Source organism: Canis aureus, chromosome 26 (assembly GCF_053574225.1).
Source record: "Canis aureus isolate CA01 chromosome 26, VMU_Caureus_v.1.0, whole genome shotgun sequence".
Taxonomy (NCBI): domain Eukaryota; kingdom Metazoa; phylum Chordata; class Mammalia; order Carnivora; family Canidae; genus Canis; species Canis aureus.
In genome coordinates, this window is record NC_135636.1 from 42,074,574 (window position 1) to 42,215,093 (window position 140,520).

General features: G+C 49.7%; 4 protein-coding genes and 4 long non-coding RNA genes across 23 annotated transcripts; 4 read left to right on the forward strand and 4 right to left on the reverse strand.

Annotated features, from left to right (window-relative positions):
• Positions 1 to 3,026: 3,026 nt before the first annotated feature.
• On the reverse strand, positions 3,027 to 34,102 carry UBE2V1 (ubiquitin conjugating enzyme E2 V1). 14 transcript variants are annotated; one of them, XM_077873558.1, is made up of 6 exons: positions 33,996 to 34,069; positions 16,143 to 16,224; positions 15,293 to 15,441; positions 15,107 to 15,157; positions 6,084 to 6,209; positions 3,027 to 4,836 (listed from the first exon to the last, which is right to left on the reverse strand). In XM_077873558.1, the coding sequence occupies exons 4-6, from the start codon at positions 15,107 to 15,109 to the stop codon at positions 4,690 to 4,692; spliced, it is 276 nt and encodes a 91-aa protein (XP_077729684.1). In that variant the 5' UTR covers positions 15,110 to 15,157; positions 15,293 to 15,441; positions 16,143 to 16,224; positions 33,996 to 34,069; the 3' UTR covers positions 3,027 to 4,689. The 14 variants fall into 14 exon arrangements, with proteins under 14 accessions (XP_077729684.1, XP_077729672.1, XP_077729669.1 ...); XM_077873546.1 differs by lacking the exon at positions 15,107 to 15,157 and adding an exon at positions 33,220 to 33,296 and having other exon boundaries at positions 33,996 to 34,047; XM_077873543.1 differs by lacking the exon at positions 15,107 to 15,157 and adding an exon at positions 32,746 to 32,846 and having other exon boundaries at positions 33,996 to 34,043.
• Positions 34,103 to 42,917: 8,815 nt separating this feature from the next.
• PEDS1 (plasmanylethanolamine desaturase 1) lies at positions 42,918 to 66,422 on the reverse strand. Of its 2 annotated transcripts, none has more exons than XM_077873541.1 (6): positions 66,231 to 66,422; positions 58,380 to 58,499; positions 49,258 to 49,349; positions 47,974 to 48,118; positions 46,426 to 46,638; positions 42,918 to 44,416 (listed from the first exon to the last, which is right to left on the reverse strand). In XM_077873541.1, exons 1-6 carry the CDS (start codon positions 66,352 to 66,354, stop codon positions 44,295 to 44,297), a joined length of 816 nt encoding a protein of 271 aa, XP_077729667.1. In that variant the 5' UTR covers positions 66,355 to 66,422; the 3' UTR covers positions 42,918 to 44,294. The 2 variants fall into 2 exon arrangements, with proteins under 2 accessions (XP_077729667.1, XP_077729668.1); XM_077873542.1 differs by lacking the exon at positions 66,231 to 66,422 and adding an exon at positions 63,015 to 63,146.
• Positions 66,423 to 66,444: 22 nt separating this feature from the next.
• LOC144298746 (uncharacterized) lies at positions 66,445 to 67,443 on the forward strand. The gene is made up of 2 exons (XM_077874056.1): positions 66,445 to 67,064; positions 67,210 to 67,443. Exons 1-2 carry the CDS (start codon positions 66,445 to 66,447, stop codon positions 67,226 to 67,228), a joined length of 639 nt encoding a protein of 212 aa, XP_077730182.1. The 3' UTR covers positions 67,229 to 67,443.
• Positions 67,444 to 76,034: 8,591 nt separating this feature from the next.
• Positions 76,035 to 83,651, forward strand: LOC144298510 (uncharacterized). The gene is made up of 2 exons (XR_013365440.1): positions 76,035 to 77,183; positions 81,387 to 83,651. It is a non-coding gene; the product is annotated as an uncharacterized LOC144298510 (long non-coding RNA).
• Positions 79,023 to 93,607, reverse strand: LOC144298509 (uncharacterized). The gene is made up of 3 exons (XR_013365439.1): positions 89,302 to 93,607; positions 82,364 to 83,612; positions 79,023 to 81,740 (listed from the first exon to the last, which is right to left on the reverse strand). It is a non-coding gene; the product is annotated as an uncharacterized LOC144298509 (long non-coding RNA).
• Positions 93,608 to 94,001: 394 nt separating this feature from the next.
• CEBPB (CCAAT enhancer binding protein beta) lies at positions 94,002 to 95,410 on the forward strand. Its single transcript, XM_077873540.1, has one exon. It carries the CDS (start codon positions 94,321 to 94,323, stop codon positions 95,359 to 95,361), a length of 1,041 nt encoding a protein of 346 aa, XP_077729666.1. The 5' UTR covers positions 94,002 to 94,320; the 3' UTR covers positions 95,362 to 95,410.
• A 59-nt stretch (positions 95,411 to 95,469) lies between these two features.
• LOC144298511 (uncharacterized) lies at positions 95,470 to 102,322 on the forward strand. The gene is made up of 2 exons (XR_013365441.1): positions 95,470 to 101,541; positions 102,115 to 102,322. It is a non-coding gene; the product is annotated as an uncharacterized LOC144298511 (long non-coding RNA).
• A 31,421-nt stretch (positions 102,323 to 133,743) lies between these two features.
• Positions 133,744 to 138,765, reverse strand: LOC144298858 (uncharacterized). Of its 2 annotated transcripts, XR_013365729.1 has the most exons (3): positions 136,775 to 138,765; positions 135,302 to 135,502; positions 133,744 to 134,361 (listed from the first exon to the last, which is right to left on the reverse strand). It is a non-coding gene; the product is annotated as an uncharacterized LOC144298858 (long non-coding RNA). The 2 variants fall into 2 exon arrangements; XR_013365728.1 differs by having other exon boundaries at positions 133,744 to 135,502.
• Between the last annotated feature and the right edge of the window lie 1,755 nt (positions 138,766 to 140,520).

Sequence of the window (140,520 nt, forward strand, 5' to 3'; positions counted from 1 at the left end):
CTTAACATTTCTGGATTGGGGGGTTCCTTATAGTCAGTATATAGTCAGTTCCTTATAGTCAGACACAAGTAGTGTCTTGCACTTGTGACTGACAGCATGTTTTCTTGGTGGCACTAAAATAATGGGGCATGTCAGTGGACTGCATCTGCTCAGTGAAACATGGGTCTGTCTCCTGTGGATCCTGCAGCAATTCTGGTTTCTTAGAACCTTCTACCTATGCCCCTGCTCGGAGGACCCACCACATGTCCTTGGGCAGAGCTCCCAGGGTCAAAGGCCACCATGGTAATGATCCTGAGGGCCAAGGTGCCACCGGTGACAGACCCTTATGCACACGGAACTCTCCCATGGCCTGCAAGTTGTAGGGGTACTTTGTTTTTTTTTTTTCTTTTTTTTTTTAATTTTTATTTATTTATGATAGTCACTAGAGAGAGAGAGAGAGAGAGAGGCAGAGACATAGGCAGAGGGAGAAGCAGGCTCCATGCACCGGGAGCCCGACGTGGGATTCGATCCCGGGTCTCCAGGATCGCGCCCTGGGCCAAAGGCAGGCGCTAAACCGCTGCGCCACCCAGAGATCCCGGGTACTTTGTTTATACATAGAATGAGAAGCTGGTCCGTCGACACTAGTGTTAGGAGATTTCACATTACATATCTGCATTCAGTTTCTCCTGTGAACCAAAGATGTGGCATTCATTGAACTCACATCCCCAACACTGAGTAGCACCTCCATGCCCCTGTCCCCACCCACCTGCACCGCATCAGGCTCACACCTGAACACCAATGCGCAGCCTATGCCTTCTTGTTCATGGTAAGAAGTCGTCTGGCAGCAGCAATGAGGTTGGCTCTAGCACTAAGACCTCTTCCAAGGTCACCTCTAGGCAATGTGAAGCAGCCTGGACTAAAAGCAAAAGCAGGTAACCTCATGTCATCCCAAGAATGCCTTCAAGGTGAGTCCAGTTATTGTGCACACAGCTCAGAACTATCTGTACAGCCCCCAGCCCAGATGATGACTCACAAGCTGGAAAAATGACCTGCTTTCACAAGCTGCCCTTCCTTAGAATTTCCTCCTCTGTTGAGTAAGGAATGGGAAATCCCTAACGCTAGGCCCCAGTCTTTTATGGGGTTGACGATGGAGTAATATGAAGCAGGCACAAGTAAGTAAGGAAGGGGAATGTGGCTGAGTATCCACTAGCTCCCTGGAGGCAGGGAGGGAATTCAAAAGGGCAAGAGGCTGAGCAGGGGGCCCTGATGGCCAGGGTGGACAGGGGAGGGACCTGCGGAGTCTGTGCCATTTATTGGACACCATCCATGCTGCCCTATCACAACTAAAGGCACTAGTACCGCAGGGTGACCCCACCCAAGGGCTCCAGGAACTCTCAGCAGGGCTGAGACACAGCTCAAGACCCTGCTCTTGTCCCAAGATTATGGTCAAAAGTCATGGGGTAGTGGAGACCCACCACTGGTTTGCTGTTGGTAAGTATCTGAGGGTGCATGTCCTCTTCCACCTGGTCAGATCATTGGAGACCTCCGTGCACCCCCACACCCTGCAGTTCTACACAATGAAAAGTAACAGGAGTGTCTTCTCTCAAGAGCAAAGACCTGACTGGAGCTGAGGATGTGGAGGTGTGAGCAGAGGCACCTGGTGAAGCAGCGCACTCAGCCCCCCTACACAAGCGTTTCTTCTCTGCCCTAAATTTAGGCCCAAACTGCAGACCACCTGTAAACCCATCAGCAACAATGAGAAGCAAATCACATGACTGTGGGACATAACCACAGATGAGGCTCAGCTATCACAGAAAGTTCCAGCTCAATTTCCCCCAACTCTGAGGTCAGTTCTGTCGTACATGAAGAAGGAAAGGTGCCCACTCTAGGATTCCAGATGGCTCTTCTCTCTGGAGGTCACAAAGCATGTGAGAGCTGCTACCTTTAGAGTTAGCTCTGCATTTGCCTTGGAGTTTTCCAGCAGCATTTTGAAATAATTTTAGAATCTCCCTTCCCCCCTCCAAAAAAAATCTCCTGTCCTTGTCCTCCCTTGGTGAAGCTAAGTACTACAGGTGAAGAACCCACAGCTGAAAGGCAGTAATTCACTCTGGAGGACTCCTAGGGACCATCTGGAAGAAATCGGGCAGTGCTTTCTGAAGGGTGACCCAGTAAGAACAATTTGGCGCTACCCAGGCACCAGGTTCTGATATCTGACCTGGCCCCCAACAGCCACAGAAGAATGGCCTGGCTCCTGCCACAGGACACCAAGGTCACGCCTGCTGGTGGCTGGGACCACAGCAGGAAGTTCAAATCCTGGATAAAAACAGCCACAGACATGTTTCTACTCCCTACAGTGTAGGGAGTAGACAAACTGTCAACTGTCAGGCAAAACTCTGGTCTCAAATGCCAGAAATTCATGTTAAAGCCCTATTTTTCCCTTCCCAACAGACTACTAAATCCAGCTGGTAAGTAGGTGCTAGAGGGGGCTTAATAGCTAGAGTCCCACAAAGCTACTTAAAGGAAAGATCACCCGCCACCACCACCCCAACCTTCTCACTATAATCTTGTAAGACAGGGGTTGGCAAACTGTGGCCCATGGGCTAAATCTGGCCCATTGCCTTTCTGTACAGTCCCTTGATGAAGAACTATTTTTGCAGATGAACATTTACAACAGACTTGATAAATCAGGAATACTAGCTTTAAATTCCAGGAAGCAAAATGTTACTCTCCAAAAAAAGAATTCAATTTTTCTCATTAGACCTATAACATTAGAAAAGAACTGCACTCAGTTGCTAGATTTTAAATTTCATCAATAACCAATTTTGTGGAAATCCATTTTCTCTCACCATATAAATATTTACACAGTACCTTCAATTTTGTCTCTTGGCCCACAAAGCTTAAGTATTTACTGACGTAGGCCCTTGGCAGAAGGAGGTTTGCTGACCCCTGATTTAAGGACATCAATTTGAATCCCAAAGCATCTTAAGATGTCAAATTCCATTCCTAAATTATATGCCAAGAGGAAGAAGGGCACAGCTTCTTAAATATTAACGCACACTTTCTTTTTTATTATATTAAAATCAGGCAATGGTCTGACAATAAAAAGGCTGCTTATGGAATACTGTTATGTTCAACTTTACTTACAGGATGTTAAATCCTTAGAACTAAGGTATCCCCCAGAAAAAGATTAATGGAAACATCGATTGCTTTTCAGACTTGATAGTTGCTGCTTCAAAAGGTGGTTTTATACAAACACCAAATTAAAAAAAAAAAAATCTTTAGAACACAATGAATCGCTTTTATTTCGGTATGCATCCACATCTCAGCATTTAGTGGTCCTGAACAGAAAAGTGGAAAAACGCAGCAATTTGCCAGGAAGTCAAGCCCGCCAATTTCGGGGATCTGCTGTGCACACTGAGTTCTTTCTCGATCCCTGCTGAGGACCATGAGACGCAGCAGCACCAAAACCAAAGTATGCACCGAATCCAAGGTTCTTTTCGTTCCAGTTGTCAGATTCCAAACTAGACCCAAATGGATTGTAAGATGACCACATGAGAACCCTGTTTAAAACTTCTTCAATTGTTAAAAGCAAAAGCAATTATAGGAAAAGAAAACAATTCATTCAGAGGGATCGTGTGTGCTTACAAGTGTCTTCTGTGGCCTTTCTCCAAGTTTTACCACCAAGCACTTTGAGAGCTGGCAGGTCTGAATACCCCTGGTGACTGTTCTTTTCACTTTATCAAAACCTGAGCTAAAAAACGGCATCAGCTGATGATGACAGCAGAGGGTGGCAGGGCTGAGGACCCAATATTCATTCCCAGGCTGGTGGAGAGTGAGTAAATGTGGTTCCAAACTAAACGAGGGAAGTCAGAGACTCTTTCCAACCTTACCTGATGGCTTCTGGCCAAAGCAAGGAAGTATTGGGTTGTGATGGTGCAAAAAGGGACTTGAGGAGGAAGGAAAAAGCAGCACCCCTCGATTAAGGTGGGGGAGAAGATATGGGGAAAGCCCTGAATTCCTCACCAAAGGCCAATTTCAGAGGGGAGCAGAGGGGGTTACAATCTATGCTTCGGCCGAGGGTGGTCATGGGAAGAGAAAGGATGATGGCTTGGAGGGGGGAGGGCATCATTTAAGACTTAAAAAAGGAAACCAGGGGTGCAGCTGGAGCACCCCTGCACACCCAGCAGTAGTCCCACAGGCTGCGACCTGAAACCTTCACGCCTATTCTAGCAAGCCACCCCAAGCTGGAGGGCTGTTGCAGGGACAGAGGGGTGGGTGGAGGGAGGGAGGGAGGGAGGGAGGGAGGGAGGGAGGGAGCCAGCAGGAGGAGAAGGGGAGAAGGCAGAGACCCCAGGCCATGTAATCAGCAGCAAGGTGATTGTGTGATGTGTCTTTTCACAGTTGAGTTAGATGTGCCCCACCGGTTATGATGGGAATCAATTTAAATATACTTTCTTGATCCCAGAAGTTCAACTATGTGGACAGTGGTTACACTTGACAGGATGATTTGTTATAGCACAACTTATATATTTCAAATGGACAAAAAATTAGTATCGTTTACAGTATCTTAAGATAAATTGCCTTTGAATGGGAGCTTCCTTTCCAGTACTTTTGAGGTCTACAAGACGTATCTAGAAAATGTACTACTGTGGAAAATGACTGCTTAAATCGAATGGGGGGGGAGGGGGGGCCTGTGGTTTCTCTTTTTGATTAATTGCTGTAACACTGTCCTTCGGGTGGCTGAGGGAGTTTCATGTTTTCTTTAGACATCATTAGGCGCCGGAGCTCTTGCAGGACAACTTTGATGCTATATGAATTCTGCCATTTTGCTAGCACGGATATGGCTCTTGGGTCCACCTACAGAAAGGCAAACAAAAAACTGTCAGACTCTCCAACAAATGAATCACTATATGCTGGAGTAAAACTGCAGATAGGAGTAAAGTGCATTTCTCAAGTGGAACATGCCCATCACACCACCATATCTGACATGTAGAATTACCTGCATGACTCCCTCCCTCTGGGCAGTCTGTTTTTTCCTGTTTGTGTCCGAACCCTCACTGTTTAGGAGAAGGAAACTATGGATATGTAAAGCTACCTTCAGAGAAATGGCCCTGACACTTAGCAAGACTCCACCCAGCTGGCTCTAGAACAGTGACCTGCTCTCCTGGATGCACTGGCTGCTGCCTCTGCTCAAGCCTGTCCTTTCTTGGCTCTACACCCAGGTGGTAGATGATAACAATGTTCAGTGCAGTAAGGAGCAAAGGCAAGTGGTGGCCCAAATCCACACTCTGGTGACAAGGCCCTGCCTCTGAGTCACATTCTCTCATGTTAGTACCGTAATTCCCAAAAGAAATTTCCCAAAGTGTGAGTTGAGTTTTGGGTTCAGGACTTTGGTGGAGCTCAGATACAACATTAAACACTGAACACACAGCAACAAGCCCATATCTTTTCGCTTTTCTTTCAAGTCTTCTGAGTGTCTCAAAACAAAGGCTTAACTCACACGTTAAGCTAACACGTAAAACCCTTCAACACTTGCTGATCTCCCCTTTGAGCAGGTCTCAAAGGCTCAAAGCCTTTGGCAAGAAACATGGGGCATTTATTAATGTCACTTTGATTCTGTAGTATTTACTGTTGCCATTACTGCCTTCTATGACAAGAGAGGCTGGTTTTCCATTTATGGTAGTAAAAATGAATGTGAAAAAGCAAGCCATTAAAGGGGAAAAAAATAGCATGTCCTGTAAATAAGGCTCAGGAAGTACAATTATGACCCCGGATAGGACTTTGCAGCTCCAAGCCTCAGGCTCCTCATCTTTACCTCATGAGGGTATATCATGAAGACAGAATGAGCTCCTATCTCAAAGCAAGCAGCACAGTGTTGGCCCAGAGTAAGTGTCACACGAATGATGATTTAAACACAGCTGAGGAATAGGCCCTTACACCAAGTCTGCATATGTTCATACTGCAATATATTTCATCATCAAATCACCAAGATCATCAAGATTATCAAATCACCAATATAGAATTAGGGCCACAGTGCTCCTGGTGTTTGAGTACAAAGCATCTCTCAACCCAAAGGAACAATATGGGCAGGAAAAACAACTTACCACTCCATTAGAACTATTAACTCCATTCATATTAATTTTTGTTACAAATCTTACAAAGGGGGGTGCTTCTGGGTATTTAGGTCCACATTCTATTTTAAGGCTGTATATTCGGTTTTCATAAATTGTCTGGAAAAAAAAGGTACAGAGATGTCAGGCAATTACACACCATGAACTCAAAAAGGCAGATCTTTTGAAACCCCATTTATTCCTGCCTGCAGAACTGGTGTATCTGCTTCCTATATTTATACATAGTCTACTTGTTATTTGTTAAATTAGTAGTAACTTGTCCCCACACTAGTGTATATCAATTCTGGTCTTGGGGGAATAAAAAGGCAGAAAATTTAAAATAGTATCACTGAAGTTTCAAGTTAGTGTTATTTAAATCCAATCAGATGGACTTGTTTTTATATTAATTTCTCTACTTTGCAGACCTGTCCTGTGCTCTGGGCAATGGTGTGTAATAGGCATTCTTTACTCTGGAAAGCCACATTAAAGGTCTACTCACAGCAGGGTCATCAGCCAATGCAGTAAATACCACCATGTGCAAAGCACTGAAAAGGTAGCTCCTTTGAGAACTTCAAAATTAAACAAAAGTTAGTGGGTGTGGGTGCGGATACAAGAACTGTTTTCCCATTTCCTCATCACTTTGGGGTGGTGGGCAACATCATCTCTCCCTGCAAACTTTTCATCAATCTGAGAGACTACAGGTATTTAGTGGGTGAGGTGGGGAGCCGAGGATGCCAGGCCTACAGGGAGAAAAGACTGTCCTTCAAACACCAACCGTGGCTCTGTAGAAAAACACAGTCATGCCAGTCGCCCATGGCAATGAACTTTTCACTGTAACTTCCACTTGACGAGCAGCAAAATGTGCTGTCTTAGCTTCCATCTGCCTAGAGGGCCCTGCCCCAACCTGAACTATCTACCATCTACCATACACCCATTAAGACCCAATTCAAAAAAAAAAAAAAAAAAAGAAGACCCAGTTCAAACATCATCTGCTCAAATGTCACCTGGCTCAGTCATCATACGGGATAAGTTAGTCCACTGCTTTCTGTCTTATATGAAGTGGTGATGTCCTCATTTAAACATCTAAAGGCCACCCTGAAGGGGGACATCTCCTCATTAGACTGGTCCCCTTGAAGGCAGAGGCCACCCACCCTCCAATGGGACCCCTTCTCAGACACCAGTGCTCCTGCCTTCCTCAGGAATTCCTGCCCAAATAATGACTCCTGTGTAAACAGCGACATCTAGCTGTCTTTGGGGGGGGGGGGGGGGACTAAATTCCAGAAGATCCTTGAAAAGATTATGTCTAAATAATGGTCTATCCCTAAGAAAAAAACTGGAACATATTTTAAGATTCAGAAGACATTCATAATGTACCCATAAAGACCTTTCACATCTACTTAACAGGGACTCCAAACTGTGACAAACTTAAACTCAATTCTGTATTTCCACCCACCCTCAACCTGCTCTTCCTCTCTTCTTCCTTTATAAATGGCACCACCATCTAGCAGTTGGTTAAAACAAAACCTGGCAGCCAGCCACAATTCCCTTTTCTCTTACCCACTACCTTCCAATCAAAAGGAGATCTCAGCTTCCATCTCCAAGAGTAATCCCACACCCACCCACTTCCCTTTACCAGGCCCCTTGGCTCAATCACCCCAGGCCTCTGTTTTCTCTTGCTCCTCCTACAATCTGTTCTCCACACAGCAGCCTGACTGATCTTTCAAAATCAAGAACCAGCCCTGACCCTCTAATGGCTATGAGTGACCCAAAAAGGAAGACCATATTCCCAGATGGGACCCTGTGTACCCCTGCCCTCCTCTCTTTTTATTCTTCTTCCTCTCCATCTAGCCCCAAACTATGACTCCCTTGGGGTCCTGGCACCACTTGCTGTTCTGTGTCCATCCTGCAGCTCTTTGGCTCAAGGGTACCATCCTTGCAGAAGTCCTCCTGACTCCCCATCTCATGCCAGACTGGATAAACTATGAAGGAGGGCAGGGGCCTCCACAGAACTGGTACTCAAGTGTTTCTTGACTTGAATATTGCTCTTTACAAGTTTATAAAATGAAGAGCTTGTTGCAACTAAGGTGCTCCCTTGGAAGACAAAAATTAACTCAGTCAATACAACAAAAGGGAAGCAAACAGAGGTTTGTGGAAAATATGATAAAAGGTCTATCCTCAGGGGCTAGCACCATCTCCATTGGCAACTATGCACTGAACAGTACCTGCTGACTGCATGGATCCCAAGTTCATCTCTGGACGTCTGGCCTGCTCATCCTCAATGGTTTTGTCACACAATTCAGACAGAATTCCTTACATAAAGTAGTCCCTGGAGGCATGCGCTTGTGGTAAATATCGAAATAAGTTAAAAAAATATTTGATATCATATTTTGGAGGTTCTGATGCACCAATTTATTCACCTGCTAGTATGTTTTGTGGCTTATCAGTCTTGACAAGATTTCACTAATCGTTCTACCTATTAACAACAGCATCAAATGGTTAAGAAGGTGAGCAGCCTGGTAACAGGATTCTGTTTATTACATGTGTTAAATCTTATTACTCTTGACACTATGAAGTCTAATCTAAAAATGTGCATTCTATGATTACTTTCTTAGAAAGCAAAAAGAAATACTAAATTTCTGACCATAGATGTTCAACTTGCAACTTTCCTAGAACACACTAATAAATGCCTCAAGTCAAGTGAACATCGAGACACCTGAAGGATCATTAAAAAGTACAAAGCAAGACTTTTGTAGAAAACAGGGTTATGTTTTTTTTCTGTTTTGTTTACTAGTGCTCCAGAGACCTGCTGAAAAGGTTCCATTGATGAAAGGAATTATGCCTGAAGGAGAACTGCTAGAACATTCTATGAGGAAACACTGGTTAAGATTCATTATTTGATCATGAAACACTTTCCACTTTGTGGATGTGACCTGAGCTTCATGGGGCAATATGGTAGTGCCTATCAAAATGTGAAACAGGCATGCTCAAACCAGCAAGACTATTTTTAGGAATTTCCTACAGGCAGACTTGTATTTGTGCACAAAAATGTGAAGCATTAAAAAAAAAAAAAAAGTGAAGCACTGTCTGAAATAGCAAAAATAACTACAAACAATCTAAATGTCCACCTGCAAAGGAATGATTGAACAAATCGGGCATATTCCAAAAATCAGATACTTTGTAGCCTTTTCAAAGGCTGAGGCCCAGACAAGCACATGGAAAGACCACATGGAAAGACTGCTAAGAGGTAGGTTTCCATACAGCCCAGTTGCTGAATATGTAGCCTGTAGAAGCAGACAAACACCTCCCTCTAGCTGAGACTACACTAATGTACACATGGGTTGTTTCATCCACTAGACACCACAGGCCCTGGGCCTAAAATACATATATGAGAGAATCCCAGCTTAATCATGATGAAAAACAGCAGATAAATTCCAACATGGACATTCTACATAATACCTGACCAGTACACCTCAAAACTGTCAAGAGCCAACAAAACATAATGTAGTATCTTGGATAGGATTCTGGAACAGAAAATAGACACAAGGTAAAAACTAAGAACATCTGAATAAGACATGGACTTTAGTTAATAGCAATGCATCAATATGGGGCCACTGGTGGTGACAAATGTACTATTCCAATATTAGATGCTAATGACATGGGAAGCAGGGTTCCCCCTGCTTCCAGGTACACCTGGAACTTTCCATACTATCTTCACACCTTTTCTGTAAGTCTAAAAGTATTGTGAAATAAGTTTATCTTGAAAATGCAGGAGATATGAACAAAAGGAAAGGCACTGGTTGCAAAACAAGCAAATCACAAAATCTCAATATATAAAAAGGTCAATCAGGTCAAGCCAGATGACTGGTACTCAACTGAAATCTTACACAGGCACCTGCAAGTTATATGTGATGTACAATGTGGGCAATGTGCTGTGTGAGAATGAGGGGTGGGCCCTTCAAAAAGTGAGAAGGTCTATATGGCTCTGGAGGAGGACAGGGAGGAAACCACATAGGAAGAGGTGTGTAAGGAGATGTACTGAACACTGCTTACAGTGAATTTGGAGAGCGGGGATATGGCAGTTAGGATAAGCCAGAAAATGAGATGCAGCACTAAGAATTTTAAGAGAATTTAGCGCAGGGAAATGGTTAAACAGGTGTCACTGGACTGAAAACATAAAAGGGGAAGCTGAGCTAACCAGAGGTAACCTGCAGAAAGCAGGTGGTACCCCTTGAGGCTGGGAGAATAAAGGGAATAAGCCGCAGTTTTTCAGACCTAGAGGCTCCGGGACAGAGGTCTCTAGAGCTGAATTCGACCTCTGAGGAGGAGGTGCAGCCAGCCGGCTCTGGGAGGAGCCCCAATAGCTGGTGCCCAGATGAAGGGCCATCACCAGAGTGGTGCATACAGAACAGGCAAACAAGGAAAAAGTCCTTTCTCCTTGCCTTTGAGGCACTGTCCTGCGTCCCCAACTGGAGGAAGCTAATAGGGTGCCAGCTGGCAAACGAAAAATGTAGTCTGCAGAGTCCCAGCCCCAGTATCCAAAAGTGGAGCGGAGAAAGATGGGCTAGCTTGAGTTGGCACCTGCCAACATCCCTCCAGACACTGACAAGACAAAATTTTCCTCTGTACTGCGCCTCTACCTCTTTCCACAAGTCAGAATATCCTGCTGAGTGAGCTACTGGACCTATCTTCAGGCAACATTAACCATTCATTTCTCCAAGTCAATGCTAGTGCCACTTAGAATATTCTAGAACCTAAAAACTAAATTGTCCAATTAACCACACAATCCTAATCTAAATTACAAAGGAGAAGGCAAGTACTTATCCTTTTGCCTTCTGTTCCTGTCGTGTCAGCCCGCATGTGCCCCCCATCCAGGCTGGGAGAGCTGCTCTAGTTTCCAATGTCTTTCAGTGTCCCCGATATTGTTGCTGCCTCCTGGGACCTCTCCTCTGCGTGCTCGGTTCTGCCTCCCACGTCCTCCAAGCCCCAGGGCAGAGTTACTGTTTGCTCCACTGTTATCTCTGTAGCCCCACAGTGTATCTTCTCTGCCTTTTCAGTCCAACACTAATTTGATCAACTCCTTGTATTAAATTCTCTCTGTTGAAATAACTGGCATGGTTTCTCTTTCCCTGACTGACTCAAAGAGTTAAGCAGAACAAAGTGAACTTCTTATTTGACATACTCTGTATTGTCTGAGAATATTTAGGAGGATATATTCATGGATCACACATGCTACATAAAGCTTTTTTAAAAAAAAGACAAACCAATATGCACCGATATGGAAAGACATCCACCATCTGTTAAGTGAAAAAATGAAGTTTCAAACCATTGTGTATATATAGCAAGGTCTCATTTTTATTAAAAAGGATATGTACTTATGTGTGTGTACCCAAAGCAAAAGTCAGTAGAAACACTCATTCTGTGGGCAACATGATGAAAAGGGGGAAGGATTACTTTCCTTTTACCTCACACATTCCTGTAATTATGTTTTGTTCTCAAGCACGCACACAGTATTTTTAGATAAGTACGTGTATAAACACACACCCAGGCTCCAGCCCGCACATAAAAACATTATCTTGGACAACTCAAGACATAAACAGTGTTTCTCAACCAAGGCAATGTCTGCCCACCCCCATCCCCCACCCCCACAGGGAGTGGGATTTAGGCAACATCTGGAGACCTTAATGGTTGTCACAACTTGGGGAGGGAGGTGCTACTAGCATCTAGTGAGCAGAGACCCGGGGTACTGCTAATCCTACAATGCACAGGACAGCCTCACAACAAAGAATGATCCAGCTCAAGATGTCAATAGCACTGAAGCTGAGAAACTGCTCTGTAACCTAGCTATTCTTAGCACCTCTGTGGTTAGAGGTGAAATAATCCACATCTAATGCTGTGGACAGTTGGGCATTTGCCAGAATTCTGCAAAGGGCACTCACATGAGAAATTCTGCTTTTAGGTTTGGAGAAGTTGCTTTCTTAAAAAAATAAAAAATTCAAATAGCTAACACACATAATTAAAGCAACTCAGAGTACAAAAAAGTCTATGATAAAAAATAAGTCTCCTTTCTACCCTGATCCTAGCCAGCTAGATCCCTTTTGAAGAAGGCAACCACTGTCAACAACTTCTTTCATGTTCCCCCAAAAGTACTATAAACACACAGAGGCACAGGTATATGTACGACTTTTTCCTCTTCCCCACCTCACCACCCCAGTAGCAGCATATTCTATATGGCTTTGTACCTTTTTTCACTTAAATATCATGGAAATAATTCCATTTCAGCACACAAAAATCTCGTCTCGTCCTTTTCAATAGCTAAACAGTACCTACTACATGGTCTACTGAAAGACACCGAGGTGGCTTCCAATATTTCACTACAATTGAAAATGCTGCATTCCATAATTTTGTATATGTAGGCCTTTGGGCAACAAATTAAAAAAAACTAACTAAATTCCTAGAATTGCTGGATCACTTTTGATGGAGGATCTTCTTTTGAGTTATATAGTCACAAAAATATAATAGGGAAATAAGTTACTCAAGTGCTCTATTTGGATGCTTTAATGATTATGTTGATAGTCCAGAGGCCTAGCATATACCTTGTATGCTAGTAGGCTGGTCACAGGAAGCACCTAGGGCAGACAGTTCCTTTTACAACTCTGCTTTTAATCTTGGGGAGCCTGGGCAAGTATAAATATAGGGGTAAAAAAACAATCACTGACAACATTGGTGAGGGTAAAGAGAAAATGAAACCCTCAGGAGCTGCTGGTGGGAATGCAAAACGGCTTCCACTTTGTAAAGCAGTCTGGTGGTTATGTAAAATGTTAAACATAAAGTTACCATATGATCCAAATGATTCCACTCCTAGGTATACACCTAAGAGAAAATGAAGACACATGTCCACAAAAAACCTGCACACAGATATTCACTGCAGCATTATTCCTAATAGGCAAAAAAAAAAAAAAAAAAAAAGGAAAAAAATCCAAATGTCTATCAAACAGTTAAAGGATAAAGAAAATATGGTCTATCCACATAAGAGACTATTATTCAGCTATCAAAAGGAATAAACTACTCAATTACTGTTAAGTGCTAGAACATGTATGAACCTTGAGAACATCATGCTAGTAAAAGCTACCACAAAAGACCCCATGTTGTGTGATTCCATTTATATGAAATGCACAGAGGAGACGAATCCACAGGGGCAGAGTAAATGAGTGATTATCTTAGTGAGGGAGAGGGGTGGGGAACAGGTTGGGAGCAACTGCTAACGGGGAAAGAGGTCTTTCTCTGGTATAATGAAAACGTTCTGAAATTAGTGACAGCTGCAGAATTCTGAATATAATAAAAATCATGGAGCGGTATACTTTCCAGGTGTATTCTACAGTAAGCAAATTCTATGATATGTGAATTACATCTTGATAAGACTGTCATGTGTATATGAAGAGAATGTGTGGAAAGCATCCTGCCTACTGTAGCCACTCACTAAGCAAGCCCCCTGTGGAAAGAGTTAAACTGAAACGCAGGGTAACCTAAGGTGTTGTAGGTAGAACAGAATATTTTCAATGGAATTTGGTGGCTCATTTGTTTAAGTGTATAATTCAGTGGTATTTAGTGTATTCGCAATGTTGTACACTGGTCCATTCTTAATTTGTTAGAACCTGAAAATCAGTCCGCTAATGAACAAATCTATTGAACAACTGCCCCATTCCGAGTCATTTCCAGGTGCTCTGGAGAGCAAGGAGGAGGGAAGAATAGTTTTCACCCTCAAGAAACCTAACCATTCTTAGGAAAAGAAGAAATCCAGTGAAGGAAGCCATCACCATACAGTGGGCTTTCAGAAACAGCAAGAAATGATCTCCATGAAGAAACGAGTTTTCTATATCAAGTTTTCTTCAGTATTTAATAGATTTATAAATCCTAGTTTTCAGAGATTTTTTAAAAAGATAAATGAGTACAAAACAGTAAATTGAATATATATATTTTTAAACCCAAAAAACAAAACCACAGGGTTAAAGATGACTCAAGAAGCAACGTTAAATAGCAAAGCCAGTCATTCACTGTGTGTATTTACGATAGTCCAAGATGAACGGTAGATTGTCCTAACACCTAATGAACATGACCCTCTTCCTTGTTTCAGCCAGGGCCACATCCTATGTCTTTCTCCTTCCCACAGAGTTGGTGCAGAGCCTGTGCACACAGTGAAAAGAATGACTGGCTGCCACCATCTTTGAGCACACACAGGAAAGGTCCTGTTATATTCAGACGGAATCTCCCATGGTCTGAAACAAGTGTCACATTATGAGAATCTATTTCTTCACTCCTACCTCATATTACTACTTAACACTCTGGAAAATTCTATAATGGGAACACATGAAAACTCAAAATCTAAACAGACAGGAGATAATGGAGCATAGGGTTAAGAGTACAGGGTCTAGACTCAGAACCCCTTTGGGAATTATCAGCTATGTGACTTTGGGCAAGTAATTTTACTTCTCTGTTTTGTCACCTGTAAAATTGGATGTGACAACACAATAGTAGCTCTTAACAACAGGTTCTTGTGAGAATTCAATGACATTTCTTGGAGGTTTTACTATGTACACTAAAAAGTTAGCTGGTACTACAAAGCCTGGGAACTCTCACAAATCACAAAGCTCTAAAAGAGAGGTCAATTTTCTCATCCCTGTTGTCTCTGTCTTCTTTGCAAAGGCCTCTGGGTCTCATAGTGCCTGGAAGAGACCAGAGCCAACCAGGCAGGCAATAAGCCTTTGCTGAATGGCCTGATGAATTAGGACATGAGTGTGTGGCAGACCTGGGAAACTGTAAATGAAAACCACAACCATGAAGGCGTTCCAAAGTTTGTTTGGATGCTGTCTTCGGAACGCTGGCTACTGTATCTGGGGCCTTGTTATTTGATAAGCCCAAGAGTCTGTTCTAAACTAGCCGTGAGGGTGTAATGACCTCACACCTCCCTGTCTACATGTTATGTAAATTCACACTATGAGTCTAAACAGGTTTTTGCTTACCATGAGAGGGATTAAACAGCATCAGAGGAGGTTCAAATATATAAACTGAAACTGGTCAAAAAAGAATAGCCACATTTCAGAAAATATACCATTGGTGAGCTTTTTCCGTGATAAGGCTAATATTTCTTAAAAGGAGGCACAGTGAATTTAAGACATTGACATTTATAGCCGTAGCTCGACGCTTACTCTTGGAGGCCCAATTATCATCCCTGTCCATCTTGTAAGTGTCATGTCTTCGTCATCTTCTAGACCCCAGCTAACTGTGCCATCTCCTACTCCTTTCTGGCCTTCTTCCAGTTCTTCCAACAGTCGAAAATTGCGAGGGACTTTTACTCCTAAAATAAATGGAAAGAAATTCAAGATACTAGCAACTCCAGGGGAACCTGTAAGCCTGGATCTAGCTGCTCATTATTACTACGTGGAAATAAAGATGCTAACATGCAAAAAATGGCTCAAAGTTGTCATCCCTCCAACTTGCTTACAGAGCTTCTAGTACCGACCAGCACACCCACACGGAAGGGGCACGTGGTTTTGTTTCAGGTGATGTGACCACTGAACCAAGCCTAGAAGGACCACCCCCCCCCTCCCCGGCCCCGCAGCTTTGATAAATTTCAAGAGTTTACATGTCAAAATGTTGATCAGTTTGGGTCCAGAACAGATGAAAACCACCAAAATCGGTATCATGAGGATTAAGTGCCTCAGGAGAGAAGAGGCTACTGCTTTTGTTTCATTCTTATTACACATTTCTGAGGTTAAGGGTGTGTGTGCATTTTGTTGGAATGACACTCAAACTACCTCAGGAGGAACAGCCGCCAGGGCTGCATAAAATAAAAATGGTGTCCTTTTGATCAGCTAAGAGTCAACTGAAGGCACCAAGGATAAAATTTTCAACTATTCAAAACAGTTTCTCTCTTATGAAAAAGCCAAAGGAGGGTGGCTGGTTCCCTGATTTACTTGTTTCTGAAATTCCAAAGCCTGGCAAGTAGCTCACGGAAGGAATCACACAAACACATCTCATAGGTTCAAGCTACTATACCTGAGTTCAGATTGAGGCTTGAGCCATTTCTGGGTGTTTTCCAGAACAGAGCCGAGGCATTGGGGCCAGGTAGGGGACGAGGCTGTGGGAGGGCAGGGAGAGCAATTTTCTTCCTGTGCTTGGGCACCAAGTAACTCTCCCAGGGATGCTCTCCCAACCAATCCTGCCTGCCTCTCCCCTCCTCCCACCTCCCTCCCTGGCATTTGAACTATTACCTCTGGGGGAAAAAAACCCCTCAGATTCAGACAAGTTACAAGCTCTCTCTTGCCTTCAATGCTGAGCCCCCAACTGGCCAAACTCCATGAGGCGAGCAGCACTTACCACGTAACCGTGGAGGAAAACCCACTGGAGAGACTCCAGACTGGGAGGTGTTCCCAGTATACCTTGTGTTTTCTAAGGTGGGACTCCCGCTACTATTCATTCAACTGGAGTAAATACCCGAGAATCCACTATAGGTCAGGCACTTTCCTAGGCAATGGGGAATAAGCAGTGAACAAAACAAAAATGCCTGTCCTCATGGAGCTTACCTTCTAGTGGGAAACATAAAATGACAAAACAAAAATATGAACTATATATATATAGGAGGACAGCTGTTGGGAGTTCTGGAGCAGGGAGTAATGGGGGAAGAGCTACAACATTAAATGGAGTGATCACAGAAAGCCTTACTGAGACCAGATGTCATGACTAAGACCTCACATGAAGGAGCATGACCTATGCACAGCTCAGGGGGGAGTCTTCCAATGAAGAAACAGCAAGTGCTAAGACCCTTGGGTAAGACTTTGCCTGGGATGTCAAAGAACAGCAAGATCCTAATTCAGCTAAAACTGAGTCAGTGAGATGGAAGAGCAGTGGGTGGTTAAGGACTCCAACTACTACTGACCTGAGAAGCCACTGGAGTTCTGAACAGAGGAGTGACAGGATCTAACTTGCTTTTTTAAATAGGATCCTCTGACTGCTGTGTGCAGAATAAAATGAAGGGAGCTAGGGCCTACGGCAATAATCTTAGCAAAAGAAAATACTGGCTTGGACCAGTAAAGGTAGTGAGAAACAGCACAATTCCAGGTATTTGGGAGTTATGTATAAACTGGTAAGATTTGCTGTCAGATTGCTTGAGAAGTAGGAAAAAAGAGTAGTTACCTATGGCTTCTAGGCTTTTGTCCAAGCAAGTGGAAGGGTGGAGTTGCTAGTGGCACATAAATGAACACCTCATTTTACAGTTATGTATTTATTTTTAAGAATAATTTAAGGCAAGTAATGTACAAATTTCCCATGTACAATGATGGTAAGAAATTTCTTAACATAAATGTAAGCAAGAGAGTTGGCTGTTTGAAGGTAGTTTTAAATGACACAAATAAAATAAAAAAATAAATAAATAAACGACACAGTACCTGAAAGTAAACAGAATAAACTGGAATGTATACTTGAATGGTTCGTTTGGAAAACATTGGCATTTAAAAAAAATATTTTATTTATTCATGAGAGACACAGAGAGAGGCAGAGACATAGGCAGAGGGAGAAGCAAGCAGGCTCCATGCAGGGAGCCTGATGTGGGACTTGATCCTGGGACCCCAAGATCACACCCTGAGTTGAAGGCAGACGCTCAACTGCTAAGCCACCCAGGTGTTTTCAATCCAAATAGTCACCTGAATTATTCAACTATAGTGGATTGTGTTTTGTAGCAAACACAAAACTAAAGGATGTTTGTGACATTATAAGCCAAAAAAAAAAAAAAAAAAAAGCCAAACAATACAATGCCTTTTGTCCAGGGAGAGTTAAATCTGAATCTTCAGTAATCTTCATTTCTCTGGGCAGTAGAGCGGGGAGCGGGATCACTATGTTCAACTACTGCTTTTACCACTGTTTAATGTATAAGCCTATTCTCACAAAAATGAATACCAAAAGAACACAAAATCATACAGATAGGAAGACTGATAAATATCAAATGGTGTAACAGGCTGAATTGTGTCCCTGCAAGTTAAAGCCCTAACTGCTAGCATCTCAGAATGTGACAGTATTTGGAAATGAAAGTCTTCAAAGAGGTGATTAGGTTAAAATGAGTCCATTGGGGCATGTAGCTGGTTCAGAAGGTAGAGCATTTGACTGTTGATCTTGGGGTTCTGAGTTCAAGCCCCATGTTGGAGATGGAATTTACTTAAAAAACATATAACATCTCTTAAAAAATATAAATAAAAGGGGCCCCTGGGTGGCTCAGTTGGTTGAGCATCCAACTCTTGATTTTGGCTTGGGTAATGATCTGAGAGTCATCAGATGGAGCCCCATCTCCATCTGATGGGCTCCTCACTGGGCAGGGAGCCTGCTTAGAATTCTCTCTCTCCCCCCCTCCTCCCTACCCAGCATACAGACTCTCTAAAAACAAAAACAAAACAAAACACCAACAACACAAACACACATAAATGAAAAATAAAATGAGTCCATTAGGATGAGCCCTAACCCAATTTGGTGTCCTTAAAAGAGGAAATTTAGACACACAAAGAAATAGGGATGCACAAGTGAATGGAGGAAAGACTGTGTAGACACAGGAAGGGCAGCCCTTGGCAAGCCAAGGGGAGAGGCCTAAGAAGAAATGAACCTGTTGACACCTTGATCTTGGACTTTTAGCCTCCAGAGCTATGAGCAAATAAATTCCTGTTGTATAAGCTACTCAGTGTGTGGTGTTGTTTTATCAGACCTAGAAAACTAATACAGATGCTAGGTAATATTTCAAGAAGGTTAAGAAAGTTGAATGGGGGGGGGGGATGCTTGAGTGGCTCAGCGGTTAAGCATCTGCCTTCTGCTCAGGGCATGATCCCAGGATCCGGGATCAAGTCCCGCATCGGGCTCCTTGCAGGGAGCCTGCTTCTCCCTCTGCCTATGTCTCTATCCACCCCCCTCTCTCTGTCTTTCATGAATAAATAAATAAAATCTAAAAAAAAATAAATAGATAAAAGAAGTTGAATGGGTGAGAGACCGACAGTGACAGTGGTTATCTCTAAGTATATGGGTGATTCCAACTCCTTTCCTGTATTTTTTTGTTTTTATTTTTTTATCATAAGTGCACTCTTTAATTCCTATCCCCTACCTTTCTGTATTTTCTAATTTCTTTTACGATGATCTTGTTATTTGCCAAACAAAACACATTTAGGAACTATGCCAACTATACTCTAGACAATGCCATCGTTTGGGCTTTCACATTTGCTGTTCCCAATGCCTGGAACACTGTTCCCCTAGATACCCATCAAGCTCCCTTATCTTCTCAGGGCCTCAGTTATATGACCCCTAATTAGAGTACAGATCAAGGATTCTCTGAGGTAGGAATCTCACTTAATGGTTTTCCTAAGTGACTAATTTTAAGTGGTTCATGTTTTCAAATTTTATTAAAACTTGTTTAAGACAAATGAACAATGGCAAAGTACAACAGCTCCCATAGCTAAGCCCTTCATTACTAAATGGAAGCTATGTGTGTGACCTCTATTTCACACATGTGTGCCTTTTTGTGTAAGGTATTTCAATCAGGCAGGATTAACTATTTCCAGTACAACTATTTCTCTTATACACTTTAACAAATCAGGCTCCCTGCATGGAGCCTGCTTCTCCCTCTGCCTGTCTAAAAAATAATGGGATGCCTGGGTGGCTCAGCGGTTGAGCGTCTGCCTTTGGCTGGGGGCATGATCCCAGGAGTCCTGGGATTGAGTCCTACATCGGGCTCCATGCAGATTCTGCCTGTGTCTCTGCTTCTCTCTGTGTGTCTCTCGTGAATAAATAAATAAAATATTTTTAAAAATTTTTAACAAAAACTTTATGGCTAGAAATGTCTCTTCATTAACAACCAGATCTGATTAGGGAATCTTAATCCAAAGATCACAGGCTCATTGTACTAGTTTCAAACAAATGGTGAATTCAAGTTATGTTTTTTTCCTTAAGATTTTATTTATTTGAGAGAGAGAGAGAGAGAGAGAGAGAGAGCGAGCATGAGCAGGGGGGAGGGCAAGAGGGAGAGGGAGAAGCAGACTCCCTGCTGAGCAGGAGCCGAATATGAGACTTGATCCCAGAACTCTGGGATCATGACCTGAGCCAAAGGCAGATGCTTAAAAGACTGAGCCACCCAGGTGCCCCCAAGTTTTATTTTTCTGATGTTTGAATTCTACTTGTGAAATAGGTAAAAATATTCTATTATTTAATCCTATACTTCCAACAGACCTTTCTATTAGGATTAGACATTTTTAAAAAAATATATTTTATTTATTCATAGAGACAGAGACACAGGCAGAGGAGAAGCAGGCTCCATACAGGAAGCCTGACATGGGACTTGATCCTGGGTCTCCAGGATCACACCCCAGGCTGCAGGCGGCACTAAACCGCTACACCACCGGCGCTGCCCTAGGATCAGACATTTAATTTAAGCCCATGTACACAACTGAACCAAAGAAATAATCAGTTCAACTTATTTTAGGTTAGCATTTGGAATAGTCACAGAGCACCACACAGGTCAAAGCAGTGTGCAGTTACTGCAGTACTGACATTATAGGATCATTCAATTTGATTCAAGTTCTAAAACAGGCACCAGAAACAGTTTAAGGGATGCCTGGGTGTCTCAGTCAGTTAAGCATCCAACTCTTGATGTCTTGATATCTGGGCTGTGTGTTCAAGTCCCGTGATGGGTGTGGAGCCTACTTTTAAAAAAAAGTTTAGGGCAGCCCGGTTTAGCTTTAGCTCAGCAGTTTAGTGCTGCCTTCAGCCCAGGGTGTGATCCTGGAGACCTGGGATCGAATCCCACGTCACGCTCCCTGCATGGAGCCTGCTTCTCCCTCTGCCTGTGTCTCTGTCTCTGTGTGTGTGTCTCATAAATAATAAAATCTTTAAATAAATAAATAAAAGTTTAAAAAAAATCAAAAACTTTGGATTGGCTAGTATCTATTAGGTAGTCAAAAAACATTCCAAGCGAGAGTTGGAACATACATATAAATATAATTGTACTATATATTGATTCATTACAGTAAGCATTCATTCCATTTGAACAGCAGTTCTCAAGCTTTTCTGGTCTCAAGACTACTTTATACTCTCTTAAAAATTACTGAAGACTTCAAAGAGCCTTTGCTTATGTGGGTTATAGATATTGATACCTGTCAAATTAGAAATCAAAATTGAGAAATGTAAAAAATATTTAATTCATTTAAAACTAATCACAATAAATCATCACGTGTTGAATTAAATAACATATCTTATGAAGTAATTACAGTTTCCGAAGAACAAAAGAAAATTAGAAGAGTGGGATGGCTTTACAAATTTAATGTCTGACTTAAAACAAGGAGTGTTAAGAACTGAGGTAAGCTGGAGAATACATGTTCTGTCCAATGGGGACAGTCACTCCTTTGGTCTGGCCAAGTGTCTGTGGGTCAGGTTCTGCTTATGGACCACCACCATGCATTTGGGGTCACCTAATTGTTCTCAAGATTCTCTTTGATCCTTAACATCCTAGATTTAACCCAGAGAATATTTTAAACCCTTTCTTTTGTTAGAAAAGTAAAGATTGATAAACACTGTCCTAATCTGGCATTGGGTGGTTAAGTACTCTGTTAACCTTTATACAGCTAAATATTGAAGAGTTTAAGTCTACAAACTGTATAGCTTTAAAAGGGACTGTCACTTTGAATTCATTTTTACTAAGACATAAACTTTCATTTTTACTCAAAAACTGACTAACAGGGCACCTGGGTGGCTTCATGGTTGGGCATCTGCCTTTGGCTCAGGTTGTGATCCTAGGGTCCTGGGATGGGGTCCTGCATTGGGCTTCCCACAGGGAGCCTGCTTCTCCTTCTGTCTGTCTCTGCCTCTCGCTCTGTGTCTCTCATGAATGAATAAATAAAATCTTAAAAAACAAAAAGAAAAACCGACTAACAGCAAAGTCTGGGGAATAGTAACAGCTAGCAGAAATCAGGAATTATAAAATTATGGAGTGGTTCATTTAGTTTTTTTCTGATATTTACACATAAGTGGCTACTTGGCACCTGATTAACTAGTTTACTGAACTCTACTTGGTAAGGTACCATTCTGGGGTTCACCATGTTTAATGGCAGTAAAACTGAGCTCACTCCACACTTCCAAGCAAAAAATCCACACATTTAAGGACTGCAATTTAAAAAGTTTGCTAGGGGGATCCCTGGGTGGCGCAGCGGTTTGGCGCCTGCCTTTGGCCCAGGGCGCGATCCTGGAGACCCGGGATCGAATCCCACATCAGGCTCCCGGTGCATGGAGCCTGCTTCTCCCTCTGCCTGTGTCTCTGCCTCTCTCTCTCTCTCTGTGACTATCATAAATAAATAAAAATTAAAAATATTTAAAAAAAAAAGTTTGCTAGGCTTTTTATCTGCTTGTCAAAATTTCCATATATAAATTTGTCAGTAACATATATGTACACAATTTCTTTCTGTGCAATAATATCCAACTTTTTATTCAGTACCATGCCAGACCTTTGAGGAGCTATTAAAGAAATAAAAACAGAAGTCTCCCAAATGGAATATAAAATCTCACTATGAAAGCAAGATCTATACATACAAAGCTCAATAAAACAAAACAGTATCAAAACTTCGGATATAAGAAATATAACCTATCATAGGACAATATTTCTTAGCCTTTGTAGGGGTCCTAGGCCCCTCTGAATTTGACGAAAGCTAAAGAAGTTGGGCCATACCGTCAAGAAGCTGGACTTTATTAATCCCCAGGGTCACTAGGCGGGAGCCACAGAAGGCTCCAAGTAGGAGGAGAGATAAGGCCAATCTCCTGGGTAACCTTCAGGGTGGGCTGGGAAGGATAAGAGGCCAGGTTAGGGGTATGCAACCATAAATGTCTCAGGATGCAAAGCCAGAAGCATTTGCTTAGAGCAAATACTGTGGCAGAACATTGTATCAACTTTTTTTTTTAATTTTTTTCAATTTTTATTTATTTATGATAGTCATAAAGAGAGAGAGGCAGAGACATAGGCAGAGACAGAGGGAGAAGCAAGGCTCCATGCACCGGGAGCCCGATGTGGGACTCGATCCCGGGTCTCCAGGATCGCACTGTGGGCCAAAGGCAGGCGCCAAACCGCTGCGCCACCCAGGGATCCCCCTTGTATCAACTTCTTATAGGCCCAGGGTATGGGAAACAGAAGGAATGTTAAGAGATTTAAGGCAGTGCATATTTGCATGACTGTGGTGGTAGTTTTCATTTTCACAAAGTGACAAAAACAACTAGCCTGTACACAGCAGGGTTTACGTAAGTACTTGTTGAAAAATCCAAAACTGGAGTTGGAGGTGAGGCTAAAAAGGTATGCAAACTCCATTTAAAATAAATAAGCACAGGAGCACCTGTGTGGCTCAGCCAGTTAAGTGTCTGACTTGATTTCAGCTCAGCTCATGATCTCAGGGTCTTGAGATCAAGCCCTGTATCTGGCTCTGCACCGTGCATGTGGGACCTGCTTAAGATTCTCTTTCTTTTGCTCTGGCCCTCACCCTTACTCTTGTTCTGCCCTGCCCCCCCCCCAAAGCACAAAAGTCACCCATGCTTGTATGGTATACTGACATAAAAGATCTTTAGATGTCACAAACACACAATCACAAAGATACTTGGTCTACCATTCTTTTTTTTTTTTTTAAGGTTCTATTTTTAAGTAACTCTACAGCCAACATGGGAACTTAAAACCCCAAGATCAAGAATCTCATGCTATACTGACTTGAGCCAGCCAGGTGCCCCATACCATTCTATTTTTTAAATGTTCATCAGAGCAACGGCTAAATTATCTCCCCCCACACACAAAAAAATTAAGAGTACACTCTAGAGACAATTCTATAATCTCTGCACAGAGGTTTAAGAACACGACCTGGGACCAAGTCCTCGCTCCACAGCTTCCTAGCAATCCAGCTGTGTGACTATAGCAGTTACCTCGAGCCTCAACCAATGGGGACACCTTCATTCCTGTCTCTATGGGCGGCAAGAAGAATCGATGAGATAAAACCTGTAAAGTGCTGTGTGTAATATCTGGCAGAGTAATTTTTCTATCGAATCACTTTCATTAGCACGTTGTATCATTCATCATAAAACGAAGACCAAAACCCTCACTTGATCCCATACCCTTTTCTGCTACCGTCTCATTTCTTGGTCTCTTCTTACTTAGCAGAAAAACCTCAAAAGTGTTGTCTAGACTCCTTGTCTGCCATTCCTCACCTTACTTGCACCTACTCTAGTCAGCCTTTGCTGTCTAGCCACTCACCGAAACCGCTTTGGTCAGGGGCACCAGAGGCACCCTCTAGCCAAATCCTGGGCAGAATTTCAGCCCCTAACCCCCCCTTCCTAGAGCTCCAGCAGCAACTCTAGGGGCTTCCCTGAGCCTCAGGTTCTCTTCCTACCTCACTGGCTTCTAGGCCTCACCTCCCTAACCTCCAAATACTGGCTGCCAAGAGATTTTACCCAGACTAAGGAGGCTGGTGGTGACTTTACAATTTACATTTCCAATTAACTGACCCCCTGAAATCTCAGTTTAGATGCCTACGAGGCCTCTCCAACTTAAAAACACTTCAAAATAGAACTCCCTTGTACTCCTCAAAAGAAATAGAAAAAACAAAAACACCCCCCCTTCCCCCAAAAAACCCCAAAACCACCTACTCCTCTAACTCCGTATATGGCACAAACATTTACCAGATTGCTCTGGCCGAACATCTTGGAGTCAAGATGAGAAAGCTTTCCTTTACATCCCATACCCAATCCATTTCCAAATATATTCCAAATATGGTCATTTTCGCCTTGTTCACTGTGATCGCTATAGTCTGTGGCCCCTTCAGCATCCTAATTGGTTGCTAAGCCTACTGACCTCTAGTCGCCACAGTGAGTTTGAGTTTTTACAAGTTCGCTCCAGTCACTTACTCAGCCCTCCACCCACCTAGCACTCACCAGAACGCCTTATCCTGCCTCCAGAGCACCACCTGTATCCCCAGCATTTCCCACCACCCTCTCCCGTGCTCCTTGTCCTTCAGCCACACCACCTTTCTCTCTATTCCTGAAAGAACTGGCACCCTCTCTCTTTGCCTCACCCCGGGGATTCTCTGAATGGCTGGTGGGCTGGCTCTCTTCCTCACTAAGGTTGAATTAATTTCCCATTCCCTTATCTTGCTTTGTTTTTCTTCATAGCAATGGTTACCACTTGACATTTTAAATATATTCATTTCTCCTTCATTAGTTGTTTACTCTCTCCCACCACCTGAATATAAATAAGCTCCATGAAAGTAAAACTTCATCTTTTTGTTCACTGCCAAATCTTCAACCCCTCAAAGAGTGCTGTGTCAGAGTATGTGCTCAAATGCTTGTTGACTGAATGAATGGGTGGCTGGGTGTTAGCGAGGGATCTTCTTTCAGAAAATATAGCATGGAAACATTCATAGCACTATTAAAAGAAAGTCTTAATATTAGAAAGAGTATCAAAGTATGGATTTTAAGTAGCGGAAGGTATGTTATACACGGAGTTCTGAAAGATCTTGAGAAGTAGAAATCTTAATTTTGAAGCCAGGCAGTTTACAGAGGTCTTCTCAGAGCACTCCTCACTCATATCCCTTTACCCTCCTCACACAATGTCTGTGCTGGACCTTTTCTTTTTTCTTAAAATTTTATTTTCTTTCCTTTTTATGGTCTGACTCACTCCCAGAGCTTCTCGAGTTAGAGCTGTGACTCATTCAATCCTGCCTCCCCAGAATATGGTATGTTACCTGGCATACAATGGTACTCAATAAATGTTTCCTGATTGAAGAAACAGCAGTAGCTCTTCCTTTGCTACCATAAACTCTAACATGGTCTACTGTGGCCAAAAAAACTGAACACTGATATCATGATACCATGTAACTGAGATACCTAATGTCTTCTGAGATAATTAAAAATGAGTAACAAGTTTTATTTTTTAAATCAACTATGATAGAGACTTTTAGGGAAACCTACATTTATTTTTTATTTATTTATTTATTTATTTTTCCTACATTTTTTTAATGAGGAAAAACTTTTTTTGTTTTTGTTTTGTTTTTTTACCTAAATCACACAAACCAAAGGATTCTTCACTACAAAATGAACTGTTTCATAAAATATACATAAAAGCATGTTACTCATATTTTACACCCTTTAGAAACTGTACACAATGTTAATACATCAGTATTTTCTACAAAGTAAGCACATTTAACTCCAAATGGCCTGACTACACCCTACTGCTAGAACGTCCGGGGACAAACCCAAATATTGGTGGAGTTCAGGGGCGCCTGGCTGATTCAGTAGGTGGAGTGTGTGAGACTCTTGATCTCGGGGTTGTGGAGTTAAGCCCTAGGGTGGGTGTAGAGATTACATAAAAATAAAATCTTTAAAAAAATATATAGACTCGTGGAGTTTCAGAGATCTTATAGATCTTATATCAGTCACAAGTTAGGACTTCATATCATTCTGAATAGAGAGTATAGGTTTAAAATCATGATACCTTAATTTTAGCAAAAGATTTCAGTGAATATATTTAAAAATTAAATCCACACATGCCAAAGAACAAAAAGCATCACAGATCAGAAAAACTTAAGAATACTCCAATGTACGTTTAATTCCTATGGCACTTTAATCCCCTGAATCAATCTCAATTTTAAGATTCCTAATATTTGTGTGTGAATCTGACACCAAAAGGCAGCTGGAAAAGCAGCTTCAAGTAACAGACAATACAGAGGATGTAAAAGTGAACTAATGTTAATCTTAGTAAGCTATTAAAAAAGTTAACTATGAAAATGTTAAGATAACTTCACCAAGGTGCTAAAATACCACAGTAGTCCAAGATTTCTTGAAAGAAAATATTTGTCCTGTTACTTCAGAATTCCTTCCAGAAGGATTTTTCCTGGATCTGTGTCAGTATCAAAAGTCAGCCAGTTATTCTCCTGGCTAAATATAAACTGAAAAGTCAGCAGCTGCAGGATATTACAAAGAAAATACAACAACCAGGTTGAAAAAGCATGAATATTTGATAGGGTTTTACACCATGTCATAGTAAAACATTTAATGAAGTACTCTGAAACACAGCAACATAGTAAAGTATTTGTGGTACAAAATGGATGGGAAGCCCTTTAAACACCTTTTGGGAAAGTCACGACCACAAAGCAGCCGCTACTGTAGCACGCCAGTCCTGGAAAACCCTTGCCTGGCAGGACCTCATAGGTTTTCTCTTAAAAAGAAAGTTGCCAGTTAAAACTGGTTTGGTTGCCCATTTAAGGAAGACAGTGAACTAAACTAGGAGTCTGGTGCTGCTCCCGTTTTGGAAAATAAGGAGGCCTGGAAAGTGATGTACCAGCTTCAAGGTTCCTGAAAAGTAGGTATAAAGTCAGGGGCAGGTAACTTTTATTCCTGAGCAGTGGTGAGCGCAGTCTGGCTCCTATTTAGTCTCTGCCCAGAGGAGCAGAATCTTTCTCTCTTCTACAGCAACTGTCCTCCAAGGATGGTCCCCAGACCTGCAGCCTACACATCACTTGGGAACTAATTAGAAACGTAAATTCGCAGTCCCCATTCCAGAACACCACAACACACTACAGAGGTACTATATCTGGAACCCTAAGGGTGGAGGCTCGCAATTGAACAAGTAATCCTGGTGATCTGGACGCTAGTTTAAGAGCTGCTGATCTAGGGGAAGAACGGTGGCAATCTGTCTTTACAGTCCAGACAATGGGACAACAAACAGCTGGTGACAAAATGCGAGGCCTTGGGTTTCTCCGACACTAGGGTGACCAAGGACCAGATTTTCTCTGACTGGGGTGGAGACAAAGAATAAGATGTGGGAAGCATATCAGGACAGTTACGGGAGAGGACCAAGTTAAGCCTATGCTAATGTCCCCCTAGAAATACCAACTTATCAGGATAAGAGCTTTCCTTTTTTGAAAGGCTGAAGAGTCACTTTTGCTTCTGCCTTATCAGATACATTGTTTCTTCAAATACATCAAATTTACATATGTGGCTATATCAAGGTGAGACCTTGGATTAATTCACCGCAACAGTCAATACATACTGAGCACCTACTATGCCAGAGCCTATGCTGGGTACCACAACATAGTAGTTCAGAACAGTTTAGAATCCTACCCTAGTGGAAAAGCACAGAAAACAAGCAAGAATGCAAATAAGAGAACTTCAGGTAAGGTGAGCGGTTTAGAAGAGAACAGAAGAGAGATGTGATAATGACTGAGAAGACTGTACTGAATGCGGTGGTCAGGGATGGCCTTTCTGCAGAGTGGAGACCTGAAGAATAGGAGGCAGAACTTTCCAAAGGGGTTAGAGCAAGAGCAGAGGTGTGAGTGATATCACAAGAGGAGGTCAGGGGGTGGGCAGGACTGAGACCAAAGAGGGCCTTCTGGGCCCCAGAGAGTATGACTGGATTCAAAGTGTAGGGAGATTATAGACTCTAAGGCTTTCTGCAGTGGACTGGCAGTTTTTGTTTTCAGTCTGCAAAGGATCACTGTTCCTCCTCTAGAGAATGAACTGGAAAAGGGTTAAGACTGGAAGCTGGCTTCTGCAGTCTTCCAGGTGAGAAATGGTTCTGGTTTGGCAGAAATGACAACAGTGGAGACAGAGAGGAAGATTTAGCATCTTTTGTTGGGTTATATCTACTGCATTTGTGATGGGTGGACAATAAGGAAAGGACCCTGAGAGCGGCAACTATCCACCCATAAAAGAACCCTAATTGGCCAAGTTGGAAATGTGTCAACAGACCTGCCAGGGGCTGAAGAAATGTGAGATGCCTAGCTGGAGAGAAGGCAATGGGGGCTGGATGATAATGTGGCCAAGAGCACATGCCCTGGAGCAGAACGGTACCAGGTTCTGTACCCTAGCTTTGCAAGTCACTGGATCTGTGCCCATTTCTCACCTTCAAGACAGTTACCAGTTTCAGAGGACTATGGTGAGGAGATCATTTAATTTGACTGAATTTAATACAATGTCTAGTACACAGCAGACCCTAGAAATGGACTTCAAAAATTAGTCTGGGGGTGCCTGGGTGGCTCAGTTGACTGGGTGTCCAACTCTGGATTTCAGCTCAGGTCATGATCTCAGGGTTGTGAGATCAAGCCTGTGTCAGGCTCCGCTCTGGGCATGGATGCTGCTTAGGATTCTTTCTCTCCCTCTAACCCTCCCTACCTTCTTAAAAAAAAAAAAAAAAAAGGTCTGAAGCCCTTGCGTGTAAATGAAAGCAAGGCCCTACTTTGTAAATGATATGAGGGGCTCCAAGTCCGGTGAGCAGAATATAAGGTATAAGAAAGAGCTTCCTTAAAAATGGACATCATACTCGTTGGACAGCAGATTACCCAGAATGGGACAAACAGTGGCCAGGGCTGCTGTAAGTCCCTGCTACAGCTGTCAGATCCTTCTCATTAAAGCCCGTTCTCTCACCAAGATTAAACACTCCAAGACCCAGGAAGAGAACATGCCAAAAATGCATGCCTTTCCATTTCTTTCCTATGGTACTGGAGCAGGGTGGAGAGGGAGGTGGAGCCAAACCCCCTAGGCTCTAGTCTGAGTGCCATCACTCAGCCACCCTTTTCCCTCAGTAATGCTGTGGGGACAAAATTTTCTCTGGTTCATGCGGTTGTGGAGTGTTGGATGAGATGACATAACAGGTAAGTCAAATTACCTGGAAACTCCAAAGTGTTTTTTTTGTTTTTGTTTTTTTTAATTATTTATTTATTTATGATAGTCACACACACACACACACACACACACACACACACAGAGAGAGAGAGAGAAGCAGAGACATAGGCAGAGGGAGAAGCAGGCTCCATGCAGGGAGCCCAACGTGGGATTCGATCCCGGGTCTCCAGGATCGCGCCCTGGGCCAAAGGCAGGCGCCAAACCGCTGCGCCACCCAGGGATCCCTCCAAAGTGTTTTAGAGTGTTACATGTTTACTTCACCAAATGTACTGCTCTGTACTTCACTGGGGCCTTTTGGAATTAAACAGAGGATTCCTGACTTCATATTCTGTATTTCGTTTTTATCAAAGCACTGTAGCTACAATCCAGGTGAGAGACAAGGGGAGGGAGAAAGAGAATGTGGTAGAGTGAAAAGTATGGTTTGAAAGTTACCATGAAGGGGAAAATCATAACCATCAAAATTAACCTTGGGACACCCTGAACAGAGTAATAGGTTGTACTGGACCAACCATCACCGGAGCAGAGTGCTCCAGCTGAGCACTAAGTATCACAAGGCAGTTCTCTTGAACACAGGGCCCACATTGTATAAAAGGCAGCTGGCTACAATCAGCACAAGATACTTACACAGTGAGACATACAGGAACAAGATCAACTTCACAGACTACAGGTTCTCATATCCCATCATCAGCTCTCTGGGAACACCCATGAATGGAATGGAAGACTACTTAACCTCCACTGCCCGTATGGGTAAAGTTGCATACGCCAAGTGTGTAGAGGAGGCCACTCTAGTGAATGCAAATTTAAAATTAGGCCCAGCCAGGGCTTATTCTTCTGGCACTCAGGTTTCTGGTTAACAGTCAGGGAAGACTGTAGGATGCTGGGTGAGAGGAAGGGCCTGCCAACCAAGGGCTTGCGATTCTGCAATCCTGGCCAAGGCAGGAGGAAGTCACCTGTCACAGCACTGGCATCTTGAGGGATTCTCATAGGCTCCTCACAGTACCATGCTCTAGGATCTATGCAGAATTCATGCACTGCAGAACCACGGGAGGTGGCAAGGTGTTGCAGCAAAGTGTAGAAAGCACTGATCTAAAAAAAAAAAAAAAAAAAAGAAAAAAAAAATCCCCTCCCCCCACCCAAAAAAAACAAAACCACCACCACCACCAAAAAACGAAGGCCAGGCCTTTACAGGAACTTGAACTCAAAGACTTCAGGGCTGTTTCCTGGCAACTAGGGGCATAGATTAATCAAGTGGCTTCTTCTAAACCTGACTAAGGAAGGCCTCAAGGTCCCTGAACAACCTGAAAGACTTCTCATGGTTAGAAAGCAGAGGCCTGAACATTCATTTTTATTTAACCCAATTATGGCCCTTCTGCTTCCACTCTCAGCACTCTGTACTCCTTCACTGCATAGAGGCACAGGTCAGATCCTGTCAATCCTCTCTTTTTCTTAAAGTAGGCTCCCTGCCCAATGTGGGGCTCAAACTCACAGCCCTGAGTTTGAATGTCACATGCTCTAACAACTGAGTCAGCCAGGCACCCTGTCATTAAGACTCATCCATTCAATGAATATTTACCTAATGCTACTTCATATTGGCCACTTTGAGGGCTTCCCTTCACACTTAATAAAACCTAAAGCCATATCTGCCCAACTTATTTCCTTAACAAGCCTCTTGTGCACACTATGGCCTTTTACCTGTTCTTTCAACAGACCGGGCTTGGTCCTGCCACAAGACCTTTGCACTCACTGTCTCTACCTCTCTTGCCTATGATATACACTGCAGGGTTGGCTCCTTCCATCATTTACATCAGTTCAAATGCCATCGTCTCAGAGAAGCCTTCCCTGATACTACTTTTATCACTCTGTATCACATCACACAATTTCCTTCATAGCACTGCTATCTGAAATTGGCTTAATTATTTAGTCCTTGAATGGCTTTCCTCCTGACTAGAATGTAAGCTCCTCAAGGACAGGGGCTATGTCTATCTTGTCCACTATTCACAGTGGGACATAACAGGCCCTCAGTAAATGTGTGTTGAATAAACAAAGGACTTTTCGGAAGCCCACTATTTAGAGCACCTTAAAGCCTGTTCTATGCTATCTACACCATGCCAAGTGCTTTTGACACTAGACAGGAGTTGACGATGTTTTATCTGACTGCATTAGCATTTATGAAGCACTCATCAATTGGCAGGGCTTCAAGAAGTTAGAATTAAGTAGCTGTTAAACCAGATTGTAGGTAGCCAATCTCAAGTGACTGCAAACTGGGCTGAGCTGCAGTATGACCATAATGCTGGCTGCCACAGTTACACTGTAGCCCCCACTTCACAGCAACCTGACAGGGGTGCTATTATGGTGAGAAGTTTCTCACAGCAGTCTGGCCTGACTCAGCCTCTCTCTTCTGTGGCAGTATCTTTAAAAAAAAAAAAAAAAAAAAAAGAGTTGACTCAGCACTATTCCAGCTAAAAATCAAAATCTAGGAAAAGGATATGTGGTCTCCTCTATGCTTCATCGGGGACCCCACTGCTCTAAGTATAAAAGGCAGCTTGTGATAGGTCATTTCAGTCTGATCCCCTAGAGCCAATTCTCTCTATTGCTACAGTAACAGACAAGGATGGTTTCTTGGGGGTACTAGAGGAGCAACACCCTGGAAAGAGGGACTCCCTTCACCCTGTTTCCTTTAGGTCACCAAGCCTCTCTTAACAGTGCTGATGCTGTGGCCTTAACTAACCAGAGGATTTGAGTACCCAGGCTCGTGGCCCTGCTTGCTTCCCTCATCATCACCCTCTCTGTGAGGACCTCCTTGACCAACATCCCTGGTACCTCAGGGTACAGCTCTCTCGCCATAGGGGGACATTCAGTCTTCCCCCAAATCCTGCACTTCCAAAATCTTTCTTGCCTCATCAACCCCTCTGGGGGACCTCCCCCAGCCAATCTTTACCCCTCCTCCTCGAGAAAGCCATCTGAGTCCATCCCCTGAGGTCCATTTGTAGAACGTTAACTCTGAAACAGACCCTTCAGGATTTGATCCTCCGGCCCATCCTAGGAGTGCAGAACAAGGAATCGAGTCTCAGAATAAATGCTGCCTCCCTCAAACCACAAGGCACTGGATGAACCTCCCTCTCTCAAAGTACAGCTCCCTTTATTTCCTCTTCTGCATCATGGAGATGGGGGTTTGTCCAGCTTTCCTGCCCCAAAGTCATCCAGAGTCTTCGTTTGTCCCTCTCCCCATGCCCATCCACTAAATGGGGAACCTCTGAGCTGAACCCACGTATCTTTTACCAACTTCCAAAGGAGTGCTAGGGAGTGACAATGGCCACAAAACAGACACTTCTAGAGGACGCTTCTCCCCCCCCCAAAAAAAAAGAAAGAAAGAAAAAAATCTCTGAAACAGGACTTTTTTCCTCACTCTCACCCACTGCATGGAGCTTCCTTCAGTTGATCCTCCTCAAGTAAAAGCCTGATGATGACGGGATCATATCCCTTTGGAACCTGAGAGATCGTTTTTCCCTTCTCACTTGTCCCGTTGGGATGCGCTTTGATACCCCTTCCCCCAGAAAAGCCACCTCAAGACGCCCCCTTCCCGACCAACACGGAGATTTCCTCAGCTGACCCCATCCCCCAAACTAACGCTGAAGCCGTCCCCTCAACCAATGCAGGATCCTCGGTCACCCCCCGAGACCCCGTTTTCTCCTCCCGTCCTCCCTAAGGGCTTTTCTCAAGTCCCTGCCACACGGACATCCCGGGGCTGCCCCGTCGCTCGGACCTCCAGCACCCAGTAAAGGACTCTCATCCGTTTCGGGGAGCCTTCTCATCCCCTAGGAGACCTCCTGGTCCCCGCCGAGCCGCCAGCCTCCGTCTCCTCAGGAATGCCTCGGGGCTCGCCCCTCGCTAGCTCCGGCCGCTCAGCGGCGCCTTGGGGCCGGTCCTTCCTCTCAGCCGGGCCCTCACGTCGCCCGGGGGAGCCTGTGGGCCCCGCCGCGCCGCCCACAGGCCCCTCAGGCCCCCGCCCGTGCTTCCGGCCACCGCCTGCTCCTCCTCCCCCCTCAGGCCGCCCGGCTCGCCACCGCGGAGCCAAGCGGACAGAGGTAACGCAGAGGCCCTGGTCCCGCCGCAGGACCTTTGCGGGTCCTCGGTCCCCGGCCCAAGCCCGCGCCCCCTTGGCCAGCCGGGCCCGGCGCCCCAGCTCACCCGAGCCCGTGGTGGCTGCCATCTTGCGTCGCTGTCGCTCGAAGGCCGGCCCCTTCTTCACCCCCCGCCCGTCCCCGGGCCGTTCTGCGCAAGCGTGCGCGCCTGCGCAGACGCCGCTGCTGACGCCCGCTCCGCGGACCGCGCGACCCGTTGCCGGGAAGGTTTTTTTTTTTTTTTTTTTTTCCCTGCCTTTTCAGAGGAAGGAAACATGATGTGCGTGCGGGAGGGCCCGGCAACCTGCATGTTCCTCCAGGCTCGGGTGCGAAGGAGATACTGAGGTGTTTGGTGAGAAAGGCAGGGGTGATCAGACTTGGGAGGACGCGATTGTGGAAGATACAGAAGAAAGCTAAAAAAGAAAAAAAGAAAAAGAAAGCCTATTTTACTTCGTGCATTTCCTTGTCTAGTTGGATCCTCACAATATCTCTACCAGGTCGGGATTAATGTGAAAAATGAAACTGAGGGGCAGGTTCAGCGATTTATCTAAACTTAGCGGTTAGGTGGCTGAATCAGAATTTGAAACCCGGCCAGAGTCCTGGGCCAGAGAAGCTTTGTTTTGGGGCATTAAGGTGTCAAGGAAAGCATTCCACTCATTCATTCATTCATTCATTCATCCATTTATTCATCCAAAGAAATACTTAACTAAGACCTACTATGTGCCAGGCGCTGTGCTAGGTCCTGGGAATGGATATACATCCCTGAAGTCTGTTCTTACAGGCTTACATTCTAGTCAGAGAGCTAGTTAACAAAGAAATAGGAAAAGATATAACTATGATAGGATAGAGATTGAACCTAGGAAGGGGCAGCAGGGGGTGGTCGGGGAGGGCCTCCTAAGGTGGTTACATTCAGCAGAGACTGATTAGGAGGTAGAGGGAACAGCATGTGCAAAGGTCCTATGGACACATATTTGCAAATGTATGTTAAATCCAAGAAGGGATTGATCTTTTATTATAAGCGGTCTAAGAAGTCCTGATGTGGATTTAGAAACAAGCTGAGAGAGGTGAAGGGACTGCCTCAAGGTCACACAGCTAAACACTGGCAGAAGAAGGACAAGGACTTCCAGTACAGAGGAGCAAGGAAACCGGAAGCCCTTATCCAGGACATCCCGTGCATTACCTTGTTTTGACAGTAGTGCCTCCTAAGCATTTCTCAGCTCCATCTATTTCATCCACTTAGGGTAGGCTGCCCTTGTCTTCCACCTGGGTGACCCCAGTAGCCTTTATTCTTGCCCCCATGATCCATTCTCTGTATGGCAGCCAAAATTTGCTCAAAATACCTTTCAGTTAAATCTTTCAGTGGCTCTCCATTTCCTTGTGATAAAATACAGATTCTACAAGTTGCATGAATTCTCATCCAACAAAGACAATCATCAGATGAAAAGGAGACCTAGTATTATCTGGCCGGAACAACAGAACTCTTCAGGGCAAACCACCGTGGATGGCTACCCTAACCAAAGGCCATGCACCTAGGGTCCAGTGAGACCATTGAGACCACTGAGACCAGTGAGACCACTGAGGTGTCTAGGACTTACACTCAAGCCTCATTTAAGGAGACTTTTAACCTTAGGTCTCAGCTCTGCACTTGCATGATCCTGCAAGTGAATACTTTCCTAAAATTTGCACCCTGGGTACCTCTCACCCTCATCCTTGGCACAGCCGGTACCTCTGAGACTTGCCTGTACCTCTCTGCAGTACATGTCCCCTCCCTCCTCAGGGCTTTTGCCTGTGCTGTTCCCACTCTTCAGTTCTCAGATCCAGCATCACCCCCTCAGGGAAGCTTTCCCTGATTTCTCCAGGTCCAGTTCAGCTATAATTGACTCTTAAAGCCCCATGTGTGTCTCCTTCAAAGCACTGGCAATAGGGAATCGACTTGATAGTCTGTGTATCACGTGATTCAAATTTATCTTGAAAAATACAGAAAATATTTGCCCTGGACTTTGGGTTGTTATAAAGCCTCAAGTAGCAAGTGGGAAGCATTTGGTCTCCTAAAGTGAACTCACCTCTGAAGTGAAATTTTCTGGATTCCAGTGCTCCTTCACCTACTCTTTGCTGTGTGACTTCAGGCAAGAGATTTGAATCTCTCTTGGCATCAATCCCCTCCTTCTGAAAAGAGGAATGATGGTATCAACCTCATAGAGTTGCTGGAGAGATAAAATGCTTTGATAAAACCTTCTAGCACACAGGGAGGAGGGGACACTACAACAGCTGATATTTGCCAAGCCTTCATATCCAGTTTTTATTCATCACAACAGCTGGATGCAGCAAATTCTAGGGATAACCGCACGGTAAGGATGAGAAAGACTCAGAGCTAACAGGTGGAGGAGTGAGGATGGAAACACAAGCCAACTTATCCACGATGCTCCTAAACGTTTGCTCGCATAGATTCCTTGGTTCTCGTAGGGAATTTCTGGCAAGCAAAACTGACAGTAAAGCAAATTCCTGTGCAGAGGACCTCGCAGGAGAATAGGTTAAGCCTGACGCCCGGGGGCATGCTGGGTACTGTAGTTTCGCGGCGTCGCGGAGCCTGCCGGGAGTTGTGGTCCTCTCCGCCGAAGCTCCCTCGGAGAGGCTCCGCCCTCTGTCTGGGAAGTCAGAGCGGGTCCCCAGAGCCGGATTCCTCCGGTGCCTGCGCCGCATCTCTGCCTCGCGCTGGACCTGGTAGCTTCAGCTGATGCGGATAAGAGTCCTGTTTATTGGCTCGTTGGGAAGATTAAAATGGTTAATGGAACGAAAGAATTTAGAAAAGAGCGAGGGCTATATAAGTATTAGCTACTATTTTTCTTATTATTTAATCCTTAGTGACCCCCGCAAAGTAGCTTTTATCATCTCTATTTGTCAGATGAGGAAACTGAGGCTCGGAAGCGTTAGAATGCTTTCCCAGGATCACGCAACAAGGAAGGAGTAAAATCAGGTTTGGAATTCAGTTCTCTTACCCCCGGGGCACCTGTGGAGCCTGGGAGGTTGGAAGCAAAGCGTGGGTGGGTTTGCATTTTTTTTGTGCAAAATGCAGCCTGACTACCTGGAAAAGACTGAATTGGGCGGCACCGAGATTGGAGGCGGGGAGTCCGGAGAGGGTTTGTGCTGACGCCGTTGACGGCCCGCAGGCACCAGGTCCTTGGGTGCCCACAGCAGCTGGTTTTGATGAGGGGGCTGAAGGTCCAGTTCCAGGTATGAATCTGAGCCGGTCCCCGGCAGGGCCGTTTCCTTTTGCCAGCGATTGGTCCAGCGGTGCGCCTGTCACCTAGTTCTTTGCTGGCCAATGAGCTGAGGAGGGTGATTGGAAAGTTTCGCTCCCTTGAGAATAGCTGGGGAGAAAGCTTTTTTTGGCCCCCTTTCCTCTTTCCTGTAAAAGGAGGTTGTGATGGTTGGAGCTGTGACGATCCAGAGGCCAAAAAACCTAGAACTACACCATAGGTATTTGCAGAAAGGAGGTGCTAGCACAGAAAGATGGCAAGAGCTAGGACCTCCCAGGATGTGGTTGAGCTGCTGAAGAGAACCCTGGGGCCGTTTACCTACAAGTCTTTTCTTTTTTTTTCTTTTCTTTTCTTTTCTTTTCTTTTTTCTTTTCTTTTTTTCTTTTCTTTTCTTTTCTTTCTTTCTTTCTTTCTTTCTTTCTTTCTCTCTCTCTCTCTCTCTCTCTCTCTCTCTTTCTTTCAGATTTTATTTGTTTGACAGAGGGAGAGAGCACAAGTAGGCAGAGCTGCAGACAGGGAGAAAGGGAGAAGCAGGCTCCCTGCTGAGCAGAGAGCCTGACAATGGGGCTCTGATCCCAGGATCCTGGGATCATGACCTGAGCTGAAGGCAGACATTTAACAGACTGAGCCACCCAGGCACCCCTCTTTACTTTCTTTCTAGATTTTATTATTTTTAAGTACTCTTTATGCCCAACATGAGGCTCGAACTCACAACCGCAAGATCAGCAGCGGCATGCTTTTCTACTGACCCAGCCAGGCGCCCCTACTTACAAACGGGTTTCCTAAGACATGAAATAATAAGTCTTTATTGCTTCAGCTGCTCTTAAAGGTGGGTTTTTGTGACCTAGGGTCAAAAGCATACGTAATTGGTACAGGAAGCTGGCACAGTGCCCCAGTGAAGAGAAACAGATGTAGACTGTTCCACAATAGTGTTCATTCAAAAACTATTCTCGAGCATTCAAAAAAAAAAAAAAAAAAAACTATTCTCGGGGTGCCTGGGTGGCTAAGTTGGTTAAGCATCTAACTTCAGCTCAGGTCATGCTGGGATTGAACCCCACATTGGGTTCCCTGCTCAGTGCATTGGGCTCCCTGCTCAGCAGGAAGCTTGCTTCTCTCCTTCTGCCTACTGCTCCCCCTGCTTGTGTGCGCTGTCAAATAAATAAATAAAATGTTAAAACAAAACAAAAACTTCTCAATAAGGTGGGAAAACATCTGGGCAGTTTGGGAATCTCTGTGATGTGAAAGGCATGAGTAGTATATTCAAAATGTAAAAAGTGCCATATAGTTTTTATAAAGCCTATAGTATTATTTTTTAGAGTAATACTCCTCAAACTCAAATGTGCCCCCAAATCACCAGGAGGCTTGTTAAAAATGCAGATTCTGATTCTCTGTGTGTGTTTGGAGGGGGGTGGTTTGTGCTGAGATTCTGCATTTCTAACAAGTGCCTAGGGGATGCACAGACCATACTTTGAGTAGGAAGCTTGTAGGTAACATTGTGTAATTTTATGTTTATATTTCCATTTATAGTTAAGAACACACACCCCCCAACCTCCTGGTATAGCTTTTTATAATACCAACTACAGAAAGTAAAACTGACAAGCTGTTGACAGAGGAGTCATGGGCACCGGTAAGGCAGAGAACAGAATGCCTGGAGAAAGAGTCTGTGGATGATGGGGTGTGGGAGACACACTTGGTAATGGCATTTCATGGCACATACATAGAATTATGTCCCTCTGGGGTGTGTCTGAAGCCTAGCATTAAGATGTTTTATCTAACATTTGATGAAGTTGCTGAGGTATACAACCCAAGAGGGATGGGAGTGGGTGGGGTAGGGAGGTCATGATACAATTTGTTTACTCACTTCTCTCTTGATGGACATGAGATGTTTCCATTGGCTTCTTCCTATGACTTATTTCTGTAATGTCTGAATTTTGTACCATCTGTTACTTTTGTGGTCAGGGAAAAATAAATAAGAACCAGAGCTCTGGGGCAGTGGGGTGGGTGGAACCAAAGGATGAGTTTCCCTCAATTTTAAAGAGCCCTTGCAACTCATTGTGAAAAAGTGATAAACACTCCAAAACAAAGATGTTAATCATAGCAAACATTTATGCAGCGTTTACTATGTTCCAGGAACATAGGGTTTTTGCATATATTAATTAATCTTCACAACTACCCTATAAGGTCATAGCATTACTATCCCTTCTTATAGATGAGGAAAAGAGACACAGAGAGGTTTAGTAACTTGGCCAAAGTCACAAGCTTTGGGATTTGAACCCAGAGCTCTCAACTACTACTACCCTGCTTCCCAAGAAGTAAGGAAATGAGGTAAGATACCGATCTCACTCAACATATTGCAGTTCAGTGATTCTAAGCACATTTTCACATTCAAACATCTCTGGAATCAGGACGCATCTCACAATCAATGGTTTCTTAGATTCAGTGAAATAGAGTAAGAGAAATGCAAATTAAAACCACCTATCAGATTGGCAAAGAACAAAACACTTGATAACACAGTGCATTGGCAAGAGTGTGAGGAAACTGGCACTCTCAAAAGTGGTGAGTTTACACTTGATCTTAGCCAAAAGGCTGAGGAGTGATGAAAGTGGTGAGTTTAGATGGGTAATTGGAAGGCAATTTGGTGTAAGCTATCCAAATGGAACACAGACATCCTGGGCCCAACAATTCGGTTTCTATGATCTGACCCCTCAGGTCTCCTGGTCCTCATGGGTGAAGACTTAGGTTCTCCTGTGCACACAAATAGCAGTTCATATTATCCAAGACTGAACACAACTTCAATGTCCAACAAAAGACTAGTTAAAACACGAAAGTCCATTCCGAACTTGTAGTTGGAATGCTACACCACTGTCAAAAAGAGGAAGGAAGCATTGATATAATACTGTCTCCAAAATACACTAGGTGAAAAGGGCAAGTGCAGAACTGTATATGGAATATTCTACCTATGGTGGGAAAGCAGGTGCAGGAATGCCTTGCCGCCTGTTGGAGGGACTTGCAGGGGTCTTGTTGCAATAATGGCCTCTGAGAAGGGAAACTGAGGGCTTGGAGGAACTCCAGTGGGAACAGTTTAGTCTTCACTCTAGACCAGGAGTTGGAAAAGTTTTTGTTTGTTTGTTTTGTAAAGAGCCAGATAGTATTTTATGCTTTGAGGACCATTTGGCTCTCAACTTTGCCACTGTATTAGACAATATGCAAATGAACAAGGGTGGCTGTGTGCCAGTAAAATTTTACCACCACACTGAAATTTGAACTTTATGTTTTTGGAGATACTTTTTCTCCTCCCCACAACCACTTACAAAAAATGCTCATGGGGCCATAGAATAACAGCTGGGCCAGATTTGGCTCACTAGTGGCAGTCAGCTGACCCCTGCTCTAGATCATTTTTGTATTTATTCTTATTCTTTACATTATGAATGGATTACCTATTAAAAAATGTTTGGGGCGCTTGGGTGGCTCAGTCAGTTAAGCGTCCAGCTTGATTTCTGTTCAGGTCAGGATCTCGGGATCATGAGATCAAGCCCCATGTCTCTCAAGTAAATGAAAAAATAAAATCCTAAGAAAAAATATTTAAAGGATAGCTTGAAATTTTTAGGTTTTTCAAAAGGGGGTGAATCATGTGAGACCCTGGGGGCAGGTGCCCCACCCAGACCACCTTTAGGAAGACTCCAGCACAGAGGAGGATGCGTGATATTCCCAGACAAACTGGAAATACATGTTTGCCCTGCACTGCTACCTGCCCCACTCTACCACCAGATAGCAGCACGACTCCACTGAAAAGCGGGCCATCCCTGCACCAGCTGGGAAGCTGAGGGCAGAAGTCAGCCCGTACACCTGTTTTATTTTGCTTACCATATGCTTAAAAAATGGAGCCAGCATTAACAAAGAAAAAAAGTCTGGAATTCTAGTTCCTCTATAATCAATCAGCTGATGTGAGCCGCAGCTGCCCTCTGGGCCTGATGTCCCCAGGGCATCTGGGTCCGCAGTGTCAGCTGCTTTTTCTCATCCTGAGTGTAGTAAGGGACACATTTCTCACTTGCCACCTGCCTCCTTACCTCCATCCCTCCACTGGGGCTATCAGCAGGTGTTAAAGCATAAAGGCTTTGGGTCAGATCAGGGCTTAGATTCCAGCTATGTGACAGCTATCAGCTATGTGACCCTGGGCCTGTTCCATGACCCAGCTCCTTGTCCTTGTGTGCAAATGGGGCTGCATGTACTCACCTCTCAGATTCAATGCATGGAGCTCTGTGCAGTTTGGCATGAGTAAGCGTTCAGTGGATATGAGCATTTTCCCCTGCCCAGCCCTCCTAGGCACTTTTTTTGCAATACCTCCATCTCACAAATGACCCCAACACTCCCAGACACAAAGCATAACTCCTGGTTCTGAAAGTGTTTTTCCAGCCCCCGGGATTTAGGAGCAGTGAGACAAGTTCTGCGTGTGAGGTATGGCTCTGTCTTAGTAGCCATGATATCTTGGGAAAGTCAGTTCATCTCTCTGGACTCAGACTGGGTTCTTTCTTTCTTTCTTTTTTTTTTTTTTTTTTTGCTTGTTTGGGGGTAATTAATACAGGTTGGGAGGCCTGGAAAAAAAAATCTCGCCACCAGGGCCAATGAGCAGGAACCCAACCTCTGTAGCTCCAAGGCTGCTTATCTGATCCTTCTGAAGTTTGGCTGTCTGTCCCATCTGTTGTAGACTTCTTTGACAACACCTTACTTTTTCTTTTTGGGAACAAACCATCTCTCCTTCCTCTCAGTCCTGTGGCTTGGGAAGTATCATTCCCACCCCTAAAACTCCAGGTTGGTGTGTTTCAAACCCGGCCAGCCAGAGCCATTCACCACCACGAGACCCAATTTGTCCCAGTGAGAAGCCTGCCTTGGGCATTTGCTGCAACCACAGGCAGGGGAAACTTTTTCCACTGAGATTGCAGAGCTTGTCCAATGTCAGGTCTCAACTCAGGGAAAAGCGGAACTAGACTGACCAGGGTCTGGTGAATCATGTGAACCCCTGGGTCCTGCCAAATCTTAAGTCACAGCCACCTCCTCTCAACTCTTCAGTTATAGGAGTTAAATCATTCTGGCTATTTTTACTTAAGCTATCATTTTCTGTCACTTACGAATTGAACTCTAATTCCCCTTTTGTGGTCCCCTCGGACAGTTACAAATCTAGTGGTGGGCAAACTTTAAGGAAAATTAAGTCATGGGTCACATTTTTACAAAAGCTTTATCTGTGACCACTCTAAAGAGTATTTTATCATTTCTCTGTCCCCCCCTTTTTGCTAGTATTGCAGAAACTATCTAGCCCAGACTAGATATTGATTGTAATGTCTGTATGTTCACTACTGAATCTCATGGGAAATTCAGCACATGGGAGGTGCCCTAGAATTTCTTGTTCAATGAATAAATGAACAACATACTCATTTGTCTAAAATGTCCAGTGTCTCCCAACTTCCTCAGCCTGTAACAAGCCTCTAATTTTCCAACCATATCATCCACTTTCCCCTGTTCTTCAGTTCAGCCCCACTGTCTTTTAACCTCAGACTTGTTCCTGCCTCAGGGCCTTTGCATTTACTGTCCAGTCTGCTGGTCTCTTCCCCACAGCTGGCTCCATCTCCTCCCACGGGTCTCAGGTCAAATGTCCCTTCTCAGAGAGACCCTCCCTGACCACCCTGCTTTTCCAATGTGATTATTTTTTACCTTCTTTACAAATCACCATCTGAATGTACATGTGCATTTATTTATATTTATTGTCTCTCTTCAGGAGGTCAGCTCCGCCAGGGTAAGTCTTTGTCTGTCTGTTCACTGCAGTGCCCAATGTCCAGGTTGGAGCCTGGCACACACCAGGTGCCAGTAACATTTGCTGAAGGAATACACTAATAGGGATTTGCCTTCATCACTCTATCATGATCTCCTGCAGGAAGACCATTCCTCATCCAGTTGTGGGTCCCCTCCAAAAGTGTTTGGAGCAGACGGCAACGTTAATTCACTGTCTCAGGTGACAAAGCTCCCATTTGAGCCTAAGGCTGGAGGAGAGGAGCTAGGAATGGGGTAGGGGTGGGGCCTTATCCTCTAGGATCTTTAACCACCCCCCAACCAGCCAACCAGGAAACACCAGGCAGCCAAGGTTAAGTAGACTCTTGCTGCTTTGTTATAAATATATTATGTACATCCAAAACATGACATTAAAATATTACTCCGTGTTACAGAAAAGATATTAAGGCTTTCTATTATTTACATTAAACAAGCAAGCACCTTTAAAAAAAAAAAAAAAAACCAAAAAAAAAAAAAAAAAAGCCCCATTCTTCCTTCTCTGACATTCCCCTAGCCAGAGGGGACACCATGTCCCCTTCCAAATGACCACGACCCTTTGCAGGGGCTGCACTCTGTGAAGACGTCCTCTGATTAGAGATATCAGCTCTGGCTGGAATCACATGGGCAGATGGGGAGGTGGAGGAGAGAGGGGGTCCGGGCTTGGGGAGGGGGATTCCTGCCTCTTCTGGCCGGCTGCCCTCAGACCCTTGCTGCACTTTGCCATTCTTGGGTGAACAGGTTAGGATGCAGGTGGTGCCTGGGGCTGTCCAGCCATCCAGGCCTTCAGGGTCAGTTCACAGGGCCATGGCAGGGCAATGCTCCAGGGACACTCCGGTATGCCTGGGAGCTCCTCAACCACTGGGGGCAAGCAAGGAGAGACAGCTAAGACGACTCAGTGGTCCCAACGCCAGCCACGCTGAAGGGCTGCCCGGTGAGGAAGGGGTAGGGGTGGGCTGTAGGGGTGCAGGGAGTGGGTGAGTTTCCCCTCTACCCAAGGAAGGGCTGGCACAGCGGGGCTCCTTTTTCTGCAGTCAGGCTTGGAGACAGAGCAGCTCAGGTGGCTGGGAAGGGGCCCAGGAAAGAAAATGAAAAAGAGGAAATGAAAAAATCAGTGGCTCAAGTATTCTGTGTCACGAGGGGGTGGGCTGGGGGTGCCCGGGCCCAGCCCAGGAGGCGTCCTCTCCATCTGGAGGGGGCCAGCACAAGGAGGCTGGAATTTGGCAGATGGCTTCGGTTTGGGGGTACAGGGGCTGGGGAAGGTTGGCAATAAGGTGGCAGGCTCGGAGGAGTTATTTGATCTTCTGGGCCCATTTCATGTCATCTGCCCGAGGCTTCTCGCCAGTCAGGCCCTGGATGAGGTCCTCTAGGCGTCGCCAGAAGCCTATCTTCTCCAGGGGGTAGTTGAGCCAGCCTGCAGTAAAAACAGGGCATCGGAGGGTTGAATGGGAGAGCAGTAATAGAGGAGATGGAAGGAAAGTTCTGGCTTGGCTGGGGGCAGGAGCAACCAGGTACGTATGTCTGTATGGGGCAGGGGACAAGGGTGGACTGAGGATCTGGGAATGGGGCCCTCCCACCCATGGGCTTAGGGGCTGTTCACACATGTCTCCATACCCTAACTCACTCACTTTCCCACCAAGGGCTTACTATGCATCAGGCGTGGTGGCAGCATTTCTTATCATTGGGCTCACCTGCCACCTCTTCCAGGAAGCCTTCCTTGACCCCATCACTCACTTTTGTTTCATTATAACCTTTATGATGACCTGTAACCATTCTCATTAATCCACCACTTTCCTGTTTTGTGTTAGTTTTTCTCCCCAATGCCCAACTAGAATGTCCTGCTCCACCCAACCAAACCCATGTTTTTCTACTGTTGATCTTGCGGCACATAGTAGATGCTCACTAACATTGCTTACAATCTTCTTTCCTCTGTTACAGCTTTTCCCCCAAATCATGAGGTAGGTACTATGAGTCCCACTTTCCAGAGGTGAAGACAGGCTTGGATGGGAGTCTCCCAATGAGTGGGTGGCCAAACTAGGATTGACCCTTGGCCTGGCTGAGCAGTTAGTTAGCTGAGCTCCTCAACAGCCTAAATTCGCATCCCTCCACCTGCCCTCAAAGAACATGACTTTAGGACATACAAAAAAAATATTTGTTGTGGTTCTCAGTTCTGTCCCCTGTAAAAACCAGGGGCAGTAACTCATCAAGTATATATTACATGCCGAGCAATTTGCATCTGCCGTCATGCTATTCACACCCTGGCCCTGGGGAGGTGGTCTGTAAGGAGGCGGCTGCAGCCCCATTCCTTGGGGGAGAAAAAGGACATCCAGCGAGGTCTGAGACCCCGAAAGGCCCCTGTGGAAGAGAGGCCAGTTGGACAAGCTGGACTAGCTTGCTGTCAGTGTCGTCGGCACCTCTGCTACACTTAATTTTCATGCCAGCTGGCCCCGGAAAACCTCCATTTACTTTTGGTACTGGTTCGTTAACTGCCAATGGCATGTGGGTCTCCTTAGAGTTCCTCAGTCACACCAGGCATGTTCCTGCCTCGGGGCCTCTGCACTTGCTGTTCCCTTTGTCTGAACTGGTCTTTCCTTACTTGGCTATGGGGCGCCTCCTTCACTTTTCTTTTTTTAGATTTCTGACTTCCTTATATGAACAGTGACTCCTGCCTTCCCACTCCAGGACTCTCTGCCCTTCACCCTGCTTTGTCCCCTATAACATTTCTCACATCTTGACTTTGTCATCTCCCCTCTACTCTGCCCCTAATGCCCTTCACTCCAGCCACACTAACCTCCTTGCTGTTCCTCAAACCAACCAGGCACGTGTGTTCCTCCTTCAGGGACTTCGCACCTGCTGTTCCCGTTGCCTGGAGGGTTCTTCCTTCAGATCTGCATTACCTTCTCCCTCAGTCCACATGTCACCTTCTCAGTGAGGCCTTTGGTGACCACCTTATCTCAAGGGCAAAGTCTCCCCCCTTTTCCTTCTACCCTCTGCTCTCATTTGCTCCACAGCAGTTAGCATTGTTAAATGTACTACTCATGTATTGTCTGGAATGTCCCCTATTAGAGTGGGAATGCCACAAAGGCAGAGATCTGTGCCTGTTTGTTGAGTGCTGTGTCCTAAGCCCAGGACTGTGCATGGCACACAGTAGGTGCTCAAAAAACATCTGCTGGATGGGTGGGTGGAATCATAACTCCGTGATGTGGGCAGTGGGAGTGGGAAAGGTTGTCTCCCTTGTACTGCTGTGTCCTCAGCACCTAGGAGAATGCCTGACACATAGTAGGTCCACGAGTATTGTAAGGGCATGTTCTTGCAGGGCAAGGATTACATGACCTCCTACTGTGACCTCTGCCCTATGACCCTGAGGATGGAGCTACAGCTGGAGGTGGGGACAGCCTGTTCCACGCCACCCTGTAGCCGAACCTGTGGTGATGCAGAAGTAGGTCTCGTGGGGAGAGACATGGTGGATGCGGTGGTGTTTGCGTGGCAGGATGATATGCCAGTCCTGCAGGAGGGTGACCCAGCGTGGCAGCCCAAAGTACGTGTGTGACCACTTGTGGATTTGGTTGGTGAAGGTGCCGAAGATGATCAGGCAAAAGACGAAGCACTCCCAGGGGTACAGCTGCTCCAGGGCTTCTGCAGGGTGGGGAGAGGGTGGTGCCCACAGGGCCACAAAGTTGTCACAGGGCAGGGCCTCCGCAGGCCTGGCCCTCACCACTTGTTCCTGGGCAGATCCCAGGCCTCCTTCCACCCTCCCCCATGGTCTTAGGCAAGTTCAGACTCCTTTCTGGGCCTCAGTCTTCTCTTCTGTGCAGTGTGCAGATAATGGAGTAAGCATAAGAAATAGTTATAAATGTTGGCTCTGGAGTCAGGCAGAGCAGGGTTCAGGTCTGTGCTCTAACACTTCTTGGCTATATGAGCTTGGGTCAGTGCCTCTGCCTCTTTGAGTCTCAACTTCATCATCGGTAAAATGGGAGTAAGTCTTTGGGTTCCCTAGAAGCAGAGCCTGAGACAAGGGTTCATGTGCTCATAATTTATCCGTGGGAGAATGGGGGGGGGGGGCGCATCCTCTGTTCAGTAAAACATCTCAGGGAGTGAGGGAAGCAGTGGGAGAACTAAGCAATGATGGGGTTGGGGGGAGTCTTGTCTCAGCCTGATCCAGGGGGCAGCTCTGGAGGGTTAGTGGGTCTACAGAGTTGATCCCACCCAGAGGTAAGAGGCCTGGTCTTCTGTAGACTTTCCCTCTCACTTTGGGCTTAGGCTTTGGGCTTATCCCAAGGGGAGAGGTGGAACCTGCTCTGGCAGTTCTCAGAGGGGACAGCTGGGAGTAGTTGGCAGCCACCACTCACGGCAGCTAGGGGATGGGTGCATACCTGAGTGAGAGGATATAGGTGGGTACTGCAGCACCCATGATACCACAGAAACTCATCACATCTAACCAGAGCGGGGCTCCTTTCAGGATCAATGAGGTGTCAAGTTGTTAGAATAAGACCTGGTACAGAAGAAGTGCATATCCTCCATCTTCTGCCCACTTGACAGATAAGGTAACTGAGGCTCACAGAGGTGAAATGACTTGCTTTTTCTCCAAGATAGGGAGGGCAGAGATCAGAACTCAGAGCTTCCTGAGTTCACAGCCGGCATTCTTCCTCCTGAGCCAGGGCAGCCAAGCCAGCAGCCCTCAGGGCCAGGCAGGTAATGCAGATGCACAAGGTGGTCCAGGTGCAGGGCAGCAGGGAGCATTGGGGACTGCCTAAAGGTGGTGGCTGCAGCTCCGCTCCCGCCCAGTGAAGCCAAATAGGAACAAGGGCCTGGGATGGCCAGATTGGATGGTTCAAGAGAAGCTGGGAGCACAGATTTTTATGTCAAGTGGCCCAATTTTACATGTTGATAACTAAAACATTTTTTATGACGTTGTGAGGGGACTCTGCCCCCACAGACCCCTTGCAGCCCACCACCAGTGGGCACACTCACCAGGGCTCTGGGTGCGGAACTTGTAGGCCATGTTTAGCAGAGGCAGCAGCGTCACCAGGCAGTTGTCCCCGTTGGTTTCGATGAAGTCATGTCGTGTAATGGCTGTGGGGTCAATGTGATGCTCCCGGAAGGGTCGAATAAAAGCCTGGGTGAGGGCAGGGGTAGGGGGTGGGGGAGGAGAAGGGATACATCGGCCCAGTCAGCCTGTGTGGCCAGCCTCTCTCCACCGCCTCCCGGCCTCTGGGATGACAGAAGCCACCAGGCTACTGATGCAGAGCCCACGGGGCTTCAGGGTCCAGTCTAAGCAGCTCTAGCAGAAGCCAGTCGAAATGACTTGGTGGGGACCTCGGGATACTACTGCCCCACTTGGGGCCGCAGTCCCCCCATCAGGGGTGTGAGGGGAGTTGGAGACCCACTCCACCCTAACACAGCCGCAGACGCCCTGCACAGTGGCATGGGGCCTTCTCTCTTTCTCCCCAGTGCCCCACCCCTCCTGGGAACAGCCTCCCCCCTCTTCCTCTTCTGTAGGTACAGGTTGTTCCTCTGGGGCGGACCGCCTCCTGCTAGTTTAAAGTGAGCACGTGACTCTGGCTGGGCCAATCAGGCCCTCTCTCTGCCCCAGTGGCTGGCAGGGATGGGCACATGACCCGAGCCGGGCCAATGGGAGAGCGCCATGGGACTTTGGCTCTCACCGTGGGAAAGGAGAGCTGGCTCTCCACTGCCAGGGCCGACCTGGCAGGACGGTGAAGGAGAAGCCTACGTGACAGTGGAGCCAACAGAGAGGAAAGCAGACGGAGACACGGAGAGAGACCAGAGGGAGTCAGGAGAACGTGGTATGACTATGTGTGCTGCCGGACGCCGCCGCACTTCACCTCTGCTCTACTTCTGAATTTTCCAGTTTCATGAACCAGTACCTGGGTTTGGGTGAGCCAGCTTGTACTGGGCTTTCTGTCACCTCCCAAGAAGTCTGACAGAAGGTAAAGTGTGATTCAAGCGCACAGTGAGGCGCAGCAGGGCTGGCAAAGGAGAACAAGGCGTCGCCCCCAAGTTCAAGGGCTTCAAAGCTTTCGGATTATCCCATGCCTGATGCTTTTGCGTCCAGAAAGTCCCAGGGGGTTTTCTAGACTGTTTGGGTCCCGGATGGGGTGGGAGATGACATCAGACTGGAACAATGGTTTCCCTCTTTCGCACAGGGCAGCAGGAAGCTCGGAGAGGACGGGAGCTCACCCGAGGTGAGCCAGCCCAAGCTCCTGCTGGACTGCAGGCCTGGGTCAGCATACGCACCTTCCCCACGATGGGCAGCTCCACGGAGCCCCAAGTGTCAGCTCCCCAGTGCACCAGGCCAGACAAGAAGTCAACAATGAGAGCGCCTGCAACTGTGGACAAGAGAGGGTGAGGTGGGGCTGGGGGACCCAGAGGGGGCGGTCCTGCTCACCCTCCACCCCGAGGCAGGGCGTCTGCCTTCCCTCGCCTGCTGGCTGGCTCACTCACTCACTTGTTATGGGAGGTGGGGGTGTCCCTTCTCTACCTGGGTTGCTTGCTTCCCTGTGAATGGAACCTGAGGCACAACACTCCTGTCCCTCTACTTGCTCTGTCCAGGGGATTTGTGGGGACTCATCTGTTCGGTGGGTCTGGAGGAAATAAACTGGGCATGCACAGACCAACTCAGCTTTTCCCCATTAGGAGCTGACCGTGCCCTTCTCTCTGGCCCCCAAGCACTCCACAGAGGGAAGCTCGCTCTTGATGCCAGTGACTAGATGGAAATGTCCTTCCGGGGTCTGGTGTTGGGAAATACCTCTGGTGCAGACAGGAGCTTTCCTCCCTGACCTAGCTTTTTTTTTTTTTTTTTTTTTAAGATTTTATTTATTTATTCATGAGAGACACACAGAGAGAGGCAGAGACATAGGCAGAGGGAGAAGCAGGTTCCTTGCCAGGAGCCCAATGTGGAACTAGATCCAGGACCCCAGGATCACAGCCTGAGCCGAAGGTAGACACTCAACTGCGGAGCCATCCAGGCATGCCCCGACCTAGCTTTTATCACAATAAATGTCATGATTTGGTTTCTGGCAGCCTTTTCCTTCTTGACTTTCCCAATGTATTCTGAACTGGGCTGAGGTTCCCTCAAAGACCCCAACACCATTCACTCACTTGAGGGGGTCAGTATAAGACAGAGGCTGAGAGCTGTTAGATCTGGACTTAAATCCTAGGTGTCTCTCACTAGCTGTGTGACGTTGGGCATAATACTTAACCTCTCTGTGCCCTAATTTCTTCTAGGTAGATGGGAATGGTGATTACGGGAAACAGCTACAGGAAGCAGCTGCCATTTATTGAGCAGTTTCAGTGCTAGACACAAGTGCTTTCCACACTTGAGCTCAGTGGATTTTCAGTTTGTTCCAAGTTGGGACCGTCCTCATGCTCCCCTTATAGCGGTGGAAATAGGAAGCCTGGAGAACAGAGGTGACTAGGGCAGAGGCCACAAAGATGGCAAGTGGCACAGTCTGGCTCTTAACCTGCCTGGAGGTCCAAATCTAACACAGCAGGATGCACCACCACCCCTGTACAGTGGAGAAACTGAGGCAGAGTGGCCAGCTACCTGTGCAAGGTAACACCCCAGTGCTATCTGGCATCAGTCCCCCTGCTCACTGCCATCTCAGCCCTTCTGGCTTATTCCCTTTCCCCTGTACACCCTCACACACCTCTGCATCTCTCTCTCTGCATCTGCTGTTCCCTCTGCCCAGAATATTCTTTCCCCAGATGTAGCACAGCTCACTCCTTCACTTCCTCCAGGTCTTTGCTCAAACATCTGCTGGGAACACCTGATCTAAAATTAAAACCACCCCCATCTTCCAGCATTTCCTGTCTCCTGTCTTTCTTTTTCTCCAAAGCACCTATCCTGGTGCACAGGCAGCGGGCTTCACTTTTGTTTGCTCATGATCTCCCCACTCAAGAGTGTCAGCTCCACAAAGGCAGGGGTTTTAATCTTTTGTTTATGGCTGCATCCCAGTTCCTGGTACTTAGTAGGCATTCAATAAATACTCCTTGAATTAATCAATGTAAACCACTGAGTACAGTGCTTGGCACATAGCAAACACTCAGTACACAGTATTATTGTTGTTCTGGGGTCATTTTGTCAATCAAGCAACATTCTGTGAGGACTACTGGGTGCCAAACTCTAGAGCCAGAGATGCAGCAGACACTGAGCTCACTGTCCACTAGGGCAGAGTGATAGGATGGGGTGGGGGCAGGCTGTGAACCATGCAGGTTACAAAAGCAGTTTCGAGTGCAGTTTTCTGAGTCCCAGGACTTGAGGCAAACCCTTTCCCTTCTCCTGCACAGATTGTTTCTCCCTGTGAAATCTTCTGAGGCCCAGCTGGGGCCATTTAAGGATTCTTTGTGTTCTGCTGGGGTCCTCAGCTCCTTGGTGACAGGGGACCAGGGCCTTGGGACACTGTGTAGGCTGCAGAAAAAACCCCTGGATGCTAACCAGGCTGGGAGTCCTGCCCCTCGGTGACAGTGCTAGAAGAGTGGACCTGGGCTAGGGGAACAGGGGAGACGATTTTATTTATGGGTGCCTCAGTCAGTTAAGTGACTGCCTTTGGCTCAGGTCATGATCCCAGAATCTTATTCCCTACTCAGTCATATCTCTCAAATAAATGGATGAAAACTAAAAAAAAAAAAAAAAAAAAAAGATTTTATTTATTAGAGAGTGAGCGAGAGAGCACAAGCAGGGGGGAGGGGCAGAAGGAGAGGGAGAAGCAGCCTTCCTGCTAAGCACGGAGCCCGAATGGAAGGCTCAATCCCAAGACCCTGGGATCATGACCTGAGCTCAACTAAGGCAGTTGCTTTACTGGTGAGCCAGCCAGACGCCCCAAGCCAAGGGGCGTCTTCTGCACTTGCTGTTCCTCTACCTGGCACTCTATCCCTCCCTGAAGATCCTTGAGTGGCCAGCTCCTCCTCAGCTCAGGGCAAACATCACCCAAAACCCCTGGCACATCCATCCTCTCAGGCAGATGCTCTTGGTAGCATCTCCCTGCTTTATCTCCATCATGGCATATCCTTTTTATTGCTGAGCAGTATTCCATTGTCTGGATGTACCACGGTGTGTTTATCAATTTAGCTGTTGGATGTCTGGGTGGTTTCCAGGTGCAGCTGCTAGGAGTCAAGCCACTGTGAACATTCACACACAAGTCTGTAGGCAGACATATGCTTGCATTTCCTTTGGGTAAAGATGACAGCTATTTATTTGTTCTCACTCAACATTTATTGAGCACTTAAAGGTAACAGACCTTGTGCCAGCACCTTAAATGTTTTATCTCTCTTAATCCCTAAACTGTACCACGGCCATTCCTAAGCCGGTTACACATCTTATCTCCTTAATCGTCCTAAGCAGTTAATCCTGGTAGATGACAAGAATGATAATAAAAACAATATGTATGATAGTGGTTAACAGTTACGGAGCACTTCCCATGTGCCAGGCACATGGTGTTAAAAGGTGTTAAAAATGCATTATTGGGGAACATAACTCCCATGCCTTAAATATGGACTCTTCACAATGACTTCCTTCCAGGGAAGATACTGTATGGAAAGAGGAGGAGGGTAACTTTACAGTGGGGAAAGCTGACAAACACTCCGTGGGCCAAGTGGTCAAGGTCAACATCACAGTCTAAGTCATGTTGATAGTACATTCGCTAGCTACGATGTGATGGAAATGGTATTTTACCTCTGAGCTCTTCCTCTCCCCAAAACAGAATGTGGTCTATGAAAAGCACCAGAGGGATCCCTGGGTGGCTTAGTGGTTTAGTGCCTGCCTTCAGCTCAGGGCGTGATCCTGGAGTCCAGGGATCGAGTCCCACATTGGGCTCCCTCCAGGGAACCTGCTTCTCTTTCTGTGTCTCATGAATAAAATAAATACAATCTTAAAAAAAAAAAAAAAAAAGCACCAGAAAGGAGCACCTAGGTGCCTCTGTTGCTCAAGCGCCCGACTCTTGATTTTGGCTCAGGTCATGATCTCAGGGTCCTGGGATTGAGCCCCATTTCTGGCTCCCTGCTCAGTGGTGAGTCTGCTTCTCCCTTTCCTTCTGTTCTTCCCCCTTGTTTGTGCTCTCTCTCTCTAATAAATTAAAAAATCTTTGGGGAAAAAAAAATGAAAAGAAAAGAAGAAGAAGAAAAAAAACAACCCCAGGCAAATTCCCAGAGAGGGGCATCCTATGAAATACCAGGGTTCCTCAAAATTGTCAAGGTCACCAAAAACAAGGAAAGTCTGAGAAACTGTCACAGCCAAGAGGAGCCTAAAGGAACATGATAAATAAATGTGAGTGGGATCCTAGATGGGATCTGGGAGCATTAAAAGGACATGTTAGGTAGAAACTAAGGAAATCTGAAGAAACTATGGACTTTAATTTATAATAATGTATCCATATCAGTGCATTCATTGATTGTAACAAATGTATGACACTAGTGTAAAATATAAGACGTTAACAATACGGGAAAGTGGGGGCAGGGGACATATGATGGGAAATCGCTGAACTATCTGCTTGTTTTCTGTAAATAAAGTCTCTTTTTGAAAAACTGCATCACCTTATTTCACATCCCTAGTGATGGGTCCCCATATATGCCGACTTTCCAGAGGAGGAATGAGACTCAGATGGTGAGGGCAGCCGTGGCTGCTGGCAAGTGGGGCTGGGGACCATGGTGAGGCTGGTTCACGTTGACACCAAGCCTTTGTGTCCAGGTTTGAGAAATGGGGATGTTAACAGCACTTACCTTACAACTGGTTAATAAACTGGTTAATAAAGTCAGTCCCTGGTACACAGTGAGTGCTCCCAGGGGGAGCTCCAGTTAGTAGTTTAACTATCACCCCCCTCCCCAGGCCTCAGTCCCATCATCTGTCAAATGACCAGCACCTGGCCTTAGCAGGCTGCCGAACAGGGAGGGATATGTGCTTTGAACAGATGTCAAGAATTATTTTTGGAGAGAAGGAGCACCCCCCTCCTTGGGCTCTGTGATCCCTGGGCCTCTGTAAGCAGCTGTTTCTAGAGCAGTGACTCCAGGACTCCTGGCCTGCTGCCTGAGGAGGCTTTCATGGCGGGGGGGTGGGGGGGGGTGGGGGGTGGGGGTGGGGGGTGGCAGAGGCTAGCACACAGGGCGTCTTTGTCCCAGGGCAGGTGGCAGCAGCTGGGGCTGGGCTCATCCTGGGGGCACCCCATGTGCGGGACACTGGAACAGGGTACGGGACAGTAAATAACTCACTCCAGGCTACCGTAACCCACCAGTGACCTTGACATAGTCCTTGGGCGCCCTGGGGCCTTCATCTGGCCATAGGTCACCCAGCTGTGACTTGTTAGCCCCCTCCCATTCCAAGGCCCCTCCCATTCCGAGAGCAGCTAAGACAGGAGCTATCTGCTGAAGGCTGCTCCATGGGGGTCTGGGCCAAATCCTGGCTTTACCACCTTTTACCAGCTTTCAGCTTGACTCCTCACCTGACCTGAGGCCATGTGACCTCTATCCTCATCGCCAGTCTTTGCATTCCCTGGGCTCCCTAGTCTGGAACACCCTCCCCTCTACCAGTCTGCCAGAAAATTCCTACGGACTCCTTGAGTGTCAACTTAACTCACAGGCACTTTCCTCAAGTACAGCAAATAGCCAAGGCTCCCAGGCACACTTACTTCTTCACACCTTCCTTGACCACAACACTGCCCTTGTCAAGGTCACTGATGGCCTCCATGTGGCCAAATCCAGTGGTCCCCTCGCTGCCCCATCCTGCTGGTCTGCTCAGGGACCACTCCCAGTTGACCCCCACGTCTTCTGGGGACACATTCTCTTCCTGCCCTCTGCAACCCCGCCCAACCCCTTGGCGGTCCTTCCTCCCGGCCAGCATGGAGGCAGAGGGGCCTGTGGCCTCTTCTGAACTTGCACTCAGCCCCTGGGGGCGCTCCGTCAGCATCTGAGCTTCAAATACCTCTTCTACTGTGAACACTCCCAGATTTCTATCTCTAGCTGCCTTCCCTGGACTCCAGACTCAGATTTCCAATTTCCTGCTCGGTACGGTACCTCGCCCTGGCTCCCAGGCAGGCAGCTCAAGCATCCCCCCTCAAGCCACCTCTTCCCACCTCAGTTAGTGGCCACCTCACCCCTTGCATCAAAGCCTGAGAGGTGCCACTGACAGGCCCTCTCTCACCTCCACAGCTGACCTGATGGGATACTCTGGCTGCCTGCCTCACACAGCTCACCGAGAATCTAATGATTTTTCACCACCTCCACCGCCTTACCGGGTCTGGGCCACCATCCTCATAGCCTCTCTGGTCCTCCCTGCCCCCTTCCTTCCCCGCCTGCAGCTCCCTGCAGGAAGCTCACCAGTGGCCCCCTCATGGACTGTAGAACAAAACCCCAAGTCCAGACCACAGTCCTGCAGAGGCTGCGCCCCTCTCGGACTGCCTCTCGAGCTGCCACCGGCTATTTCCTTTGATCAATCTTCTTTAAAAAAAAAAAAAAAACTTTAAAAAATTTTTTATTTGACAGAGAGAGAGACAGCACATACATGCAGGGAGAGCAGGAGAGGGAGAGGCAGGCTCCCTGCCAAGCAAGGAGCCAGATATGGAGCTCGATCCCAAGACCCTGGGAGCATGACCTGAGCAGAAGGCAGACACTTAATTGACTGAGCCCCCCAGGCCCCCCAACCCCCTTTGATCAATCTGCTCCAGCCACACTGGCTTCCCGGCTGTTCACTGGGCACACGCCAGCCTCTGGGCCTCTGTACCTGCTGTTCCCTGCTGCCCCTCCCCCACACATCTGCTTGGCCTCTTCTCTCACCTTCTTCACTTTTCCAGAAGAGCCTTCCCTGACCTCTTCACTCTTTCCTGCCTGTTCGCTTATCTTGATTTTGCTTGCCAGCATTGCATCATCTGTCCGTGTTTATTAACTGGGCACCTTTTCATGCTTCCGCCTCCCCTGGTTTCCAGGGCCTGCCAGGGGCACCGGAACCTCTGGGGAGATAGTGCCTGGCTAGAGGTAGGCTCTGCAGACTGGCACGGTGCCTGGCCTCCTGCGTGTTAACACACAAATCAGGGTGGCTACTTAAATCGATTAGGGACTGTGCAAATACCACTATCAGGAGATTGTCTGCTCTTATCAGCTCAGAGGCAGAGGTGTGGGATGGGGGAAGTGGTGTCACACGCCGTGACTGGACAACTAGAGGGTTCCTGAGCCAGGGACTGGAAGCTCGAATCTCGACCAGGGCAGGAAGGTGGTGACCTGCCTGGGACACCCATCCTCCTGGGTCACACAACACCCACTTGAGCTCTGACATAGTCTCCTAGCAGTGCTAACTGGAGACTGTATGGGGCCCTGCTGGGAGAGTCTGGCTCGAGAGCTGGCAGGTCTGGATGTATGATTCCAGACTCTGCTGCTGCACCAGGGAGGGCCAACGGGCAAGTGTCTCGGCCTCTCAGGGGATAGTGATCAAAACCTCCTCACTAGGTTGACACTAGGAGTTACAAGTGTCCAACGTGTGGCTTGGTGCATAGCAGGCACTTGGGAAACATGGTGAAGCAGAGCGGCACACGTCAGGTGGGGCCTCCTCCCCACCTCTACTTGGTCACTGGCCCCTCAGCTGCTACACACACCTGTATTTTGCCCTCACAATCAGCCTCAATTTGTAGAGGTGTAAAAACAAGGCTGAGGAACTCAACAACCTTGGCCCCACAAGCCATGAGCTTGTGGAGCTGGGACCTGAACCCAGGGGTTGCCGGTAACCACCCCCAGATGGGGGAACAGGGCTCAGGCTGGTCGCATTCCTGCCCTTGAATGTGATGCTCTGAGGCAGAGACACTGCAGGTGGGGACCCGCTCAGGCCTGGGCGAGGGGGCACATGTGGCTCCTCAGATGGGGCCCAGGCTCCCCAGCATCGGATGGGTTAACTCCCTCTCCTCCAGCTGGCCCGGCCCCCCCCCCCCCCCCCCCCCCCCCCGCACAGGCCCACCCCACTGCAGACCCAGATGGCTCTATTAGCCAGCCTGAGCACTATTGGCTTAGGCGGCCAGAGTGCTTTTAATGAGATTGTGGGAGCTGAACACTTAGGGAGGCCCAGGCGGACAGACCAAGGGCACAGCTGCCCCCTCCTCCTGGGAGCCTGGGGCCAGAGGAGGTGATGAGTGCCTGAGTTCGAGGGCAGAGGGGAGGCTGGTGCGTGGACAGGAAGAAAAGGAGTCACCCTGGGACCTGGGAGTGGAGATGCTGAATGAAGAACTATGTTGTGCTTCTGGCTTGAGGTGGACACTGGCTGGCCCTTCTATTAGCCTCAGTTTGCTCATCTGGAAAATGATTACCAGTGTAGCACCCACCTCCCTGGCTGTGGATGGGGGAGGACTGACCAATGGGAAACACTCAGCGGGTACTGTAGTTACAGCTTGCTCATTCATTCACTCTGATTCAATAAACATTAATTGAGTACCTACTGTGTGCCAGGCCTCGTGCTTGGGGCTGGGGCTGCAGCAGTGAATACAAAGCATGCCTACTCTCAGGGATCTGAGATTTGAGTGGAGGGAGAGATACTGAGCAAAGAAATATATTGTATAGCAGAGTATGCTGAGGCGATGGTACGTGGCAGGGCTGCCATTTTTGAGGGGTCATCAGGGAGAGCTTCCCTGAGGAGGTGACCTCTAAGTAGAGACCTGGATGAGGAAGTGAACTGGGCAGGTATCTGTGGGAAGAGAGTTCCAGGCACAGGAACAGCATGTGCAAAGGCCCTGAAATATGAGTGTGTCTAACAGTACATGGTGGAGACATAATGAAGAGGCCAGCGTGGAGGGAGTGGAGGCCCCAGAGGATGGGAAGGGAGATGAGGTCTGAGGAGGAACCGAGGCCAGGCTGTACCGAGGAGTTGGTGTTTTATTCTATGTATACAGAGAATGGGGGTATAGTGTGACCTCATCAAGGATCTAATGGGATCCTTCTGGCTACCAGCGAAGAATGGACAGTGGGGGCAAAGGGAAGGTGGGGACCAGGGAAGAGGCTCCCACGAGAGTCTGGGCAGGAGAAGTCAGTGGCCGGACCAGAGTGAGGACAGTCGAGGTGGAGAGTAATGTTTGGATTCTGGGTGCATTTTGAAAGTAGTGCCAAGGGCACCTGCTGAGAGTCTGGATGTAGAACAGAAGAAAAAGGAACTGAGGATGATGTCCAGGGTTTTGGCCCAAGTGAGAGGAAGAAGAGAGGCATCACTGGACCAGAGGCGGGGTTCCCACAGCATGTACTTGATTCACACGTGCACAGAGACGCATGCACACGCATGCACACACACAGCCACACACCATTACACATGTGTGCAAGTTGCCATCAGGGTGGCACAGACACCAGGGAGGTCCCTGACCCCAGGGGAAACCGAGGCAGGCAGAGGGTCCACAGGCACTTACCGACACCCAGCATGACGAGGGGCGTGTGCTCCCAGCGGGCCAGCAGCAGGAGATGAGCCACGTTGTGGGCAATGAGGCCAAAGCACAAAACCACACAGCACCACTCCTGGAAGCGCTTGCCTGTGGGGACAGGAGGCCAGAGGTGAGTGCAGGGCTGGTGGCGAAGGCCAAGGGGCTGAGGACCAAAGCCAGGCAGAGCTGGACCAGGACGAGCTCTTCCGCCGTGTTCAGTGAGTCTGAAGTGCTAACCACAGGCTGAACGCTGGGACTGCCATGTAGAAAAGGCTTCAGCCTACCCATTTCACAGATCATGTCACTGAAGCCCAAAGAAGGGGAGGAGTCTGCCCAAGACACTGGTCCATGAAGCTTGCCTTACGTACGCTAATTCTTTGACAGGCGGGACCAGAACTTGTCTTCTGGGCTCTTGTGGGTTCACTCCAGGGACACCCAAGGGAACTTTAATGAGTGCTTTCTTTTTTTTAAACTGACATGGTGGCATCACTTGTCCCCTTTTGTATGTAGTTATTTGGAGGTGGAGGCTACCAACACTTTTTAACCCCAGAGGAACAGATCCTGCCCAACTTTCAGCAAGCAGGGCTCCAGCGAGTCAGGGATTTAGGAGAAATGGGCCTTGATGACTACTTCTAGGGCTCCTGCCAGAAGCAGGGGGTCAAGGAACATGACACTGGAAAGAAGAGGCAGTGCAGATGAAGGTTTGCAAACTCCCAAAGCCTCCGGGGGCCAGGCAGGTGATGTGGAGTAAGGTGAGCTGGGTGGGGAGCCATGCGATGCAGCACAAGCCCTTTGGAAGGACGGTCACTCACCAGCATCTTCCTGCCAGGTGGGAGTATAGGCCCAGGGTGCTCAAGCTTCTCATTCCCAAGAGAAGCTAGAAATCTGGGCATGGGTGTGAAATCTTTTTAAATCTCCTGCCACATATTTTTAAAAGGCATGTGAGCTCAGACAAGCTGATTCACTCACTGCAGCTCTGTTTGAGGTGTCTTTTGGGGTATCTACACTGGAAAAAACGGAAGCATCCAACGCCTGGGGGATCAGCCAAATTAATTTGGTCCACGGCATCTCTGCAGCCAGGAAGAAAAAAAAAAAGCCTGGGCAGCTGTTTATATGTGCACATGGAGGATGTCCAGGACATACAGGTAAGTGCAAAAAAGCAAAGCGCTAACAGCAGCCATTTATGTAAGAAAGGAAAAAGCTATCTAGTCAAGACTGGCTTTTACTTCCTCCCCTTGGAATTTAATATTTGTGAATGTACTCCTCTATCAAAAATCTTTTCTTGTAATTGTAAATTAACACTTAAAAAAAATGAAAGGGAAGGAAAACATTGCGTGGGTGACACAGAATGTGCTACAGGGCCCCTGGGGATGTTTTCCCAGGCAGCTGGTCCCAAGGGCATGGAAGACCTTTAATGATAATAATTTCCTTATCATTAGTGTTTAACATCTACTGAGCACTTGCTATGTGCCAGGTATCTGCTGAGGCGATGCCTTTTTGCAGACGAGAGATCGGCGGGTCAGAGTAGTCCCAAGCAAGTAAGTAACCTAAGGCTGCAGAGCTAGCCAGCGACACACTAGGATCCTATGGCCAGGCAGGTCCTTACGTGTGATTAACCACCGAAGGGGACGTGGCAAATGGAGAGGGTTCCTCCTGTGTCTGTCCTCTCGGTTTCCTTCACTCCATTCTCACCTGGAGTGTCTCTGGCAATGCCCTTACAGATCTCAGCCTGGAACCTCCACCTCCAGGAGGCCATCCATGATGCCTCCTCTTAGGACTCGCCCAACATGGGGCCCGTCATGAGGGATTGTCACTGCCCCTATGATATCTATCTGCCCCTACCCAAATGTGAACTCACAGGAGGCCCAGGACCACGTCTGGCTTGTTTACCAGGGCCCTGGCACACAGCTGGTGCTCAATAAATGCCCACAGAATGAACAAATTCCTGAACATCATCTTAGAGGACAACTGCCAGGCTTTGTCTCTGGGTGCCCCTCACCAAAGCACCTCAGAAGGAAGGGCCGTAGCCAGGACGTACACATGCTATCATGATAGCCATGCTATCATACTGTGCCCTGGGCTGGAATCAGAACAGCTGTCTTCCCTTTGCCATATGAAAGACCGAGGGTCAGAGGGGAGAAGGGGCATGTTCAGGGCTGTCTACCCTTGGCCCTCTTTTGCACAGATGAGGACACTGAGGTCCAGCAAGGGCAAGGGCCCCAGCAGCAGTCACACAGCAGCAGCAGCGAGCCTAGAACCTGTTGCATCCCACTTCTTGGTCAGTGGCTGTTTCTCTTGGTTCACGTGACCCTGTTGCTCCAGCGTCCCCTACCTGGGGTCACTGTAATCTGGCCCAGCGCGGCCTTCCCCTTTCTGGTTCCTGTTTGTGGCCCGGACGTAGGACCCAGAAGCAGAAGTCTGCAGGGTACAGGTAGGGGGGTAAGGAAAAGTGATTCTTCAAGCCAGCCTGCCTGCCTGACCCCTAGCCTGCAGAGCCAGCAATATGTGGGGGTGACACACACCAAGGCCTAGCACAGTGGGGTGCGGGGTACAGCCCACAGCAGAGATGCCGCAGATCAGCTCCCGGCACATTTTGCTCTCAGCTTAAACACACACACACACACACACACACACACACACACACACAATTCCTAATTTCTTGCTTCCCTTGAGAAGGCTCTGGGCACCCCAGGCCTGAGCAGCAGTGGCTGCCTGCCCCCACCGGATGGGGCGAGAGCTCCTGGTTCAGCCGAGTCCCCAACTTCCCCTGCGACCTCCTATTGGGTGGCTACCTTTGGGGCAGCCCTGCAGTCATCTGCATTTTTGAGCTGGAAGCACAGTCCCTCATTTAAGTCTCAATCCTTCCAGGGATGAGCTATATGATCTCACTCCCCAGGTGGGGAAATTGAGGCTCAGTGGGTGAAAATGAAGAGCTGGGTTTGGATGCTGGGCTTGTCAATGGGACACATTAGCCTGGATGTTCTGAGGTGTCCTGGTTCTAAAGAGCCCCCAACTCTCTCCCCGTGTCTTGGAGAATGTCCCCTAAATTGGAATAGTTTCCCATCTAAATGCTTTCTGTCGTTGGCCTCTGGAATCTGGATCCTTCCCAGACCAAGTGCTTCAACTTTGATCCATAAAAAATCCATGTATAATAAGTGAGCATCTACTGTAGGCCAGGTACGAAGTAAGCATCTGGAGTTTCACTAGAGCATCTGTCTGGAGGGCTGGTGACAGAGTGGGCCTGGTGTCTGCGGGAAGGTGTGAGTAGCCTGATGGGCGCTGCACCGGGTGGTGGCACCAGCGAGGGCCACCAACAGGGGTGGACTCGGCCCATCCCTGGGGCCCCCAACGTCTCTGGTGGAGCATCTACTGTAGGCCAGGAATAAAGCCAGGGATGAGCTGAGCCAGCCCCTGCCAGACACCGTGGGCTGGGGACCATCTGTCCTGTCCTTCAGAGGGAGAGACTAGGCCTGAGAGATGAAATGACTGGTCCAAAGTCACAGCACGGACAGTCAGCCTGGCAGGGTCTGCTGGGTCAGATGGTCTCAGTGGTGTCACTTTACAGATGGGCAGACTAAGGCCTGGGGGAGAGAAGGACACAAGCACTCGGGCCACCTCTGGCAGAGCGCTGGGCCTTGTTTTCCGGAGCTGGCCCCCAGCCTGGCCTGGGTCCATGATCTGGGCTCTGAGTTATGGCAGTGAATGCCTGCTGGCCTGGGGAGATCAGGCTTGTGTGCGGTGGTTGTGGAGGGCTGGGAGGAGTCAGGGAGGCCAGGCGCCAGGCCTCGGCCATCTTTGCTTTCCTGGGGGTAGGCCACAGCGGCCAAGGGCTGGCATCAGGCCCACCTCTTCATGTTTCGGTCCGGCAAGCCCTGAATAACCTGTACTTTTGATGGCTCCCGGCATCGGGAGTGGAGAGAAGGCAGGAACCAGAGGAAGACAGAGGAAGAGAGACACACAGATAATCAGAGACAGAGAACAGGAATCAGAGACATGAAGAAATGAGAAATGGAGAGACCGGAAGAGAGAAAAACAGAGACACGAAGAGATTATAGGGAGACAAAGAAAAAAGACAAAGAGCATGGCCGGAGAGGACAGACAAAGAAGTGGAAAAAGAACGAGACTGTGGGAGACAGGGACAAAGCTCGGCCCGGAATGGCAGGGACCAGGCCTGGCCAGGGAAGGGGCCCATGTCTCTGGCTTCAGTCGGGCCCACTTTGAGGGACTTTCCCCTGACCCCAAGCTAAGAGATCCTTGTGTCCCCTGGGGCCAGAGGTGCCCGTAGTCAAGCCAGGGTGGTTTGGACAGCCGGCCCCAGTGATTCCCTGGAGCCACCCCCAGAGCCCCGGGCGCATGCACATTGCAAGGTGTCAGCTGGTACCCGCAGGGAAGCTAGAGGCCAGTCTTACCCCGGGGGTGGCCCAAGAGGCCTACCAAGCGCCCCAGGTCCTTCACAGATCCTGGCATGGGGCAGGCTGCAAACCCCAAACCCGGAGTGCGGTGGACTGTGGGACCCTCCGTGGCTTCCTGGGACCCACAGGCCCCAGGGATGGGCCGAGGCCACCCCCCTTGGTGGCCCTCGCTGGTGCCACCACCCGGTGCCGCGCCCATCAGGCTACTCACAGCTTCCTGCAGACACCAGGCCTGCTCTCTCTATCACCGGCCCTCTAGTGACCTGGAACATTGGTCCCCTCTGGCACACCCACCCACGGCTGCCTCACTTCCACAGTGAAGACCAAGAACACGGAACCTGGAACATCCCCCTCCTTCCGCCAGTGTTCTGGTTCTGGCTCTGCTGCTAACCGGCTGTGTGTGCGCAAGGGCCTACTCTGCTCTGCCTTGGGAAATGTCTTCGAGACGGACAGGGTGTTCATGAAGTGCCAGGCGAATCACACGAGGGCAGCCTCTGGCCTCACTGCTCTACCCTCTGGGAGGGGCAGATACAAGCTTGATCTCACACAGGACAAGCATGAGGAAGAACACACGGAGGGGCTGGGCTCTGAGAAGACTCCGGGTGCCAGGGTGGGGACAATGGGGTTAATACTGAGGGGACACCTCAGACAGCTGCAGTGAAGATTAAAGGAGAGCATCTGAAGAGAATGTACAGCACAGGCAGTGCTTGGTAAATGTCAACTATGTTAACTGCCTTGTTATTGCTGCCAACTGTCACGGTGCCAATCCACATCTGGCCCCAAGAATATCAAGAATTCAGTCCTGGAACCCAGAAGCTTCTCCTACTCTCCCCTTGCTCATTTTTCTCCAGCCCATGGGACTCTTTGGTGTTCTACAAACACTCCGGGCATGCTCCCACCTCAGGGCCTTTGCACTTGCTGGGTCCCTGGTCTGGGGCAATCAATCCTTCCTGAAATATCTTCAGGTCTCCCTCCCTTCACATCTATGTTCAAATATTACTCACTCAGTGAGGCCCTAACTGTTCCCTCTCTAATAAGTTACTGTTCCAGCAACATTTCACTTCCTCCTTTCCTGCTATGTGTTTGCTCCATAATGCTTGCCACCACTGGGCATGTGAGCTATTTTCTTTATTTACTGGGTTTAGTAAGATGCCAGCTGTTTTTTTTTTTTTTTTTCCTGTCTTATTCACTGCTTTGCTCTCAGGGCCTAGAACAGGGACTATGACGATGGTGCTCCATATGTATTGAGCCTGGTTCCTCATTTCATAAGTTGGGTCCAGAGAGGTCCAGGCGCTTCAGCAAGGCCACACAGGAGAGCAAGAGAGACAGGGGAAGGGAGACCTATGAAATTTGAAGAAATCAGTCTGGCCAACCTCCTGCTTCTCCACTCTTTACTCCTCACCTCCTGGCCTCCTCTCAGCCCCAAGTCAAGAGAAGTAAGGCCTTTACTGAACGCTTGGGGCATCCAGGAGGCTGTCTGCAGCCTCAGATCCCTGCGTGGCTGTTCTTCAGAGGGTGAAGGGTATTTGGGGAAATCAGAACCACTATGCAATCATGGTGGAATGAAGAAAGGGGAGTCTCCTGGGGGAGCTTAGAAGGACTGAGTATGATTGGTTAAAAATGGGTAAGGTTTACCCAGGTGGGCAGAGCTGGACACCAAAGGAGGAGGCCTTTGAATTCTTACTCTTCAGTCTGGGAACCTCAGGTGGTGAGTCTGAGGACCAGAGAGGTGAAAAGCTTACTCCAAGACTCAAGGGAAACACCAGACAATTGGGTCAGCAATACAGAGTGCCTACTATATGCCAGGCACTGCAACAAAGTGGATGAACTCGTTTCCTCTTCCCCAAAACACTAAGGAACAGGTAAACTTTACTTTATGCCCATGTGAGAGGTGAGAAAACTGAGGTGCAGAGAAGGAAAGTGGCTTGGCCCAGGTCACGCAGCAAAAAGCAGTCAGGATGCCAAGTCCCGCCTGTCCCAGGGAGTGTAGGAGGTTTTAAGTCCATAGGCTAGGTGTTTTGGGAATAGGCTAAAGAAACCATAGCATCATGGGCTAGGTGCCCAAGTCTTTTTTAAGAAAATAATAACACCCAGAGCATAGAATTACAAATCCAGAAAGGCCTCTGGTGACTTAAGATTCAACAAGAAAGCAAATGGTCCAAGGTCACACATCCAGTGATGGCAGAGATGGTATGCAAACCTTGGCCAGCGTAGAAAGCCTCACTGGTGACAGTGAACCCATGGCCACTCCAGGCCAAGGGCTGTGTATGGTGGCTGTCCCCCCGGCATAAGGAAAGATGTCAGAATATTTGACAAACAAAGCTTGATGTGATGGTGACATCCAGGCAGAGGGGCCTTGTGCAGCTTCCAGTCACCTGACTCTGGAGTTCTCAACGGCACTTCCTTAACCCCTGGGGGCAGAGGGCCCAGGCATTGAGATCCCTTGGGCCCTACTGTTAGTCAGAGAGGCGTGGGGAAGCTGGTGTTTGCTGGAGCATAAATAGTAGGCACAGCACGAAGGAGCCAAGAATCATGGTCTGAGGGCAGAACGGGGGTAAGGGTCTCTAAACTGTGGTCTGGTTTGGAGAATGAGGGGGGCTCTGGCCCCAAGTCCTAATGGAGGGGGCTAATATATGCAATGGGAAAGGAGTAAGGGCTGGACTTGGGGCTTGCATATGGGAGGAGCTTAAACTGGAAGATTTACAGTGCCCTCACCGATCGGGATTCCCGAATAGAGTGAGAGATGAGGCTCCTCTCTGCTGGGGGAGGGGGTGGTCTGTGGCCACCGAAGCTACAACTAGAATGGGACTTGGGGGAAGGGCGGCGTTTGGGGCGCTAGGTAGCCGAGGGGATCCTTGAGTTGGGGTTCCTAGAGCAGGGAGGCTGGTGTGCTCAGATTTTGGGGGGGGGGAGTGAGGTCACTGTTTGCTGCCCAGGGCCCTGGCTGGGGCACAGATGGGGCCCTAGGTTGTGAATTCCGGACCGGGGAGACCTGGGATGGAATGTGACTTTTAAGAGGCCGTGGGGGGAGGGGGGAGCGTGCATGTAGCTGACGGGCTGCCTCCAGCTCGGACAGGGTCCTGGATGGGGGTCCCTAAGTCCAGGGGCTCTCTTTGCAGCCGCAGATGCTCTGAGGCTAGGATCCGGATCCGGGGGTGCCATGGGAGCTCCGTACGTGGCCCGGGGAGCTGATATGGCAGTTCCCTGATATAGGGATTGTCTGTGCGTCCAGAAAGCCCCGTGGCTGGGGCTCCGGCTCGAGCTTGGACGGGGCGCTGGGGTGGGGTCCCCGGACTTGGGGGCGCTATTTACAAGTTGAGAAGCCGAGGCTGGGGTTCAGATCGGGGGACCCGGGGTCGCTGTCCGCAGCCCGGGCTGGTGGCTGCAGGCCCGGAGCGGGGGCCGGGGGGGGGCCCGGAGGTCTTACCTGGAGAGTAGAGCGCGGCCAGCTCGCGGGCCCCGGCGTGCTGCGCGCCCCAGCGCCGGCAATACGCCGCCTCATCCTCGTCGAGCTCCGGCTGCTGACCTGGCCCGTCCTCGGCGCCCGCCATGGCCGCTCGCCGGGCCCGCCCGGTGCGCTCTGCTAGCGGCGGCGGCGGCGGCGGCAGGGCCGCGGCACCGCGGCGAGATCACGCCGCCCAATGACCGCTCAGCGCTGGGCGCGGCGGCGGCGCGGGCGGGGGCCTCGCCCGGCCGCGCGTCACAGCCAATCGGAGGCCGCGCCGGGGTCGCGATGGCCAATCAGCGGCCGCCGAGCCGCAGCCAACCGCGGCGCTCGGGGGGCAGGAGCGCAGCTGGGCGCAGCTGGGCACGGAAGCGCGGGGCGGCGGCGCGGCCCTCCCCGCGGCGGGCGGCCCCCGGCGGGCCCCGGCCCGGGCCCCGGCCCCGCCCACCTCGCGCTCGGTGTGCCGGCCTGTGCAATGGGCCGAGGTGCTGCGCCGCCGGACCCAGACACGGGCGGCTCTTCGGCGCGCACTGTCAAGCGCCTCCTGTGCGCCCCGGGCGCGAGTGGAGGGCGCCGGGCGCGGGCCAGGGAGCCGGCGCGCGGTGGGCACTTCGCAGGGCGCTTGCCGGCTGGGTCCGCGGTCCCCGGGCGAGCTCCCCCAGCCCCCGCGTGCAGAGGTGCCGAGGGCCGTGCGTACACCTACTGTGCGCCGGCTGGTGTGGAGCGTGCCGAGCCCGACCCCCAGGACCTCCCGCCCTCCCGAGGGAGAGGACACTACACTGGTGACGAGGACCTTGAGCGTCGCTGTGAGATTTGGTGAGCGCTTCGTATCCGTGAGGCGCCGGGCCAAGAGCCAGCAGCAGCCTCTGCCCGCGGTGTCCTCAGGGGCCCTCCTGACTTCCCTGCTCCAAGCTGCCCCCTCCTCCGGTCACTGTGACATCATCCCGTTTTGTCTTCACAGCGCTTGTCACGGGCAGTGAACTTGCAGTTCATGTGTCACCCACCAGAAAACCACCAGCTCCCGAGGACCCGGACTCGCTTTGTTCAAAAACAGCCGAATCCCCGTGGCTGGGTCAGCATAGGGCACCGAGTAGAAGCTCAGTAAAACGCTTGCTGACTGAATTACGGCGCAGCCCAATGCTTTCATTCAAATCTTTTTTCCATTTAAAAATTGGATTGTCTTTTTATTGTTGAATTGTAAGAGTTCTTTTTGTTTTTTTTGTAAGAGTTCTTTTTAAAAAAGATTTTATTCACTTAAGAGAGAGAGAGAGAGAGCACCTGGGGGGTGGGCAGAGGAAGAGGGAGAAGCTGACTCCCCACTGAGCCTGGAGCCCTTAGCAGGGTTGATCACAGGACCCTGAGATCATGACCTGAGCGGAAGGCAGACACTTAACCCACTGAGCCACCAGGCACCCCTGTAAGAATTCCTTATGTATTCTGGACACTGGCCTCTTATGAGATACATGATTTGCAAGTCTTATTTCTCAGTTTGTTGTGTTTTCACTTTTTGCAGTTGCCTATTGAATGGACATTTGCATTGTTTCCTGTCTTTGGATGTTGTGAACATTCTATGTAATGTCACGGTTGCATGTGAAGGTAGATCAAGAGGCCACACTCGAAGTGGGGTCGCTGGAATAAACGTTAACTGCCTTTGTCATTTGGGAAGATAACAGACAAACCACCGTGAGGTAGGTGGATACTGGGATTAGAATCACATGCTAATTTATATTCCCACAGCTGTGTTCGAGAGTGCTTGTTTTCCATAGTCTTCCCAACAGAGTATGGCTATTTAAGTAAGATTAAAGATTCAGTCCTTTGGGGGTACCTGGGTGGCTCAGTTGAGCATCTGGCTTTAGTTCGGGTAATGATCCCAGGGTCCTGGGATTGGGCCCTACATCAGGCTCCCCACAGGGAGTCTGCTTCTCCCTCTGCCTGTGTCTCTGCCTCTCTCTGTGTGTCTCTCATGAATAAATAAACAAAATCTTTAAAAAATTATAAGTCCTTCAGTTCCACTAAGGACATTTCAGTAGTCCCATGTGGTAGGTGGCAAATGAATTGGACAATACAGCTGTAGAACACGTACATCCTCACAGAAGGTTCTGTTGGGCAGTTCTGGCAAAGAGTTGTACAGTAACCTGGGCTTTACATTTTAATAGGGTCTCCCTGGCTGCCTGCAGGGAATGGATTCAGGGACTGTGCAGAGGAAGGACAGTAGGAGGAGGTGACTGCGATAGCCCAGGAAGGAGCGGATGGAGGGTCAGATGAGGGTGATCATGGACGTGGGAGAAATGGTTGATTCTGGATGTGTTTTGAAGGTGAAGTGGCCTGCATTTGCTAGTCGAGGAGATGTGGGGGTGAGGGAAATTGAAGTCCAGGATGACTCCCAGGTCCCTGGCCTGAGCCACTGGGAGGATGGAGGTGCTGTTGACTGAGCTGGGGAGCATGTTGGGGAGGGGGGAGACCAGGAGTTCTGTTTTGGGCATATTGCATGTGAGGTGCATGCTGGATGTTCCAAGCAGAGATGTTGAGGGAGCATCAAGTTGTCTTTCTGGCCTAGAAAATGACATGTGCTTTTGATCACCAAGTTAGAGAAAGGCCAGGAAGGAGAGAAGAGGTGGGAATCACCTGCCTGAGATGGGGATGAGTGGGCGGGGCTAAGGTCAAAGGCAGTGATGGGCAATGGAAGGAGCCCAGCCTTTGAAACTCTCACAGCTCTGTTTCTAAGCTAATGTAGGTCCATTTTCCTTCATTAAATGGAAAGATAATGCTTCATAGGCTTTAGTAAGGCTCACAGTGAGCACAATAAGAGGTAGAGTACCTGGCAGGCAGGAGACACTGCAGAAACATTCATCACCTCCCTGTGTGTTACACTTGACTTGAAAGTGTTGGGATAAGATCCACACCCTCATCTGACAGTCAAGGCCCTGCTGATCTGGGCCTTGCTGACTCTCCAGCCTTTTCTCCCAACATCTCCCACTTGCAGCAGGGCCTTTGCACTTGCTATACCTATTTCCTGGCCAACCGTCTCCTTGGAGAGGCATGTGGCTGGCCCCTTCTCCTCCTTCAGGTCTCTGTTCTCTGGTTCTTCCCAGCTCTGAGACTCAGGCTGCAAAGCTGCCCGAGACAGACACCCTCAAGGTGTCACAGTGTTGGGACCTGGAGCCCCCACTGGCTTGCCCCAAGTAATGTTGATCTGGATTGCTCTGTTCATTTAGTCATCAAATCTTTTACCAGGAATTGCTGTGGGTCAGATCCTGTGCCAAATGCTGACAGTACAGCAGCAAACAAGACACATAAGGGCCCTGCCCTCAGGGTTGCAAGAAGGACAGGCAAGGAGTGTGATAAAAAGATAATCTCGGGGCAACCCTGGTGGCTCGGTGGTTTGGTGCCTGCCTTCAGCCCTGGGGAATCCCAGGTTTGAGTCCCATGTCGGACTCCCTGCATGGAGCCTCTTCTCCCTCTGCCTGTGTCTCTGCTTCTCTCTCTTTCTCTCTGTCTCTTATAAATAAATAAAATCTTAAAAAAAAGATAATCTCATTTCAGGAAGGGACCAATGATGTGGAGAAATGAAGCAGGCTGCAGAGATGGGTGGAGAATGTCAGGGAGTGCTTCACCAGATGGGAAGGAGAAGGTGTCAGAAAGGCCTCTCTAAGGATGTGGCACTTGAGTGGAGACTTAAAGGAAGTGAAGGGGCTGCCATGAAGATACCCAGAAGAGAGGAAGTGCAGAGGCCCTGAGGCAGGAGAATGCCTGGTGTGCTCAGAGGACAGCAAGGAGGCTTATGGAGCTGGAGCAGAGGGTGAGAGGAGAAAAGGGGGAAGGTGGGATCAGAGATATGAAGGACCCAGGTCATTCATTTGGTGCCATTTAAGCCAAATAAGCGTTGAATTAATGTGTGAATGAAAGAGGCAAACAGCTATGGGAATATATACGTAAAGACTACTTACTTCAGGGTGAGAAATCAGGGCAGGCTTCCTGGAAGAGGGGATCACTGAGCTGAAATCTGAAGTTAAGTAAGAACTGGCTGGGGAAAGGGAGTCAGGTGAGGTACGAGAGGCTTCCAAACATAGGAAAAGCATGTGCACAGATCCAGTGATGAGAGATTATTGTACTCACCAAATTGAGGAAAAAAATCAATCAACTAGGCTGGAGTATAGCATGAGAGGAGAGTTATAGAGAAATGGAAGTTCCTGGGGGCAGGCTGTCTGTCAACGCCTTGAACATCTACCTGCCTCTTGACCCTGCTACCACCACAGGGTGTGGCTATGGACAGGAAGTCCTCCTCCCATGGAGGGTCATGGCCAGACTAGACTGCCCAGATGGTGCATGCCTGGGCTATGGCACAGCCAACCTCAGACTAAGCCTTCATCTTCCCTATATTTTAAAGCATGCTTGGTGCCCTACATAGGAATCTAGACCTTTCCAAGGACAGCAGCGGAGAGCCCCGCAGAGTTGAGGTTCCAATTTGTGCTTTGAGAAGGTCCCGTCAGCTGCTGAGAGGAGGTGATGAGAATGAGGTGAACCTAGAGGGAAGGGCAGTGCAATGAGTAGGGAGGGTCCACAGGAATGATGCGTGAGGGGGCTGGAGGCTCAGAGAGGCTGTGATGGGGGCTTGTGCCAGCAGACTTCTCCATCTGACTGTGCTTATGCTGGCTGAACATTTTCAGTATCTGCTCCAAGCCGGCCCTGTGCTGGGGGGTGACGGACCTGTGGGGGACAGAGTCTCATTCCCAAGAGATGTTCCTTAGTGACACACAGTCCCCCCTCCCCGCCATGAGGAGAATGTTTACAGTCCTGCCTCATGCATATTCACCTAGGCTCCAAACAACACAAATTGACTGCAAAAATGAGTTTCACTGTAATTTTAATTTTTACCATCCGTTTTTTCACTCAGCAAATATTTATTGAGCATGTATTATGAAGCAGGACCTGCTCTAGGTCCTAGGAACGTAACAGGAATGAAAGGAGACAAAGATAAATATCTCTGCCTCCTGGAGCTGATACCTGGGGAAGTGATGGGGCAGATGAGCAATGATCACTAAGTACCAAACTATGCTGACATGCCAGGAGGTGATGGCTGCTTTGGGAAACAAACAAACAAACCACACACACAAAGCAGGGTAAGGAGGATTGGAAGCTGGGAGGATGGAGGGCAGGTTGAGTTGTTAACCAGGGTAGCCAGGGAATGCCTCACTGGAAAGGTGATAGGCTAAAGGTAGGTGAGCAGACCAAAAGAGGGGATGGAGGGAGCCATGTGGGACTGTAGGGGAATAGTGTTCCAGACAGAGCAAAAAGCCAGTGCAAAAGCCCTGAGGTGGGAAGGAGCCTTATTGGCTTTTAATGACTGAATGTGGAGACTGTTAAGAAAAAGTGGGCTTGGGGCCTACGGGACCTTAAAAGGTTCAGGTCGTTCCCTGATTGTGAAAAAAGTCTTGGAGGCACAGGAGGGAGGCACTGTGATGTCAGGATGCCAGGTATCCCTGCCCGCTACCCCTGGAGGCTCTGTGTGCCCACCTGGGCTGCTTGCTCCCTAAGTCATTCCGTGAGACCCCCTCCTTCCCATCTCCCCTGTTCCCAGCAGGGCCTTTTACCCAGAAGGAAGTGGCCCAGGCTGTGCTCTGGCCCTGCTGCAGGCCATCTGCCAACACCCTGAACGCCTACCTCTTGACCCTGCTACCACCACAGGGTGTGGCTATGGACAGGAAATCCTCCTCCTGTGGAGGGTCATGGCCAGACTAGACTGCCCAGATGGTGCGTGCCTGGGCTATGGCACAGCCAACCTCAGTCTAAGCCTTCCTCTTCTCTACATGTTAAAGTGTTTTATTGTGTGTATGAGTCATGGGGATGTAGCCATTTGTTTCTGGTTGCCCACACCCATTCCTCCTCCTTCATGGAAACAATGCCCTGACTTTTTTGGAGGAATCTCTGTGGCCTGCTTTCTCAGCCTATAGTTTGTATGGAGCAGACTCCACCTCTTTAACATAAGCCAAGCAACATTGTCCAGATATCTGGGACATGGTGTTTGGTTCAGAGATGGGTGTGTGACTTTAGATGGCCCAGTCGGAGTGAATTTCAGGATCCTGGCATGGAATTGAGACATAGATACTTTTTCCCCATTGGACATAAATGAGAAAGCAAGTCTCATCAGAATCTGCTGGCAGCCACAAGGGGGTCATCTTTAGAGTCTCCTGGAGAAGGCAAGGAGGAAAGACCAAGAGAAACCAGCTCCTTGGTGAGATCTTTGTTTGGCTGGATCAAGCCTTACCTGAAAGTAGTGCTCCCTTTCTAGTCAGACTTAGGTTTAAGTCTCAGCCTCACCACTTGTGTGTCGTGTGACCAGGGGCAAATAATTTATTGTCTCAGGATGTCAGTTTCCTAATGTGGAAAATGGGGATAATCAACGTATGCCTACCTCATGGGGTTGTTGTGAAGATAAGCTAATAAATATATTGTGGTTAGAAGAGTGCCTGGCACATTGGAAGCACTCAATAAATTTTAGCGATTATTATTATTAGCATTAAACACCTAGAGCAAACCTTACCTGATCTGTGTGTGATCTTCTTCTGGACTTTGCAGTTATAGGAAACCAGTACATCCTCTTTTTTTTTTTCTTTTTTCTTTTATTATTATTATTATTATTTTTTGTCTTCTTTCTTATAGAGTGTAAGGATCAAGATCAGGGTGGGACTGGGGAGAAAGGTGTGGGGACTGGTGTTTGAAGGTGGCTGTTTCTGTGTGCTGGATATTTTACTTACACTTGCTCTTTGGCCTCATTTTATGGGGAAAAAAAAACGAGGCTTAGAAAAATTAACTTAACAAAGATGAGTAAGACTTAATTAGGGAGAAAATGTGAGGAAGGATATGTTGGGCAGTAGGTGTGACAAATCAAGGGCCATGTGGTGTAAAAGTACTTGGTGTACTATTCAGGGACAAGAGGAATTTGGAGTCCAATAAGATTAAGACCATGTTTTTTTTTATTTATTCATTTTTAAAGATTTTATTTATTTATTCATGAGAGACACAGAAAGAGGCAGAGACACAGGCAGAGGGAGAAGGAGGCTCCCTGCGGGGAGCCGGATATGGAACTCGATCTCAGGACCCCGAGATCTCAGGACCTGAGCCAAAGGCAGACGCTCAACCACTGAGTCATCCAGGTGCCCCTGAAACCATGTTTTAAAAACTAAAACAAAACATAGATGATTGTGGTAAAATCCTTTTAAAATAATTTCTAAGATAATTTTAATTTTCCAGAAGCGTTGTAAGAACAGGGTAGTAAGCTTCCATATCTCCTTCCCTCAGATCCCCCAATTATCAAGATTTTACTACACCTGATTGATCATTTTCTCTATTGCATATATGATTTTTCTGAACCATCTGAGAGCTGGTTACAGACATGATGTCCTTTTACCCCTACATACTTCAGTGTGTGTTTCCTGAGGACAAGAACATGCTCACACACATCCATAGGCTCGAAACAGGTTTCAACATCAGGAAATTTAATGTCCACAGAATGTTCTGATATAATTTCTATTTGTCCATATTCACTATTGTCATATTCACCATATTCACATGCCACTAACTGTACCAATAATAACCTGATATCTTTAGTGACTATCTGGGTCATCATACCCCTTTCAAAGAGAAAAAAACATGTACCTGCCCCAAAAGGACAAAAATCACTAACATCCATATATCTGCTTAGAGAATCTGTTCTTGGAAATCCTACTTGCAGGCTCTGTATATCTCGAGCAGTGGTTTTCAACTGGGGATACTTTTGACCTCTACGGGACGTTTGGCAATGTCTTGAGACATTTGTGGTTGTCACAACTGGGGATGGTGATATGCGATTGTCATCTCACAGCTAGAGAAGCTGGGGAGGCTGCTAAACTTCCTACCACGCATAGAACAGAGAATTCTCTGGCCCAAAATGTCAATAGGGCTGGGGTTGAGAAACTCTGATCTGAAAAGTAAATTGGGAAGAGACATTTCCCTTTGCTGCCATCAGAGCACCCTGTAGGTCTACAATTCACCCCAGCAATTCTATTTCTCCCCAGCTTCCCTGGAAAACCCCTGCTCCTATAGGCCTAGGGAGGCGCAGCCAAGGCCATTTATGATCGTTCCAAACTGGAACTAACCCACATGTCCTATTAGGAGGAGACTGATAAAATAAAACTGTGTAGTCATGCTGCGGTCACGGCTCTTCCCTCAGCTCCGTTTGCTGTTCTGTAAAACGGGGCCGGGGCCGAGGGGGGTGGGATTGGAAGGATACCAGTTATCTTGGGTCTACCTGCTACTTTATGACCTACGGGCATAACTGTTTCTGACTCATGCACGATGGACGCATCGGGATTATGTGCTGACTGGTCTCTGGGCTTTTATTTACAGGAAGCTGTCCTGGAATGTCTCCCCATTGGAATCAAGGGCAGGGCCTCTGCTGAGTCACCCCTGGCCTCTGGGAGCTCAGCTCAGGGTCTAGCTCATTGTAAAAGCAGGTACCTTTCCTTTGGTGCCACTTGCACACTGGGCCCAATGCTAAGTCCACATGCTTTCGTGTGGCACAAACACACTTTCTTATCTCCGTTTTATACAAGAGGGCACTAAGGCTCAGAGAGGTCAGGACACATAGCTCGGGAAGACAGAATTGTGGTTCAACCCAAGATGAATCAAATTCCAAAGTCTGTGCTGTTTCTAGCCTGCTGCAACTTCTCTCATACGTGGTAGGTGCTCAGAAAATGAGGGCAGCCCAGGTGGCCCAGCGGTTTAGCACCACCTTCGACCCAGGGCATGATCCTGGAGTTCTGGGATCGACTCCTGCATTGGGCTCCCTGCATGGAGCCTGTTTCTCCCTCTGTCTGTGTTTCTGCCTCTCTCTCTCTTTCTCTGTCTCTCATGAATAAATAAATAAAATATTTTTTAAAAAGGCAATGAATGGGTGGCAGAGTGGACAATATATTCATTGGCTATTGGACCCCGAATTTAGCAGAAAGCATAGCTGCCCAGCTCTGTGAGCTACTGACTACTGTTCTGGCCTCCTGCACAACAGTATAGGACATGTGACGAATTCTGGCCAATCGAATGAGAGTGGAAGTGGCACAAAACATTTGGGTTTGTGCCCTTAAAGAGGTCGACTTCTTCTTCCTTTTCTCCACTTCCCACTGGCAGGAATGTCGATGTGATGGTAGTGGTAGCGCAGCCACATTGGGCCATGAGTTGGAAGCTGCCAGTTGAAGATGGACAAACTATAATAGAGTCTGGGTGTCAGGGGTGCCTGGGTGGCTCACTGACTCTTGATTTTGTCTCCGGTCATGACCTCAGGGTCGTGAGATGGAGCCCCACTTTGGGCTCTGTGTTCAGCGTGGAGTCGGCTTGAGATTCTCTTTTTCCCTCTCCCTCTGCCCCTCCCCCTGCTTGTGCTCTCTAAATTAAACAAAACAAAACAAAACACACACACACACACACACACACACACACACACACAAACCCAAAAAATCTTTTAAAGAAAAAAGGGAAAGAAAGAACCTGGGTCCCTGATACCATTCTTAAAGAGCGTGGATCCAGTATCTTTTTTTTTTTTAATTTTTTTAATTTATTTATGATAGTCATACAGAGAGAGAGAGAGAGAGAGAGAGAGGCAGAGACACAGGCAGAGGGAGAAGCAGGCTCCATGCACAGGGAGCCCGACATGGGATTCGAGCCCGACGTGGGATTCAATCCCGGGTCTCCAGGATTGTGCCCTGGGCCAAAGGCAGGCGCCAAACCGCTGCGCCACCCAGGGATCCCCGTGGATCCAGTATCTTACCTGTGCATTTGTGAAGTGACTGAATGGATGACTGAATGACAGAAGGCACAGTTAGACACAGGTCTAAATGCATATGAAAGTGCACAAAGAGGGGGATCCCTGGGTGGCTCAGCGGTTTAGTGCCTGCCTTTGTCCCAGGGTGCGATCCTGGAGTCCTGGGATCGAGTCCCACGTCGGGCTCCCGGCATGGATCCTGCTTCTCCCTCCTCCTGTGTCTCTGCCTCTCTCTCTCTCTATGTCTATCATGAATAAATGGATAAATTTTAAGAAAAAAAAAAGAAATGGTTAAAAAAAAGAAAGTGCACAAAGAGGGCAGCCCACGTGGCTCAGCAGTTTAGCACCATCTTCAGCCCAGGGCATGACCCTGGAGACCCAGGATCGAGTCCCACATCAGGCTCCCTGCATTGGGTCTGCTCCTCCCTCTGCCTGTGTCTGTGTCTGTGTCTGTGTCTGTGTCTGTGTCTCTGTGTCTCTCTCTCTCTCTCTCGCTCTCTGTCTCTGTGTGTCTCTCATGAATAAATAAATGAAATCTTAAAAAAAAGTGCACAAAGACTGCCCTTGTGTCTACGTGGAAGCATCTGACCAAGTACGTTGGAAGAATCTGTGGCCAGAGGAGCCAGTTTCAGACTTGGCCCTTGTACGGACTTGCCCTATGCCCCTGGACAACCTGGGGGCCCCACCCTCTCCACTGTAAAGCAGGCTTAGCAAGTTCATGGAATCTACGCGGTTTAATGGCGTTCACTGATCTTTGCAACTCCATTTCTAGAACTCCATTCCCAGGGAAATTCTCACCTCGTAGCTCATGAACATAGGTGCTAGGATATAGCTACATCTTTGTTCGTGGGGGAGACACTTGGAAACATCCTTAAAGGTAATGAGATAGACTGCTGCACAGGCGTGCTTTGGGGTGCTGACTGCGGACTGTGGCCACCAGGAATTCTCTGGTGACACCTCCTGGCACAGAATGATACTGCAGCCCACCCCACCAAGGCACTGGGAATTTCCAGAACCAGGGAGGTGCAGGGTGGCAGGGTGGCTGTGAGGGTAGTTTGGGAGGCCACAGAGCAAGGATTTTGGAAGGACGGCACCGAGGCAAGGAGGCAACCTGGATTCCAGCTTCACTGCTTACTAACTAGGTGAGTGCGAGCAGATTCGGGATTTTCCAAGCTTTGGTTTCTTCCTCTATATAACATGAGGATCCATGGGCCCACCTTATGGATGTCTGGTGAGGATCTGAGGAGAGAATTCATTCATTAGATTAGTTTCCTTTATTTGAGAGAGAGAGAGAGAGACAGAGACAGAGAAGGGGCAGAGGGGGAAAATCTCAAGTTCCTGCTGAGCATGGAGCCCCCCATAGGTCTCGATCCCACAACCCTGAGATCACAACCTGAGCTGAAATCAAGAGTTGAATATCTAACTGACTGAGCCACCCAGGTGTCCCTTGATTAGTTATTGAAGGAACATCGAGTACCTATGATGCGGGTGATTGAGACTCTCATCCAGGCAGTCAGATATATCAAGCCCCAAGTCCTGCCTTCATGGGGCTTACAGTCTAGTGGCGGGGCAGGTGGGGGAGACAATAGACAAATAATGATGTGTATGATACAATTTCAACCATTGATAATGCTGTAAAGGAAAATAAAGCAGGAGATGGATCTGTGTGGGTGGCAGCATTATTATTGGGCACCTCTGAGGAGGTTTGAGCAGGGGTCAGAGGGAGCTGCTCCCTGTGTATATGGAGTGCGCAAAAAATACCAGTGGAAGATCCTGACATATAGTAGATGTTCAACTAGCGGTGGCTCCTAGTGCTATCATAGAGCTGTGTTTCCAGTTTTGCCGAGTAGCCCAGTCCTGGGGCTGCTGTATAATTTCCTCCTCCCTTGCTCCATCCAGTTTCGAAGTGGTGGTGACTCCTGTTGAGTATTTCTGAGCTTTTTCACAGCCTCTTTTTTGACTTTTGAGCTCCTCTATCCCCCCTGTAACCAGTTCCCTGTTGGAAAGTTTCTCTGTTGACATGCACAGTGGTTTCCTTTCCTGATACAAGGAAAGGATCGGAGAGCAACCTGGAAGGTGACCAGTACAGCAGGCTTTTGCAACCCTTTCCCCCTTCTTGAAGCTAAAAGCCCAGGGGGCTACAGATAGGAGAGAGGCACGTGGGGCCCGGCACCCAGAGGGTGCCCCAAGAGTCAGACAGGCATTGTTTTGTCTGAGCTCTGCCGCTTGTCAGCTCTGTAAACTCCATCAAGTCACTTCCCCTCCCTGAAGCCTGTTTTCTCACCTGGCTTGTGGGAAAAAAAGGGTTGCACTCCTTGACACAGGGCATTCTGAGGATTTGGTGGGATGTGGCTTGGATAGTCCTTAAACAACTTTAAGAAAGAATAGCAAAGAGGAAATTTCCCCGACCAGCCAAAAAAGGCCCATGCCAGTATGATCACCAGCGAGGTGCTGCCGCACAGAGAGGCAGGCCAGTGAGGGAACGCAGTGGTGCTGGGGTCCATCACGGTTGTATGAGAACTAACTGCATGGTGAGGGCAGCCCTACAGCTGGCCCAGGAAACCAGAGATGATGGTTCCGAAGACGGGGTTGGGAAACTGGCCCCAAATAAAACTGCAAACAAAGGCAGACTCTTACTAAGGATTAAAGTCTTAACTTGGAAGGGAAAATCATAAAGTTGGTAAAGTTAGAGACACATGTGCAATATTACTCAGCCATAAAAAGGAATGATTTGGGGGCACCTGGGCAGCTCAGTTGGTTAAGAGTCTGACTCTTGATTTTTGGCTCAGGTCATGATCTCAGGGTCATGAGATTAAGCCCCACATTGGGCTCCATGCTCAGCATGGAGTCTGCTTGAAATTCTCTCTCTCTCTCTCTCTCTCTGCCTTTCCTCCCACATGCACTGCTGTCTCTCTAAATAAAATCGTAAAAAAGGAATGAGATTTTTTAAAAAAGATTTTATTTTTTTTATTCATGAGAGACACACAAAGACACACACACACACACACACACACGCGCGCGCGCAGAGGGAGGAGCAGGCCCCATGCAGGGAGCCCGACCTGGGACTCGATCCCAGGACTCCAGGATCATGCCCTGGACTGAAGGCGGCGCTAAACCGCTGAGCCATGGAGCTGCCCAAGGAATGAGATTTTGACACATGCCACAATGTGGAGAGATCTTGAAAATGCTATTCTAAAGGAAATAAGGTTGATACAGAAGAACAATAATGGGCAGATTCATTCATCCAGAAGCTGGAGAGAGAGAAGATGGGGAGTTATTGTTTAATGGGGACAGAGTTTATGTTGGGGACAACGGGAAATTTTGGGGGTATTGAGTGATGATGGGTACAGAATGTTGCGAATGTAATTACTGCCATGGCATTGTACACTTACGGTTAAAATGATAAATATCATATATATTTTACCCCAAAAAAGTACTCTGCCATTAGTAGAAGAATAGTTAGAAAGTCATTTTATGCCTAGAGGTGAGAAAGGACTTCTTTAAATGAAGCAAATTTCAAAAGCACAAGCATAAAGAACCTGATTCAGAATGGCCAAAACACTTGAATCGACCGCTCTCCCAAACAAAACAATAACAACAAAAACCATTCAGATGGCCAGTGTACACACGAAATGATGCTCAATATCATAATATCATTAGGGAGACACAAATTGAAACCTTGACGGGATATCACTTCACACCCATTAGGATGGCTCACACACACACACACAAAAAAACCCCAAAACAAAAACACCCCCCCCCACCAGATTGGAAAAGAACACGTATCGGTGAGGATGTAGAGACACTGGGAACCCCTGCTCAGTGCTGGTGGGAGCGCAAAACACAGGGCAGCTGGTATAGAGGGCAGTTTGGCAGTTCCTCAAAAAGTTAAAACATAGAATTACCATATGATCCCCAATTCCACTTCTAGGTTTATACCTAAAAGAATTGAAAATGAACTCAGATTCTCGTACATCTGTTCACAGCAGCATCATTCACAACAGCCAGCAGGTGAAGACAATACAGATATCCATTGACGGGTGGATGGATGCACAAAATGTGGTATCGCCGAATGATGGGATATTATTTAGCCTTAAAAAGAAGTGAGATTCTGACACAGGCTACAACATGGATGAACCCTGAAGACATTATCCAGGGGAAATAAGGCAGACACAAAAGGACAAGTATTGTATGGTTCCACTTATTCAAGGTCCCCAGAGCAGTCACATCCATAGAGAAGAAAGTGGAATGGAGGTTTCCAGAGGCTGGGGGAGGAGGAGGACAGAGTTTCCATTTAGGGAGATAAGAAAGTTCTGGAGATGGATGGTGGTGATGGTTGCACAACAGTGTGATATTAGTTAATGCCAATGAATTGTACCATTAACAACCCCTGAAATGGTAAATTTTATGTTATCAGTATTTTACCACAACAGAAAACCCCACAAATATATAAAAGGCAAAAAAAAAATTTTTTTTTTTGTTTTGCATTATCCTGATGACATCAAAATTAAGGAATTCTGGCCAAAGGATATCACGGACAGAGGAAATAGGCAGGTGTCAGAGCGTGAAGACATGGCAGGGTCTGAAATTGCAGAGCTTAGAACATACAGGAAACGTGCAGATAAACAACAGCAGAAAGACAGCCGCCCCCCAAAGGAAAAGGGACAAAGGATGTGAACAGCAATTTGCAGAAGAGGAAAATGCTCAGCGAATGAAGCAGGCTCAAACTCATGAGTAATAGGATATGTGAATGAAAACAACCAGGAAATGTCACTTTATGCCTGTGAGATTGGTGAAAATCAAAAAAGTTGGACAGCACCCAGATTTTGGTTTCAAAATACCATTCTCCAGTAAAAAGAACTGGGGCTAGGGTAAGAAAAGTAAAAATTGAGCATGGAACATCTTGTCCCAGAAATAAAGGAATGCCCAGAGAATGATGGGGACATGGTGAAAAGTGAAAAGTGACTTAGACTGGCTGAATCTGGGTCACTTTGAGCATCGAAATAAGTAATGGAGTGATGGATTTATAACCCCTGGAATAAAATAAAATCCACGGGTCCCATGGACAGCCCGGGTGGCTCAGCGGTTTAGCGCCACCTTCAGCCCAGGGCCTGATTCAGAAGACCCAGGATCGAGTCCCAGGTGGGGCTCCCTGCATGGAGCCTGCTTCTCCCTCTGCCTGGGTCTCTGCCTCTCTCCCTCTCCCTCTGTCTCATGAATAAATAAATACAATCTTAAAAAAAAAAATCCACGGGTCCCTCCTGATATAAATGAATAAAAAAATAAATGGGAGTATGGTGATTGTAAGACATGTCCACCGACTCTTTGACGTTCTTCTTCTCCAGGGGGACTCTAACTCACTTCCCCTTGCGTGGCGGCAGGACTCCGTGCTTGGATTCTGATGGTACAATACGGCAGAGGTGATGCTGCGTGAGAGCCTGGGGTCAGTAAAAGCAGGTGCTTCCTCCTCGCCGTTCTCTGCAATCACCGTCTCTAGGTGCTTCCATGTGGTGGGGACGCTCAGGCAGCCCGACGAACAGGCCCACGTGGTGGGGGACCCAGGCTTCCCATCACATCACGGCCCTGTCAGTGAGTCATCTTGGAAGCAGGTGCCTCCGCGCTGAGCTGTCCCACACGAGTCACTAGCCACCGATGCCTCCTGTTAAGCACTTCCTCTGGCCAGTCCAAACTGAGATGTGCTGTGAGAAATATACACTGAATTTCAAAGACAGCCTGGAAAAGGAGATGCCAAATACGTCAACAGGGACGCCTGGGTGGCTCAGTGGTTGAGCATCTGCCTTCGGCTCCAGTCGTGATCCCGGGATCCCGGGATCGAATCCTGCATCGGGCTCCCTGTGTGGGGCCTGCTTCTCCCTCTGCCTGTGTCTCTGCCTCTCTCTGTGTGTCTCTCATGAGTAAATAAGTAAAATCTAAAACAAACAAGAAAACCCCTACAAATATGTCAATAATTTTTTACATTGAGAGCATGTTGAAATGCGATTTGAGTTAAAGTGAATTAAATGCAGTATATTACAAAATGAATTTCACCTCTATGATTTTCTACTTTTTAAACGGTGTGGGGGATCCCTGGGTGGCTCAGCAGTTTTGCGCCTGCCTTTGGCCCAGGGCGCGATCCTGGAGACCCAGGATCGAGTCCCACGTCGGGCTCCCTGCATGGAGCCTGCTTCTCCCTCTGCCTGTGTCTCTGCCTCTTTCTCTTTCTGTGTCTCTCATGAATGAATAAATAAAATCTTAAAAAAAAAACTGTGTGTACTGGGAAACTAAAAGTTAAGCATGTGGTTCTCATGTACGCCTCACTTACCTTCCTACTGGCCACTGATGCTCTAGCCTCGTTGAGCTTTCAGGTGATGACAGCCCCAGCTAACACCTTAACTGCAGCCTCCTGAGAGACCCCAAGCCAGGACTTTCCAGTCAAATTCCTCCTGTATTTCCGGCTCACAAAAACAGTGAGAAAATGAATGATTATTGCCTTAAGCTGCTGTGTTTTGGGATCATTTATTACATGGCAATAGACTGAGGCAAATGTCATAAGTGATGTTAAAAGTAGTGAAAATCAGTGAAACTGTGAAAAATTAGTGGACATTGGAGGGTTAACAGGATATTTAGATGGCTTAAAAATATCTCCCTATAAGATACTTCTCATTATAAGGAGAAAATACAGCAACTTGACAGCAGTGAGACTTGGCTGACATCATCTTGACCAAGTGATCAATATTGGCGTCGCCACTAAGGGGACAAATGGCTCTTGGGTGTCTCCTGATGGCAGGCATGGAGGAGGACAGACACACCACCACTTGGGTGTTTCCTGACAAAGGTCCAGAGCCTGAGTCTAACTATAAGGAACTGCAGACAGAGACACAGGAGGGACATTCTACAAAATGATGGGTTTGTCCTCTTCAAATGTGTCAACGTCATGAATGAGAAAGACTGAGGAATTGTTCCCAATTAAAAGAGTCAGGACAACTAAATGTGGTGAGTTGCAGGCACACCTCACCCCTAAACACTTTGGCATGCATATCATTAGCTAGAGTTCAGTATTTATTTCTGTCTATAAAACTTATATTCAAAAAAAACTTATATTCAGTGAAATGCACGAATCTTAGGTGTACTTTTGATTATTTTTGGTAAGTGCATCTCCCTGTGTTGTCCAAACTCTTTCCAAGGTAGAGCACATGAGGTGGGGTTGGATCGAGTCCCTCATAGAGATGTGTTCAGAGTCCCAACTCTTGGTAATTGTGACTGTGACCTTATTTGGAAATAGGGTCCTGCAGATGTAACCAAGTTAAGATGAGATCATCCAGGATTAGGGTGGGTCCTAAATCTAATGACTGGCGTCTTTATGAGAGAAAGGAGGAGATTAGGACACAGACACACAGAGGAGGAAGCAGGCTGCGCAGAGTCAGAGGCAGAGATTAGAGGGGTGCAGATACAAGTCCAGGAATGCCGAAGATTGCTGGTAGCCACCGTAATAAGTTGGAAGAGGCAAAGAAGGATTCTTCCCAGAGCCTTCGGAAGGAGCATAGCCGATTTCTGATTTCCCACCTCCAGAACTGTTGGAAAATAAATGTATGTTGTTTTAACCTGCCTAATCCGTGGTGGTATTTTGTTATGACAACCCGAGGAAACTAATACAGAACATTTCCCATCAGTCCAGAAAGTACCCTCATCCTTCCCCATTCCAGCCTGCCCACCCCCCCAGCCCCCCCACCCCCCCCACCCCCGGTTCCAGGCAGCCACTGCTCTGATGCTTTCTACCGTAGATGCATTTTTGCTTATTCTAGAGCTTCATATAAAAGGAACCGTGTAGGGTGTATTCTTTTGCATCTGGTCTCTTTCACTCGGTGCCAACATTTTATAGACTCCTCCAGCTTGTTGCATCTACCGGTGGTTGGCACGCATCTACTGAAAGTCAGTTTGCTTGCGGGGGGGAGGCACAATTTGAAGTTGAGGAGGGGAGTGGGCAATAAGGATGGGCTATCTTTTTTTTAAATATTTATTTATTTATTATTTATGATAGACAGAGAGAGAGAGAGAGAGAGGCAGAGACACAGGAGGAGGGAGAAGCAGGCTCCATGCCGAGAGCCCGATGCGGGACTTGATCCTGGGACTCCAGGATCGTGCCCTGGGCCAAAGGCAGGCGCTAAACCACTGAGCCACCCAGGGATCCCCAAGGATGGGCTATCTTCAAGGCTGGGCTTCGGGCCCCCTGCCCTGGCCTCGCTGACCTCTCAGGCTTTGCAACCCGCGTGGGCTTTATCAGCCGAGGCACTGGGAGGTTAGAAGCTGGCCTCTACTGCCACCTGGTGGTGATTCCAGACAGTGCGGCCTCAGGTGCCCGCAGAGGCCCAGGGCGCTGGGGAGATCGTGGGTCAGGCAAGTGTGTATTTTGCTGGGTGGAGCCCCCAAATCACTGAGCACCTACTCAGCACCTACATGACTTCACTGTGTGTGTGTGTGTGTGTGTGTGTGTGTGTGTGTGTGTGCATGTGTACAGACCTGACTTCAATTGAACTGTCCTTCAGTGGCTGCCGGGAGAGGTGGATTACCCCAAACTAACTCCACTAGGGGAAGAATAAGATCCTAGAGGCACAAAGGGTGGGGAGTTGTAGAGGAAACAGGGAGTCGTTTGACTTGAGCACACAGGGAAAGTTTCTCTGGGCATGTCTCAGCTGCAGGTGGAAGGGAAGGGCATTGAGGCCAAGGGAACAGCACGGGTAAAGGTGTGGAGGCAGGTCCATGCAATGTATGACTTTCTAAAACTCAAACAAATGATAAGGTAACACATAGCCATTGTGAATGTTTTAAAGTTAGAAAAAGGAAATGTAGGTCTTCCTCCCACCTCAGCCCCCAGCCCTCTTCCTCTGGAAGATTTAATGCAAGCGGCTCCCAGTGAACCTGCCTCCTGGTGCAAGCCAGCCTCTGTGTAGTCCCACCAATAGGATGGGACAGGAATGGTGGTGCCAGGTTTGGATTTAACCTCCAAAAGGAGGCCTAGCATTTTTCATTTTTGTGCTCTGGAGCAGCCAGCTGCTGTGTAAGTGGTGTGGTGACAGTGCTGGGAAGACTGCATGGGGAGGAAGACACTATGGAATGATGAACCGAGGGACCGAGGACTGCACTGGATGACTTAGGCTCCAGCCAGCCAGCAGCCAGCTGGGCCATTCTGGCTGAGGTGTGACACATGAGAGTCAACGCCCTGGACCCTCCAACTAGCAGCCAGCACTGGAGCAGAGACAAGTCACCCAGATTTCTGACTCACAGGATTGTGAGCAAACCAAATGGTGGTTGCTTTAAGCCACTAAGTTTTGGGGTGTGTAATTATACGACAGTATTCAGAGCACCCCGGGCCCTAGGCTGCCCCCATTGTCAGTTTCTCATGACCCTTCTGTTGGGAGAAACCTCCTCAAACAAACACATGAGTGAATTCCTGCAACTCCTCCCAATTATGTGGGGGTTTGCATACCACACATCCTGGCTTGCACTTGGTTTCTCTCTCTCTCTCTCTCTTTTAAAAAGCATTTATTTTTGTTTATTTTTAAGGATTTTATTTATTTCTTCATAGAGACACACAGAGAGAGGGAGAGACACAAGCGGAGGGAGAAGCAGGCTCCCTGTGCGGGGAGCCCAATGCAGGACTTGATCCCAGGACCCTGGATCATGCCCTGAGCTGAAGGCAGAGCTCAACCACTGAGCCACCCAGGCATCCCAAGAATTTATTTATTTGAGAGAGCAAGAGAGAGAGATAGCGAGGAAAAGCATGAGGGGGTAGGGAGAGGGAGAAGCAGGTTTCCCACTGAGCAGGGAGCCAGACGTGGGACTAGATCCCAGGACTCCAGGATCATGACCTGAGCCAAATGCAAGATGCTTAACCAACTGAGCCACCCAGGCATCCCTTAGTTTTTTTTTTTTTTCCCCTTTAAATGACAGATCTTGGTTCTAGATGTGTGCTGTTCAATACAAGAGCCACTAATCACAGGAGGCTACTTAAAGTCAATTAAAATGGAATAAAATTAAAAATTCATTTCCTCAATCACACTAGCCTCAAGTGCTCACTGGCCACAGGTGGCTCATAGCTGCCATGTGGCACAGCACGGATGTAGCACATGGCCGTCAACCCAGAAAGTTCTGTGGCACAGTGCTGGTCTAGACCCTCTTGCTCACGCAGGACCCCCCTCATCGTCTAGACCCCATCCTGGTCTAGATCCTCTCCCTTGTCCTCAGCAGCTGCATAGTGTTCCCTCGTGCTGTCCCCAAGCTCCTGCCATCGTCACGTCCATGTTTCTTCATGCAGCTATGACACCCTTGTAGGATAAACGTCCAGCCTTTCTGGGCTCAATGATGTTTCTGGGCCAACTTACCACGAGAGGCTCTACCACTTTAGACAGCCACTAGAAGTTTGTAAGACTGTTTGTTTTCCCACACCACCAACACTGCGTGTAATTAAAAATTCTTTTTTAGCTAATGGCAAATGTTTTCAAGACAAACACAACTCCACCAGGATCCTGCTCCACTACATCCTTCTTTCACCTCATAGGGCCCCTGGGTACCTTTCCATGTTGACATACGAAAACTTGTCATGTCCTTTGTATTTTTTTTAAATTGTGATAAAATTCAGATAACATGAAATTCACCATCTTCATTATTTTTAAATGTACAGTTCAGTGCCGTTAAGGATATTCATACTGTAGTGCAACCATCACCACCGTCTGTCTCCAGAAGCATTTCATCATCCTGAATGGAAGCTCTGTCTCTGTTAAACAGCTCCCCACCTTCTCCCCTGGCCCCTGGCATCCGTCACTCTACCTTCTGGTCTTTATCAAGGCGACGGCTCTCGGTACCTCATATAAGAGGAATCATATGGGGGACACCTGGGTGGCTCAGTAGTGGAGCGTCTGCCTTCGGCCCAGGACATGATCCCGGGGTCCTGGGATCGAGTCCCACATCGGGCTCCCTGCATGGAGCCTGCTTCTCCCTCTGCCTGTGTCTCTGCCTCTCTCTCTCTCTGTGTGTGTGTCTTTCATGAATAAATAAATAAAATAAAAAAGAGGAATCATACGGTATTTGTCCTTTTGTGCCTGGTGTATTTCCCTTAGCATAATGTCCTCGAGGTTCATCCGTGTTGTAGTATATCAGAATTTCCTTTCTTTTAGAGGCTGAATAATTGTACGTGTATCCCACATTTTGTTTATCCATTTACTTTGATGGACGCTTGGGTTGCTTCCACCTTTTGACTATTGTGAATAATGCTGCTGTGAACACAGGTGTGCATGTATATTGTCGAAACCCTGCTTTTGGGGTGCCTGGGTGGCTCAGTCGGTTAAGCGTCTGCTTTCTGCATGGGTTGTGATCCCGGGGTCCTGAGACCCAGCCCTGCATCTGGCCTCCCTGCTCAGTAGGAAACCTGCTTCTTCCTCTCCCTCTGCTCCCTCCCCACTCCTCCACCCCTGCTCTTATTCACTTGCTTTCTCTTTGTGAAATAAATTAAAATCTTAAAAAAAAAACCCACAAAAAAATCCTGCTTTCAATTCTTGTGGGTATATACCTAGGAGTGGAATACTGGATCATATGGGAGTTCTATTTTTAATTTTTTGAGGAACTGCCATGCTGTTTCCAACAGTGGCTGCACCAATTTACATTCCCATCAATGGTATGATGCACAATTTCTCCATTATCATCACCAACACTTGTTAGCTCTTATTTTTCTTGAGGGTAGCCATCCTAGTGGATGTGGGGTGGTTTCTTGTGGTTTTGATTTGTATCTCCCTAATGATCAGCGCCTTTGAGCATCCTTTCATGTGCTTATTAGCCATTCACATATATTCTTTGGAGAAATGTCTTTTGCAAGTCCTTTCCCCATTTTTATTTTTATTTATTTATTTTTATTTTTTAAAAAATATTTTATTTATTCATTTGAGACAGAGAGATACAGAGAGAGAGAGAACATGAGCAGGGGAAGGGACAGAGGGAGAGGGAGAAGCAGCCTCCCCCCTGAGCAGGAGCCCCATCCCAGGACCCTGGGATCACGACCCGAGCAGAAGGCCAACACTTAACCATCTGAGCCACCCAGGGGCTCTGATTTTCCCCCATTTTTAATTGAGTGTTTCTCTGTTGTTGAGTTGTAGGAGTTCCTTATATATTCTGGATATTGACCCATCAGATACATGATTTACAAATATTTTCTCCTATTCCTTAGAGCTGACTTTCCGCTCTATTTTTCCCTTTGCTGCACAGTTTTTAATTTTGACATTGTCTGATTTATCTACTTCTTTCTTTTGGTGGCCGGTGCTTCTGGTATCATATACCCCATCCCTTTAAATGGCTATGGAGAGGTCTATATGGAGTGTGGCTGTTTTATAACTGATCTATCACCCAATCCTGAAGCTTCTACTTTCAAAAGAGATTCAGAATCTGACCACTTCTCTCACCATCTCTGTGGCCACCACCCTTGTGGAGCCTACTGGACTACAAGTACCTCCTCACTGGGCTCCCTGCTTCTGCCTTTGCTGCTAGTAGCGTCCATCCCCGCCCCTTGCAGCCAGAGGGATTCCATTAGAACCCAAGTCAGATCCTGTTCCTGTTCTGCTCAGAACTCTCCATGGCTCCTGCTAACCTAGAGTAAAAGCCAAAGTTTATTCAGTGCCCCACAGAGCCCTGTGTGATATGGCCCCCCACTATTTCTTTCTTTCATTTTCCTTTTTAAAATTTATTTGAGGGGATCCCTGGGTGGTGCAGCGGTTTGGCGCCTGCCTTTGGCCCAGGGCGCGATCCTGGGGACCCGGGATCGAGTCCCATGTCAGGCTCCTGGTGCATGGAGCCTGCTTCTCCCTCTGCCTGTGTCTCTGCCTCTCTCTCTCTCTCTCTCTGTGTGTGTGACTATCATAAATAAATAAAAATTTAAAAAAATGAAATTTATTTGAGAGAGACAGAGAGAGAGAAAGTCAGAGAGAGACCACAAGCACAGAGAAGGGCAGAGAGAGGGACAAGCAGACTCCCCTGCTGAGCTTAGCGTGGGGTGGGGGGGGGGACTGCATGGGCCAGGCATGCGCTACTTAGGGCCTTTGCACTTGCTGTGCCCCCTGCCCGGCCCTCTTTCCTCACAGCTCTCTGCATTCATGTTTTTGCTCAGATGTCACCTCACTGAGGCCTCCCCTGACCACCCTAAAGTTAAAATGCATGCCCCCCACCCTGCCAGCACTCTTCATTCCCCTCCTCGGCTGTATTTTTCTCCAGGTTGCTTACCAGGGTCTAACACAATGTGTACACTGCTCATTTATCTTGTTTCTTGTTTGTCTTCTCCAAGGGGAATGTCAACACCATGAAAACGAATTGCTCTGTCTTGTTCATGAATGTTTCTAGGGCATGAGCCGCTGTAGGTGCCAAAAAATATTTGATGAGTGACTAAGTGAAAACGAGCACCTTTTGTCTGTAGACATTAGTTCGTTGGGCATTGTTCTTCTTTCCGTAGCCTGCTCCTGCGCTCTGACTACCTACCCGCCCCGGCCACGAAGCCGACCTCTGCATCCCAAAGCCAGAGAATGCCCTTTAACCACTCCTGCATCCCCAGAGCCCGCCACACGGTGGCAGCATACACACAGACAAGTTTCACCAGCCAGCTCTGCGCATCTCCCAGGACTCCCCAAACTCTGGATCCCGGGATATCGGCTTGGCAGCCCGCAGGGATCTAATTTCAGCCCCAATGGGTAGATGGGGAAAGTGAAGCTTCAAAGAAGAGGTGTAGTGGAGAAAATGTAGAACCAGGGATCTGGCTTTTCAATCTGGCTCTTTTACCGGTGATACCCTGTGATCTAGGTCCTAACCCTCTTTGGACCTGTTTCCCATCTGCCTACTTTGCTTTCATGAGGTTTCTATGACTTACCAGGATCGGGTCCTCTGGGGGCGAAGGGGAGGTCTGATGCACTCCCATGCGTCACAGTGGGCCAGTGGGAGGGGGACCCTGGCCCAGAATGCCCCAAACAGAGGATTTTATTATTTATTTATTAAAAATTTTATGTATTTATTTGACAGAGAGAGAGAGTGAGAGCACAAGCGGGGGGGGGGGCGGGGGGAGCGGCAGGCAGAGGGAAAAGGGGGCTCCCTGCTGAGCAGGGAGTCCCCTGTGGGACTCCATCCTAGGACCCCGGATCACGACCAGAGCCAAGGCAGATGCTTAACCAACTAAGCTACCCGGGCGTCCTGGAGGGGATATGATTATCCCATTCTATAGACCAGCGACCGGGGTGTCACAGCCAGGAGGGTGCAGAACAGGAACCCAAGCCCACCCTCTGCTGCCACCCCCCTCCAGATCCACTAGAGAACAGTGCCACGGACCATCTCCGATGGTTCCTCTTTCAGCCTTATGTTTCCACCTGCTGGCTGAATTCTCCCCCCTGCAAACACCTTTAAGCGTCAAAGGAGTGACATTAGGGCTCTCTTTTGGGCAAGTTGCCTTGCTTTTCTCCTCCTGAAAATGGGGCCGAGGAAAAGCTGCAGAGGCTGGGGGAAGGGATTTTGAAAGCAGTTTGGGGGTAGAGGAGGGTGTGTATCCGGGTAGGAAAGAGCCTGTTCCCCCACAGCCCCCGCCTGGCTCCTGCCCACACTTGCAGCCACAGAGGCCCAGCCCACGGATTCTGGTTTTAAAAGAGAAGCTGAAAATTGGAATTTTGATGTGAAATCTGATTTTTAAATGTTGGCAATAAATCCATTAGAAAAAAAAAAAAAAAACCCAGACAACAAAGCAAAACACCAAGGGGTCACACTGAACATGTCTGTGGGTTGGACTTGACTCCTGGCTGCCCGTTTGAGACCCTTCCCCACCCCGGGCTCCAACAGACACCAGGGCGTCGGTAATCGGGTGGTGTCAGGTGGAACCTGGCTACCGGGCTCCCCCAGGTGCAGGGCCGCGGGGTGTGCTGGTGGCCTCTGGGCCCCAGTGGTTCCATGCCCATCAGCCCCTTCTTGGAGGGGAGGCTGAGCGTTAATGGTGTGGCAGCAGGCAGGCCTGTTGAGCAATGGGGCTTGTAAAAACAAGAGCTTACGTCACCCGAGCATGCAGCCTCTGGGGTGGCAGGCACCTGGGGTGGCACCTGGGGTGGCTACTGCCACTGATTTCACCGTCAGGCCAGAGTGGAGAATCTTGAGCAGGGAAGGGCAGGAGGCAAAAGGCTCAGTGTCTGGTGGGTGAGGTCCCTCCGGGAGGCCAGAGCAAGACCCTGATGGGTGAATCTGGTCACCAGGATCCAGGCTGCCCCTTGACTCACAGTGTGACCGCGGGGCACCCTCCTCTGGGTCTCAGTTCTTCCATTCAGAAAATGGGGTTTACATCTTCACACCCATTATGATTTATTACAAACCCAAAGGGGAAGGTGAGCCTGGAAAGACTTTAGTCCTTCCCACCCCTTAAATGGGACCTTGGCCTCAGTTTCCTTATTTGTAAAGTAGAGATGATAGGATGGGCTTCCTACAAGTTATCAAGAGGGTTAAATGAGTTACTACACGCAGAGAGCTCGAGATGTGGTTCAGAGAGGGTAGAAGATGTGCCTGAGGACACACAGCAAATCCCCTAATTAGCTTCAGACCCCCCAGGTCTCACTGCACTCCCCCCAGAACCCCGATAGATGTGTGTGTGGGGGGGGGTGAGGGGACCGCTGAGGCTCACAGAGGGAAGCCGTCTGGCCCGAGGTTACTACACAGCCCAGCACATGGGTGACCTCACTTTCTCCACCTCCTCCGTTCACTGAGCAACTTCCCTGTGTCAGGCACTGCTCTAGGCACTGGGGTATAGCAATGAATGAAACCCAAATCCCCGTCCTGGGCGGGGTGACGTGGGGAGGGGGTGGTGGGGACAGGAGGCCACAGGCATAGGTGAGATAATTTTGATGGTAAAGAGAATATGGGGATGTGAGAGAAGTGACTGAGGGTCTGGGACTTTGGATGGGGAGGTTAGGGAGGGCTTCCTGGAGGTAACCTCTGGGCTGAGCCCCGAAGAGCCATCTTGGGCAGAGCTAGGGGAACAGTGTTCTTGGTCCAGAGGGAACAGCAAATGCTTTCACCACTGGTAAATTTTGATCATGCCCAGCTGAGAGTTCCAGTATCCGAGGGCCAGCCCTCATGGAGCGGGCAGTCTTTTTGCAGGGGTGGGGTGTGTGTGGGGGGAGACCGAGGGAGGCTAGACAAGCCGGGGAATGGTAGTTGGTGATAGGCTGGGAAGGAAATTCACTAGCAGGTGGGGCCAGGAGGGCCTCTTGGAGGTGGTGTGAGCGTCCCACTTTGTAGCTTGGAAGGCCTGGCTGAATGGCCCTGGGGCTTCAGATCCCTCCCTGGCCCAGAGGCTGCTGGGAAGGCCCGGGAAGCCAGCAGGCCGGGTCAGTGTTTCATCCTGTTCTTCCCTGCTCCCCCCACCCCCCAAGGGCGCTTGGAGATGTCATTTCTCCAGCTCTCTGGGGCGGAGGTCACCCCAGCTCAGCAGATAACGCTGAAGGTTGAGCAATGCCTGCCTGCCCGCCAGGGCCAGGGCTGGGGTCAGTGGGCCGGGGGTTATCCCCAGGCAGGCTGGGAGCTCCTGCCTCAGCGGCCCGGGCCGGGAATGGCAGAGGGGTGAGGGGTGGGCCCTAGGAGCTGCCCCAACGGCCTAGGGATGGGGCTGCAGAGGGCAAGGGGCACCGTGAGCCCACTCGGCCCAGCGTTCAAATCCAGGACGGGCCACGGCCCGTTTTCCCATCTGCGTACCAGGAGTAGCAAAAGCATCCTCCTGCCAGGGTGGAAAAAGTCTGGGTCCAGGCCTACCCTCAACACAAAGTAGGGACTTGGTAACAACGGGGGGGATGTCCCTTCTCTCTCCCGCATGGCTCCCAGTGCGGTCTGGCTTGATACCCCCACCCCCAGCCTCAGAAATAGTTTTTTTTTTTTGACCTCAGGTTGGCAAAAAGGTCTTAGGGTGCTCTGATAAGAGCTTTTAAGACTAGTGGGGGACATGAGGCCCTGTGACCTTGGGTGTCCTATGCCCCCCCCCCCCCCCCCGGGCTTCTTTGTACCCTGTGGGAGGGAGGTGGCTTCTTTCTGATGTGCCTCCCAGAGTGGACCTCAAACTTAAATTAAGCCTTCTGTTTGGGAGTCCGTGGTGGAGACAATGATACAACTAATAATAATAACCGTAACAGCACTTTCATGGAAGGAGCTTGGAGTGAAGTGACTCGCCCAAGGTCACGCAGTGTGGCCGCCGAGCACCCCCCCCCCACCCCCTTCCACCTCCCTGGGCCCAGGTCAGGGTCGGGTGGGGCCAGAGAAGACCCAGGTGTGGTCTAAGGGGGCGGGCAGGGCCGGTGGGCGGGGCTGGGGGCGGCGCAGTCGCCGCGGCCGAGGCCCCGGTGGGGCTCTCCCCCGAAGTGCCCCCCACCGGGGTCCATGCGTTGGACGTGCCTTTAGGAGGGGCGGGGGGCCTCCCCCAGCGTGGAATCCCCTCCTTCCGAGGGCTGGGGTTGGGAGCAAGTTTTGGGGCGGGGAGGGGCCGGCCGCGCGGGGGAAGGACGGTGCAGGTGGGTCACCTCTCGGGGGGCCGGGGCGGGGCCGGGGTCTCCGGGATCCGGCCTGGGGAGCGCCGGCCTCCTCCGTGGGGCGTCCGGGCGGGCTCGGCGGGTCCCGAAGCCTCCGCCGCCTCCAGCAGGGGGCGGGCGGCGGCCGTGCTTCGGGAGGGGGAAGGCGGTCGCGCTGCCCCCTCCCCGCGGCCCCCCCGGGGCGGCCTCCAGCCCGGAGGGGGCGGTCCGGGGGCGGGGTCGCGCCGCCCCTCCTCGCTCCCAATCCCCGCGCCGCCGGGTGGGGGTGGGCAGGGGGCGTCAGGCCGCCCCCCCGCGGGCCCGCCGACCCCCCGAGGGCGCGCCCCGGCTCTCGGGTCGGGCCGCCGGGCCCCGCCGGCGCCCTCGCGGGGGTCTCGGGCCGCCACCCCGCGTCCCGGCGGCGGCGGGAGGGGCCGGGGCGGCTGCCAGCGTGACGCAGCCGTTGCCATGGGTCGCCTTATAAATAACCGGGCTCGGGAGAAACTTTAGCGAGTCAGAGCCGCGCACGGGACCGGGAAGAGGACCCACGCGAGGGTCCAGCCGTCAGCCCCCGCACCGGCAGCGGCCCCCCGGCGGCAGCGGCCCCCCGGCGGCAGCAGCGGCGGCGGCGGCGGCGACCCAGCGGCCACGGTCGGAGCCGGGAGGCCGCGCCACCTGCGGGCCGGCCGGAGCGGGCAGCCCCAGGCCCCCTCCCCGGGCACCCGCGTTCATGCAACGCCTGGTGGCCTGGGACCCAGCATGTCTGCCCCTGCCGCCGCCGCCCGCCTTTAAATCCATGGAAGTGGCCAACTTCTACTACGAGGCGGACTGCTTGGCTGCTGCGTACGGCGGCAAGGCGGCCCCCGCGGCGCCCCCCGCGGCCAGACCCGGGCCGCGCCCCCCCGCCGGCGAGCTGGGCAGCATCGGCGACCACGAGCGCGCCATCGACTTCAGCCCGTACCTGGAGCCGCTGGGCGCGCCGCAGGCCCCGGCGCCGGCCACAGCCACGGACACCTTCGAGGCGGCCCCGCCCGCGCCCGCCCCCGCGCCCGCCTCCTCCGGGCAGCACCACGACTTCCTCTCCGACCTCTTCTCCGACGACTACGGAGGCAAGAACTGCAAGAAGGCGTCCGAGTACGGCTACGTGAGCCTGGGGCGCCTGGGGGCCGCCAAGGGCGCGCTGCACCCCGGCTGCTTCGCGCCCCTGCACCCGCCGCCCCCGCCGCCGCCGCCGCAGCCCGCCGAGCTCAAGGCGGAGCCGGGCTTCGAGCCCGCGGACTGCAAGCGGAAGGAGGAGGCCGGGGCGCCGGGCGGCGGCGCCGCAGGCATGGCGGCTGGCTTCCCGTACGCGCTGCGCGCCTACCTCGGCTACCAGGCGGTGCCGAGCGGCAGCAGCGGGAGCCTGTCCACGTCCTCGTCGTCCAGCCCGCCCGGCACGCCGAGCCCCGCCGACGCCAAGGCGCCCCCGGCCGCCTGCTACGCGGGGGCGGCGCCGGCGCCCTCGCAGGTCAAGAGCAAGGCCAAGAAGACGGTGGACAAGCACAGCGACGAGTACAAGATCCGGCGCGAGCGCAACAACATCGCGGTGCGCAAGAGCCGCGACAAGGCCAAGATGCGCAACCTGGAGACGCAGCACAAGGTCCTGGAGCTCACGGCCGAGAACGAGCGGCTGCAGAAGAAGGTGGAGCAGCTGTCGCGCGAGCTCAGCACCCTGCGGAACTTGTTCAAGCAGCTGCCCGAGCCCCTGCTCGCCTCCTCCGGCCACTGCTAGCGCGGCCCCCGCGCGCGGCCCCCCGCCGGCCGGCCGGCCGCCCGCCCGCCCGCTCGCTCCGCCCGCGCGCCCGCCCGCCCGCCTGCCCGCGCGCTGCCGGCCGCGCCGCGGGGACCCGCGCCCCCGCCCCCGCCCCCGCCCCCGCCCCCGGGGCGCCGGCGAAACTTTGGCACCGGGGCGCTGGGCGGCGCGGGGAGCTCGTCGGTAATTTTAATATTTTATTATATATATATATATATCTATATTTTTGTCCAAACCAACCGCACATGCAGACGGGGCGCCCGCCCGTGGTGTTATTTAAAGAAGACGTGTCTATGTGCACAGATGAGTGACAGGCTCGCTGCCTCCCCTGCCTCCTCTCCGGGCGCCGGCGGGCGGGCCGGTTCCGAAGTTGATGCAATCGGCTCGAACATGGCTGAACGCGAGTGTACACGGGACTGACGCAACCCACGTGTAACTGTCAGCCGGGCCCTGAGTAATCGCTTAAAGATGTTCCTACGGGCTTGTTGCTGTTGATGCGTTGTTGTTGTTGTTGTTGTTGTTGTTGATGTCGTTGATGTTGTTGTTTTTTGGTCCTTTTTTTTTTTTTTTGTATTATAAAAAAAAAATAATCTATTTCTATGAGAAAAGAGGCGTCTGTATATTTGGGGATCTTTTCCGTTTCAAGCATTAAGAACACTTTTAATAAACTTTTTTTTTTTTTTTTTTTTTGGAGAATGGTTAAAAGCCTTTTGGGGGCAGTAGTTGGCTTTCGATTTTTTTTTTTTAATTTATTTTTTGGTTTAGATGATTTTAGATGTGCTTTCCTGGATGGGGGTGTGTGGGGGGGTAGGGGGGGTGGGGTTGTTGTGTGTTGGGGGGTTTCTATTATTTTGGGGGTTTTTTGGTGGTTGGGTGGCGGTGTTAACAGCTGTGTGTGTGTGTGTGTGCTTTTTTTTTTTTTTTTTTGGTCCTCCCTCCACTGCTGCTCCCTCCAGGGTCTGTGCTTGGAGGTGGGGGATGCCAGGTTTCTGGGGCTCTCAGGGTGACTCAGCGCCCCTGAGTGCTGGGGAGGAGTGACCGGGAACCCTGCTTGGGAAGAGGTCGGCTTGTCCCGAGTGCCAGGCTTGAGTTTAGAGGGAGGGACCTGTAGGTCTGTGACCTCTGTAGGGTCCGGTGTTTGGGGGATCCGGCTAGCAGGCCACATTATGTAGGAAGAGGGCGTATGGGTCTTGGTCTTGCTGAGCCCAAGTTGGAGCAGATTCTTTTTGTAAGTGTAGTTGGGCGGGCTGTTTAAAAAAGACTGTGTGTGTGTATATATTTATTTTAAGAGGAGCCTGGGTGTGTGGGCGAGCTTGTGTTTGTGTGTCCCTGGCCTGCCTGAGGGGAGAAGCTGGGCCAGGTGGAGGGAGGTGTGGGGGGAGAAGGGTTCCTACATTTCTATTTTCCCTTTCCTCGGGTTGGGAGGTTCACCCCTTGCCTTCTTTGCCCAGGTGTGGACGCAGGGTCCAGGCCTCACCTGCTTGCTCGTAGTGGCCGAGCCTGGTTGGAACCTGGGACCCCGCTGTCTCTGATTCCCTGGGACAGAAGGGACCCCCTTGGCAAGGCTTCTGCTTCCCTGTCCCCTGATTCCCCCCTGCCCCTCTGCACTGCACCCCCACGGCCATTCCGGCCCTGGACAGCATTCCTGAGAGCTGAGGATGGACACGGAGGGGTTAGTGTGGATACACGTTCGGCGTCCCGCGGTGCCTGGCACACAGGAGGTATTATATAAGCGTTTGCTCTTGTTATTATTTTTTGCTGGGAGGTTCCTGGCATTTGGCAACCGGTCTTCAGTGCAGCGAGAATGTGGCGAGCGCCTGCCAGAGGTCGGGTGTCCAGTAAATCTTGGACCTAACCCATCTCATGTAAGCCTCCCAACAACCTTTGCACAGGTGGGTACTATTATGAGGGCTGTTTTCAGAGCCATGGAGCAGCCTTTTGTCACTTCCCTAAAGGTACGAAGTTGGTTTGGGGTCCCCCTGGCCTAGGAATTCAGGGGTGGGGTCAAATGGGAGCTTCACAAGATTGGTTTGCCAAGGGCCCAGGGCAGCCTGGGATCTTGGGAGCAGCTGCTGGTGTGGTGGTTTTAGAAGAGGAAATGCTTCTTCCCTTCCATGTCCCTCTGGGGGCCTGGATATACTTTCTATGTGGGAGCCCCAGGTATGGGGGAGAGAGACAAGCCCCCACCCTCCCCCCCCATCATGGAGCTGAGGGTCAAGGCAAACTCCACCTACCCCCTCCCAGCCCCCGACGGGCTGTACCGGGCACTGGGCCCAGATAATCTCACTTTGGTCCTGGGCCTCTGTTGTTCCCTCCCACCCCCCAGCGGGTCTCCTCTCTGTCCTGGGTGGTTGGATGACTGGTTGGGTCCCTGGAGCTGTGAAGTCAGTCCAGTACCAGTGATAGCACATTGGCTCAACAGCCTTTAGGATCCACCTGCTGAAGGGCCCAGGCTGGGAGTCCGACTCCAGGGAAGGAGGTGGCTCAGTCTTTCTGGGGCTGGAGAGGTCATGGTCTGGGAATGAATCTTCTCAACAACTGCTCCCCTCTTTGTCACTGAGGATTGGCTGGTAGCTGCTGCTATACCCAGAGGAGGTGAGAGGGGAGCAGCCTAGCCACACAGAGAACCCCAAGCTCCCTTTTCCTGAGCACTGTCCAGTGTTGAGTACAGCCGTTTACACACTCACATCTAGGTTTAATCTACAGAAGCACACCAGGGAAGGTGTTATACCTATTTTATTTTAAAAGATTTTATTTTTTTATTTGACAGAAAGTGAGGGCAGGAGCAGGGGGAGAGGGAAGGAGAAGCAGACTCCACACTGAGCAGGGAGCCCAATGCAGGGCTCAATCCCAGGACTGAAAGATCATGACCTGAGCCGAAGGCAGATGCTTCAACAACTGAGCCACCCAGGCGCCCCTCATACCCATTTTATAAAAGTAAACCGCAGCCCACAAAAATGGGGTTACTTCTCAAGGCATGGAGTGAAGCCAGGGACAAAGTTAGGTCTGACATCCCCCCCCGCCCTGCCAAGTCTCTGAGGAGAGCTTGTGGTTGAAAGCCTGTTTTGTGACCCTGGCCCCTGGCCCCCAATCCTGGGCTCTGCCTGGATGACTCCTTGCCTGGCCCCAAGTTCAGGTACTCCAAATGCCAGAGTTAAGTGACTTGCACAGTTTCCCAATTTGGAAGCAAAAGAAAGGGGATTTGGCCCTGAGACCAATCTGAAGAAGGTTGGGAAAAAGTTAACAGGTTGAGGGCTCTGCTGGTGGTCTGGGTGGCCTGGTGCGGGAGCACTGTGGACAGAGCTGTGTCCAGAGGACTGGGAGATGTCATAGGTGGGAGAACAGCCACCCCATGGATCACTAGTCTAGGAGTGCTAAAGGCTTGCAGGAGGTGAGAGGAGGCCATTCGTAATCGGGAATCAGGAAAGTAGGCTGGGGAAGGGGCACTGGGGCCAGAGAGAGCCTCGAGAAGTAGTAACAACAGTGCGTGTGAGTTCAGGGCTCATGATGGGCAAAGCGCCACTCCAAGGCCTTGGCTCAGATGGACTTGCTGGATCCTTCTGCCCAAGAAGGCTGGTCATGTTAACCACAGACCCATTTAGTGGGGTTGACCACTGAGGCTAGCTGTGAACCCCAACCAGTGTTTGCTTAGGACAGGAGAGTTGACAAAACACATTCATACCTCATAATCTTAGGCGGTTGTCCCACGGCCTGGTGATTTCACCAAGGAGAAAAGCAGGCTCCAAAGTGAAAGCTGGAGACACTGCCTGTTGAAGCAGCCCATCCACTTCTTGGAGGCTGCGGCTTCAGTTATGGGCATCTTCCTGCCAAGCGGACAGGCTCAGAGTGGGGCGAGGGACCTGTCCAAGGTGGCACCACTAACCTGTCCGTGGTGGGAATTGGGGTAAGGAAGAGAAGGGAGACTTCGCCATGGAAACACCTAAAGAAGGTGTCCTCCTCCCCCACAGTCCCTGGGACTGTTTTGTCCTTGTGTCTGAGACGTTGATTTGTCCAGTTACTTTTTTTCCATTTATTTGACAAGCATTTAGTGAGCACCTGCAGGGTGCCAGGCCCTATGCTGGGTGCTGGGGACATGGTGATGAAGACAGAGGTGACAATTTATGGGGAGAGGTAGACACGAAGTGTCCAGTAACTAGAAGAGGGTAATGACAGGTGGCGTCAAGGGCTCTGAAGGAGGGAAAGTGGGGCAGGGAGGGACTGAGAGGTCCAGGAAGGCCCCTCCTAGGAGGTGGCATCTGAGCAGACACCGGAGCCAGGTGTGGAGTGAGGGGGACGGGCCCTGGTTTATCGGGCATGTGCACACTATGCTGGCTGTTACCATGTTTTGTATGGCTTCTCTTCTTATAGTAACCCAATGACTTGAGTGCTGTTTATCATCCCACTTCCCCAGTTGGGGAAACTGAGGCACAGGCGAAGTCACTGCCCCAACACCTGATGAGTGACTTGTGTGAGATTCAAATTCATAACTTGAATTCACATCTGAGAAGCCTTCTCTTCCTGTCTCTGCCTATGGCCCCACTTTTCTCATTTGCTCTGTTTTCCTGTCATGTCCCTCTTCCCCATCCTTTGCTGGCCTGGCTGACCTTCTGGGTGACCCCTGAGGGAGTCCCAGCAGCTCCAGTTATCCATTTGGCTGCTCCTCCTTGGAGGTTTTCAACCTTGTATTGGCTGTGGCCATATGCAGGGGAGACTGGGGGATGCTGGAGAGACTGGAGCTTCTGGGGCCCCTGCCTGTCAGTTTGAGCCACTCCTGGGTGTCCTTGAGGCCAAGAGGTAGGAGTCCCATTTTCCAGAGTGGGGACCTGAGGCTCTGGGAGGGAACATTATTTCCCCAGAAAACAGAATAGATATTAGAATCCATGCCTGTGTGAGCCCCGTTTAGCTATCTTGTCTGCTTGTCAACTGCATTCTATGGGGGGCAGATGGGAAAACCTCAATTTTACAGGCTTTGACGAGTGGGTAAGATGCTCGGGCCAAGAAAAAAAATTTTTTTTTAAAAAAGCTCCGAACTTTGTCCCTTACTTGCCAAATGACTTTGGGCAAGATACCTAACCTCTTTGGGCCCGGATGTATATTCACGCATTCAGGTATTCAGTCGGTATCAAGCAAGCACTTATTGTGGGCCTGGGCCGGTCCCTGGGCTCCTGGAGTTGATACTCTAGCATGGGAGAAAGAAGAAAATGAAGGGGGACAGTGGTCGAGGGTGACAAGGGGAGGGTGTTCCGAGAGTGTTCCAGGCAGAAGGAGCAGCAAGTGCAAAGACCCTGAGGCAGGACGGATCTCAGTGTGTCAGGGGAAGAGCGGGGAGCTGGCATGGCTAGAGGGGAGGCAGCCAGGTGTGACATGGACAGAGGACAACAGGGATGGCAGGATCCTCCCTGAAGAGTGTGGAGGCCACGGTGAGGTCGAGGGAGGCGGTTTTGAGGAGGAATGAGTGGGTGTCCCTGGCACCTGGAAAGCCCTTGACAAGTTTGTTGATGGGATGGAACAGGCCCCTCGGCCTCAGGAGGAGGCAAAGAGCAGTGGGTGAAGGGCACAGGGAGGCCGCCTGCCCGGGCCCAGGAGATCTCGTGGGTGAGGAGCCTCTGACCTAGGGCCTGGAGCCACAGGGAACTAACTGTTCACCAGGCAGGAATGAGGGGAAGAGCATGCCAGGAGGGGGTACTGGAGGAGCAAAGGCTGGGAGCCAAGAGGAGGAGAGTTCCTTGGGAAGCTGTGACTGTAGAGGAGAGGGCACCGGTGCTGGAGAATAGGGAGAAGAAGGCCAGGCTGGAGAGGGAATTGGGGCCCAGCCTCCCTGAGGCCTCGGGTGAAGAGGGTTGTGGGGTAGGCAGGAGGCCGGACCCCAGGAGAGGCGTTTTCTTTTTATTTGACTTCCCAAGCAATGCATGATCCTGGTGAGAAGGTTGGAAAATGCAGAGCATAAATAAAAGAAGGAAATAGAAAGCACCCATAATCCCACTGCCCGGAAATAAACCCCATTAATGCTTGCTCTGTGGCCTGGGACAAAGCCACTTCACCTGTCTGTGCCTCAATTTCTGTGCTCACAAAATGGAATAATAAGAGTACCTGTCTCATAAGGTGGTGAGGATCGCATGCGTCAATCCATGCAACGTGTTTAGAGCAGTGCAGCACACCGTAAGTATCCGCGATCATCATTATTATTAACAACGTCATTACCATTTTGGTGGGTGAAGAGCTCCGGCGCTGGGATTGGGCTGCCTGCATTCTCGTTCTGAAACCCCCATTTCCTGGGCTGCGTGATTTGGGGGCCAGTGACTACATCTTGGTGTCCCTCCGTTCCCTCCCACCATCTGTACTAAGAAGATAATGATGTTCCTCATGGTGTTTTGTAAGGATTTGACAGGTAAATTCGCGCAGGGTGATTGTAGAGCGAGTTCTGTATGCAGTTCTTCCCTTCCAGAATTTTCCCTTCATGTAGCTCTAACATTACTTTGGCTCCCCTCCTTCTTCCTTAGCAATGGGACAAGTTGTTGGGAGCAAGTGCCCTCCTAAGAGACTACATTTCCCAGATTCTCTTGCAGCTAGGGGTGACTAATGAATATAAATAGAAGCTGTAGGTGCGGTTTCCAAGAAAGCTCTTTAGAGGGGGCTGATTCAGCTAATGAGGTACATTTCCTTTTGACTCCTTCCTCTGTACCCTCTCCCCCCACCTCTGCAACTTCTTCCTACTGAATGCCTGGAACCCAGATATGATGGCTGGAGCTTCAGGGGCCATCTTGAAGCACATGGCAAGCATTAAAGCATGGAAGCCACCTCCTGAGGGTGATGAAACCGGAAGATAAAAGGCACTTGGGTTCCCGATGGTAGTGCAACAGCCACACCACTCTTTGCCTGCCTTGCTTTGGACTTGTTTATGTGTTATAAAAAATAAAAATAAAAAAAAATCTTATAAAGGTCTCTGTCATTCTGGCCTCCTGTTGCTAGCTGCTGAAGCTACTTCTGATACATTTGCCCAAGTGGAATCAATCTGTGTGGGACGGACAGACTCTCTTCTGCTAACCCCAACAGGGTCAAATCCTGGCCCTGCACCCTCCATATGCAAACCACCAGGGAAGTCCACAGTCTGGGAATGGAGAGGGTCAGTCTCTGCTGCGGAGCTCACAGAGCATGTGGCAGCTGTGCTGGGACCCGACACCCCACACCACCCTGAATAACCCCTCTGCCTCATGCTGCCACCGCCACCACCTGCTCCACGGAGCCCTTGGCCTGCCAGGCCTGGGAGGCACCTTTGCTAGCCTGCCTGGGGCCAGCACAGCTGGGATCTCTGTGGGGTGAGTCTGTAGGCCAGGGAGCCAGGCTGGGTGAGCTTTTATTTTTATAGCTGTCACCAGATCCCTGCCTCACAGGCCCTAGCCCTGGAGCCCTGGAGAGGACGGAGGAGGTCAGGGAGGAGGAAGGATCTTCAGGGAAACTGGTGGGTGGGGATCAGAAGGCGCCGGAGGAGAGAACACTAGGGCAGGAGTCGGGGCTGCCAGGACTGTCTCATTCCAGCCACGCCTTGGTCCTCATGCTAAATGGGGGTGGGCATCGAGCTTGCTTTGCTGATGCTCCTGGGGGCTGGTGAGGGACATACGGATCATGGGGACCCTTTCCTTCCTTTAGTCTTGAAATTCAGGTGTGAAACATTAGCCAGTCACCCCTTTCAAGTCTGAAGATATGATTGCCACCAGTCCTTGCAAAGCCTGCAATGCAGTTTTATTTCCCTCCTTCATCTCAGCTCCCCACATCCATTCCACCCACTTCTCATAAGCTCCCCACATCCATTCCACCCACTTCTCATAAGCCCCACCTCACTGTGGTTGGTATCTGTCCTTATATATGTGCATCTGACCGTTTTATGTCTTTTCAGTGAAATATGCACAGACAGGAAAGTGCACACGACGTAAGCATACAGCTTGGTGGGTTTTCCCTGCATAGACCCGTGAATGGAACCAGCACCCAGATCAAGAAACAGACCATTCCGGCACCCCAGAAACCCCTTTCCCTCTTCTAGGTACAGCCACTCCCATCACCACCTAAGTGGAGAAAGGAGAAATCATTATCCCAATTTCTAAGACCAAATACTAGTTTTTTGCTTGTTTCCTTTTTTTATAGAGGGACAGAGGGAGGGACAGAGAGAGAATCTTCAGCACGCTCCACACCCAGCACAGAGCCGGACTCGAGGCTTGATCTCACAACCCTGAGATTCTGACCTGAGCTGAAATCAAAAGTTGGACGCTTAACTGACTGAGCCACCCAGGCGCCCCTAGTCTTGTCTATTCCATACTTCATATAAATGGAATCACAGGACATTCATTTGTGTCTGATTTCTTTTACTCAGTTTGGTAACTGTAACATTCCTCCAACTTGCATGTATCAAGATTTGTTCCTTTTTTTTTTTTTTTTTTAACTGAATAGAATCCCACTGTATGGATATACCACAATATATCTACCCGTTTTATGACTGAGAGACATTTAGGTTGTTTCTAGTTTTTAGCTCTTTAGAATTGGCCTGTGATGAACATTCTAGACTCCATGTCTTTCGGAGAGCCTAGGTACACATTTTAGTTGGGCATATACCTAGGAGTGCTTGCTGAGTCACAGGAAATGCTGAGAGGACATGTTTTAATTCCTGTTAATGGTATTCAACCCTAGATCTTATTCCATTTCTTACTTTTTTTCTATTTAAAATTTTTTTCTTAGCCAGTTTAGGCTGCTATAACAGACTGCCATAAGCTGGGTGGCTAAAAAACAACAGAATTTTCTCTCTCACAGTTCTGAATACTGAGAAGTCCAGGATCAATTAGTGGCAGATTTGGTGTCTGGTGAGGAGCCGCGTTTGGATTCCTAGATACTATGTCCTCACATGGTGGAAGGGGTGAGGGAGCTCTCTGGGGTCCCTTTTATAAGGGCACTAATCCGTTCATGAAATAACCCTTGTGTGGGGTTATTTCAGCATATGAGTTTGGAGGACACAAACATTCAGTCTCTAGCACTTTCTGTTTTGAAAAAGATGTCACATGTATAGAAATGTTACAGCAGTCCAAAGAACACTTTCCTCCCCTGAATTATTTAAGAATAGGGGCGCCAGGGTGGCTTAGTCAGTTACATATCTGACTCTTGATTTCGGTTCAGGTCATGATCTCAGGGTTGTGAGATCATGGCCTGCTTTGGGCTTCATGCTCAGCGAGGAGTCTGCTTGGGATTCTCTCTCTCCCTCTGCCCTTCCCCACCACCTCTTCCTCTCTTTAAAAAAAAAAAATTGCTGACCTGCTGCCTTATCACCCCCTAATACGTTGATATCCATTTCCTACAAACAAGGCCATTTTCTATATAACCACAATATAACCATCAAAATCAGGAAATTAACACGGTGCATTACTGCCGTCTCCTTAGACCCATTCAGCTCTTGCCAACCTGAAGGATCCAGTTCACATGATGCATTTAGTTGCCATCTCTCTCTCTCTCTCTCTCTCTCTCTCTCTTTCTTTCTGATTTTATTTATTTATTCATGAGAGACGGAGAGAGGCAGAGACATAGGCAGAGGAAGAAGCAGGTTCCCTGAGGGGAACCCGATGCAGGACTTGATCCCAGAACCCCAGGAATATGACTGGAGCCAAGGGCAGATGCTCAACCCCTGAGCCACCCAGGTGTCCCAAGTTGCTGTGTCTCTTTAGTCTCCTTTGGTCTAGAATAGCTCTTTGGTCTTTCCTGGCTATTCATGACCTTGACATTTTTGAGGATGACAGGCCATCTATTTTGTGGTGTGTCCCTCACTTTAGGTTTGTCTGCTGTTTCCTGGTGATCAGACTCAGGTTATGCATCCTTGGCAGGTAAATCACAGACCCGATGCTATGTTCTGTTTGTCCCCTTTTCAGTGGTGTTCACTCTTCCCCTCCCAGTGTTATGGAAATATAATTGACATATAACATCATATAAGTTTAAGGTATACAAAATAATGATTCAATAGATATATATACAGTGAAATGATCACCACAATAAGTTTTGTTTACATCCACCACCTCACATGGTTATAGTTTTTCCTCTTGCAATGAGAATGATGGTGTTCATAAAAAATTTTTTTTAATATATATATATTTTTTTGGTGTTCACTTTGATTACATGATTGAAGAGATCTCCCAGGCTTCACATCTGTAAAGTTACTTTATCCTCCTTTGCAATAATATATAAGGGGAGGCTGGGAACCCCTTCTAGCTGGCTTTTGTGCCCTTCCGACATGTCGCCCTCATTCTCTGAGTACTTCCTTACTTTCTGACATGTGATGCTCCAGCTTATGTGGTGCTTTCCCTGCCTCAGCCCTGGAATCAGCCATTTCTCCAAGGAGCCCTGGCTCCTCTCCGTGAGGAATGGTCTCAGCACAAAATCTGCTCATTGCTTCTGGAATGCCACTGCTCCCGGACCCTCCCTAAGGCTGTATGTATGTATGTATGTACACGGACATATACTTATATCTGTGTCATTTCTGTATCTGATTATCTGTCTTTTGTCTTCTATGCATCATCTATTTAGAAAACTATGAGTTTTCATGGATAATTCTGCTTCCAATCCAGCACCACAGAGTTTATTCTGATTTTCTCTTTCTGTGTTTGGAACTATCTTCCCCCAAAGTGACAAGAATATTCACTTTCCTTATTCTTAATGTATATACTTATCTCATCAATCCTCCTAACCAATTTCCTTTTTCTACACCATACTTCCTGCTCTGCCCACCCCTTCCCAACCCAGTTCAATGCCCTACTCATCCTGCTCTGGCCCCCAGACTGTGCCATGTTTCTTGTGGATGATCTCAGTTCAACGACTGCATGGAATTTATACATTTTTATTTTAATTTTTTATTTAATTTGAATATATAATACCTACTCCTTGTCTGAAATTCAAAAGGTATGAGAGGGTTTATAGTGCAAAGTTGGTCTTCCTCCCCAGTGGCCCTCACTCACATTCCCCTTCTCTTCCCAAGAGTTTTTCTTGTTTCAGGTGGTCTATGACAGCATGTAGGCACAGGCACACACATGATATTCACACACATCACACATTGTAGCACTGTCCATACTGGTCTCTACTACATTGTTGAATATATCTTGGAGGTTGTTCATATTGGTACTATAGAGCTGCCTCATTCTTTTTGTTTTTATTTTATTTTTAAATTTTTTACTTCATTTTAATTTCATTTAAAGATTTATTTATTTATTTGAAAGACAGCAAGCACGAGAGCTGGGGGGAGGGGCAGAGGGAGAGGGAGAGAGAAACTCAGCTATACTCCCCAGAGTGCAGAGCCCAACATGGGGCTTGATGTCACAGTGCTGAGATCATGACCTGAGCTGAAACAAGAGTGAGATGTTTAACCGGCTGAGTCACCCTGGTGCCCCTACTTTATTCTTTTTAATGATCACACAATATTCCATTGCATGGAGGTACCATAATTACCTAACTAGTCTTCTTTTGATGGATATTGAGACTGCTTGCAACCTTTTTCCAGCTCACACAATGGTACATTGGACAACTGTATCAAATAGGTTACATTTTGCAGGAAGGCAATGTAGATTCCCAGAAGACTGTTTTAGAGATGACTTCATGTTGCCCTGTGTCCTCTAATTCACTGCTTTTTGTTCTGATTCATAATGTGCCTCTGTGTGTAGCTGCCACATTGTCATGAACTGTTCCCCTTGTGACAGACACTGATGTTGCCACATCACAACCCCTGAGATACTGAGATGGAGTTTGGGGAGAATGTGATGGAGGGATGAACTGATGCTGACTTTCCATGGTTCCTCTGCCAGTGTCACAGTTTCCCTTGTTGCCCTCTGCTCTGTCACCATCTCCCTGTCAGGCTCATGAGTCAGATGGGCAGGTGTTCACATCTCAGCTTTGTCACTTAGATGTTTGATCTAGAATAAGAGACCTCTCCCTTCTGGGCCTGTTTCCTCATCTGTGCAGTGGGTCTTGTCACATCCCTGCCAGTTGTATAGTGTGGGGTTTGGTGGAAAGGAAGCCCTTGATAAACAAAAGGGTCCCGTTACATTAGGGTCCCCAGGCTTTTGTGGCATAAGTTTATTTTTTATTATTTATTTATTTATTTATTTATTTATTTATTTATTTATTTATCTTATGTGGCATAAGTTTCTACCTCGGGGTTAGGTTCAGGGATAGAGTCTTGTTAAGTGAAGCGGGGGAGGGGAGCTGACCTGGAGAGGACCAGGGGTCCCCAGGGCTTGGATTGGGGTTCTTAGGCCCCAAGAAGAGTTAGAACCAGGCTTTTGACTCAGTAATATATGAAGGAGAAAGCTAATGTATATGGGAACTGGTATTTATTTCTTTATTATTCATTCGTGTTCCTCTTAACAGCTTGTGACTTTAGGCAAGTAACTTCACTTTTCTGGGCCTGTGTTCCCTCTTCTGCAACATGGGGATGGTGACAATAGAACCTCTCTCACAGGATGTGGGGAGATTAAATGAGATGATACATACACAGTGTTTGAATACTGCCTGGCACATAGTAAATGCTCAATAATATCAATTAGCATCATAATTCATTCTTTACTCCCAACCTATCATTTACGGAGAATCTGCTACATCCCAGGCTTTGTTGTCTCTCTCTACCTGGAGCTAGAACCATGTGGAACCTCAGAGTCTGTAAAGTCAGAGCCCAGAAAAGATGATAGGATTCCAGGGTGTAACCACCCCCCCACCCAGCAATCAGGCTGCAGGGGGTGGTTTAAGATTCCCCCACTCCCTGCATTTTTAGGCCAGGGATCCTAACGTCCCTCTAAGCCCCTCCGCTCAGCTCCCCAGAGGTTGGGACAGCCTCAAACCTTCTCCAGCAGTGCTGATCAGAACCCTTGCGGACTCAGAACAAAAACAGACTTGGGTAGCAAAACCCTTGTTGTACATGAAGGACTCTCCTTCTTAAGGTTCAGATGATGCTGAAGGTTCAAACTGCTTTTTCTTTTCTTTTTTTTTTTTTGCAGCCAGTTGGGCCCTGGGAAAAAGTTGGCAGCATAAGTTGACCAGAGGTGCACTGCTGTCTGCTGTCATTAGTTTGGTATGAACCAGGGCTTCTCAACCTCTGCAGCATTGGCATTTAGGATAGGATCATTCTTTTTTTTTTTTTCACAGTATATTGGGAGGATGGGGGAGGGCAGAGGAAGAAGGAGAGAGAGTCTCATGCAGACTCTGCACTCAGTGGGGCTCAATTTCATGACCCCGAGATCATTACTTAAGCTGAAACCAAGAGTCAGATGCCTGACTGACTGCACCACCCAGGCACCCAGGATAGGATCATTCTTTGTTGTGGGACACTTGTGCATTATAGTTTCCCTGCCTTTATGCACCAGATAACAGTCACACACACCCCACACCCCTAGTTTTGACAACCAAAAATGTCTCCAGACATTGTCAAGTGTCCCCTGTGGTGCAAAGTCACCCTGAGTTGAAAATCCCTGATGGGGAGGATCCAACAGCTGGGCAGAGCTGAGTGACTGGCCCTGTGACATTGGGGAAGCCCTGTGCACTCTCAGGGCCTCAGGTCCCCCTCAATTAGTGGGTCAGACTAAGCCAGCATCAGGGGGCCTCCAGCCTGGTCTGACTAGAATTCTGGCTCCCATGCATTCCTGTCTCTCTTTGCATCCTGGCTGCAAGTTCTAGGAGGCTGGGTGAGGATTGGGGCCCAGGAGACAGGTCTGGGTGGGGCCAGCCCTAGGTTTGTTCTTTACCCCATGCCTGGCCCTCCCTCCAAATGCAGGAGAGATAATAAGTATAAATTTGGGCCTTTGACTATGTCTCATTTAATTCTTGTAACAACTCTGTGAGGTGGGAGCTTTTATATTCCCCATTTTCCAGCAGTGGGACAAATCACAGTTGCTTGCCACTTGACTGGGCACACAAGAATACAGCATCACTTCCACGATGTCCATGTAAAGATGCATGACCTGAATCTAGCGAGGAGGAAACCTCAGGCAAATCCAAAGTGAAGGGCATACTGCAAAGAGGCTGGCCTGTGATTCTCAAAAGTATCAAGGAAAGAAAAGTCAACGAAAGACTGAGGAGCTGTTGAAAGAGCCTAATACAATGAGAGGAAGTGCAGTGTGGTCCTGGACCAGAAAGAAATCATAAAGACCTTTTTGGGGACAATTAGGGAATATTGAAAGTGGCATGTGGGTTTGATGGTGGTGTTGTATCGATGATAAGCGTCCTGGGTTTGCGTGCTGCGTGCATGTCGTGGGGGAGAGTTGTCAGGAGACACATGCTGGAGGGTTTGGGCATCAAAGGACATCACATCTACAACTGACTCTCAATAATTCAGGACAAGAGAGAAATATAAATAGAAGGGAAATGATGAAGTGGGACAGAATGTAAATAATCTGGGCAAAGGACATCCCGGAGTTCCTTATAACTCCCAAAATTTTTCTGTAAGCTCAGAAGTTGTGCTACAGTCAGTTGAAAATCAGAAGAGCCAACCTCCAATAAACCCAAGAGGAACGAAGCTATATGTCCACAAAGAAGACCTGTATGCATGTTCACGGCAGTTTTATTTATAATAGCTCCAAGCTGGAAATGACCTAAATGTCTTTCAGCACGTGAGAAGATGAACAAATTGTAGTACGTCTATAAATGGAATACTACTCAGCAGTGCCACGGAGCTATGGATTCATGCACATGACGGGTAAATCGAGAATATTACGCTGAGGTAAAGAAGCCACACACAAAAGACCATGGACTGTGTCATTACTCTGATAGGAATTTCCAGGACAGGTCAGATGAATTAAAAGTCACAGCAGTGGCTCCTTCTGTGGGTGGAGGAGTTATTGCTTGGGAAGGGGCATGCAGGAGCTTTCTGGGCTGCTGCAAGTGTTGTCTTGACTTGGATGGTGGTGATATGGATTTATCCACATGTAAGTAAATATTCACTGAGATAAAAACTCACTGAGGTAGATTCCTTCTGTCCTTTACACAAGTGAAAGTCAAAATCAAAGTGAAAAAAAAAAAAGATACATCTCAAATGCCAGGGAATGAGGTGGATGGGGAGGGGGAGTAGAGTTGAGGGGATAAATAAAACCAGGGATGGGGCTCGCATGGCAATGACAGCATGTCAGGAATTGAGGAGCTGGGTAACTCAGCCTTTCATACCTGAGGTTCAAAAGAAAAACTGAAAAGGACAAAAAAGGGCTCAGAGAGGGGGGATTACCTTGCCTAAGGTCACACAGCTGGTAGGTAGCGAAGGCAGGATTTGAACTTGGGTTTGGGTGACTCTGGGGTATGCTCCTTACCCAGTGCTCTGGCCTGGACTCCCTGGGCTGGACAGCCCTGTTTGGTTCCCAGAGGCTTCCTGGGGCCTGGTGGAGATGGGATGGCGAAACCAATGCCTGGTGGAGGCCGTTCTAGCCCAGAGCTTGAGACTCCAAGTGGGGTGAGGAGGCAGTGGGACAGAGGCCGGCTCCATCCCCAGAGCCTCACGCCCCAGTCCAGGGCAGCCCTGCCAACCTTGCCCGCCTCCTGTTGGCCTTTGCCTTCCTTCCTGGGCCAGTGTGTGGGCTCGAGCTCCACAGACTTGGGTGTGAATCTCAGCTCTTCCCCTATCTGGCTGTGTGAGCTGGGGTGAGCGGCTCTCCCCCACTGTGTGCCTCAGTTTCCTTCCACGGCCTGTCCATGACAGCACGTACCTAATAGCATTGGTGGCAATGTGCACAAAACTTGACATGATGCCTTCACATACTAAGTACCCAGAAAGGGTACCTGCTGTTGTTGTTAATTATTGCTACATAATAGCAATAGGGAAGTGGGGGAGCCCCTGTTGGCCTCAGGCTTCGCAAACACCTGCATGTTAAGACAGCTGGCATGGGATGGAAAGTTCTGGAGAAAGGAGCTTTCAGACTGCTTGGAGGTTACTTACAAAACTCTCTTACTTTCCATTCTGGGTTTTGAAAAAGTTCTTGGTGAGCTGAGGCAGGGCTGGGATGGGCATCCCGGGGGGTCTCACAGTGCTCAGTGCTCAGTGCTCAGAAGGGCGCTGCATGTGGTTTAATGCTGTGCTGTGGTGTCTTGAAATTCTTCATGATTTCAGGACCAGGGCCTTGGCATTTCATGTAGCCAGTCCTGGGCAGGAACGACTGTGGCATCTGGCGAGGTCGCTCAGCACTTTCACCTTCGTTGTGTCCTTGAATGTTCAGGAACATTCTTTAAAGTAGGTGTCCCCATCACTAACCTCACTGACCTTAGTTCTCTTATCTGGGAAGTGCGAAGAAGTGCTTTGTGCCAGGCCAGAGGGCAATGAAAGGAACCCAGACCTCCTTGTTCCCAGCTTCCATTGGTGGCTGAGAAATGATGAAACTTGGGGAAACAGGGACTTGGCGGGCCTAAATGTGTGCCCCTGGAGCACATAGTAGGTGCTCAGTAGGTACCAACTGCTCTTTGATCCCAGGCTGGCCTGTCTTTTTGCCTCTTGCACAATTAAATTTTGATTTAAAACGATGCTAGTAACACACACATCCATTTTCTTTCTTTCTTTCTTTCTTTCTTTCTTTCTTTCTTTCTTTCTTTCTTTTTTTCTTTTTTTTTAAGAGTATTTATTTAAGAGAGAGAGAGTAAGCACAAGCAGGGCAGGGGACAGAAGGAGAGGGAGAAACAGACTCTCTGCTGAGCAGGGAGCCTGATATACACACATCCATTTTCTTAAAACATGAAAACATCTCCAATGAGGCTACAGTGGGTCGTGGATCACACACCCTGGGACCTGCCCCTTCCTCGGGATTTTGTGATGTGACAGGACAAACTTGCAGGACTTGCCTAAGTGTTAATGCTGTCCTTTTTTTTCTTATACTTTTTATATTTTACTTATCATTTTATTATTATTTTTTTAAGATTTTATTTTATTTTTGAAGTAATCTCCAGCCCCAGCGTGGGGCTGGAACTCATAACCCTGAGATTTGGCACCCCTCTGTGATATTTTTTAAAATATAAACTTTTTATGGAAGCGTAAACTGGGTCCAGAGGAGCTGCTCCATTGTCAGCAACCCAGCCCAGCCCGTGCCCACTCAGGAAGCACGTCTTTTTGTGGCCTCACACTGCTCCCTGTTTTCTTTTTCCTTTCTTTTCTTTTCTTTCTTTCTTTCTTTTTTTTTTTGCTCCCTGTTTTCCAGTGCAAATCTCACTCCTTGTTTCTGAGTCTCTGTGCATCAGTCTCGTCTGCAAGCGGGCGTCACCATACCCCACGATGCCCACACACTTGGTGCCCAGGAAGTAAATGGTTGGTAAATGAGCTAATGGAAACGAGGGAAAATGGCAAACAGCAACATCCAGTTCTGCATAATTGAGGGGTCTGTCAAGGTGGGTTTGGGTCAGTTGGAGTTTCTTGTAAAAGCACAGACTATTTGGTACCAGCAGGAAGGAGCCCAGCATTTTCTGTGTGGATGTCACAGGGTCCTTAGGAGGGGCCTGTGGGATGGCTCTGGGGGGAGCGCTCCTCTGTGGCATCAGCTACCCTTCTGCCTCTGGTCTTTTTCTGCAGTCCCACAACTGGAAAGTGCAGCTTCGTTCTACAATGTTTTCAGTTGGTTCTCGGCTGTATCTGGGAGGCTCACCGAGCCTAACACACAGAGGACTCTCAAAGATGTGCTCCAAGAGTGACTTCACTGAGCACCTACTGCGTGCAGGCACTGTGCTAAGCCTGGGAGTACTGCACAAAATAAGCAGCCCCAATCCCTGTCTCGTGTTCACCGTGGGGGATAGTATTGATCAGATGGGCAGTGCTGTAGAGAAAAGTGAAGAGGAAGGAGAGAAGTGGTGTGTGTGTGTGTGTGTGTGTGTGTGTGTGTGTGTGTGTGTGATGTTGCACTTAGAGGTTCAGGGAAGGCCTCGCTGAGAGAAGGGAATGTTGAAACGAAGACCTGAAAGAGGTAAGGCAGAGTGCCATAGGGATATCTGGTCCCTGAAAGAGGGACTGGCAAGTGTAAAGGTCCTGCGCTGGGACCATGCTTCTCTGTGCAGGGAGCAGCAGGGAGGCCAGTGTAAGTGAGGAGAGAGTGGGGGGCGGGGGCTGGAGGGTGGTGTGTGTGTATGTGGGTAGAGCGTAGGTGGGATTCTGAGCAGAGGAGGCCTATGATTTGACCTCCTCTCAGGGTTAGGGGGTGGTGGCAGCCAGGGAGAGGAGGGAACACAGGGACGGACCTGGTGGCAAGTGCTGAGCCCAGGGCCTGGTGCAGAGTAGACACTCAGTAAACGTCGCGTTACTGTAGAGAATACATGGAGACTGTGAATGGGGTGACCCACTAAGCTTTAATGGGATCCTGGCAGGCTGGTTGATGGCTGAGGGGTCCTGTCTGCCACCCCTCCCACCACGAAGAGCTTGGTGCCCCTTGATGAGCTGGGGGCGGGGAAGGAGGACACCCCCCCTACAGTGGGACAGGATCAGCAGGTGAGTGGGAGGAGGAGGCCAGGCCAGGGCTGGCAGGGAGCTGGGAACTGGCGGGGGGCCAGGGAGACAGTGTTCAGACTGGGAGGACAGGCTGGGGCTGGTCGTCCTGGGGAGAGAGGCAGGAGGCAGGACCTGGCCCTGCGTGGAGCTTCCCTGCTCCCTAGCACCTCTCCAGTACGGACTTCCCAGAAGCCCAATCCCTGTCTTGGTGGTTTCTGTTCTGGGGTTTCTATTCTGGTCCCTCTGAGCCTCTCACCCTCTCCCCACCCCCAGAGGTAGGACTCCAGTTGGATATCCTCACCATGTCCAGTGTGTCCCTGCTCACACCTACACCCCGGCCGCTTCTTACCTCCCACCTGGACCTTCTCTCCATCTCCCCCATCCCTGCAGCTTGCCACTGCTCCTACTCTTTCCTTTCCCTTCTTACCAGGTTCAATCCAGCCCATTACTTTATCCTCAGAGGAGAGGGTCCTCAGGGAGGCTTCCCTGGATCCCCCACCTCTCCCCTCCATTCCTGTGCACAGCCAGGACCCCTGTTTGGGGGTTGACATGTGTGTGATTATCTGTCTGTGGCCAGTTTCTCCCAGAGGCAACAAGCTCCTGGGGCAGGAACAGGTCTGTCGTGTTGCTGCTCTGCTCCCTGTGCTTGGAACGGCACCTGGCACATAGTCGGATGGAGGATGAAGGATGGGTGGTTGGTGGTAGGACAGAGAAATGATGGACTTGGACAGGTAGGGGTGGGCTGGGTGATGGTGTGAGCAGGAAACAGGTGGAAGGGTAGGCAATGGCCAGCTGACAGGAGACTGGACCAAGGTGGGTGGAATGCAACAGAAAACTCCTGGCCTAAGCATTAAGAAACCTGGGTTCAAGTTCAGCCTTGCTGCCTATTAACACCAAGGCCCGTGGAGTCGTGGGCATGTGCTGTTGCTGCTCTTTGCCTCAGTTTCCCTATCTTTCGGTTTTTCTGTTTCGTTGTTGCTTTTATTTCACTGCATAAAACCCTTTCTGTCCCCCACCCCCAAATTTTTCTGGAGCTGCACCACATGAACAAAACAAAGGGAAGCAGCTGAGAGGGAGGGCAAGGCATCCCCTCCGGAGCCTGATGAGCCAGGAACAGAGCATGAAAACCTGGTCAGACAGTCCACAGCCCCTGGCTCTCAGAGTCCCTCTACTCCAGGGGTGGGGGAGTGCGGGTGTTTGCTAAAAATGCCGATTCCGGGGTCCCCACACCTAAGCTTCTGTTTTAAGTGCGTTGGAGAAGGCCCCGAAATCTGCAGTTTTAACAAGCTCCTCTCCAGGATTTTGAGCTCATTTCTGGGCAAGACTCACTGGCACCTTCCAGGATGACTAGATCCTACAGGTCTAGTGTGTGTGCGCGTGTGCATGTGTGTGCTGTGGGGGATGGGGGCTGTTGAGACATTTTCTTTAAAAAAACAAAACAAAACAAAATAGACTAGAAACAACTGGGATGTCCCTTGGTGGAGCTGATGAAGTACCTTGCTGCTGGTCCACTCCCTGGAGGGCCCAGCAGGCATAAGAAATAAGGAAGAAGGTCTTGATAAGGCAAGATCTCCAAGGTATGGGTAAGTGAAAAAGCAGGTGCAGAATAGTGCTTGTTGTTTCACCACTTGTGTTAAAACATTCATAAAAGAAGAGAAATCTGGATATGCATGGTCAGTTCTGGAATGACATACAAGAAATGGGTCAGGGTGGCCTCTGGGGAAGGACTTGGGGGACCAGGAGCAGGAAAAACACCCTTGGTTGTGTCTGAATCTTTTCCTGAGTCTGGGGTTGGAATTCTGACCCTAACTAGCTGTGTGCCTATGCCCTATGCCCCTATGCCCCTCTCTGAGGCTCAGTTTCCCCTCATGTAAATGTGCTGTAAAGCTGCTAGCCTGGGCCTTGCCAGCATGATCCTGCTCCAGCTTCCATTTCCCAGGACACTCCTGGTTGGGCCTCACCTTCTAGCAGCCCCACTGGGCCCAGGGAGGGTGGGTCCCCGGGGAGGGGGCGGCCCAGGTCCAGGGTGGGGCTGAGCTGGAAAAACCGGCAGGGTTGGAGCAGTTTGTGCAGGCACACCATCTTCACTCCTCTGCCTGGAGGCTGCTTGGGGACACTCACCCCCACCTGCTGCCCCTGAGGGGCTGAGACCCGAAGAGCACCCCTGCCACCCCCAAGCTTCAGGCTGGAGACCAGGGGAAAGGGGACAATGACTGGCAGTGAGCCAGGGTCTGGGGGGACAAGGGGACAGAGAACCAGAGAGACACATACACAGACACAGAGACAGAGCTAGAAGTGGAAAAGAGAGAGAGACAGGGAGGAGAGAAAGAGAGAAAAGAAAGAGAGACAGGGAGAGAGAGACAGTGAAAGAGCCAGGCAGACAGAGACAGAGGAAGAGAAAGACGTGCACACGTACACACACACACACATGCACACACGCACACGCAGGAGCCAGATTCAGGCTGAGAGAGGCAAATAAATCAGTGAGGAGGAAGGCAACCGTGGAGCTCTCTGGGTCTGGGTCTGGGTCCAGGTCCGGGTCTGGGTAGGGGTGCGGGTGGGGGCTGAGCTCCCTGGCCAGTGCATGGGGCTGGCCAAGGTGCCAGAGTGCCAGGGCGGCAGGGTGTGGGCCAGGGGCTCTGGGTACTGAAGCCACATCCCTAGCACCCTGGGTTCCACCCTTCTGCAGGCCTGCCTAGTCCTAGGAAGCAGCTCTGGGCCCCTTCTCGGCCTTCCAGCCCTCCCTTGGGACCTTGTACCTGGAAGCTGCCTCCCCAGGGGGCCCTCTCAGAGCAGCCCTGGGAAGGCCTGAGGTGAAATCGGGCTAATTAGTGCTCAGAACTGAGATAATCGCTGTCTGGAATGTTCCCTAGGAGGTCCAGGTGGGGGCAGACAGCCAGGGGCCACAGGGTGCCTGGGATTGGCCCAGCTGGCCTCTGCCTGCTGGCTATAGAGCCCTCTATACTGGGAGGGAGGAGACCCAGGAGGCCCGGATCCTCAGGCTTTAGGACCTGTAGTTGATCAGGGGTCCCTCCACACCGTCCTATACAACAGATCCGCTGCACTCCGGTCTAATCACGTCCGCCACAGCTCCTGCCTGAAGCCTTCTGTGGCTCCCGTGGCCCTTAAACTATAATCCGAGCTCCTTACCCTGGCCTCACTTCCTCACCATCCACCTGCCCATCTGTTCATGCTCCTCCCGCATCACTGGGGCCGCCCCCCCCCCTTCCGCCCTCTTACCCTCAACACTCCACACTTGGCCCACCTCAGGACCTTTGCCTTCGCTGTATCCCCTTCTAGCCTCCTCTTCCTCCACCTCCTCCCAGAGCTCTCCCTACGCATCCTTCAGGCCTTTGCTCCAGGTTTCCTCACTGCGGAGGCCTCCTTCGTACTTTCCTGAGCAGTCCCCTGCATCTCTCCTTCCAACACTCAGCACTACACATTCTCTTAATGGTTTTCCTTATTTGATGGCTGCTTCCTCCATGCAAGTGTGGTTCCCTGAGGACAGGTGCCAGGTCTGCTTGGTCACCACTGTGTCCCATAGGACCTGACACACCACAGGTATTCCACGAGCAAGCCACACTGACCACCAAGAAGCAGTCTGGACATTTATTTTTTGCTGTGTGGATTCCTCCTAGAAAGGGACCCTCCTGACCCCTGGGTCTCCCTTCTCCATCCCTGTCCCTGCTCCAGCCCCAGCACCAGCCAGTCCTGCCTCTGAGTCTTCAGACTCCACGGGTGGCCCTAGCCATGGTGTTGTAATGAACCACTGGCCAGAATCTGGTCTTGATTATCTCTAGGCTGGGCATGGCCTGTCTGTCCTCACAGGGGCTGGGACCACAGGCCCCTGTATCAGGGGCCCAGGTATCCCATTGGGCCTCTTGCCTCTGGCCACAGATAACAGCACCGGGCCTGGTGGCCTCACCTCAGCTGCAGGCACCTGCAACCAGGGACACACTGAATGACCTCAGGCAAGTCCCTGCCTCTCTCTGGGTTATGGGGTCACACAGGGTGGTGTCTTGCCCCCTAGGAGAGAGTGAGCAACTCGGTAGAAATGGAGTCTGTGGCTGGGAGTCCATGCATGTAGTAATTACACTGACTTCTCAAGGAGGCTGAAATGAGAAAGTGGGGACACATGGCTGGATTCCCACCTGTTCCCAACTAGGGGTTGTTCAGAGTGTGTGTGTATGGGTCCCGCCCCAAGGTCCCCCTGGATGCTGGAGATTTACAAGTGTCCTGGGCCCTTCGAGGTGGGACAGAAGGTACTGGCACGTGAGAGTGTGAACCATTTCTAGGGCACTGATCCCACCATGCTTCAGCTTCCTCATTGTGAAGCAGGGGGAAGAAGAGTTTCTGCTTCATGGGGATGTGCTTAAGTGAGAGCCTCTCTGTGAAGTGCTTGGAATAGCACCTGACTCGTGGGAAGTGATCAATAGGTGCCATTACTATCACCTCCTAGAGTCTTGCCTCACCCTGTCCCCACCTTGCTGTGCTTTCTTCCTCCACCACCATTCAAGCTGGGGTGATTCACCTGAGTGATTACAATAGCCTCCAAGTGATCTCTGCTCCTGGTCTCAGCCCTAAGTCTATTCTTTGCGTGCTGCCAGACGAAGCCTTAAAAAACGTAAGCTGGATCACCATCCTCTCTTGCTTAACAGTCTCCCATGACTCCTGCTGCCCTCAGAGTAAGCATTAGCCTCCTAATCATGATGGACGACCCATGTCTCTTAATCTCCTGGTTACTCTCACTCTCATTTACTCTGCTAGAGCTACCTTGGTTTCCTTTCAGTAAATCTGGCTCCTGCCTGCCTCAGGGCCTTTGCACATGCTGCTTCCACTACCAAAATGCTTTTCTTGCTGCTCCTTACCTAGGTAGTGCCCAGACCTTAGATCAGGGGGACCTCCTGGGGTGGGTACTGTGATGACCGACCTGGATATTCTTCTGCTGGACCCTGCACTCCTCTGTCAGCTGCCATGCAGTGTTGGCAGCTATGGGCTCCTAGCCAGAACTTCTTTCTGGAGCTGTCGCAGAAGAGGAGCTGCCCCACCTATGTGGTCCTCTTACCCCCAAAGAGGTGGACACAGTCACGACGGATTAAGTCAGAGGAACAAAGCTCAGCCCCCCTAAGTTCAAGGTGGGATCCTCTCTGCAGCACTGTTCATGCTCCAGAACCCCCCATGGGATTAGGCTGAAGCTTGACTTCATTTGAGACCACATCGTAGCTTTGCTCTCCCCGCATGTCCTGTTTCACTTTCTCTTTTTCTCCCCAAAGCATTTCTTAGTGAATCACTTGCATTCCAGTCTCTGTTTCGGGCTCTGCTTCTGGGCAACCAGGTCTCAGGGACACCTCTTCAGGGAAGCCTTCCTTGATCCCCCTTTCTGGTCTCATCTCCGTGGATCTCTCTTTGCAGCCCTCATTAAGGCCCATGTTTTTGTTGTTTTATTTTGCTTTTTACAGTTTCTCACATGTTTATTCAGTCGAGGTCTGTCCGCTAGAATGCAAGACAGAGATCATGTGGACTCAGTTCCCTGCTGCATCCCCGGTGCCTGCAACAGAGCCTGCCACCGAGTAGGTGCTCAATAAATACCGTCCGGCTGAGCGAGCGGCGGCGGGCAGCTGGAGGTTCGGGGGGCTGGGCACGCTCGCCCCAGGTCCTGCCCGTCGCCTCCCAGCCCAGCTCCTCACAGCCCCACGACGGGGCCAAGGCTCCCGCCATCTGGCTGTCGCACAGCCACCGCCAAGGCAGGAAAAGGCCCTCACGTGTCCTCTTAAGAATGAAGAAACTATTCCCAGAAGGCCCTTGGCAGACTTCCCCATCTCACTGGCCGCAGACGCATTCCAGACCGCGCCGCAGCCAATCCCTGCAAGGGGCGCCGGGGCCACGTGTGCCGAGAGCCAATCAGCGCTCGCCCCCGGGCGGTGGGCGGAGCTTGCCCTTGCCCGGGCCGGGGATGCACCTGGGGCCCCGGGGCAGGCGGCGAGCTGCGGGCCCTGGACCCGGGCGTCTCCGTGTGGACCCCCGGCTGGTGGTGTGCGAGGGGAGGCGGGTGCGCTGTGTCGAGCAAACGAGGTGGCCGAGGTGGCCCGACACCTTCCCTCAGTGGACGTGTCTGGAGAGGAGGAGGGAGGGCCCCGAGGGTGGGGGGGGGGGCGGAGAGACATGGGGGAGATGCAGAGACAGAGGGAGCCGCACTTGGAGGGTTGGCCTGAGAGACACAGGGGAGAACAGGGGAGGTAAAGAGGGGGAAGCAGAGAGAGAGAGAGAGAGAGAGAGAGAGACTGCCTGGAAGGCTCTTGCCATCAGCAGCTGGAGTGGTGGGAGAGCCACGTCCCCGGCCCCTTCTCTTTGGCTTGGACGTCATGTGTCCAGCCTGAGCCTTGGGGTCCTCCTCTGTCGGGTGGGATAAATGACCCTCATTCACAGGACCGCCCTGAGGTGCCCCACGCACTGGCCAGCGGCCCCCTCTGGCCTGTAACCAGCCTGGAGTGCTGGGAGTTGTCACCCCAGGGGCACAGCAGGAAGGCAGGAGTGATCCGGGCCATGGTGGGGACCCAAAGCCCTGTCCTGTCTGGGCTCCACATAGCCCGGCCGGGCAGCGAGGGGAGGGAGGAGGGCATCCTGGCTGCCCTGCACCCCCAGGGGAATAATCATAACCATAAGGACCACCAGTGTTCTAAGTGCTCCCCAAGTGCCACCAACCCCATGAGGGGAAGCACGGCTTAATCCCATCGATCTTGTAATTCCCACTTTACAGATGAGGAAACAGCCCCAGAGAGCTGCAGTGACTTCCTAACAACAGAACCGGGCCCTGAAGTCAGACAGGCTGGGGTCTGAGTCCCTGCTCCACACCAGATAGGCTGGGTGCCCTGGGGAGTGACTCCCTCTCTCGGAGCCTTCCTTTTCACATTGTAAAATGGGAAAATAACAGTTTAAAGGTTGATATGAGGATTTTTATAAAGGATTTATTCATTTATTTGAGAGAGAGAGCGAATGTGCACAAGCAGGAGGAGGGGCGGAGGGAAAGGAAGAGAGAATCCTTCTGGCAGACTCCCTGCTGAGCACAGACTCCCCAAGATCATGACCCCGAGATCGTGACCTGAGCTGAAAGCAAGAGTCAGATGCTCCACTGACTGTGCCACCCATGTGCCCTGGCTGATGTAAGGATTAAATGAGATGTTGTACAGAAAGTGCTCAGCACAGGGCCAGGTACAGAGTCAGGGCTCAGTACTTGTTAAACAGTATGTTAGATAACAGTATTAGAGTAATTTAAAAATAATTCTTTTAGGGACACCTGGGTGGCTTAGCAGCTGAACGTCTGCCTTTGGCTCAGGACGTGACCCTGGAGTCCTGGGATCAAGTCCCACATGGAGCTCCATGCAGGGGAGCTTCTCCCTCTGCCTGTGTCTCTGCCTCACTCTCTCTGTGTCTCTCATGAATAAATAAATAAAATCTTAAATAAAAATAATTCCTTTAATTACTCCCCTTATTTCAGAGGAAGAGCTGAGGTTCAGAGGGGGAAGTGACTTGCCCAACATCACCAGCCAAGTGGAGGGCTGGATTTTAACTCAGTGGGTCTCAGGGCAGTGCTCACTCCCAGCCCTCCTGCCACCATGATGGTTGAGCCTTGGATGGCCTGTTTGGGACTCAATCCTTTTGGGTCAAGAAGGAGATGCCTGTGGCCTGGCCTGATATCCCTCCAGCCTGGCACCAGCCATGATCACCCACTGGGGGGATTGCAAAACCCCACTCCCTTTACTAGCCGATAAAGGGTGCCCATTGCAAAACACGGCGGAGAAATTATTAAGTGTTGTGTCATCCTGCGGCCAGGCCCTGGGTGCCCCTTTCCTGCCTAGAGGCCTGGGTGGGGCTGACTCCTCACTCTCTCCCTTTGCAGCCCTGACCTGGGAGAGGCTGGGGTGGCGGTCAACATGGGGATTTCGGGGAGTGGGCAGCAGACCCAGCCACTGAGTCCACCCATAGCGCCCCCAGTCTCAGGAAATGGCAGTTCCATCCTTTCAAGGTGCTCAGGTCTAGGCCTTGGGGTGACTTGTTTATGTCTTGCCCCACATCCAATAATTGATCAGGAAATCTTGTCAGCTCTACCTTTAAACTACATCCAGAATCCAACCAGGTTTCCCCCTTCCACTTCCACAAGGGATTCAAAGCCCTTCCCCTCTGGTCTCGATGCTCCTACCTTAACTCAGTCCATTTTCCATATGTAGCCAAAGGGATCTTGTGTGATCCAAGTGGATCCTGAGTCAGATTTTGTCTCCGCTTAGATCCCTCCAAGGCTCCCGTCTCAGAACACATGCTGAAGTCCTTTCAAGGGCCACAGGACCCTGCCTCATCTGGCCCCATTGCCTTTCTGACCTCATCTCCACCTTTCTCTCTCCCTTGCTCACTTGGCTCCAGCCACAATGGCCTCCTTGCTGTTCCCCTAACATGCCAGGTATGATTTAACCCCAGGGCCTTTGCACTTGCTGCTCCCTCTGCCTGGAATGCTCTTCCCCATTTCTTTCATGCAGCTGGCTTTTTCATTTTATTCAGATCACATCTCAATGTCACCACCTAGGGGAAGCCACCCTGTGGTCTGTGAAAGGCTGCGAAAGCCACCCCATGGCTACCTGTGAAAGGTTACCTCCACTGTCACCTTCAGCCCCTTCATTCTTCTTCCTGACTTGTCCTTGTTATACATTTGTTTGTTTGTTTAATGTCTGTCTTCTTCCTTAGATTGTCCTCTTCCTCAGGGCAGGGACTGTTGTCTGTTTTGTTCACCCATGCTCCCTTGGCACTCAGCCTGGGCCTGGCACCCAGTAGGTGCTCCACAGAGATTTGCTGCATCGGTGAATGGGTGGGCAGGAGGGGCCACATCAGCCTAGATCATGTCTCAGCAAACCCCACTAGTCCCCTTCCTCCGGCCAGTGGCTTGAGGATGGTGCCCAGAGCATGTTCCACCTTCTGCGGGTCGCAGCTGGAAGGAGATTCCCTTGCCACCCTGCCAAGTGGCTCCCCACTGGCCCAACTCCCACCCAGACCCTCTCCCCGGCTCCATGAGAGCCCTTGTCAGGAGTGCTGTTTTCTTTTGCTTCCATAATTATCAGCCTTCCTCTGCCCCAGACTCTGAGATGAGGACAGGACTTTGTCTGCCTTGGTCGCACTACTGTCCCCAGGGTCCAGCATCAGGCCTGGCACCCTGTGGGATGCGTCAGTGGCTCTGATCAGGGTTCTCCTCACGTGCCCCGTTTACAGGACCAGTCATGGCCAGGAGGGAGTTAAGAGGAGCCTCAGTGCCTGGACCTGCAAAGTCAGGGAGAGAAGGGGGCCCACTCAGGCCTTAATTATAACACATCCTATAATGACATGGTGTTATAATAGGCACACAAAGTGTACTAATCTGATATTATATCTGGGCTTTTTACAATAGATACAATCAACCGGCCGCAGTTTGCTAACTCATTCTCGACCTATCTCCACACTCCACCTAGATTATTATCGGCTTCCTTAATTAAGTGGAAGGCAAAGCTCTGCAGGCGATGCCCACAGCCCCAGCACCAACGAGTCCGGCCCGGCCCTCCCATAAGCCAGGATAATAGCTACTCCCACATGGGGTGAGGCTGGTGCTGCCTTCTCCATCCCAACCCCCTGTCCCAAGCTGAGGCGTGACAGGCCTGTTCAAGGCCTCAGTGAGCTACAAATGCTAAGCACCAAGGACTCAAACTGGTGGTGTGTGGGCCAGGTCAGCCTTGAGGTGTGTTGGGTTTGGCCTGTGCAGTGCTTTTGCTGAAAGTCCTATATGAGTTGCCAACACTGAAAAATTAGGATGTTGTCTACAAACATCCAGATTTCTCACTTCTCTTGAGGCGTGGGAAGGTCTGGGAACTCTGGGCTCACATGCACTGTGCCCTGGAGCCCAGAGGCTGTTCCACAGGCAGGAAATGGGCACAGTTGCCCCCACCCCGCAACACATACCTGCTGTGCTTTTATGTCTCTGACTGGCTCTTGTAGCAGCTCAGTTTGCAACCCCTGCTCTAGGGTTAGGGGTCAGTTACCTATTTGCAAGATGGAAACTGAGGTTCTGGAAAGGCAAGTGACTTCACTGATATTGCACAGTGAGGCTAGAACTCAGGTCACCATCATTTAACAAGTCTTTACTGAGCACCCACTGTATACCAGGCAGTGGGGACACAGAAAGACCACCATAGACACAGTGCTGCCTTCTGGGGGTGAGAGTCTTCCACACTGCAGTCATATTGTCACCTTTATTGCTGGGAAACAGTGTCTGTTGGAGACAGGTCCTTATCCCTTTGGGGTAGTGGCTGGCCCCCATCCCAGGACAGGGGCTGGAGGCAGGCATCTTGGAAGGAAGCCTGTGGCAAGGGCTCCCACGACAGGCTGCCACTATCCCCCATCCAGGGCTCTCAGGGAACTGGAGGTAGGGACAGGGGTCGGGTGAGGGAGTGAGGAGGGTGGGAGTGGGGTTGGGGTGGGAAGTGAACAGAGAACACACAGTGTCAGCAGGACAGAGCATGAGCACCACTTTTCTGCCCTGGTTGAACCAAAGGTGAATCTACTGGGCTTCTCCCACTGCCCTTGTAAAGGCAAGAAGTGGAGGGACAAGTTGCTGGGATACCCAAGTGGCTACCCACTTGCTAGTCCAGAGAAAAGGCATTTGCTCAGCCAGCCTGGGACAAATGCCTCCCCGCCCTTACAGCACCACCTCTGCTCAGGAGGAGAAACTGCAGCCCGGAACCTCCATCCCCAGTCCCTGGGCATTGGATCCAGGTAGGGTCTCTGGGATCAGGCGCCACAATGGCTCTTACAGACCTGCTGGCCTCCCAGGATCCACATCTGAAGAGCATTAAGCAGCCTGCGGGCTCTGTGGCTGGCTCCCCACTGACGTGGGGGGTGGGGGGGATGAATAACAGTCCCAGCCATCATGTGCATTTGCTAAAAATAAACTTGACATACTTTTGCGTTGGGAAACAATGTAGATTCCAAACATTCTCAAAGGGCAGAGAGGGGAAAAAAAGGAAGAATGGAAATCAGGTTTTCGAGCTTAGTAATTAATTAGCCTGTAAACAAATGACTCACGCTCCTTCTTGGCTATTTTTCTTTCCGTTTTGCGTGGAGTTTCGCAGAGGCCAGGGGAAGGAGGCCAAGTGAGCCAATCTGATAGGCAAGACAGGGCCCAGATGTGTCTACCTGGGATGGAGGATGTTGAGGGGTTGGCCAAGTGGCGAGTGAGACGAAGAGCCTCACGTGAAGGGAATGGCATGCCTGGTGGCCCTGAGAACCAAAAGAGCTTGTTGTGTTGGAGGAACAGTGGGGAGACCCATGTGGCTCAAGTGGAGTGGCCAGAAGGCTGAGGCCAGAGAGGTCTGCAGGGCCAGATCCACACAGAGCCCGGTAGGCTGCATCAGGGCATCTAGACTTGATCCCGAAGACAGTGGGAGCCATGGAAAGGTTTTGAGCTAAGAAGGAACATTATCTGATTTATACAATGATGTCATTTTCAAAGTGGATGAACAAAAATAAACTCTAAATGTTCTCTGTTGTTTGGATGCTTCTGGTACTTAGATTGTCCAAATAAATGATCATTTAGTGGTTATGTTTCTTAGGGGTTTATGTGTTTAATGTCTGTCTCCTCTCTGTAGAGCATCAGCTCCATGCTATCAGAAACTTTGTCGATCTTATTTGTGTTTCGCCAGTGCTGAGACCCCTGCTTGGCACACAGGGAGAGCACAGTAAATGTCAAGTGACTGAACCCTCTCTGCAAGGTCACGTGCAGAGAATGGCCTCATCCCATTTTCCAGAGGAGGAGCAGAGGGCAGGGAGGTCTCCATGACCACCTTGGGATGGTCCCAGGAAAAGGCAAGTTTTATTTAGTTCAAAATAAGGAGAAGTTTTACGGGGGGAAAAATATCTATTTTGTGAGGAACTGAGCTCCCTAGTAATGGGGGCATTCAACTTGAGATCACACTGGTAGCCTTACAGTATCCCTCTCTGATTTGTGACAAACCCTGTGTTGGCTCAAAGATGCCACCTGACAGTGCATGAGGTTGGCCCATTGTACATATAGAGAAACTGGGCCCAGAGAGGAGTTGTAACATACCCAAGGGCACATGGTTACAAGTGGGGAAGCCCAGATTGGAATTCAAGTCTGACTATAAAGACTGTGCTTTTAAGAAAAGATTTTATTTATATTCATGAGAGACACACAGAGAGAGGCAGAGACACAGGCAGAGGGAGAAGCAGGCTCCCTGCGGGGAACTCGATGCGGAACTTGATCCCAGGACCCCGGGATCATGCCCTGAGCCCAAGGCAGATGCTCAACCACAGATCCAGTGAGGCGTCCCTAAGGCTGTACTTTTAACTCTTTTTCTGAGCCATAGACTTAAATGCCTGCTCTACCACTTAGATGCTGTGTGACCTTGGGCAAGTCACTTTACTTCAGTCACTGATCTTCAGTGTTTTGCTACAACTAAATGGGGTTGTGGATACCTACCCTAAATGGGTCTGGGTGGATAACGGTTGGCACATGGATGCTCAAAACACATACACCTCTCCTCTCTCTGCTGAGGTCCTTCTGCTTTTGGTCCCCCTCCTGGGCCATTGATCCCCTTTAGGCCAGCGACTGCATGGAGCCCACTCTCCAGGTTCTACCCGCCCACTGGGTGTTGATTCACCCATGAGCTTCTTGCCCTCTGCCTGTGTTTTCTTCCTCCTTTTCTTGGTAAACCCACTGCCTTCTGTGATTGCCAAAGCTTCTCTCAGGGAGCAGACAGACAGCGGGGGGACCCCATCATCCCACACAATGTCTCTGCTGCTTCCGCATCCCTCCCACTCTCACCACACCCAGCCGAGGTCACCAGGCATGGGGCCTGGACAGGGACACAGGTCACAGTTGGGGGCTTAATTATCATGAGGCAGATGGGGCTCTGGCTGGTCAAGGGGCCCCCATGGAAGGGCCAAGCTGGTGGAGAGACACAGGAGGGGGTGTCAAAGGAGAACGTCTAGGAAAGATGGCGCTCATGGTCAACAAATATGGGAAGAGCCCACCTGAGTGCTAAGGGGGCATGCACTTATGGGGGCTGGCGGGGGGGGGGGCAGAGGTAGGGGGGGGGCTTGGAGAAGGCTTCATGAAGGAGGTGTGTCTGGAGCCAGGTATGCAGAGGGGAGATGGAGAGCATGGCTCTGGGACCAGCTCACCTGGGCTTGAATCTCAGCTTTGCCCCTTTCCTGTTGTGTGAATTGTTTGATTTCACCTCTTTGTCTGTCTCTCGTTTCTTTGTTTGGAAAATGAGCTAATCATAGCGCCCCCTCACAGAGTGTGCTTAGGACTAAGTGAGATGCCGAATAAATGCCCGGAGCAGGACCAGGAATACAGCTAATGCTCAATACGTGACAGCCATTATTTTTATTCTTCCTATCAGCATAGTGGAAAGTACTAGAATTTTAGCCTCAGATAGGCCTGGATGTAAATCTCAGTTTTTCACATCTCCATATTTGGGAGGAAGCCTCCTCACCACAGCCTTGGTTTCCTCACATAGATGTGGAGATGTTTTAACCTTATGGGGCTCATCGTGAGGATAAAGCACATGAATCCATGGAAGTGCTTAGCAAAGTGGCTGGCAAAGAGCAGGTGCTCAAAAAGTAGTGATTGGCATTCCCTGGCCTTATGGACTCGTGGTTAAAAGCAGGGTTGTCGTGTTGGCTGGGTCCGAGTCCTGGCTCTGCTGCCCTGGCTTGTTGTGGGGCTCAGGAGCTTAGGAATAACATACCCATTCTGGGGCCTGCACACAGTAGGTGTGCTTTTGCCACTTTCACAGTGAGGAAACTGAGTCTCAGAGAGGTGAAGTCACTGGCCTATGGGGGGACCCCATGTCCGCTTGGCTCTAGAGCCCATCTTTTTAAAAAAATTATCTTATTTAAATTCAATTTGCCAAAAAAGTTAATAAATTCAGTTTGCCAACATATAGTATAACACCAGTGCTCATCACATCACGTGCCCTCCTTAATGCTCATCACCCAGTTCCCCCCCACCCCCACCCTGTCTCCCCTTCTGTAACCCAGAGTTAGGAGTCTCTCATGGTTTGTTTTCCTCTCTAATTTTTCCCCACTCAGTTTCTCCTCTTCCTGTATGGTCCCTTTCACTATTTCTTACATTCCATGTATAAGTGAAACCATATGATAATTGTCTTTCTCTGATTGACTTATTTCACCCAGTGTAATACCCTCCAGTTGCATCCACTTCGGTGTAAGTGGTAGGTACTCATCCTTTCCGATGGCTGAGTAATATTCCATTGTGTACGTAGACCACATCTCCTTTACCCATTCATCTGTCGAAGGACATCTCGGCTGCTTCCACAGTTGAAACCTGTCTTTTTTTAGGGGTGGGGAAGGTCTTTTGGTGTGTGCATTGCTGGAGAGATGTCCCACCTGTGGCCCCTTAGGTCCACCATGGACACTGAAGTAACAGCTTTTTAATGATTAAAGCAAGCAGTGAGGGCAGTGACTCTTGGCACAAGCTTCTGGGATCCAGCAGTCTGTTCCCAGGGCCACCCCCGTTCCTAGACTGGAGACTGGGGGGTGGCTTTGCACACATAGGGGCTGGCCTGGGCTCTTGGGGCAGGGGGCAGCCTCTACCAGGCCCAGCCTGGGCCTTTCTCCTTCCACCTAACCAGCTCTGTAGCACTCTGCCTATTTCTTTTTTTGGTTACTGTTGGGTACTTTGGAGCATTTTTTTCTGTCCCGATCTGAAACTCCTTCTGTTGTTTGGAGCAGGTTCCACCTCCCACAGAGGATGCCGAGACTCTGACACTCATTTTCCAGCCTCCCTTGTATCTAGAGCATAGAAACGGGACCCGGTGCAGCCGATCAGATGCCTTGTCCTGTGGTGCGAGCTTCAGTTCCATGCCTTCCTTTCATTTCCTGCTCAGAATCCCCCATATCTCCTCATTGCCCTTAGGATAAAACCCAAACTCCCCCGTCATGTCCCATAAGCACCTCACCTCCTTCTGTCTCCTCCTCACTCCTCCAACCACATGGGCCTCCTTCAGCTAAAGTCAACGTGCTGAGCTCATCTGTGCTGCAGGGCCTGTGTTTGTTGTTGCTTCTGTTGTTCTAGCTCCATGGCACAGGTGAGGAAATGGGGCTGAAGGGAACCATGCAGCGTGCAAAGGAATTGGAACTTGGGTTGGCCCGGCCTCGGCCTCAGCCTCATAGCTCCCTCTGCGGAGTCAGAGGCCCCTCCCCCCAGGAAGATAGGACAGCTAACTGACCCATCCTCAGGGGCAGTGGAGTGGGCATGGGGGGCCATATTGTCCCCAGGAGGGTAGAAATTGACTCTCATGAGGGGAAGAACACTTGTTGACAAATAAAGCACACACACACACACACACACACACACCCCACATGGTATATCTGTGGCCTTAAAAATTTCTTAGGGGGCATAGATAGGAAACAAATGTGTCTGAAAATGCTCCTTGGGGGGGCAACAGCAGCCATGACAAGCTGAGAACCATTAGTTTACCTCAACTCAGCTGAAACTCACCTGAACTTAATATGACTCAAGGCCTCAAGTCAACTTAAAACTCAACCAAACTCAGCTCACTCACTTCCAGGGACCTCAGCTCGATGTGGCTCACTTAGTATACAGCAGCTCTGTACCCCTCAATTCTGTATAGTGCAATTCAGTAAAGAACGCAGATGGATCCAGCTCAAGTCAACCGAACTCAACTTCACTCACCTTATCTCAACTAGTTGTTCACCTTAATTCAGCTCAGCTTAGTTCACCTCGACTCACCTCAATCCCACCCACATCAGTTCAGCTAGAGTCAGTCCCACTCAGCTTTGTGCTCAACCCCCCCACCCCCCACCGTTCACCTTCTGTCCTCGACTCACCCCATCTAACCTTGATGTAACTCCACTCAGCTCGACTCGACCCCGCTTTGCCATCTCTACCCACCTTATACATTCACTCCGCTTGTCACCTCCCCTCCCCAGACATCGCCCAGGTCTTGACAGGAGAGGGATGCCTCAGACCTTGTTCCTGCCCCCAACGTGCTCCTAGTCTAGCTGGGGACTCTGACACATCCATCTCATCACTGTCATTTGATTTGGGAAGGTCCCACCCCCTTTCAAAGGAAGACTCTGTTTTCATTGTCATTTCACAGGAGAGGAAATTGAGGCCCAAGGTCATAGAAGCAGGAAGTAGTGAGGCCGGGATTGGAACCACAAGTAGGAAAGTGTTTCTATGAACAGGAAGGATGGTCATCATTAGGATCTTCAGCCATTTGAATTTTAGTTCAGGCTTCATGTGCGCACTGAGCGGGGCCTGCAGACTGCACCGGGGAGAGGATCCTGCGCTCGCCCCTTTCCTGCTCAGAATTCCCCCAAGGCTACTCACAGCCCGAGGATGCAATCCAGGCTCCTGGCTCCCCCAGAGCCCTGCCGATCTGCTCCCCACCCTGGCCTCCTCTCTGACCTCCCCTCCCACATTCTCCCCTTCTCGGAGCTCTCTGCTCCTGTCTCCTCCAACACGTTTCCCACCCCAGGGCCTTTGCAGATGCAGCTCCCCTGCCTGGAACTCTCTTCCATGGCGACTCTATCTTATCCTTCATTTCTCAACTCTAATGTCACCTTCTTCGAGAAGCCTTTCTTGATCATTTGAGCTCAAGTCCCTTCCCCACCTCCTCCCCACCCCCAGGGTTACCCACCATATCACGTTTTCTTTTCTTTTTCTTTTTGCTTCTTGCTCCCTCGCTGGAATTTTATTTGTCATCTACCTCCTCTAGTGGGGTGAGCTCTTGTGGGCAGGGACCGTGCTTGTTTAGTTCACTGCTCTACTGCCTGGCATATAGTAGGTGCTCCATAAACATGTGTGGAATGAATGAATGAGTGCAGGACGGATGGAAATAGTTGAAGAATTCAGGTGCTAAGAGGAGGAGAAGAAGGCCCAGGGCCCAGGCTGGGGTCTGAGACCTCCTTTCCCTGGGTCTCCCTGGCCTGGAGAGGGGCCTCTGCCAGGGTGGGAGGGTGGAGGGGTGGGTGTGGGGGCAGCGGGCAGGGCCGGGCGAGGCCTCCTCACTCCTTACTGTTTTCATCCTCTCGGTAATTATGGGCTCAGACACTCCTCGATGCCTTCTCAGAATAATAGCCGGGCCTGTTATCAGCAGCATCTCCCGGACCTTTTCACAAACAGTCATTAATCAAGTCTCGCTGCCACCCTGCCCTCCCTCCTGGTGGAAACCGAGGCACAGAGAGGTGAGGCTGCTTTCCCAGCATCACACAGCCAGTGTGAGGAGGATGGGCTGTTTTGCCCCAACCCTCTGCTCTGGGATGGGGGCTCCTTCCCCATATTCCACCTGGGGGGAGCCTCTGAGCCTGCCATGGCTGGGGGGGCCCTGCCCCCAGTTCCCGGCCCCCAGCCTTCCTTGAAGCCCTGGGGGCCTTCCAAGGTGGCCTCTTAATCACTGCCGGTTAATTAAGGAGGTTAACCAACGCTGTGGGGCCCATGCGGGCCTGCCCGGGAGAAGGTGGCAGGGCTGTCTCGCCGCGAGGCCCCTGTTCCCCAGGCCTGGCGGGGCACCGCGCCGCCTCTGCCCTCCGAGGGGCCTGGGGGTCTCTGGGGAGGGTTCCATAGGACTCCATTGTTGGCATGTGCCCCCTCCCCTTCTTTGGGTGGTGTGTGGGAGGTGCTGGCATCACTTAATGAGGCCTCCACGGCTGCCAAGGAGCGCTGGAGGAGTTGAAACAGGTTCTGGGTGAGGTGAGTTTCGTGGGCTGGGCAAAATCTGTGGCTCTTTGCCATGTGGGTGCTCCCTGGGGCCGTGGGGGGCAGGCATAGGACCCCTTCCTCCTCCCTGCCCTCCCTTGGCCCCTATGGGGTGGGAGCCGAGGATGGTGGTCAGGACTTCCCTGCTCCCCACTGCAAGCGGGTGGGAACCAGGCCAAATAGGACCACGACAACAGGGCCCGGGGTCCGGAGATGTTGCGAATCTGCACCCTGATACAGACTTGGGCCTGGGGCTTCCATCTGAGCAATGGGGGTGGTTGGATGTGGCAGGCTCAGGCGCAAAGCTTCAGTTTAGGAATGATCTATCCCAGACAGAGCTGCCTAACTTGCTGTGTGACTTTGGGCAAGTTGCTCTCCTCCTTTGCGTCCCTGTAGCTCTGGCTGTATCAGTGGTGGTGGGACGGACAGAGTGATGACAAATGGTCATTCCTGCTGACCCTCTGTCTCTGGTAAGGCTGAGACACCTCCTGAGGGGCACCCAGACCCGATTTCTCCAGGCCACACAAAGAGGTTCTTCAGGACGTCTCTGCTGGCCCTGGGGAACCTGAGACGCCCGACTCAGGCCAAGGAGGTTTGGGAGGAAGCTCCCGATGGTGCTTGAACACTCCCTAAGGCTGGGCTGTGGGTCCCGAGACCTGGAGGGCCATCCCCTCTGCATTGCTGAACCCCACTGCCCCATCCCCCCATCCCGGGTCCACAGTGGGACAGGCTCAGGTGAGGCTGGCTCAAGGCAGGACCCTCTGTGCTTCCAGAGCACATGTAGGTTTGGGGCTCTAATGGCTGTCCCACAACTTTTTTTTTTAAATCACCTTTTTGGAAGTATAATTTACATACAGTAAAATTCACCCTTTTTTGGTGTACAGTTCTATGAAGTTTTACAAACTTAGTTCCATATCCACTACCATGAACAAGATAGATATTTCCCTCACTCCAGAAAGTTCCCTGTGCCCATTTGTAGTGATTCCTTTTCCCCACCACCAGCTGCTGACAACCACTGATCTTCCTCAACTTCTTATTTTAGAAGTTTTCAAACTTACAGAAAAGTGCAAAAACCTTACCATGAAGCTCGGATAGTTCCTTCCCAGATTCACCAGCTGTCAGCGCTAGGCCTCATGTGCATTCTCGGTCTCTCTGCATGATTTCCACTGAACTGTTAGTTGCAGACGTCGGGCCACTTTACCTTATACACTTTAGGGCACATCCCTGAAGAATAGGGCATTCTTTGGCACAATGCACAGAACCAATGCCGTTATTATATCTGAGAGATTTAGTATTGACCCATTTTTTTTTTTGTTTTGTTTTTTGTCTTTTTTTGTCACCCGGTGTCCAGCCCAAGGCCAAATTATTGAGGTTGCTGGGGTCTTTTATTTTTTGTTTTTTCCTGGTTCAGATTCCAATCAAGAATTGGGCTCTACATTTGATGGCAAGTCTCTTTGGTGTCTGGAACATTCTCCCCGCCTTTGCGTGATAGGTAATGTGCCCTTTCTTAAAGCTCCCTCATGATTCTCCATATCTAGAGCTCAAGAGCAAGTACCAGGTGCTAGGGAAGAGGACTTGGGGGTGTGGGGTATCCTGAGGGTCTTTTCTTAAAACCTTTGTTTAGAAGGAGTGGGGAAGAGGAAGGGAGAGAGAGACAGAGAAGGAGAGAGAGAAGGATAGATGTGGGCTCATCATTTCAACTTCCAATGATGCTGGAAAATTCAAAGAAAAAGTATAAATGACCCAGTTTGAATTGAGAGGGGTCTGTAGTCCTATGGTTGTGGCTCACAACCTAGCTCTGCTCACCCCCCTTCCTGGGCTGTGAGACCTTGGGCAGAAGACTTCACTTCTTGGGACTCAGTTTCCCCATCTGTGATATGAGGATAGCACCAGTCTATCCACCTCCCCCCACTGTCTTGAGAACTCCATGAATGAACTCATGTAGCCTATAAATAACAGCGACTTTGGATGTTAACGATTTGGTGACAGTCTCCCTGGACATTTTTCTCTATACCTGCCTTAATGCATGGAAATATGTGGATATTATAGTACATAAATTGGGACACCTCCTTTTCCCCTCAATAGTTTATCCTAAGCATTTTCCCACATTCAAAAATGTAGGGCTCTTCCGTCATTTAACACATTTTTAACTTCTATTACTATTTGTCCGCAGATAACACCTTCACCTGGCACCAAATACACAGGTACAAGAAGCATACAGTTAAAAGTCTGTCTTCCTCCTGCCTCCCTTTGCTCAGTTCCTCGTAGGACGTTTTGTTTGGCTTTCCAGAAGGGTTCTATGCATAGACAAACAGAAGCATAGATTTTCTTTCTTTTTTTCCATTCCTACAGATAGTAGAAGACGGTACACTCTGTTTATGTGCCTTGTTTTTTCACTTCACAGTAGATCTTGGCGATGGTCCACGTCAGGGCATAAGGAATGCCCTTCTTTTCTTTAGAAGTCGTCCCTTGGGGAAGTGGATCAGGATTTAATGACCCAGTTCTCATTGTTGGCCATCAAGGTGCTTGCCGGCTTTCGCCACTAGAAATTGCAACAGTTAGCCTTGTGCAAATGTCTTTGTGTCCATGTGCAAGTCCGTAGCATATATTCCTAGAAGTGGAACTGCTGGATCAGATGTCATGTGTATTTTGAGCTTTGCTCTGCCATCATTAGTCATGGCTACATGGATTGCAGGGTATGTCACTGTCCTCTCTTGGTGGACATTTGGGTGGTTCCGATTTGTCTTTCCTGTAAACAATGCCACAGTGAACATCTTTGTGCAGCTGTCTTTGTGTGCAGGAGAAGGCTGCTTGGTGGGGAGGGATTCCTGGGAATCTGGGGACAGACCCACAGAAGTGTTGAGAAATTTAAACCAAAAGGGGCCGGCCTGTGGGTATGGTGATGGTTGGAGTGGCTGCCGGTGGGATCCTCATAGGAACAGACTCCGCTAAACTCTGTTAGTGGAGTGTGATCTAGGATCTTCAACTTGGGGCCAACCTGAGGGGCTGTTAGAAGTGCAGTGTCTCGGGCCTCATCCCAGCACTGTTGGGTCAGGACCTCTGTTTGGCTGGCACAGGTAATTTTGAGACTTGCCCAAAAACAAACCCAGAGACCCCAAGACCTGTTCTGGAAGGAAATGGGTTAGCCTTGGCTCTGGGGCAGATCTGGGGCCAAACCTGGCTTCCCCACCCACTGACTATATGACTGGGGCCGAGCCGGGTGACCTCTCTGCCTCAGTGTCCTTGTCTTTAAATAAGAACGAGAATAGCACTCACCTTATGGGGAGCTTGTGAGAATCATAGGTGCTCCCTCACACGGGGTGTTCAGTATAGTAAGTGCTCACTAAATGCTAAAGTCGTTCTTCCAGAGGGGTGCACGTTAGGTAAGATGTAGGAGTCAGATCCCTCCGTCTCCGCCATCACCACTCCCCCGTCTCTCTGTCCCCCTGTCCCCATCTGTCTCTCCTTCTGTTTTGGACTCTGTCTCCCTGTCTCTTGTGGTCTCTGACTCTCTGTTTTTCTCTCTCTTATGCGGCCATATGAGCTTTAAAGTGTCTGTGAAATGCCACAAGCCTGGAAAAATGAAACTAGAATACAAAGAGGAAAATGCAAGCTAAAAATTAACAGTACCATGGGGGCAAAGCCATACCGTTACACCAGCTCAGAAATATTAACAGCGAAAAATGTACTTTTTCAGCGAGGTGTGGGACCCTTTCATCCTGTGCACGGTGGCTGTGGTGAGGGCCTGCCAGGATGGACAGCTTGCCCTGTGGTTGCCTCTCTTTCCAATTTCTTTGGACCCAGTGGAGCCTTGGGCCTGGAGAGCAGAGATGCTGGCCCCAGCTGGCCACAGAGTCCCTTCATCTCTGTCATGTCCTCGCTGCGGGACCCTGGGTAACGGCAGAGTCAATTAGCGATTTATTGAGCACCTGCTGCGTCAGGCCCTGGGATGCAACCGTGTACAAGACAGACAAAAGCCCTGCTTCATGGCACTTAGGTCATAAAGGTATGCATATGGAAGATATAGAAGTGAGTGAACCAATATGCAGAACAATTTTAGATAGTGCTAAGTTATCTGGCTAACATAAAATATGGTTATATAATAGAGAAAGATAGGGGTGGAGTTACTTTGCCCTGGGGTAGGGGTCTGGGAAGGCTGCTCTGACCTGAATTCAGGGAACAGAATGATGAAAAGGATTTGGGCATAGAAAGTTCTGGGAGAAGGGCATTCCAGAAGAGGGAACAGCAAGGCAAAGGCTTGGGGTCCAGTCATGATTGGAAGCTTTCAGAGGAGGAAAAGATCTCAGAAGCAAGACCGTCTTTGCCAAGTGTTTTAAACAAGTCACTTGCCCTCTCTTAGCCTCTCTTCCCCCTATGTAAAAATGTAAAATGGTTAAATCCAGTAGTGGGCCAGAGTCTCTCTGTATTAGGGAATGATTGGGGTTTGTGAGGATTTGTCTTGAAACTGGGCACAGCAGGACCACTCTTTGCACTTGTATTACTTGGAGCAGCTTTTGGGGGGTGACAATGGAGATTGTTTAGGGCCAAAAGCAATGCTCCAGTCTCCCCATGGCTCAGACCCTGATTTCAGGAGTTAATAGCCTAAAGCACTCGGCATAATGCCTGGCACAGAGCAAGTAGACAGGAATGGGGAGGGCATTCCAGGTGGGAGGAAAGGCGTGGAGATGGGAATGTTTAAGGCGTGTTAGGGGAAGAGTGAGGAGACCAGCTTGGCTGGTGGGGAGGGATGAGAGACGAGGCTGGAAAGACAGGTTGAGGCCCAGGATGAGACCTTGAATGGCATGCAAAAGGAGGGTGGGCCTTAGCTCGCAGGCAGCGGGGAGCCATTGTACATTCTAGAGCAGGAGAAGCCACGGAAATGGTTTTTGTTTTTGGTTTGGTTTTCAATGAAATATTTTAGACATTCAAAAAAGTTTAAAGGAGAATAAGATAAGCTTCTGCGCAGCCATCATTCAGCTTAAGAAGAAAACACCCCAGAATAGGCAACAACCCCAGAAACCCCTCCCCAGCTGTCTCTCTCCTAAAAGTTGCTGCCCCCCCCGGATTTGGTGTTCAGGATCCCAGGCACGTCTTTGTCCTTCTGTTGTTTGTTCGCGGGAGGTATAAAGTGCGCGTCCACCAAGTGCACGGATCTTACTTACACAGTTTGATAGCTCATGGGATCACCACCTGCATCCCGTCATTGACCGATTCTAGCACTGGGTCTTGCTGTTCTTGAACTTCAGATACGTGGAATCATTCCATATGTCCTGTTAGGTATCTGGCATTTTCACTCAATATTGTGCCGATGAGAGGGCTCCGTGTTTTGCGTCAGGGATTCGTTTCCTTTCCCCGACTATGTCGTAGTCCGCTCTTTACACAGACCACAGTTCGTTTAGTCACCCTACTGTCTATGGAGAGGGACATGCCTTCCAGTTACCAGCATTTTGAATAGTGTTGCTGTGAACCTTCTCGTGCGCGTCTCTCATGGGCATAAGAACACATTTCTGTTAGTTTGTGTTCAAGAAGGGAATTGCAAGATGATGGGATATGTGCATATTTAGTTTTGATAGCTGTGGCCAGTTTCCCAAAGTGGTTGTGCCACATCTTTATACTTTTACACACACACACACACACACACTTCCCTGAGGTTCGGGGGCCCTGCTTCGGTGGTGGGTGTGATTGTACAGATGGCGTCACTTGTACATTCACTTCTGCAATTCGCCTTTTTTTCCACTCAAAGTTCTGTTCTGGAGATCTGCGCCCGGTGGTATAGCAGCTCGAATGCATCGATTTGTTCTCAGCGGAGGGTCTGTCGTGTAAACAAACTGCAGTGCTCTCCTCCTAGCTCCTGTGCATGGATAGTTAGCTTATTCCCCCAGGGATTCTCTTTCTGGATTTTCATGATCATCTGATATGTGTTGGGTCCAGCCAGTGAGAATGGGTGTGGGGGAGCTATTGCATCTGTCCTGATGGGAGGTGAGGTCGAGGGGCTGCTGGTACAGATGGAGTTGAAGGACATTTAGGGAACTTGATTGTGGTGGGGGTGAGGGAAGGAAGGAAATGAGACTGGGACTCTGGGGGCTAGAAGCCCAGGGTTGAATCCCTCTTCCCACTTTCTGGATGGGTGACCTCATCACAATCTCGGTTTTCTGGTCTGTACTTTGGGATCATTCACCTGGTCTGGCAGGATGGGTGTGGGGGTTAAGGGAGTAGAGACGGTTGGTCGTGGACGTGGCAGGGTTTGAATCCGTTTATTAGCTGGCTGACTTTAGGCTCCTTGCCTCCTCTGAGCCCTATCCGTAAAATGGTGATAACAATACTACCTGCCTCCTGGTGGATTTCTGACAATGAAATGAGATCCTGTACGTAAAGCAGTTATTACACGCTCAATAGCGGACAGCTATGCGTTACCATTACTGTTTTCACCGCCTTATCTTTCTTTCTCTCAGAAGGTGGGTGCCAGCAGGGCACGGCCTGGCCAAGAGCCTCTCTCTTCCAGTGGAGGGGGGGGAGGTCATTGGAAATCTGTGAGGTCTCACTACATACCACGGCTGTGTCCCAGGTGGGTGACATGGGTGAGCCCAGCCCCTCCCAGAGCTCGATGGTCTCCTGATCTGGGGCTCGTGGCAAGACCTGCCTGACCAGGAGGGTCCTGCTGGGCCTATGATCTAGAAAGGGGAGAGAGCTCTAGAGTGGGTAAGTGGGGCCTTGTGAGGGGGCATTTTCCTAGCATTGCTATGGATGCAATCTTGGGGGACCTCCTGGAGACAGGGTGGGTGGGGGTCCTTCTGGCTGAGCCCCTTTGGAGAGGGGACATGAGGGCGGTAAGAAGAGAGAGAGCGAGAAAGGTCATTGGGGCTCTGCTGACCCCCCCCCCCCCCCCCCCCCCCCGAGGGAAGGTCTTAGCAGCAGCGATGTCCAAGCCTCTTGCTGCAGGGTGGGGACACTCAGGCCACCGTGAGAGGGAGGCTGGCGTCTCAGTTCCTGACCTGTGCTGGGTGGCCCTGGGTGCCTGGGGTACCTGCTCCGTGCCTCGGTTTCCTTTGCTGTGAGTGTCTCAGGTAGGCCTCGCTCCCTGGTCGGCTGGGTTTCCCGGCCCCCGCAGACCCCCCGGCCCGGCCCCCTTGCCCGCGTGGAGGCTGAGGCCAGGGCTCGGGGCCAGGGCCGCGCACCTTGACAACCCGCCCACGTCAGGCACAAAGGCCCATTGTTTGGGCCCACGTTGGCGGGGAAGCGGGCGGGGAGCAGCCGCCTTTCACCCAACCCGCTTGTGGTCGGCGGGGACTGAGGAGCCATTCACAGAGGCCCCCGCCCCCTGACCGGGCACCCGGCCAGGCCGCCTCCCGGGCAGGCACCCTTGCCAAGCTGGCGGCTCCTCCTCCGAGCCGGGCCTCAGTTTCCCCAGCTGAAGAAAGGGCAGCAGAGTGGCTCCGGTGGGGCGGGCAGAGATAGCTCTCTGACCTTGCTGCCCTGAGATCCACTTCTGTGGGGCCGTGGCTCCACCTGGCCCCAAGAGGCCCCTTGGCTGCACCTGAGGAGGCCACGGGCACCAGGGCTTCGGGGCCTAACAGGCCTTGGTTCGAATTCTGGGTGATTTGGGGGTGAGTCTGTTCACTTCCATGGACCTTAGTCTCTTCATCTGTGAAAGGAGACTTGGAATCCACGACCTTCAGTGTAAAATGAGAAAAGGTGCCACAAATGGCATTTATTTGCTCATTCATTCAAAAATACATCCTGAGTGTCAACCATGTAGATGACTGATGATAGGATTTGGGAGCAAAACGAAATACAGTGCCCCTTGTTCAAAATAAGAGTTTCTGGCATAAGATGGCACCGGCATGAAACCAAACATGGGAACTTCCAAGCGTGGGACTCTGTGTGATGAGGCCCACCCCGACGGCGCCGGGCACTGTTCCAGGCTTGGGGACACAGCTGATAAACAGAGGAAAGTGTGTGTCCTCATGGAGCTGACAAGCTGTCTCAGGGGGACCCAGGGCTTCCTTGGGGGCTGCCTGGTAGATCTTTCTAAAGCCAGGTGCCCCTGGAGGCCTGCTCCTCGTGGGCCTGCTGGCCAGGCCATGCAGAGTGAGCTGGGGCACCCAAGCTTCCCATCGAGGCTTTGGTGTCAGTGACCGCACATCAGGCTGGGCACCCACGGGAGGGATGGCTGACATTTACTGAGTGCAGAGTCCATGCTGGGGCTGATTGAGATGCTCTTCCCAGTTAATGCGGATCATCTTTGTAGCAGCCCCATGCGGAGGCAGGGCAGTATGGCCACCCTTTATAACAGATGGGGAAACTGAGGCTCAAGTCAATAAATGGCAGAGGCAGGGTTTAAACTCAAGCCATCTGGGGCCAGAGCCTTCATCTCCTGGTCCTACTGTCTGCCAAGGGGGGCAGCGGTGAGCCAGGTGGTGTGTCCCTGGGACAGAGGCCCTGCTGGGGTTCAAGGCTGGGAAGGGCGCGGGTGTGCTGGTGGCCTGCCAGCTGCCACCTGGGTTGGCCCTACTGTGGCCCTGAGTCACAGCCCTGTGTCCTGGGAAGCTGGCTGTGCCTCGGGCACCCGTGGGGCCTGAGTCACAGCAGAGCACACCCTGCCACCCTGCCTACCTCCCGCCTGGGGCTGGGGACAGGTAGGCCCTAGAAGCAGATCCCGAGGCAGGAAGTCACATTTGTGCCCACTGTCCGGGGCAAGAGAGAGGCACCTGCTTGGAGCCCCAGTAGCACATTTCTGCCTTGTCTCACTGAGCCCAAGCTCACCCTTCTAAGTTATCCCAGGATGGATTAGCTGGTTGGTGAGTTACTGAGCTCCACGTCACTGGGAGCATTCAAGGCAGGATAGCCTGTCAGGGTGCCGAGGAGGGTTGCTGTAGCAGATTGGGCCTGGCGTTGGAGTATGTGACTT

What these genes read in the sequence shown, in the direction of transcription:
- UBE2V1 (XM_077873543.1), bottom strand. Translation starts at nt 34,017, where the DNA reads ATGGCAGCCACCACGGGCTCGG. An exon ending in GGCAGCCACCACGGGCTCGG is followed by an intron (nt 32,847 to 33,995) that starts GTGAGCTGGGGC and finishes CTGCACTCCTAG; the next exon opens with GATGGGCCGGAGGATCAAAT. An exon ending in GGCTTTCTCGAGGAGGAGGG is followed by an intron (nt 16,225 to 32,745) that starts GTAAAGATTGGC and finishes GCCCTCCCACAG; the next exon opens with CCTCGTCCCCTACCTGGCCC.
- PEDS1 (XM_077873541.1), bottom strand. Translation starts at nt 66,354, where the DNA reads ATGGCGGGCGCCGAGGACGGGCCAGGTCAGCAGCCGGAGCTCGACGAG. An exon ending in AGCTGCCCATCGTGGGGAAG is followed by an intron (nt 48,119 to 49,257) that starts GTGCGTATGCTG and finishes GCCCTCACCCAG; the next exon opens with GCTTTTATTCGACCCTTCCG. An exon ending in GTTCCGCACCCAGAGCCCTG is followed by an intron (nt 46,639 to 47,973) that starts GTGAGTGTGCCC and finishes CCCACCCTGCAG; the next exon opens with AAGCCCTGGAGCAGCTGTAC.
- LOC144298746 (XM_077874056.1), top strand. Translation starts at nt 66,445, where the DNA reads ATGACCGCTCAGCGCTGGGCGCGGCGGCGGCGCGGGCGGGGGCCTCGC.
- CEBPB (XM_077873540.1), top strand. Translation starts at nt 94,321, where the DNA reads ATGCAACGCCTGGTGGCCTGGGACCCAGCATGTCTGCCCCTGCCGCCG.